Source organism: Pelobates fuscus, chromosome 4, assembly GCF_036172605.1.
Source record: "Pelobates fuscus isolate aPelFus1 chromosome 4, aPelFus1.pri, whole genome shotgun sequence".
NCBI lineage: Eukaryota > Metazoa > Chordata > Amphibia > Anura > Pelobatidae > Pelobates > Pelobates fuscus.
This window is the reverse complement of record NC_086320.1, coordinates 159,368,674-159,512,852: the sequence shown is the minus strand read 5'-3', so window position 1 is coordinate 159,512,852 and position 144,179 is coordinate 159,368,674. Positions and strand designations below refer to the sequence as shown.

The window sequence follows — 144,179 nt, the reverse complement described above, 5'->3', positions numbered from 1 at the left end:
CGCTCCTGGGGGCTCAGCCGTTCCCTCAGTTGTACCTCTCCCAAACTCTCGTTCTGGTCCTCTCTCTCTAGTAGGTCAGGGAGAGGCAAATTGTCGGGGTCTTCTGCGGCTGAGGCGCAGATGGCATTTACCTCCTCTGCGCGTTCGTGATATGGTTTCAACATATTCACATGGAGTATGCGTCTACCGCCTGCTCCAGTGCACGGGCTGATCACATAGGTGGTGTCACATATCTGTTCCACCACCTTGTATGGGCCCTGCCAGGAGGCCTGCAGTTTGTCGTTCTGAACAGGTTTCAGGATAAATACCTTTTGTCCGACTTGAAAACTGCGGTCCCTGGCCGCCCTATCATACCATCAGCGCTGTCGTTGTTGGACCGCCTGGAGATTGGAGCGTACGGTCTGGGTCAGAGCCTCCAAGCGTTCCCTAAACTCCAGCACATATGGGACAATAGGGGTGCCGTTACTAATGACTGCTCCCTCCCAGTTCTCCCTAATTAGGTCTAAAGGGCCCCTTACTCTCTTTCCGAATAGCAATTTGAAAGGAGAGAATCCAGTGGATTCCTGAGGTACCTCCCGATATGCGAAGAGCAGATGGGGTAGGAACCGCTCCCAGTTCTTCTGGGTATCTATGAACGTATGGAGCATCTGTTTAAGTGTTCCGTTAAATCGCTCACAGAGCACATTAGACTGGGGGTGGTAGGTGGAATTCACGATAGGTTTCACCCCACATGCTCTCCACAACTGGTGGGTAACCTCTGCCGTGAATTGGGTACCCCGATCCGAAAAATTCTCTCTGGGAAACCCCATGCGGGAGAAGATTCGGATGAGGGCATCCACTATGGTCTCGGCGTGTACGTTCGTTAGGGCCACTGCCTCGGGGTATCTAGTAGCATAATCCACTACCGTTAGGATATACTTTTTGCCGGAAGGGCTGGGTTTGGCTAGGGGTCCGATTATATCTACAGCCACCCTACTGAATGGCTCCTCTATTATAGGGAGGGAATGAAGTTTCGCCTTGTAATGGTCTCCTCGCTTACCTACCCGCTGACAGGTATCACAAGTCTGGCAATACTGCCGAATATCTTTGGAAACGCCTGGCCAAAAGCGGTGCTTAGTCCTGCTGACAGGGGAATATCGTGGGCAATACGTAGCAACTCCTGTCTATACTTTCTGAGGACTATCAATTGTTTAATGGACATGGGGACCGACCCTGCCACAATCTTCTCTGCGTATCTGTACAGTAAACCTTTTTCCCAAGCATATCTCTCTCCCTCCAACCCAGCCTGATTCTGCGCTACCCTATCCCGGTAAACTTGTAAGGATGGGTCTGTAGCTACCTCGCTACCAAATTCTAGGGGAGGTGCCCAGGGGACAATAGGGTGTGTGTGGTTATCCCTCACCTGAGCCTCAGAGTGGTTGGGTGATGCGGTGGTGCGGGCCTGCTGCCGGGTAACAACTGGTAAGGCTTCCTGCGCCGGATGTTGTGGCACAAAGGCTGAAGTTAGCTCCCCCAAGTCATTGCCCAAAATAACGTTGGCTGGCAAATCCTGCATGAGGCCCACTTCCCCTTCCCTTCCCCGCTCCCCAATCTAAATGTACCCTGGCAGTGTGAATTTTGTGTATAGCTCCCCCTGCCACCCGTATGGCTACGCACTCCCAAGTGAGCTGATTCTTTGGGACCAAGTGGCTACGAACCAAGGTTATGGTGGCCCCAGAGTCTCGCAGACCCTGGATGCGCTTTCCCTCCATATGGACCCCCTGGCAATTGCCTTGGCGGTTGTTTGAAACAGCCTGTACCGTGTTGACTTCATGCAGGGTTCCTAGGGGTTCCTCGTAGATCCTGCTGGGCCCGGTTGTTGTCGGGGTTCACTCTGGTAGCAATGCACTGCTGCCCTGGTACTGGAGGGGTTGGTTTGGTTGTTCCATGTTTTGTTTTGTTTTTTACATTCTTTTTTTTTTTTTTTTTTTTTTAATTCTTTATTTTCGTTGTGCATAGCTTAGTAACATACAAGCTTGTCATGTTACGACAACTGTGACAAGCATTATTGAGTATACATCTAGATACGGTGTCGTAGCATGTGAGAACATTGTACATTTTTGTGTGATTAATACACAGGTGAAAACTAAGCACTTTTTGTTTTTAAAATTTAGACAGGTTAGGTAACACGCCCAGGGTTGTGCTATTTCTGACAGGTGTGGTGGGTTATGTGTTGGTTCCCTGGGATACTCCAGGTTTGGGTGTCTGTGAATGCTCGTTGGTGCAAAGTGTAGCGTTAGTTGGTAGACTAAGAGCAAATATATGTTTGTTACAGGTTTGGGTTAGGCTTGTGGCGACAGATGTCAGTGGGTACCTGTCCATGGGCCCCCGTTAGGTTTTGGTTTGTGTTTCCTCAGGTGTGGGTGAGGCTCCATGTTGCAGGGTACTACCTGCGGCATCTTATCTGTTTCCCCTTACCGTGGGGATGGCGGGGGGACGGAGGGATGTGTCTAAGGTGGGCGCCATCAATTTGTCTGTTGTGTAGGTCTGTTTGTTATCGTTGGGTGCATGGGTGCCTCATGTGTTTAGTGGTAGAGTTTACGAGCAGGATTAGACATGTAGCAACAGGGAAATAAAAGGTATCAATATGAACATGCACATCACATGTGGAGGAAGGGGTGCCTGCGGGATGATATGCCCGTAAGGCATGTAAGGGGATCACAGCTGAGTATCGTTACTATATGCATGAAACAACAACAACAAAGTAGTTAAATAATAAAATAAGTAACATAAGGCTATAGGCCTTCTATGGTTGTGTAAGAGTTCAGGTTGCCAGCCGGGCTGTTATGAGCAGGAGTGTCGTGGTTGCGACAAGGCCGGTTCATCAGGCTCAGGTGTTCCGAGGTCGTTGGTTTTTCGTCGCTTGGTCGGTTGAGGTGTTGGCTGTTGTTTCCCATGTGGTGATTTGGGCATCTTCTGCAGTGTGTGGTTGTTCCAGGTGAAGTCCCAGTGCTGACAAGAATGCCGGTGCCCCCATCGGAGAGGTGAGATTGTGGGTGGTCGCTGCGTGATGGACAAGTAAGGAGCCGGTGTTACCCCATCTGTACGGTATGTTGGCTTTGCGCAGGGCGGCAGTCACTGGACCAAAAGATTTGCGTCTGATTAGAGTGGCCCTAGTTAAGTCTTGGAAAAACAAGAGTTGGGTGGTCTCAAATTCTAGTGGCGTTTTGCCTTTCACGGCAGTCATTATTAGGATTTTATCATGTGTAGTGGCGCATCTCAAGATAACGTCTCTGGAGGTGTTAGGTGAGATGCGGGCTGAGCTGGTTACACGGTATATACCATCAATTGTAATTCTTTTTGCCACTGTGTGCGTCAGGATCGCTGACAGGAGGCGCCGCATGTAGTGCGGCAATTCTTCAGTAGTGATGGTGTTAGGTATGCCGCGGATTTTAATGTGCGTGCGGCGCTGTTTGTCTTCCAGGGACATTAATTGTGCTGCTAGGACATGTTGTTCTGTTTGCAGCTGCTGGACTGAGTCTTGCAATGTGGTTATGGTGCTGTGGACTTGTGTCACGTCCAATTCAGTATTAGTGACTCTGTCTGTGATCTGTTGCATGTCCCTTTTAATCAGGGCGACGTCAGCGGCCAAAAGTTTTTGGATGTCCGCCAAAAGCACCTTTAAGTCCCCTTTAGTGGTGGGGGCTGAGTCCTCTAGTGAGGTAGGGGCTATGGCTGGATCTTCCTGAGGGTTCTGTGTGTTAGGGGTCCCCCTTCCCTCTGTTTCTGGGGCGGGGGCCATATTAGGAGGGGGGTCTGGTTGTTGTACTGGGGCCAGCCCCGGTTTGGTCAGCATTTCCCCAATATCCCTACCTTGGGTGGTTGTAGGCTTTGGTGTGCGGCGGCCCATGCTTAGTGGATCCGGCGGAGGGTATGCCTGGTGGTCACGGCTGTCCCCTTGTCTGCCGAATAGGGCCTCTAGATTGAGGATTGGTGCCGCGTGGTAGGCCGCGGTTTTGCGCCGCTGCCTAGGATGCTTGGGGGCTTGAAAGAAGGGCATCGGCCTGTTCGTCCCTTCACTGTGGGTCCGGGTGTGCGGTTTGTTGGGGCAGATGGTCCCCCTGTCGGGAGATATTCGCCGGATTGCGGGCGGCGGACCGGGAGCTGAGGAAGATGGCGTCCGTGCAGGTTAGTTGGCAAGCTCCGCCCCCTGTTTTTTACATTCTTTATTTAGGTTTTTGTCAGTAGAACAAGTTAACCAACATACATATTTCAGTGTAACAATATTTCGTTAATGCCCGCGTCTGGTGTGCTAAAGGGTTAATTTATGGGGACTGTTGGGGGGCTCCCCTTTTGTTCTAGCGTGCCCTATCCTGGTGGACTCTTGCTGGCAAACTATGGGGCTGCTATTGGGGCTCCGCTTCTCATTTCGTCTGTAAGGATTGATGAACCCAGCCTCAGTATGTCCATTGATACTGCATACCCTCCCACTCCCCTCCCCCATCCCGGTCCCCCGTCACAAGGTCTCAAATTAAGTCGAAGAAGGTTGTGTGTAAGGTTTCGAGGGATTGATAGACTGGGATTATATCTTGCAATGAGGTTAGGCTGGCATTCGTCGGTTCTGGGAGTAGGTCGTGCCCTATCCTCTAGTAGGAAAAAGGGGGTTGCCCGGTGGTGAGGCCCAACTGTGGGTTCCCGGAGCAACCAGTTGGTGGAGTTGGTGGTAACTTGCTGTTAGGCTAGTGCCTTTGCGCGTTAACGTGACTGGCTGCCGCCGAATAGCACATTTGTTCAGGTTGTTCAGGACTTAGGGGTACCCCTAGCCATACCATAATTTAACTCCATGATAGAACAAGTGACTATTCACCCAAACGGGGATTAATTGATATTAATGAGAAAGGATCCAGTGTAGTGGCCTGGCTCTGTATAAACTGAGTGTTTGTTCCACAGTTTACTTGCCCCTTTAAATAAGATGGATCTCCTGCACTGGAGAACTATCAATTATTCCCCAAGGGGTTATATGGTATGCTTATGTCCTTCACATATACAGCCAATGAAGGGGACGGATTTCTAAACTACGGTCTCTGCGCAGACGCATGATGTACACTGCGCGCGCATATAATGTGGCTGGCTATATCACCATAGTGATAGCTAAACACATGAGACATGTGACGTCCTGTTAAAAAACTCTGAATGAGATGGACTTGATCGGGCTGTAGCCCCGCCCTCAGCCACTCCTCAGCTAAGCTGATTAGAGCGCATCACTGTATGGGCGGGTCCTTCCCCGGTATATACTTACCTCCCTACAGCTGTACCAGGAGCTCTTGATAAAGGCCTGTCGAGCGTTTGCCGGATTTTTGGTTTTAATACTGGGGGATGCAGACTGCTACTTAATTTTGGGGGACTTAGCATCGTAAGAGACTATTGAATTTAATGCTCAGGCATGTGCAATACCGGACTGCCTGCATGATAGCGATCGCAGCAGCAGCACTCAACAGTATTAGGAGAGAGATCGAGCTATTCTTTTCAGCCAGCCTGATAGCATGTGTGGACTTTTCAGTGCTAGGCTGCTTTGAAGTAGCTACTCCGTTTAGCCAGCTAGACAGTCTGTTCGTTACGGTCAGTGATAGGCTGCCTTGAAGCAGCAGTGTGTAGGGAATTTACCCATGAGTTAGACCTTATTTTGACTTTAATATCAACTTAAATTGGTTGCATATCCATTTAAGTGGTCTCTGTCTCTGGGAGAGATTTATGTGTTTGGCGAGTGCCAGTTTGTATATGGGACTTATACTCTTAACCATTTAATTTTGGGATACCTACAAACTTACCTTCAGGTACACCCTGCTATACCATTTTTTTCATTTTCATCCTCAATTTATATCTATGTATTTACACTTTTATTGATATACTGAGATATTTTCCTCCACTGCTGTTCCTATTTAGTGAATTACTGTCTGTCCATTATCACATTTATCTCCAGGATACTATAAACAATTACAAGGAGACTTTTGGATATCAGATACAAATACTACTCACTAGCCTATATTGTACATCTATATATATACTGTCACGGCTTACCTTGGTGGGAGTCCAGTTTGCAGAGATATGCTTACCCTTGCAATTAAACACAGGCCAAGGTGGTCAGGGAAGAACTCACCTGGCCTGTGAGTCTGTGCACGGGGGCTGTATCAGGATAACCAGGTCGAAGTACAGACAAGGACAAGAGCAGGAGAATCGTCGTGGGTAAGCCGGAGGTCAGAGGATGCCAGAATACAGGATCAACAAGAACAAAGCCAAGGTCAGAAGCCGAAAACCAACAGGACAACAGGAACTCGAAATAGCAGGAACCAGAGTCAATGAACTGACCCTGCCTTCTGGGAGAGGCAGGGTTATATACCTGGCTAACGGCCATCAGCTTCAGGTGTGCGAGAATATAGGAGCAGCCACAGATAACGGCCAGCCCCCAGTGCTGGATACAAGGCAAGATTGGACTATGGGCAATACTAGAACTGTAAGGTGGCTGAGAGGAGAAACAACAGGCCCAGGACCGCAAAGTACCCAGGTTCAAATCCCTTGTTGGGCACTTCTGGGGCGACCTCGTCTTGCAGTCTGGATGTCGCGGCGAGAACCGTGACATATACATAGGTGATGTTATTACGTTCTCCATTGACTAAACAGCTCCCTGTGTACTATCACTCAATTTAAGCATAGAGTGATAGTATTGATGTACACTTTTCTCCAGCTCACGGTGTAGTCCCACCCATAAAGCCGAGCTACCTATAAAGTACTACAGACTGTGGATACTTAGGTCTAGAGGAATGTGGCATATGCGATATCTGATTTAGTTTATACTGTACTACATATTGTACTCTGTACCTTAACTTCATTTCAGATACCGTTGCCATTTCCACTACCTTTGGACGATATCCAAACTGCATCTACCCAGTTTTTAATTCACTTGTATTTTCACGAGTGTGTCACTATTACTTCACTTTGTTTTTGTTTTGTCCGTAAGCGGCTTAATAAAGGTTATACCATATAATTATTCTAATATTTTAGAGATATCTTCTGGTGGAATGGGGGTCCAATTTTTCCATCTCTAGTGGAACAACCATTTTCACTTTAGTCTTTTTTCCCTTAAATAAAGGGAATATTGTAAAAGTTATATGTTTTAATGTAAAATGCCGGTTCTGCTGCATGGAGGGATAATCCACTTAACTGTATATTCTAGTGGGAGTATCCCTCTCGTCTAGCAGTGCCTGATGGGAGAAATGTTCAGAATGCTAAGTCCCCCATGTAGTCCCCTATTGTATTACCCCTGCTGCGTCAGTATGGAAACCCCTTGCATGGGGACTTGCATAAATACTGGAACTGTCAATAAAGACCTCAGTTGACTCCTAGCCTATGTGTCGTCTAGTTCTTGGGAAGGAAGGATTCTTATAACACTACTAGGACTACTGCATGCTGTATTCATTTGCCTGGATTATTTATGTTGTTCCTGTTACCCAGCGGAGATACTGTGGATTATACTACCTCTCCGCTACCCTGCCTTGTTGGATAAGTGCAAGATAATGCATCTTGGACGTAAAAACCCAAGGGCAGAGTACAGTAGAATATTTGATAGAGTCCTAACCTCAACATCTGAGGAAAGGGATTTAGGGGTGATTATTTCTGATGACTTAAAGGTAGGCAGACAATTTAATAGAGCAGCAGGAAATGCTAGCAGAATGCTTGGTTGTATAGGGAGAGGTATTAGCAGTAGAAAGAGGGAAGTGCTCATGCCATTGTACAGAACACTGGTGAGACCTCACTTGGAGTATTGTACGCAGTACTGGAGACCGTATCTTCAGAAGGATATTGATACCTTAGAGAGAGTTCAGAGAAGGGCTACTAAACTGGTTCATGGATTGCAGGATAAAACTTACCAGGAAAGGTTAAAGGATCTTAACATTGTAACGGATCGCCTGGCACCCCGACTGAGTACCTCCGTTGAAGGATGCTCCTAGCACTTACAGAGGACTCCAAGCGCTCCGCAGACACCACAACCACCGTAGACCCCACAAACTGCCGCAGCTTGGTTGGGGTCTCGCCATCTCCTACCCACCCTGGACCTACGACAAGGCTCCAGGTTCCAGTGGGTGAACCTCTCCTCCAAGAGAGTGAAGCAGGAACAGGCTCTTAAAAGAGCCTAGAAGTGATTATCCAAGGGAGCATGCAGAGCAAAGCAATCCCTTGTAGTGATATAGCAATTCCCCCAATAAGAGACAGGACTCTAGATTGAGGGTGAAGAAGAACTGACTGTGCTGGCACACCCAGCCTGGTTTTTATTACGGTCTGGTACATACAGTGACCGCCCACAGGGAGGTATAAAATAACCAATCAGACAACGGTTACATCCCACAGATTCCCTCCCCTCAGATAAACAGTTAACATAATTAACACACACACATTTTTATGCATTTTTATAACTTTAAAACTATACATTCAATCTTCATAAAAAACACATATTAATAATCAACATGCTTGAAATATGAACATACTCAAAAATCATGCAAATCCTTCCATTAATTCAAAAGATAGTTGGACGTCCTTTGTGACCGACCGCAGGCACATTTTCCTGCCCAAAACAGTTCCATGCATTTGGGCTGTGCGGTCGGTCTATTTTACACTGAGAAAATGACTAAGTCCCATTCGAACGGGTGTTTGAATCTTCGAACGGGACTTAGTCTCCAGCTGCGGTGTGGAAGAAGGTACGGGTCAGCGGTGTTCGTGCATTTGGGTAGCCACAAACAGTTCCATAGATTTGGCTGCACACACCGCTGACCGCGTTCGAATAAGTTAAAATGGCCGCCGCCACATGTTCGTTTGTCGAATGGCGGCCACTTCGACACTTCAACGTCTTCGGCACTTCGACTGCATTCGAAGTGCCAGTTTAAAAGTTGTAACACTGCTCCCACGTATTTAAAGGGCCAGGAACAGCATATAAAAATCCATTGTGCCCAAATACAGTTCTTGGAGGGCAATACATCCCAGGGCCATAGTCACAGGGCAGGAGGCTGGCAAACAGGCCCCTCCAAAAACCAGTGGCTTGCTTACTTTCGCCACAAACATGTATAGCTTGGAGGAAAGACGAGACAGGGGGGATATGATAGAAACATTTAAATACATAAAGGGAATCAACACAGTAAAGGAGGAGACTTTATTTAAAAGAAGAAAAAGTACCACAACAAGAGGACATAGTCTTAAATTAGAGGGACAAAGGTCTAAAAATAATATCAGGAAGTATTACTTTACTGAGAGGGTAGTGGATGCATGGAATATCCTTCCAGCTGAAGTGGTAGATGTTAACACAGTAAAGGAGTTTAAGCATGCGTGGGATAGGCATAAGGCTATCCTAACTATAAAATAAGGCCAGGTACTAATGAAGGTATTTAGAAAATTGGGCAGACTAGATGGGCCGAATGGTTCTTATCTGCCGTCACATTCTATGTTTCTATGTTTCTATGTTCACCGTCTTTAATACCATGCACTTGCCCAGTTTCACCTGCACTTGCTCAGGATTTCTTCTTCCTCTGATGGATGGAGGGGAATAAATCACTCTTGATTTAGAAACTCTCTTTTTTTCCCTTGAAGCATACTTCTATCACTCAAGCTTATGGACATTAGTGGCTCCTCCTCAGAGTCTTCCCCTTTTGTAGCCTCCTCCTCCTCAGGTTCCAAAATGTGTTAATTCCTGTGGGCAGGAACCAATTTGGGAGGAATGGGCAGTCAAAAGACACTGCATGAGTGCGCCATAGCTGCAATTATGTTAATAAAACCTAAAGCTAAGAAAAACAGCTGACAGGAAATGGGAGGGAACAGGTCTAATACAATTTTTCTTGAGTTGTTTTGGCACCAGCTGTTACCTCAGGGCGCCTTATATATTGTGGTTTTCTCGCTTTACAGTGCCCTCGAGGACAAGCTTCTTATTTTTGCTTGTTTCTCTGTCAGTCATTTTCATGCCAACTAGCTTCCCATATCTTTCCACTAGTCAGAAAGTATTCGTGTATGTGTGCATGTGGGGTGCAAAGTGTGGTGTTGAATGTTGCGTGTGAGGGTCTATTTGTGTGTGTGATGAAGGGTGTGTGTGGAAAGATTGCTTGTGGTTTTGTTTGGAAGCTGCTTGTATTGTGTGTATGGGTAGGCTGTGTATGTAACATACAAGCTGTATTGGCCGCGTGTAAGGAAGCTGTATATATACCTGTATATAGTGTAGGTAGTTGAGTGTTGTGTTGGAAAACTGTGTGCTTCTGTGCACCATGCAGTCTAGCTGTCAGTTTTCAGATTAATAAATTGCATTCATAGCGTGATGAAATGATTATTCTATTAAAAATAGGTTTGAGGTGACTGTTGTCCTTTAAGGAAGTAATACTACAAAGCCATGGGCAGCATTCCAGGAAGCTTAAAGGACCACTATAGTGCCAGGAAAACATACTCGTTTTCCTGGCACTATAGTGCCCTGAGGGTGCCCCCACCCTCAGGGTCCCCCTCCCGCCGGGCTCTGGAGAGAGGAAGGGGTTAAACTTACCTCTTTTTCCAGCTCCGGGCGGGGAGCTTTCCTCCTCCTCTCCTTCTTCCTTGCAACGTCATCGGCTAAATGCGCATGCGCGGCAGGAGCCGCGCGCCCATTCAGCCGGTCGCATAGGAAAGCATTTACAATGCTTTCCTATGGACGCTTGCGTGCTCTCACTGTGATTTTCACAGTGAGAATCACGCAAGCGCCTCTAGCGCAGGGCCGCCATCAGGGGGTGACAACCGTGACAGTTGTCACGGGCCCGGCGGCCCTGGGGGGCCCGGACTGCTCTGGCAGTCCTGGGCCCCACTTTCCCTCTCTGCATACATAGATCGCGAATATCGCGATCTATGTGTGCAGCCGCGGGCCCCCGGCTCCCTGTTGCCGCAGAGGGGGCCCAGGCCTCCAGCCTCTTCTCTTCTCCTCCCTGCTAATAACTCTCGCGAGACCCGGTTGCCATGGCAACGCTCCGCGGGTCTCGCGAGAGTTATTGGAGGAGAGAAGAGGAGAAGCTGGAGGCCTGGGCACCCTCTGCGGTAACAGGAAGCCGGGGGGCCCCACCATGCCACCGGACCACCGTGGATGGAATCTCCCCCCTCCCTAGACACAGGTAAGCAGGGAGGGGGAGAAACAATTTAATTAATCAATTTTTTTTTGGTTTTTTTTTAATAATGTTAAAATGACCCCCCCTCCCCCTCCTCATTACAAATTTACACACACACACTACATACACTGACACAACACACACACACACACACACACACTACATACACTGACATAACACACACACACAACATACACTGACATAACACACACACACAACATACACTGACATAACACACACACACAACATACACTGACAAAACACACACACTGCATACACTGACACAACACACACACACACACTACATACACTGACAAAACACACACACTGCATACACTGACACAACACACACACTGCATATACCAACACAACACACACTGCATACACTAACACAACACACTCTGCATACACTGACACAACACACACACTGCATATACCAACACAACACACACTGCATACACTAACACAACACACTCTGCATACACTGACACAACACACTCTGCATGCACTGACACAACACACACTGCATACACTTACACAACACACTCACCGCATACACTAACACAACACACACTCTGCATACACTGACACAACACACACACCGCATACACTAACACAACACACACCGCATACACTGACACAACACACACACCGCATACACTAACATAACACACACACCGCATACACTAACACAACACACACACCGCATACACTAACACAACACACACACCGCATACACTAACACAACACACACACACTGCATACACTGACACAACACACACTCTGCATACACTGACACAACACACTGCATACACTAACACAACACACACTGCATACACTAACACAACACACTCTGCATACACTGACACAACACACACTGCATACACAAACACACACACTGCATACACTAATACAACACACACTGCATACACTAACACACACAGTGCATACACTAATACAATACACACACTGCATTCACTAATACAACATGCACTCTGCATACACTACACACTAACACACTCACTGCATCCACTATACTGACACACACTCTGCATTCACTACACTAACACACACTCTGCATCCGCTACACACTAACACACTCTGCATTCACTACACTAACACACACTCTGCATTCACTACACTAACACACACTGTGCATCCGCTACACACTAACACACTCTCTGCATTCACTACACTAACACAGACTCTGCATCCGCTACACACTAACACACTCTCTGCATTCACTACACTAACACACACTCTGCATCCGCTACACACTAACACACCCTCTGCATTCACTACACATTAACACACACTCTGCATTCACTACACATTAACACACTCTCTGCATTCACTACACTAACACACTCTCTGCATTCACTACACTAACACTCTCTGCATTCACTACACTAACACACTCTGCATTCACTACACTAAGACACTCTCTGCATTCACTACACATTAACACACACTCTGCATTCACTACAAATTTACACACACACTACATTCATTACACTGACACACTCTGCATTCACTACACCCTAACACACACTCTGCATTTATTACACACTAACACACACTCTGCATTCATAAACTATGCACACACTCTGGATTCACTATACTGACACACACTCTGCATTCACTACACTAACATACACTCTGCATCACCTGTACACACAGCATCCACTACACAAACATCCTGTATTCACAGTACACACACTACATCCACCACAAATTGAAACATTCTGCATTCACTATACACAGACACTGTGTCTAATACACACACTACATCCACTACAGACACTGCATCCACTAAACACATTTCATCTAGTACATACAAACACTACATCCACTACACAAACACACACTACATCACTGTACACATACTACATCCACTACTCAAACACTCTCTGCATTCACTACACATTAACACTCTGCATTCACTACACTAACACACACTCTGCATCCGCTACACACTAACACACCCTCTGCATTCACTACACATTAACACACACTCTGCATTCACTACACATTTACAAACACTCTGCATTCGCTGCACTAACACACACACTACATTCATTACACTGACACACTCTGCATTCACTACACCCTAACACACACTCTGCATTTATTACACACTAACACACACTCTGCATTCACTAAACTATGCACACACTCTGGATTCACTATACTGACACACACTCTGCATTCACTACACTAACATACACTCTGCATCACCTGTACACACAGCATCCACTACACAAACATCCTGTATTCACAGTACACACACTACATCCACCACAAATTGAAACATTCTGCATTCACTATACACAGACACTGTGTCTAATACACACACTACATCCACTACAGACACTGCATCCACTAAACACATTTCATCTAGTACATACAAACACTACATCCACTACACAAACACACACTACATCACTGTACACATACTACATCCACTACTCAAACACTCTCTGCATTCACTACACATTAACACTCTGCATTCACTACACTAACACACACTCTGCATCCGCTACACACTAACACACCCTCTGCATTCACTACACATTAACACACACTCTGCATTCACTACACATTTACAAACACTCTGCATTCGCTGCACTAACACACACACTACATTCATTACACTGACACACTCTGCATTCACTACACACTAACACACACTCTGCATTCATTACACACTAACACACACTCTGCATTCACTAAACTATGCACACATTCTGCATTCACTAAACTATGCACACACTCTGGATTCACTATACGACACACACTCTGCATTAACTGTACACACAGCATCCACTACACAAACATCCTGTATTCACAGTACACACACTACATCCACCACAAATTGAAACACTCTGCATTCACTATACACAGACACTGCGTCTAATACACACACTACATCAACTACAGACACTGCATCCACTAAACACATTTCATCTAGTACATACAAACACTACATCCACTACACAAACACACACTACATCACTGTACACACACTACATCCACTACTCAAACACACTCTGCGTTCACTATACACACTGCATCTGCTACACTAACACACTCTGCATTCACTGCACAAACAGTATCTAATACACACAAACACTACATCCATTACACACATTCTAATTCACTTGCACTATACACACCACATTCAGTCCCACATCATTGTCAGCGGACTAGGTAGGGCGTGGGCGGGCTCGGGAGGGAGGGGTCGGGGGGGGGGCCCAGACCTTGTGCTTTGTCAGGGGCCCCAAAATTTCTGATGGCAGCCCTGCTCTAGCGGCTGTCAGTGAGACAGCCACTAGAGGTTTTGGAGGCTGGATTAACCCTCAGTATAAACATAGCAGTTTCTCTGAAACTGCTATGTTTATAAAAAAAAGGGTTAATCCTAGAGGGACCTGGCACCCAGACCACTTCATTAAGCTGAAGTGGTCTGGGTGCCTAGAGTGGTCCTTTAAAGCCTTTTGTGCTTAGCAAAGTGTCTACTCATAAGCAGCTCATATGACAAAATGTAATGTCTTTTAAAGATACTTTGTTTTTTTCTGCCAGACAAAAAACTGTACTTGCAGGTCATATTTCTACTACTATATCTTTTTTTGTTTTGCTACGTTATCCTCACTTCATTCCTTTGGTTTTGTGAATATTGATTTTCATGTTCATTATTTAAAATATGTATGCATGTCTCTCGTTTCCAATGTATTTTAGACTTGTGCAGGATAAATTGGTTCTTGTGAAAAAAATAAATTTTGTGCTGCTGTTAGGCTCAGCTGAGTTTCAGCACTGAAAAATTCAGGAAGGTAATTCGGACAGTCATAACAGCAAATACAAAATGGTGGCTATGACTGTGTTAATATTCAGTAATGTCTACAATATTGCCTAGTTCAATAGGTACACAGTATCAGGCATTTTTGCAATACCAATTTTAAATTGCCAAAATTAGATTATTATATGCGCCAGTTAATAACAAAATTGGAAGTTAGGTAACTTAGTTTTATAATGATTAATTGTAATATATTTCCTTTTGATGTCGTTTTTTTTGTTAAAAAAAAATAGGAAGCAGGAGCCATTTTAAGTAAAAAAAAAAGCGATTTTTTCACAAAGTAAAATGAGCCTGTTCACGTTCAGTCGATCCCCTGAGTTACTGGGATCACTCGATGGACCTGAATCTAGCCAAATTCCAGTTTAGCCTCAAATGAATCTCAAAGTCTAATGTATTTTTTTTTTACCTTAGATACTAAACTACATGCAAGAGGCGTTTTCTCATTCGTTTTGGGATTTGATTCAAGAAAACTCTCTAATGACCAATTAAGAAGTTAAGTGTGAGCATTTGCTAAATATGTTTGCTGTGTAATGGCAACATAGGATTAATGCCTCAAAGCGTATGCAACATTGGCAGGTTTGTATGTTTAATATATTGTCAACAAATGAGTCACATCAACAGATAGTTCACAAAATATATTTGTAAAGAGTTCCTGTTCATGCAGCTGGCTTATTTTTTTCTTTTTATATATATAGAATATATATATATTTAATATTTTTAATTTCTTTTCATTTTTAACTTAAATTGAAATACAACATTTATAGATATGGTGGACTTTCATATGGTACAGGGGGCACCACTCTGCCTCATCAGGAATATCCAAAAATATTTTCTCTTTCCAGTGCAGTAAAATGCTAATCTGTTCATCGGTTGAAATTTTACAATCGGATTGGCTACTAATATCAAATAGTTCAGCAACCTTATTTTATAGAATTGTCAATGCGTGTCTAAAAATTGTGATACAATTCTGTGATGGCCATGTATTTGTATGGGTTACTGCTTGTGTCAGTGTGTGTATTTGTATGGGTTACTGTGTGTGTCAGTGTGTGTGTGCCAGTGTTTGTTAAGAGACACGAAGAGGGAGAATAAGTAGCATGGGGCTTGAGAGACACAAAGGAAGTAGCATTACTCCCTATTTTGGAGAGACAGTGACTAATGTGAACCAAATACCTTGGTACCTCTTTTCTATCCTAAAGTTCTCTTTTCTAGGATCTACATATTGTTGGTGTGTCCAACAAGGTTATTCACTTAAGTGAGACTTCAAAGGGAATTTCAAATTTAAAGGACCACTAAACAAACTTGTTTTCCTGGCACTATAGGGTCTTTAGGTCCCCACCCCCACCCTCATGGTTCCCCCTCCCCCCCCCCGCCAGGCTGAAGGGGTAAAACACTTACCTTTCTCCAGCGCTGGGCTCCCTCGGCGCTGGGGAACTCTCCTTCCATTTCTGACGTCAGAGCTGAATCCGCATGCGCAGCAAGAGCCGTGCGCGCATTCAATCAGTCCATAAGAAAGCATTTCTCAATGCTTTCCTAAGGAAGTCCAGTGTCTTCTCACTGTGATTTTCACAGTGAGAAGCGTGGAAGCGCCTCTAGCGGCTGTCAGTGAGACAGCCACTAGAGCAGGGGTTCTCAACCTTGTCCTCAAGAACCCCCTAGCAGTCCAGGGTTTAGGGATTACCTGGGTGTGTCTAAGGTGTTTAGAAAAAGAAAAAGAAAACACCTTAGAGTCTAAGGTGTTTTTTCCCCTTTTTCTAAAAACCTTAGACACACCCAGGTAATCCCTAAACCCTGGACTGGTAGGGGGTTCTGAGGACTGGGTTGAGAACCCCTGCACTAGAGGCTGGATTTACCCTAATGTAAACATAGCTGTTTCTCTGAAGCTGCTATGTTTACAGCTGCAGGGTTAACCCTAGATGGCAACAACAAAAAGGTGTATAAATGGTGCTTTATAAGAAAGTAACGTATATCCCAGTGCGTCTCAAACCACACAAGTGTTATATCACCTTAAACACTTACATCAAATATGGAAGACAAGAGAGAGGCTGGCGCACACAATTGATAATTTTTCAACAATCTGTAATAAATATAACAGAACCTTCATAGGGCAACATATATGAGAGAATGTTCAAATATATGTATAACAGGAAAAACTCACAATTTAGAGAGCCATATAAGTCGGCTCTCTACTGTAATAGCAGGTAAGTCTAACTGTGTCTTAAAAAATTCTTTAAAAACAACCCGGCGATCGGCGGTGCTCCCGGTGTGGGGAGACTGCCTGCAGCCCAGACAGTCTCCCCATGGCGGTTTAGGACCCCACATGGTCACAATAGGTGTCCTAGTCTCTGCCTGCAGGGGGACTGTCACATGTCACTATTGATACATTTTAAAAATGTATGTTTTGAAACCGCAATATCCTACTTGTACTTATAGCCCTATAACATGCAAAAAAATAGCAAAAAGCATGTAAACACTGGGTATTTTTGAACTCAGGACAACATTTTGAATCTATTTAGCAGTTTTTTTCATTCGCTTTTGTAGACGAGTAAAAGATTTTTCACATAAAATTCAAAAAACGTGTATTTTTTTAAATTTTTCATCATATTTTTTCATTTTTTTAAAATTAAATTACATGAGATTATATAAATAATGGTATGTAAAGAAAGCCCCTTTTGTCCTGAAAAAACCAATATATAATTTGTATGGGAACAGTAAATGAGAGAGCGGAAAATTACAGCTAAACACAAACACCACAAAAGTATCAAAAAGATGCCTGGTCGCAAATGTACAACATTGCAAAAAAAGTCCGGTCCTTAAGGGGTTAAAGAAAGACTAGCGATTAAAGAATTAAAGCAAAATAACTCTATTATTATCAAGCCAGCTGATAAGGGGGGTGGTGTTGTCATTTTAGACAAAGATGATTATCTTAAGGAAATAAGAAGACAATTAGGTGAAGTGAGCACATATTCCAAATTAAATAAAAATCCTATTATAGAAATAAAAAATTAATATGAAGATTTATTAAAAGAAGGAGTAGATAATGGTGTTTTGAATAAGCATGAATATGATTTTCTTAAAGTAGAGCACCCAAGAATACCTGTCATTTACGTCTTACCCAAAATTCATAAAAGTTTAGTGAATCCACCAGGTAGACCTATTGTTTCTGGGATTGACTCCATTCTGACACAGTTATCTCAATATATAGACTTCTTCCTTCAACCTCCTGTAAAAATGTGTCCAGCATACTTGAAAGACTCAATGACCCTTTTAAATATTTTAAATGATTTTGTATGGAATGATGAGTATCTTTTAATTACATGTGATGTAACTAGTCTGTATACTATTATCAAACACAAACAAGGACTTGAAGCTGCAGAATTTTACTTAAGACAATCTGGGGAACTTACAGAAGCACAAATAGAATTTTTAACTAAAGGTATTTTAATGATCTTAACAAATAACTATTTTTGGTTCGATAACGATTTTTATCTCCAAATCTGTGGAACAGCTATGGGGACCAAGTTTGCCCCAAGCTACGCTAATCTATTCATACAGTCATATGCATTTATACCCCATTTTCATGTCGGTGGGGGCCATGAGCATTAGTGACATAATTTGTTTTTCACAAGTTATTGAGCATTAGTGACATAATTTGTTTTTCACAAGTTATAAACAGCTGTTTCTAGTTATAATCTTTCGTCATATAACGTATCACATATTTGATTAAAACCAGATATTTACAAATACCGATATATTGGACAACTAACAAGAACATTTCGAAATCAGTACTTTTCCCGTAACTAGGATTTTATATAAATCCTATTTCCGAGAATATGAGATAAAATGCCAAACTTAATCTTGGTTCAAATTAACCCTTATATGGATAGATAGCAAAATGGATATTCGCATCTACAGTCATATTGGGAAAGGACTTTTATATACCAGGGACATGAATATGGGGCAAACTTGGTCCTCTACAAAAGATACATTGATGATATTTTTATGATATTGAAAGGAACTGAAAAAGATTTTAATATATTTTTTATTATCTTAATCTGCATGAATGGGGTATTAAATTAACTAAAAATGTCAGTAAAAACACTATAGACTTTTTAGATTTAAATATTTTTATTCATGATAACCAAATGATCCGTGGTTACGAAATATACCAAAGGGACAGTTTCTACGTTTAAAACGAAATTGCTCTGAACAAATTGATTTTCAGAATCAATCCTATCTTGAAAGATCAATTTATACAGAAGGGTTATGAAGAAGCAATAATAAACGATAGTATTAAAAGTGTTAATCTAATTGATAGATCAGAATTGCTTAAATATAAAGTAAAGAAAGAGACAGACAAAACTAGTAAAATTCCTTTAATTTTTAATTTCAGCACTAATATAGGCACTTAAAAAAAAAGTTATCAATAAAAACTGGCATATCCTTCAACAAGAACACGATATTAAAGAGTTTATAGAACATAAGCCAAGATTTATTTTTAGAGGTACCATAAATTTAAAACAGATCTTAACATCAAGTTTCGTAGATAGTGAGAAAGATCAGACCTTTTTAAATGACTGGTCAAAGAGACAAAAAGGCTTTTTTTCATTGTGGTAACTGCAATGCGTGTAAAAACTATTATTCCTAAAAGGAAAAAATAGAATTTTATGTCTGCAGTAACTAATAAGTCTTTTACAGTATCTAGTTTTATTTCTTGTGATACTAATAATGTAGTCTATCTTTTGAACTGTAAATGTGGTTTACAATATGTGGGGAAAACTTCTAGACCCCTTAAAGTTCGCATTGGAGAGCACATCAGGAACATAAAAAAAATATTTTTAAACCATAGTGTCTCTAAACATGTTTTAGCTAAACATCATTCAGACCCTAAAGACCTTAAATTTATGGCAATAGAAAAAATATCAACCCACTGGAGAGGTGGTTATAAAGCTTTGAATCTCAGTAAGAAAGAAAGTTCCTGGATTTTTGATCTCCAAACATTATTCCCAAAAGGAATGAATATTGATTTTGATATAGGTCCTATGTTATAGATTTTTAATATTTTTATAAAGTCATGTTATCTAATTTTTAGTTTTTAACATTAGAGTATTTTTATAACTATTATGTATACATTTATTTTAATGTTCTATATGTGCCTCTTTTTGGAATTTTAAATATAAAAACAGAAATTAGGTGTTTTATACTTTGATTTGTTTTTCTTTTTTGCTTCATATTTTTGAATTTATTTGTGTTATGATCTGTATTTTAATCGCTTTGCCCTTCTTCCATTTGCCCTCATATATCTCTACAAATATGGTGGACTTCCTGTTTATGGACTGAACTATTTTGATAGGAAAAAGACTATGGTAAGAGATGACACCTCCCTCTTTTTCGAGCAGACGATAACTGGAAGTGACGTCATGACGTCAACCGGAAGTGACGTCATGCCGAAAACCGGAAGTGACATTCCGGCATGATAATGAGAGTGACGTGTTTGTTTCGGACATCCGCTACATGCCGCCATCATGAAAAGGACACCAATGATGATAGACTATGTACCACCATCTTGGAGGAGGCTAAAGCAAAACTGAACTGCCATATATGGATAAGTTGGGAGGGTTTTCTTGTAATGATCTGCATGTGTTTTACATTGTTATTTGATATGGAAGGTATTTAAGCTTGTTATATTCATTTGAACATTATGCACCTGAGGAAGACCAGTGTATTGGTCGAAACGCGTTGTGCTATTGCTGCTACTTTGATTTTTATGTAATAAATAAATATTTTAAGCTATTATCTGGTTCCTGAAATTCCATCCAGGGGGACTTGAAGCATCCTTTTTCCTGGGGGACCATCACCACTGCGGCCACTTGTCGTTTTGGGACTACTTATCTGCTATTACAGTAGAGAGCTGACTTATATGGCTCTCTAAATTGTGAGTTTTTCCTGTTATACATATATTTGAACATTCTCTCATATATGTTGCCCTATGAAGGTTCTGTTATATTTATTACAGATTGTTTAAAAATTATCCATTGTGTGCGCCAGCCTCTCTCTTGTCTTCCTTAACTCTAGATGGACCTTGCACCCAGACCACTTCATTGAGCTGAAGTGGTCTGTGTGCCTATAGTGGTCCTTTAAGTCCAATACAGCTGAACTGGAGAAATCCTCTAAGTCAGCTATGTTTTCAATTCGGCTACTTTGGCAAAAAATTTGCAATTCACTTTGAAGTGTATAACAGATCGCAACAGCAATAATATTCACAGTAATTTGTTTTTAAACCGCAATAAATATGTGTAGAAATCAGTCTGTGTAAATAAGATACATTATACTTGTTCCAAATTACATTTTAGTTGCATAAATTGTTGTCAGTCACCTAAAATCTCAGTTTCTCACACCGTTAAAATCAATTTTCAATCAAAGTCCATTTTCAATCTTTAGAAGTATGAAGGTCTAAGTGACAAAGAGGTTAAGAGACACAAGTGGGGAATAAGGGACACAGGGGGCTGAGAGACACAAACGGGACATAGTACGAGACATAAGGAGTAAAAGACACAAAGGGGCTAGTAAAGAATACTTGCATAGATTTCATCAATGCAATCTGTGGCAAACAAAGTTATCAGAACCATTAGGCAATAGATCAGATATGCAGACATTGATAATACACCTGGTAACAATATAGAGATACAATACATATCCCAAATTGGGCAATCACAATTCCAGCTCCCATAAAACATTGTGTGTAGTTGGGGGCTAATTATATAGTGTGTGTGTGTGTGTTAGTGAAAAGCGACAGCTACTCTCTATTGTCTCTATTGTCTTCTTTGCAGAGTGAAGCAGGGAAGACCATAGAGACCAGCTGTCAGTTTTCAAAGACTTTGAGACCCTGGGTGTATGTATATGGCTGAAGGCTCCTGTCTTATTAAAAGCAAGGAAGAGTTGTTCTCATACTTTTACATAGACTTCATAAAAAAAAAAAAATATATATCTATTTCTGTTTAAAACTTAATGAAAGGATTATTATGTTAAAAAATTTGTGGTGACAGTTGTCTTTTAAGATGGTAGGATTCCAGACCCCAGCTATTTAATATGACTCCACCCTCTACCTCTATAAACTACTTCTGCAAAACTATTGGACATGAAATATGACATTTTTTTTATTCCATTTATTTAACCCTTTGAGTGCTAGATAATATATCTAGCACATAACAAAGCAATGTTTATGACACATGTCCAGCGCTCCAGTTACACATGTTCAGTTACAAAACATCAAATAATATAGATTATTATTATTTTTTTCAATATAAAAACCTACATGGCATAGAAAATATTTTATTTAGATGTTCAATACTATTTGTGGAGGAGAAAATCCTCATTAAATGGCCTTAAAAATAACAGCAGCAAATGCCAACCAATCAGAAAGCTCTGACAGGAAAGTCTCTCTTATCTCAATACATGTGGGAAAAGTCCCTGTATGTTATTAGTGGCTGTAAAGCAAGACCTGCCCAGCCACCAGTCTTATTAGCAGACATGCCCTTGTATTAATATGGGGGTCATATTGTCTCCAAAGGCTTCTATTTAATTTATTTTTATTGACTGACACAGTTTGTCATTAAAAAAGGCAATGAATGTGCTTCTGAAACAAATTTATCAGATGCTATTTCTCAAGCAGTCGACCCATATACGCATTAAATCCAATCGATATTTGATTTAAAAAAATACCATCTGAAACCAGTCATTTTGTATGGATAAAGTGTAATCGGTGCCTTAGACAGATAAAAGGTTACTGAGAAAAGAGGATAGGCAAGCAGGCAGAGAGATACAGAGATAGACAGACAGACACTCAGATCGACAGACAGATAGATAGATAGATAGATAGATAGCCCTTTAAAGACAGAACTTAAAGACACAACTTCAGAAATAAAAAGGAATCCTGTAGGAATATTTCGGCCATGTATCCTTAAGGGGTTAATGTCAGCCATTTCTTCAATTAATGTAATAAAATTTGAATGTAAGGTAACTTATTTTGCAAAGGTTCATATGTTAATGGAGAAGAAAATTCTTGCTCATTCTATTATTAGATATATCTGGGGCTGAGGTAAAATTAGAGCGACAAAAGGGGGAAGGAAGCCTTTAAGAGTCTTTCATTTTTAATACAATTATTTCCCTGAACTTCACATTACATACTTCATGATATTATATTGGATTTTATAGATTTGACTTTACGGAATTAAAATTCCTAAATTAGGTATTATAGAGCTATTTACCATTCGTATTAATAACTTACCTTGAGTTTAATAATGCATAAAGTCATTTGCAGCCATAATGAGCAATCTTAGAAATAGTTTGTTTTTTTACACAAATTGGGGTTTACAAGTAAGTAGCAATTCTCATGTAACATTCTACAGGTTGAGCAATTGCCATGGAAACGAATTTGCCCTGATAGCTTAGGCAGTAGACTTAATCAGTCAACTGCTATGCAGAACCCAATGTAGCTTGATAATATAATGCTGAAACTGCACCGTTAGGTAAAAAGCTCATGACAGGCATGCCATATTAGCTTTATATTATCATTATAACACACACTAGTGCTTATCTCATAGCAACAGCTTGCGTGCTGGCAGGTTTGACCAGCACCAACATGTTTATTAGTATAGATGGAGTCAGATTTCAAACTTTCTCAGTAATAAGGTAAGTTTTCAGGGTCATTGATATAGCTCTACCTTTTTCCACAGTGTTGTACAGTTTCTCATTATATTGAGCTGAAATAGCAAATATATGAATCTAAACAGAAACCAGATGAACAAGTTAAAGAAGACACTGATTAAAATGGCTTACAATACAGGAGGGTACAAAATACTAGACTTCGAGATTTGTTTTGGGCGGGTATTGTTGGGTACTTGATGCAAGACCCAAAAACAAAATCCTAAAAAGCCATGGATGGGCATGAACATTGGAGAGCTCCTGCAGCAAGCACACAGGGTGACAGGGCCCAAAATGGCCTCCTATCCAGAGGACTACTCTGAATTACATGATGACCTGTCTCTTGGAGATGAAGAAGATGACATATCAAACATACTGACTCCAGCGCCAGCACCTCCAGGTCCAAACACAAGTTTGGGCAGACCTCCAGAATTATTTTTTTAATATATGTGGCAACAGTCTAGATTTGCTTGATATGATGACTAGAGATTTAGAAAAATACTTCCCATGACTGTACACACCAACTCACCTCACTTGAACAGATGGTACAGGGGCTACAGCAGGAAGACAAAACTTATGAGAGATGCTTTGCAGCCCTGGAGGAAATAAGGAGAAGAAAAAACTTCAAGATACTGGGCATATCGGAGGATATTCCAGCGACAGAGCTGCCACATCTATTATGATGCCCTCTAGTTGCCCTAATAGTTCCAAGTCAGGCTAAAGCTGTGTGGCTGGGTGAATTCTTTCAACTCCCTAATAGTCCATGGCTCGGGCCATAGTGCCACTGGACTTTGTGGTTCATTTCCAGAATGGCAGAGATAAAGCCGCAGTGTTAGAGGCCATCAAAGAGCAATTGCCCTATAACTTTGAATCTATGTCACTTACCTTCTATAACTTTGAATCTTTGTCACTTACCTTATATGCAGACCTCTCTGGAGGTATTCTAGCGTGGCAAAAGTCACCTCTACCATTCACATGACAGACCATTCACATGATCTCAGACAACACAATATCCAGGGGCGTATTTGCCGCGAGGCAAACAAGGCATTTGCCTTGGGCGGCATTTTCCAGGGGGCGGCAAAAAAAGCCGCCCCCAAACGCCCAGGGCAAATGCCTTGTTAGCCTTGCGGCTAACAGACATCCTGGGCTGGTGGCTGCTGGGCTGGTTGCTGGGCGGGCGGGCGGCTGGCGAGGGAGCACTTCCTCTGAGCTGTCTGCTCAGCTCCCTCGCGCGCCGCAGAGTGAGGCTGGGAGCCGGAATATGACGTCATATTCCGGCTCCGCCTCCCAGCCTCACTCTGCGGCGCGCGAGGGAGCTGAGCAGACAGCTCAGAGGAAGTGCTCCCTCGCCAGCCGCCCGCCCAGCAACCAGCCCAGCAGCCCGACCGGCAGCCCCACTAGACCCCAGGGAGAGGGAGAACCCCCCCAGCATTCCCAAAGGTAAGGAGGCTGGGGGGGGTAAATTAAAAAAAAAAATGAGTTAATGTGAGTGTGTGTCTGTTAGTGAGTGTGTCTGTTTGTGAGTGTGTCTGTTAGTGTGTGTGTGTGTGTGTGTCTGTTAGTGTGTGTGTGTGTGTGTCTGTTAGTGTGTGTGTGTGTGTGTCTGTTAGTGTGTGTGAGTGTGTCTGTTAGTGTGTGTGTCTGTTAGTGTGTGTGTGTGTCTGTTAGTGAGTGTGAGAGTGTGTGTGAGTGTGTCTGACTGTGTGTGTCTGTTAGTGTGTGTGAGTGTGTCTGTTAGTGTGTGTGAGTGTGTCTGTTAGTGTGTGTGAGTTTGTCTGTTAGTGTGTGTGAGTGTGTCTGTTAGTGTGTGTGAGTGTGTCTGTTAGTGAGTGTGAGTGTGTCTGTTTGTCTGTTAGAGTGTGTGTGTGTGTGTGAGAGTGTGTCTGTTAGAGTGTGTGTGTGTGTGTCTGACTGTGTGTCTGTTAGGGTGTGTATGTCAGTGTGTGTGAGTGTGTCTGTTAGTGAGTGTGTCTGTTAGCAGCTAACAGACACACTCACACACTCACTAACAGACACACTCACACACTCACTAACAGACACACACACACTCACATACACACACTGACATACACACACTAACAGACACACTCACTAACAGACACACTCACTAACAGACACACTCACTAACAGACACACTCACTAACAGACACACTCACTAACAGACACACTCACACTCACTAACAGACACACTCACACTCACTAACAGACACACTCACACTCACTAACAGACACACTCACACTCACTAACAGACACACTCACACACAGACACACTCACACACACACACTGACAGATACGCATCCATTAGCTAACAGTTAGCTAATGGATGCGTATCTGTCAGTGTGTGTGTATTTAGAAGGCGGGGGAAGGGTTGGGTGGGGGTGGCGGGGTGAGGGGGGCGCCTGAGTTTTGTCCTGCCTAGGGCAGCACAAAACCAGGATACACCCCTGACAATATCCAAAATTGCTGGCGAATGTCTCACACTTTTGCTTGTTAAGGATGACACTAAGCATTCAGTTAGAGATCTTCAAGAAGAAATAGCTCTATTAGCAACAGTGGTACTTCCTCAGGACTCTTTTAGCCATAAAGGGCCCCCAAGCAGTCAGTTCTGTATCCCACTGATGGGATCACGTGTATGTTGCTATTTCACTCCAAGACAGTGCATACAGGACTCATATGCTGCAGTTATACTGTGAATAGTTTGTATGCTCATACAATATTTGTATTATTGCTTATAGTGGCACAACCTGTCTGCAGATTGTAAACAAAAACATACATTTAAAAAAAAGTTAGCCTTGTTCAAAAGATTTGTACCCTGTCTCAAATGTGGTGGTATGTCCTGTCATCAATCTGCTCTGGGAACAGATATTTGCTCTTTCTCAATAACCTTCTTACTCCCACTTTCCCAGTAGTGGCACTTTTGAGATTGTTTTTAGATAATCGGGGATCATCCACTAGATAACTTTTGAGATTTATTTTGGTTAATGCTCGTTCTAATTGTTTTTGGTTTTTGTTTATTTCAATAAAGCTTTTCTGGAGAGGAAATCAATACTCTGTAATTCAAAAAGGAAAATATTCAATCAATGACTCTCTTAACAGGATAACCAAGCATCATAACCAACATAGCCTGTTATAATGGTAGGCGTACTCTGGTGCTGTTCCTTGGAAGGGGGAAAACTGTATCTCCTCTTTCCCGAGTCAGACCGTCATCAGAGCATGACAACTGTGATGGTTGTCACAGACCCAGCATTTCTGGGGGGCTCCAGACTGCTCGGAAAAATACGGCTGTGCGGAGCTCGCGCAGTCCATCACGCCCATGCCTAAATTCCCAATGTGCACATATAGATAGCAATTATTGCTTTATATATATATGCCCCTGTGGGCCCCCGACTGCCTGAATTGTAAAGAGGTTCCCCAGCAAACACTGTCTTCAGTTTTCTGCAGCTCCTCTCTCCAACTCACGAGAGTTAGAAAGAGAAGCTGCTGGGAACTGAAGATGGCATTGGCTGGGCACCCTCTTCACTATACAGCAACTTACAGCCTGTCCAATGCCACCAGACCACCAGGAAGTGTAATGTCCCCCTCCCTCGCCACAGGGGTATGGAGGGAGGAATAAAATAAAATGTGTTAAAAAACATGTAAAAAACAACAACTTGTTTCCACACACTGCATCCACTACACAAACACACACTGTATATTCACTAAATACACTGCATTCACTATACACTACATCCACTACACAAACACACACTCTGCATCCACTACACAAACCGCATCCACTGCACGCTCATACTGCATTTACTACACATACCACATCCACTTCACCCACACTGCATTTGCTGCACGCACACATTGCATCCACTACGCACATTGCATTCACTCCACACACACTGTATCCTGTGGGCGGACTAAGAATGGGCCCTCTGTGCGCACTCAGGGACCCAGACCTTGAATTTCTGAGTCTCTGTCAGTCTGCTCTGAAACTGATGACACGCATGACAGAACTGCAGAAGCTGGATGACGATAAATCGTTCTTTCATTGACTGAGAGTGTAAGCTGGGTATTTTCAGCCAATGAATGACATAAAATATGGAAACTGCTCTGGCACTATTTTTAGATACCGTGTTTCCCCAAAAATAGGACCTACCCCGAAAATAAGCCCTAGCCGAATTTTCAGGGTGGGCTGCAATATAAGCCCTACCCCGAAAATAAGACCTAGGCATTTTACCTTTGCGGCCCGGCGGGACTTCCTTCTTCTATGAGGAGGGGGAGGAGCGTTGCGGGCCGCGGCATCGCGCAGCGTGATGACGACGTGCGCACGGATCTTCAGCAGAAGGATCCATTCCGGGCGGTGAGGCACCCAGTGGTGGGACTCTTTGAACTGTGAGTAGATACCGGTATTTTATGTCTGGGACTTAATTAATTAAAGGGGGGGAGGGGTGAATTAATTAAAGGGGGTGTGAATTAATTAAAGGGGGGTGGATTAATTAAAGGGAGGGTGGATTAATTAAAGGGGTGGTGGATTAATTAAAGGGGTGGTGGATTAATTAAAGGGGGTGGATTAATTAAAGGGGGTGTGTGGATTAATTGGAGGGGGGTGTGGATTAATTAGAGGGGGGTGGATTAATTAGAGGGGGTGTGGATTAATTAGAGGGGGGTGTGGATTAATTAGAGGGGGTGTGTGGATTAATTAGATGGGGTGTGTGGATTAATTAGAGGGGGTGTGTGGATTAGAGGGGGGGTGGATTAATTAGAGGGGGTGGATTAATTAGTGGGGGTGGATTTATTAAAGGGGGGTGGATTAATTAAAGGGAGGGTGGATTAATTAAAGGGGTGGTGGATTAATTAAAGGGGTGGTGGATTAATTAGAGGGGGTGGATTAATTAGAGGGAGGGTGAATTAATTAAAGGGGGGTGGATTAATTAAAGGGGGGTTGGATTAATTAAAGGGGTGGTGGATTAATTAGAGGGGTGTGTGGATTAATTAAAGGGGGTGGAATAATTAAAGGTGGTGGATTAATTAGAGGGGGTGGATTTATTAAAGAGGGGGTGTGGATTAATTAAAGGGGGTGGATTAATTAAAGGGGGGTAGATTTATTAAAGGGGGGGTGGATTAATTAGAGGGGGTGGATTAATTAAAGGGGGGGTGGATTAATTAAAGGGGGGGTTCAATGTACATACCGGTACCGTAAATAAATAAGCCCTACCCTGAAAATAAGCCCTAGTGTGTTTTGTGTGACTAAAATTAATATAAGACCCGGTCTTATTTTCGGAGAAACACGGTAGCTCTGTATGTGTAGCATTTCAAAACACTGAAGTGGTCATGGTGCTTGGAATTATCCTTTAACTATTGACATTCTGAAATATCATATCTTCTCAATTCCTCCAAGTCATTTAAGTTTGAATGGCAATTACAAATAAACACTCATAATAGCACACTAAATGAGAAATAGATACTTTATGTACATAGTGAATGTGTCAATTTAAACAATTAGCCATATTTATACATCATGTTCTACAAAGCACAACATAGACAAAGAAAGTAGAAAAGACTGTAAACAACAGTATATTCCTCTTGATCTTGAAGATTTGAACACATTAAAACTAGATGGATAAGTACAGAACCACGTTGCCCAGGCCTCTTACTCCTTGATTTAAGAGTGACACATAAATCCCAATTGTCACTTTAAAAACAGCATTTCATTGTCACAGTAAATAATAGTGGTAAAAATATACTTTACTGCAAGAAATCAGTAAATAATATACGTCAAACCTGAGACTGGCTACAGCCTGAATATAAATATTTTGTATTTTCTGATCATAATTCATGACATGGTTTTACCAAGCTGGGACAGGATTACATTATATATATAATATATATATATATATGACTATAGTCACCAGAACAACTACAGCTTATTGAATTTGTTCTGGTTAGTAGAATCATTACCTTCAGGCTTTTTGCTGTAAACACTGTCTTTTAAGAGAAAATGCAGTGTTTACATTACAGCCTAGTGATAACTTCACTGGCCACTCGTTAGATGGCTGTTAGAGATCCTTCCTGGGTCATGGCTGCCTAAAATGCATCCAAACATTCAGTGTCTCCTCCCTCTGCATGCAGAAACTGAACTTTCCTCATGGAGATTTATTGATTCAATTAATTTCTATGAGGAGATGCTGATTGGCCAGGGCTGTGTTTGAATTGTGCTGGCTCTGCCCCTGATCTGCCTCTTTGTCAGTCAGCCAATCCTATGGGGAAGCATTGTGATTAGGCTACCACTTCTGATGATGTCAGCAGGCAGTGGGCAGGTCTAAAGTAAAAAGGGACAAAATAAGCAGCTGCAGACCTGAATACAAGTAAGATTTTACTATATTTAGGGAGGCATGAGGGGACCAGGGGGCTAATGGTGGTTTTAACCCTATAGGGTCAGGAATACATGTTTGTGTTCCTGACCCTATAGTGCTCATTTAACGCTATTATATTTGTTTCCATGTCCAATTTTAACTGTTTTGGAAACTGTGGGTCAGCAAACTGTGATGAATGATTTAATTTGTGACAATATCTATTTAAAGGGACAATCCACGGCCCAGATAGTACATATACCCAAAATGGACACATGCATGCATTTCATTATGCATTTTTTCATTGGAGTAAATTTAAAAACAGCTTCCATAAGCTGCAGAGCTTTAGTCTACTGCCTTTGCAATCCTTCCCCTTCTTCTGCCAGCCCAGACTTTTTTTGTATGTGAGTAACAGGACCAGTTATGTGTTTGACAGCTAAGGAGGTGTAACAAGGTATATTTTTAAACGTGACACTTTCTAATGAAATCTGCAATTTTTGTAAAGTGAAAAAAAAAAAAGAGGACATATTCTTCACATGTAAAGCATTTCAACTAGATAAAGTGCTTTAGGTGTCCGGAGTGTCCCTTTAAATACAACAAATGCTCTATGACTTATCAATATATAAATTATAGGGGTTTTATATTAGAATATATATTCAGCCAAAGAGAGATAGGTAGTGCACAGATCAACTCTCCCATTGGCTTTGTACAGTTGTGCTACTTTTTTTAGACAAATACTTTGTAGAACTCAAAAAAAAAATAAAAATTAAGCAGTTTTATTATTATATTATTTTACCAATGGTTTTAAACACAGAAAAATACATATTTATACCATACTGTTAAGGTAACAAAGACACTAAATTTATCTATACTATTTTCTTTTTGTCATATGACTAGTTCAATCAATCATTCCTGGTAACCATGAGGCAACATTTTACACAATTAAAGAATTATTTCAGGGTAGGGCCTGAAATGCATTATTAAACAAACACTCCAAGCACCATAACCACTACTGCACACTGGCATCCCCTATTGTAATTAGTAAAAAAAAAACTTTTGTTAAGGTGTTTGGAGTGTTCCTTTAAAGATTTTCACAATGGTATATGTAGTCATTTATATGCTTTAAAGTGAGACAACAAGGTTCGGCAGCACCCTTAATAAGGCCATAAAAATACATTTTTCTATTAACATCAGTTAAGTTATGCTACAGTACCATTCTAGTACATAGGTACGGAAATGTGAGCACAAACAATATTAAACGCTATATATCTAATGGAGGCATGGTAAAAAATGATTTAACACAGTTAGAAGAACATATTTAAAGAGATATTGTTAATTTCATAAATGGTATTTTATCAAAAGGCCACTGCATGGATTCCATTAACCCTTTTAAGTGCTGCATTAATATATAAAGAGACAATGGGATAGGTCTGAGATATGTAAAATAAGATATCTAAACTTTTTGTGTCTTATTTAAGTAGATGCATTTTGCAAATATATTAAAGATATAATGAGGTCTAATTGACGCCAACTCTCTGCAAATGTCACTGTATTACTTGCAGTATGTTAATCCACATTCTCAGTTTGGCTGTTCTTTATCAGTGATGTAAACAAGTTAGCATGTATTACTGTTTCTTTAAGATCACACATTTTATGCAATTGTTTGCAAAATACAAGGGTGGAGCAAAGGGGTAAAATCAGAGTATATAAAACAGTATTGAGAGATATTTCAAATACAGACATTACCCAGAAACAAAGGGATGATTTTAAAACACATAATGCATGTTGGCTAACTTTGACAAGGGTTTTGAACTAAATTTCCCAAGATGCTCTGTGACAGTAAATGTTGGCTCTGCATCAAGGGAACTGTTGTTAGAAACCATCTGGAGGGTCATTGTTAGCTACCTGCCTTTGGAATACCCTAATAATGTATACCATTTTCCTAAGCAGCCATGTAGCATTGCCCGTCTAATTTTCCATTTAAAGGAAATAGCAACACTTATATTGCTAAGAACACAAGGGCTGCCAAACTAAAGTAATTGTCTGATTAATAAACATTCTGCAAACTGATTAAATACTAGATGTGTTAGATGGCTCCATTATCAATGTTACATATTTAATATAATATCATTCTGCATATAACTGCAAATGATAGGGGCTACAGATTTATTTTCTTTACCCAATATGATTAAAAAAAAGAATACACCCTGTATATATGAAAGTTTCCGTAATGTAATTAAATAATAGATACACAAGTATGTAAAACATCATCGACTTCTAAAAAACAAAATTCTGGCTTTAAAAATGAAGCAAGTAAATACAGTGAAATAAAATATTATTTAAGAATTACATTCTTGTGACAGCACCAGCATTTCTACAGAGTCGTTACAATCATCAGCATTTACAGCATGATACGAATTCACAGAGTCTAAGGCAGAAATGACTAAGTCTGCCAGTGCAGACATGTGTGAACTACATTTCCCATGATGCTCTTCTAGCTCTTAGTTTGGCTGAGCATCACGAGAGATACCGTACACAAATACTGGCAGTGTCAAACTTAGCCATCTCTGGCCAAGATTCATTCGGCTCCATATAATCAGAGCAAATAATCTCACTTAGTTAAATCAGGGAAGTATATTACTGTCCCTAATTCTATTCACTAACGTTAACTTGACATTGCTTAGAGAAATTACTACATTATTTTTGGACACACAAGTTTGTCTATAAACTAATTTTGTATCAGTAAAACTTGAAGTCTAGATACAAAACAACTATAAGACGTAATGAATCTAACTCTAGTATAAGAACAGCAGTACAGCTAAAACCAATGTCAGCAGAGAAACTTGCGACATATGAATCTGCATTGATTCAAATACAAAATATTAATTAAAAGTGCAATTAAATGAATCTATCGTTATAGCTGGGAAAAACAAAATCTGCAGTGTTAAGAGGGTTACTTGTTCTGTGTCAGCTATGACGTGGACATACAGTCTAGAAATTCATGGCATACGCACTGACAGAAGCCGTATACCATGAGAATAACCAGGCTTGAAGGAACAAGGCTAACAAAGACAACCCCTAGAGTTACCTTTTTTGATACGAGCAAATAGATCCCTAAGGGTAATGAACTGAAATAAAGTAAGCCTAGCAACCAAACAAACACACGCACAGAGGTTTGGCAGATCAAGGATGTGCAATTCCACACGGTCCAGTTTTGAGGCATTGAAACAGGGTCGTATGTGGAAGGCCTGTAGAATTCTACCACGGGAGTAGCATTGAGTGTAGGGGAGCTTTCTCTCTGCACCTCCATGATAGTAATAACAAGGCAGTTGGTGGAACTGTGGGATGGTGTTACAAGCGTAGACAGACGTTTTGGGGTTAGCAACAGTTCTGTAGGATTGTCAGAAGAACACTTCCCTCTTCCACCACATGCCAAATTCAGTAAGATATTATTGTCATCAGGCAGGCTGTTGACCTCATCCTCTGGCAGACGTGTCTCAAATCTGCAGAATGGACATACAATAACGCACTGCGGGGACTCCACGCAGTCAACAAGTTTGTAAAGGCATTTGGCACACACTCTGTGACAGCACCCCAGGACTTTTGGTTTTCTCTGCCTTAGATTGTAACGGTTGTAACATATCTTGCATTCAAGTTCATCAGGATTCAAGTTGGAAGATTCTGATGTATCTTCAGTAAGTTGGCCAGTCATTGTGTAGGTCAACAAGGCTTTTGTGAAGTAGCTGTGCTTGCAATTGATGAAAACAATGCTCATATAATGATTGTCCAGGTCTCTATCTCAGGAACCATTTCCCCTACACTCACAGCACTCAGAAACGCTACAGAAGAACAGATAATAATTTGGGAGTCTCTTCATTGCTTTGAAGTGCTTTTCTCTGTATCGTACTTCATCTCCGGCTGTTATCCAAAGTGGAGGATTCTGAAAAAAACAATGAAACAAAACAGAATTTCACATGGTTAGATTCATGCTTAAATAACTCTCTGTCCACTATCACAGCTGTTCAACAGGGAATTGTAACTAGACAGATTGCTAGATCATTCCAGCCAGCCCAGCACAGCCCTACGTTTCTAACATAATCACAATTGTGTTTACTCTGTAGAAATCAATGGATGGCAAATTTAGCTTGTTCTAGGTAGTAGAACTACCTCTGCCAAAAAATCTCCTGGCACTCTGACTCTGAACAATGTGTTTCTATCCAAAATTTGAACACAACAAAACATTTCCAGCATGGAGTATTAGCACAGACATTTAAAAGAGGGTAAATGTCATTATTATCACATACTTTTACCACTGACTTTATAAAAGTATTTAGTCACTTTGTACATAGCAACTACGGAGAAGAGAATAATGCATTTAGTGTTGTGTCTAGCTACTTTTTTCAAACATGGGGCAATAAAACATGGGTTTAATAAAGGCAATAAAGGCAAAATTCTCTAGTAGGGGCAAACACATAAAAAAGACTAGGGAACATAGCAGCAATACTATTTATTTATGTATACAGATGATGCCACAATATTTGAACATGCTAGTGCCCACTATAAACTGCTTGTGTTTAAAGTGTTTATCAAACTTATGCTTGATGTTTCCAGTGGCCATAAGTGGTACTGCAAGTAAAGAAAGTTTAGAATTAAAATGAAAATATGTAAATATATAATGAATTAATTAATCTATATCCCAATCGACTCTTTTAGATCAGCATGGCAGGCATATAGCCTATCTATTGCCAGCTTTTATCAGTGTTTATGACATTTGTTATCAAGGTATTTTGCCCAGGAGTGTGCATGTAACTTTTGCTATCGTTCATGTATGTAATGTCAGCTTGATGTTTTTAATTGCTCTGAGGATTTTTGTACTTATATAATGTGGTTCAAAGAAAATGTAGTATATATTTTTTTCTTTCCTTGATCTGCTTTACATGCAGACCTGATATATATATATATATATATATATATATATATATATATATATATATATATTATTGGTATTAGAAATCCTAATGTTAATGTGCTTAGGTTAGATTCCAATATTAAATATCAAGAAATAAATCAAATGGAAATCAAAATAATTGTAACATGGAATCGAGAAATCTACAACACAGTTCCCAATGATAATGCATGATAAGTAAAAATATGTAACCAGGTGCCAAGGACTGCTTGAAAAGAAGAGGACACAACAAAAAAGTATGAAGAAAGAGAGAGAGGAAATAAAAAATTGGAAAAAGGAGGGGGAGGGGAAGAAGGGAAAGATATTTGCACCTGTTTTAAACACGATTCCAATGTTGTAAACTTGCACTGAAATAATTAAACTTGTCAGTACGTTTTAATATTCAAAGAATATTGAATATTATGTTGATTTATACAATGACTAGTTCACAAACCCTTCAGTCTACACTCTCAAAGCGCGACGGCAAATAAACAAAGTGAAAAGTGGCTCTTTATTTTTCCTATATGTTCCAGCTTGCTGAAGATATATATATATATATATATATATATATATATATATATATATTTTATAAAGATGCAACATGAACATGAATAACATAAAATAATAGAAAATAAAAAAGTGACCTTACATGTATGAGAGAACTGAGATAACTATGTAACCGATGAAAGCAAAAATGTGAGAAGTAATATGAAATGAATTGTAAACATATGTGTTCATGTTTTCAGCCATTTGTACTGTTAAGATGAATAAAAAAAAAAATTGAAAGCAATATCTACTGCTTACTATATAAAAGTAGATATTACTAACTATATAAAAGTTAGACCGTGAACAAACTGATCAATATACTGACATAGTAGGATTAGCCATTTGGCATCCTTAGTTGGTGACCTGGGCCTATAGTTTAGACAGGGGCCCTGGGCCCATGAATTTGCTTGGCTCCACTCACCTTCCCTATTTGAAAAATGAACAGGTGACTCCTAGATGGTAACCTGCTGAGGGTCCTTTGAATTATTAATCCTTCCTTGGTCTCTGAGCAGTATCACTGCTCTAGAATGAGCACTTTTATTTGAGGGTAACTGCTGCCGAAGGTATTGACCACTTAATTGTATTAGTTGCAGAGGGCCACACCAGGTGCAGGCAGGTAAGAAGGCGTGCTGAAGTATTTATAATAGAATCCAAAATTTATTTATAGAAACAAAACAAAACAAAAAAACAGATTACAAGCTCAGTTGGATAATTAATAGCAATAAGAAGTCCTCTTTATAAGAACTCTTTGGGCAAGTGAGAACTTAATGTCCTGGTTCTTTGGGTTCTTTAAAATTAAAGTGATTTGTCCTCTCTTACATATATGGGAATTATGATTGATATCCTTCAGTTATTATTATATCTATTTTTAAGGCACCAGCATGTTCCACTGTACTGTACAATAATCTAAAAGAACAAATCGTTTTATATAAAATTGCCATCTAAAAATTGTTCTAAAAAGTTCATAAAAATGTCAGCAACTTAAATATCTTTTAAAAATCCACGGATACATTTTGTAGTCCACAGAAATAAGATTTTAAATTTTTATCTTTAAGAGAAAAACATTTTTTTTTGTCGAATATCTTTCAAATTATGAACACCCTGTTAAATGTTTACATTTTTTTCAGTAGGATTTCATCCTTGCTCTCACATAAGTAATAAAAATATATAATTTTAAATACTTAATATTTTTTCTTTACAGGATATCTACTTGCCCACATAATTACACATCGCCAAGATAATTTTGTCAAAGCTATGTGGACAGTGGGGCTATTGGCAATTGACTACTTAAAAGGGACAGATTTGCTGAAATCTGATTTCTAGGTAAGAAGAGGGAAAGAGTTTCTAATTAATTAAGAGTGGCTTATTTTGTCTAATTATACATATACTTATGTGTATCAGTGTGGTGAAAGCAAACAAAATACCTGTTAACCTTTTGTGTCCAGTACTAGCTCATTTTTTATTCCTGATTAATTGTTGAAACATCCATTGTGCTTTTAATCTGCAACGTTATTTTTTCTCCACACATGTAGTGTCAAGTCCTTTTCAGGAGTCACATACTGTATTTCCTTAGCTTTTTTACATACTGTATTTATTTAGCTTTTCTACATACTGCATTTTCCATTTCTCTTGAAAAATACTAAACATGTTCTCTTCTCAGCCTTCATGTCCTCCTTTAAGTTTTTGGACCTCTTTGGGCTTCTTTGTGTCCTTTCAGCTCCCCTTTCCAGTCAGTTGCCCCTATTCCTGACAATCTGTAATAATGCATGCCTATTCAAAGTCAGATATATACTGATAATGGGGTCAATTTGAATTAACCTCCCCCCGCTCCCCCCCACCCCCCCACCTCCCAAATGTCATAATATCATAATTTTTATTTAGATCATCTTTAAATTTCACTATAGGGATAAAGTTTATTTTTATTTTATTGTCCAAGTTATGCTCCCTTTTCCAGTTCATCTCAAAATGAATCACATTTTTTGAAGATGACTAATTTCAAGTCCTAAAATGGACAGTTATTACAATGTCTTAGTATATTGTATTTTTTCCTTGTCGTTAACCTGCAGTTGAGATGTTCTAAACTTCTTCTGAATGACCTTATGATGGCGTTCTTCTCATTCTGAGCAGTGCAGTGAATCACAATAACAACAATATGTGTATTGGCACAATGGGAATACTTTTTTTTAAATGGATCTCATACTTTGAAAAATGCTATAAAGCTTTGCGTTTTTCTTATTTGGATGGGAACAGGACATCTTCCATATTCAAAATAAACCCTATTTTCTGTTATCCAGAAATTAGAACTTCACATATTGTATCTCTTGCTGGTAAAATGGTTGCCACAAATGGATTAAAATTGCTCACTCATTTGTACATAATTACAGTTGGTTTTCTTTTTCTTCTTTGTAAGATTGTTCCAAAATGTTTCCTTTTTACAACATTATATGACCATTATAAAGATGGTGAGGGCAAAACTAAAAAGGATTCGGTACTATAATTTTTTTTTCTTTTACTGATATTTTTTAAAAAAAACAAAGAAATATAATCATAAAATAATGCATATTACACCGTTATTTAAAAATGAAGCACACAATTAAAAGGGGACATGCACTATTTGGATATTATTGTTTGCTTCTTAATTTTCATATTAGCAGATACATTATGATTATTATATAGCGCCAACAGCTTCTGCAGTGCTGTACGATATTATGAACAATATATAAGACAAAATATTACAAATTTTGACAGATACAATAGGTTTATGAGGACCCTGCTCAAACAAACTTACAAGCTAGAGAAGGTAGGAAACAAGCAAAATATACCTAAAAATACACAATGGAGAAAACACTCATAGGGTAATTTGTTATTTGAAGCTACTCATAGGGTAATAACATATATACAATGAGCCCCCACGGTTTAAGGCTGCACTCACAAAATGACTGAGAATTCAGGCTCGACACAAAAATGTAGTTCCCACCAGACTCCAGTATAGTATTCGGCAATTTAAGCCAGTCATGTGGAAAGAAAGTGAAAAACCATAGTGCAATATGATTTAAAATTAAAAATACACTTTAATGGTTACATTTACAATGTAGAAATGCAAAGCAAGCTCATCAGTCAAATCCTTAGTCCCTCATCCAGATGGCAGAAACACAATTGTCTGGGATAGTCAGGAACCAGGAACAGAACAAATATAAACAGCAGCAAAACACAATAAAATAAAAACTAACTCGCGTTTCATCCAGTTAGACTGGACTTCCTCAGGAGTTAAAATAAAGTGCTTTCATGTGCATGAATAAAGTGCTATAATATAGCTTTGCATTTCTATATTGTAAGTGTAATTATAATATTATGATGACATTTTTTTTAAAAATACACTTTTTCTAACTTTGACCCCCAAAATCTGTTGCGCAACTACAACCGCCACAAAAAAACACCCAAGCTAAAAAGTTTCTAAACGTTGTCCTGAGTTTAGAAATGTGCAATGTTAACATGTTCTTAGCTTTTTTGGAAAGTTATAAGGCTATAAGTACAAGTAGCACTTTGCTATTTCCAAACCATTTTTTTTTCAAAATTAACGCGTTACATTGTAACACTGATATCTGTCAGGAATCCCTGAATAACCCTTCACATGTATACATTTTTTTTAAAAAAAAAAAGACAACCTAAGGTATTCAACTTGGGGCATATTGACTCTTTTCGTGCTCTTTTTATGCCACCATTTTACCACCAATCTATGCCAAATTTAATTTTTTTTTTATAATTGATTTTTTTGACACACATAGCAATTTACGAATACATATACAGAGAACTTTAAAGGTTACTGCCAAAGAACACCCCAATATGTGTTCAGCAACATCTCCTGAGTACAGTGATACCACCCGGTATCGGGCTCTCTGTGTCGGGCTCTTTGGGGGCTAAAAGACCTTATTTGTCGGGTGCGCATTCCAGTTTTCCAACTTGGAATTTTCACAGCTGGTCATCATGCACCCATGTCCTATGTGGGACATTTTTGAAGCCGGCCAATGTAATTTACCCCCATCAAACCATATATTTATGAAAAGTAGACCCCCTAGGGTATTTCAAATGGTGGTATTTTAACACTTTCCATGCACTAATTATATCGCCAGTCTTTGTCAAACTTTTGGGTAGTCATTTTTTTGTGTTATTTTTCTCTCACATTGTACTTTAGGCATGGATTCTCAGTTCCTGTTATGTATTACTGACAAAAAACACCCCAAACACCCCAATATGTGTTCAGCAACAACATCTGAGTACAACAGTGCCCCCAATGAGCAGGTTTTATGGGTTTTTGCAAACTTACAGGGGTCAAATGTAGGGCCCTCCCCTTTTCCATGATTGCACATTGAAATTTGACATATTGGTTTGCTGTGCCTATGTTGCCTTTGAAAACCGTATAGCAGCCCAGGAATGAAAATTAACCCTACCATGGCATACCATTTGTAAAAGTAGACAACCCACAGTATTCAAAATGGGGTATGTCTAGTCTTTTGTAGTAGCCACTTAGCCACAAACGCTGGCCAAATTTAGCGTTCATATGTGTTTTTTGCATTTTTTTTACACAAAAACACCACTTTTACTGGTGATTTCATCTTCGTGATAAGTTTTACTGTTTTAAACACTCATATTTGTGTTCAGCGAAGTCTCCCGAGTATAACAATACCCCCCATGTACAGGTTTTATGGTGTTTTGAAAAGATTGGTTTGCTGGGTCTGTGTTGCCTTTTAAGACCATATGGTAGCCCAGGAATGTGAAATAACCCCATCATGGCATACATTTTTTTAAATGTAGACAACTAAGGGTATGGACGAAAGTTCCATTAGAGAACTGAAACGTTGATTCACATTGGCAGATGCCTGAATAAAAGATGTTTTTTTCCACAATATTTCTAAGTCCTTGGATTTGTATGTATGTATGTATGTAATATTTTTTACTTTTTTCACCAGCAGGGGAACTGCCTGTCAGTACACGCAGTCCCCCTGCTGGCAGCACTGTGGACACCTATTGCGGCCATGTGACCACTCTTTTAGAGTGGTCACATGGCATCTGGGGGTCCTAAATTGGAGAGTCCAGACAGTCCCCGCTAAGAGCAAGACCAATGGCAGGCGGGGGAACGGCGGCGATCGGTAAGTACATGGAGAGAGAGGGAGGGTAGGGGTTAAATTTTTTTTTTAATTATTATTTATTTAATTATTTTTTATTTATATTTATATATATTTTTTTACTTTAACTGAGTGCCTCGACCCCTCAAGGCACTCGGCACAGGCAGAGCATCGGAAGCCTGACTGATGGCTACTGATGCGCTGCCTCACTGCCGGGCTCCACATGGCTCCGGCAGTGAGGGCAGTATTGCAGCGATGCCTCAACATTGAGGCATCGCTGCATTATCATTGCTGCATTATCATGTTTGCTTCCAGCGCTCTAATTCCTTTACGGACCGTTTTTTGTTGGACGTACCTGATATGTCCATGGTCACTAAGGGATTAATCCGTTTATTATTGTTATATGTATACCTATAATATGTATTGTAGTGCAAGAAGCTATGCAATGTAAGATTAAGATAATATAAATACATGTAAATCAAAAGATTAAACAGATATATTAAGGGGAGCTGTAAGCCGGGTTGTACATCATGCTTCCAAGGAATCTCCTATACCAGGTGGCTATGAACACATCTCTAATTATATAATGAACATGAAACAAATGTGATATGAATGAAGTATGAATGGATAGGTAAATAACATGTTGTTATGGTTTTTATGCAAACCATAAACAGAGGGAATATTACATACTACATATTACACGTTCCTTTTCATATTCGGTATGGATTTCTAATAGGTTAAAAAGAACAGATGGTGATTTGCAATGCTGTACCATGTGAAGTCTGGAATGTTAGTGTATAATGAGAGGATTGAGGGTCAGGAGTCTTTATGTGTGTCATTATTTGGCCAGAGATTTAGCCAAGAGTTCTGGTGTCATTAAATTCATAAGGTTAATAAGTATGTAGGGCTTAGGAAAATACCCCTCTCTGTGTCTTTAGAGATTTCTTACCTGAAGCTGAAAGAAGCAAGGTGAATTGCTAGTGTAGGAGTCGCCTAAGAGGTTTGCCTTGACGTGGCAGGTGAGCTTACACTTAAGTGGCCACTTCACTCCAGTTATTTAAATGTGCATAGGTGATTTGGGATAGTACGCAAGTAACTTTTTTCTTTGTTTCTATTAGTAAATATTGGGACTGATGTGTACTATGGTCATTGCTGCCGCCCAGGAGTAGAGGGAGTTTGAGCCCAGGACTTTATCTTTGCATTTGCTTTTGTATTACACAGCCAAAGTAGATAAAGGACGTTCTACTACTCTTTGGTTGTTTCCCTGACTTTCCGGGCAAAGACGATTACTCTCCATCGAAGATCTCTCTCTGTAATATAGTTCAGCTGTACCATCTGTTAAGTGTTTTCGTGTGTATTGCTGTTAGCATTGTAAGTAGAATTAACTATATTTTTGTTTCTAAAGAATGTCAGAATGCATATTAATATTTATGGGTGAGATAGAAGTATATATACATGAAGATATGTACATAAAAAGACTTATTTCAATCACCCTTAACATATACATATATATCACTGTTTGTCTGTATTCTGTATAATTAGCACTGATCTGTTCACAAAGCGCTCTGGATCAGGGACCTCTTTACCCTTTGTATTAGTTGGTGAAATTTGTACAGTCATTTTCCGCAATGGCATTTTATTAATAACTAGAAAAGCTACAATTTCTGGGGAAATTGTGTGAAGTGTTCTTGCCTCCATCAGTAGTCTACAACTGGAGTGGGCGGAGTAACTGTTATTATTTATTTATATAGCACATTTAATTGCAATGTTGTTGCCCAAAGTGCTTCACAGTTACATTAAAACATACATTTATAAAAACATTAGCAGGCCCTGTCTATGACATCACTTGCTGCTGCAGCCTTGCACAGGCCAGAGTTTTTTCGCGGTTGCCATCTTCAAACGGTAGTATTTTAAAAACTATAAATTCTACAGCGAAGAGCTTTATATTGTGAGAATCACAAGACCCAGACCTACATTTTGATGCATAGTATGTCTCTGAGATATTAATAATGAAGGCACAGTCGCAGTTTAGAAATTGCCCTTCAAATGTGAGCTTTGCAGAGTGGAGTTTCAATGAATGTCAATGGACGGCGTGAGTTGCAAACAAATGGTCATATCTTGAAAACTATAAGGACTATGGCTTAGTCGTGGGTATTTTTAGTGGCAGCAGGGATAGCTGAACGTTTTGATATAAGATTTGTGTAGGTGGACCGTGGGCCTGAAAATGAGGGAGTGGTGGCAGTTTAGAAATCATGTCCTGATTTTTCAGCTTTTGCCAGCTCCCACTCTAGCTTTGCCATTCATTCCTATGGGACAAACTTCGCCACAAGAACAACGATATTCCGTGAACCATTCGGCAAAACGTTCCACAAAGTAATAGCAACGCGATCGGGAACAATCTGCACGTTTTGGTAAATTTTGGTCTATGTAGTGTAAAAACTGTGGGAGGAGTTAGGGTGGCAAATTTGGCTATAATAAGAATAATAAGAATAATAATAACTAGAAAAGCTACAATTTCTGGGGAAATTGTGTGAAGTGTTCTTGCATCCACCAGTAGTCTACAACTGGAGTCGGCGGAGTAAATGTTGTCATTTATATAGCACATTTAATTGCAACGTTGTTGCCCAAAGTGCTTCACAGTTACATTAAAACATACAGTTATAAAAACATTAGCAGGTGCAAAAGTCCCTGTCTATGACATCACGTGCTGCTGCAGCCTTGCACAGGTCAGAGTATTTTTGCGGTTGCCATCTTTAAACGGTCGTATTTTAAAAACTATAAATCCTACAGTGAAGAGCTTTATATTGTGAGAATCACAAGACCCAGACCTACATTTTGATGTATAGTATGTCTCTGCAATATTAACAATGAAGGCACAGTCTCAGTTTAGAAATTGCCTTTCAAATGTGAACTTTGCAGAGTGGAGTTTCAATGAATGTCAATGGACTGCATGAGTTGCAAACAAATGGTCATATTGTGAAAACTATCAGGACTATGGCTTAGCTGTGGACATTTCTAGTGGCAGCAGGGATAGCTGAACATTTTGATATAAGATTTGTGTAGGTGGGCCTGAAAATGAGGGAGTGGTGGCAGTTTAGAAATCATGTCCTGATTTTTCAGCTTTTGCCAGCTCCCACTCTAGCTTTGCCATTCATTCCTATGGGACAAATTTCGCCACAAGAACGACGATATTCCGAGAACCATTCGCCGAAACGTTCCACAAAGTAATAGCAATCCGATCGGGAACAATCTGCACGTTTTGGTATATTTTTGTCTATGTAGTGTAAAAACTGTGGGAGGAGTTAGGGTGGCAAATTTGGCTATAATAAGAATAAGAACTAGAAAAGCTACAATTTCTGGGGAAATTGTGAAGTGTTCTTGCCTCCACCAGTAGTCTACAACTGGAGTGGGCGGAGTAACTGTTATTATTTATTTATATAGCACATTTAATTGCAACGTTGTTGCCCAAAGTGCTTCACAGTTACATTAAAACATACAGTTATAAAAAAATTAGCAGGTGTAAAAGGCTTTGTCTATGACATCACTTGCTGCTGCAGCCTTGCACAGGTCAGAGTATTTTTGCGGTTGCCATCTTCAAACGGTTGTATTTTAAAAACTATAAATCCTACAGTGAAGAGCTTTATATTGTGAGAATCACAAGACCCAGACCTACATTTTGATGTATAGTATGTCTCTGAGATATTAACAATGAAGGCACAGTCGCAGTTTAGAAATTGCCCTTCAAATGTGAGCTTTGCAGAGTGGAGTTTCAATGAATGTCAATGGAAGGCGTGAGTTGCAAACAAATGGTCATATTGTGAAAACTATCAGGACTATGGCTTAGCCGTGGACATTTCTAGTGGCAGCAGGGATAGCTGAACGTTTTGATATAAGATTTGTGTAGGTGGGCCTGAAAATGAGGGAGTGGTGGCAGTTTAGAAATCATGTCCTGATTTTTCAGCTTTTGCCAGCTCCCACTCTAGCTTTGCCATTCATTCCTATGGGACAAATTTCGCCACAAGAACGACGATATTCCGTGAACCATTCAGCGAAACGTTCTACAAAGTAATAGCAATCCGATCGGGAACAATCTGCACGTTTTGGTATATTTTTGTCCATGTAGTGTAAAAACTGTGGGAGGAGTTAGGGTGGCAAATTTGGCTATAATAAGAATAATAAGAATAATAATAATAATATATATGTGAGATAACATTAAGTGGTCTTGCTATGCAAGAACACTTAATAATAATAATATATATGTGAGATAACATTAAGTGGTCTTGCTATGCAAGAACACTTAATAACTAGAAAAGCTACAATTTCTGGGGAAATTGTGTGGTGTTCTTGCCTCCACCAGTAGTCTACAACTAGAGTGGGCGGAGTAACTGTTAGTATTTATTTATATAGCACATTTAATTGCAATGTTGTTGCCCAAAGTGCTTCACAGTTACATTAACCCCTTAAGACCGCAGGACGTACTATGCCGTCCTTATTTTGGTGGCTCTAAAAGCCGCAGGACGGCATAGTACGTCCTGCGATCTTATGTACTTACCCGGTCGCCGGCGATCCCACGCCGGCGATCGCGGTATGGGGGACTTACCCGGGAGCCCAGGGAGTCCCCCTGCGTCCTCTTCAGCCGCCCAGGGCCATGTGATCGCGAGGTCCTTGCGAGGACCCCGCGATCACATGGACGGCATAGCCGTCCAAGGCATTGCCAGCAGGGGGAGTGCCTGTAATGACAGGTACTCCCCCTGCTGTCTGAAATACAAATAAAAAATGTTAAAACAGTGTAAAAATAAATTATATATACTTAGATCATATATATATTTATTATATATATGATCTAAGTATATATATATACACACATACACATAAATATGCATACACTGTCTACGTGTATTTTAATATTAATATATACATAATTATATATATATATTAATATCAAAATACACGTACAATGATATTGATTAAATATATATATAATTTTCATTATATATATATTTATATATAATAAAAAATAAATAAATATATAAATACGTTAAAAAAATAAATAAAAAAATAATAAAAAAATAATGAAAAAAAAAATAGATAAAAAATATATAAACATGCGTAATTTCGTTCTAACTGTATTTTAAAATTAATATATATATATTGATATCAAAATACATGTAGAACGAAATAATATATATATCTATATACATAAGTATATACGTATATATCACTATGTATATACCTATATATAAATAAAAATAATTAAAAAAAATTATATACATATATATACACACATATATATATACACACATATATATATAATAATTCTACGCATATATTTATGTAATAATTTTACATAATTAGGTCATTTTATTAATTACAATTTGCAGGACCTGCCTGCCAACCCAGGCCAAAAGTTCAGGGAATTACATTGTCTAGCACTATATTTAACTCTGTAACTTTCCAAGACACCATGAAACCTGTACATGGGGGGTACTGTTTTACTCGGAAGACTTCGCTGAACACAAATATTAGTGTTTCAAAACAGTAAAATATATTACAACGACGATATCGTCAGTGACAGTGACATTTTTTGCATTTTTCACACACAAATGGCACTTACACCGACGATATAATTGTTGTGATACGTTTTACTGTTTTGAAACACTAATATTTGTGTTCAGCGAAGTCTCCTGAGTATAACAGTACCCCTCATGTACAGGTTTTATGGTGTTTTCAAAAGTTACAGAGTCAAATATAAGGTTTGCGTTTCAGTTTTTTCACATTAAAATTCGCCAGGTTGCCTTTGAGACCGTATGGTAGCCCAGGAATGAAAATTATCCCCATGATGGCATACCATTTGCAATAGTAGACAACCCAGGGTATTGCAAATAGGGTATGTTCAGTTTTTTTAGTAGCCACTTAGTCACAAACACTGGCCAAAATTTGCGTTCAAATTAGTTTTTTGCATTTTCAAATATTAACACTAACTTTGGCCAGTGTTTGTGACCAAGTGGCTACTAAAAAAGACTGGACATACTAAATTTGCAATACCTTAGGTTGTCTACTTTTGCAAATGGTATGCCATCATGGGGGTAATTCTTATTTCTGGGCTACCATATGGTCTCAAAGGCAACGTAACCAATCTGGCGAATTTCAATGTAAAAAAACTGAAATATGTAACACGCTATATTTGACCCTGTAACTTCCCAAAACACCATAAAACCTGTACATAGGGGGTACTGTTTTACACGCGAGACATCGCTGAATACAAATATGTGTATTGTATTGCAGTAAAAGCAAACAGTATTATGACATTCACAGTTAGAATGTCACGTAGAACTAAAAAAAATTAAAAAATTCTTATTTTCTCCCATTTTTAAAATATTTTTTTCATATTAAATTATGTTCCATACCTAAATATTTGATGTTAAACGAAAGCCCCGTTTCCCCTGAATAAAATGATATATAATAATGGGGGGTGCATTTAATATGAAAGAGGTGAATTATGGTTGGACAGACATATAGCGCAAATGCCAGGTTTTGTTTACGTTTTTTTGGATCACAACTTGTACATTTGGCTGCGGTCTTAAGGGGTTAAAACATACAGTTATAAAAAATTAACAGGTGTAAAACGCTTTGTCTATGACATCACTTGCTGCTGCAGCCTTGCACAGGTCAGAGTATTTTGGCGGTTGCCATCTTCAAACGGTCGTATTTTAAAATCTATAAATCCTACAGTGAAGAGCTTTATATTGTGAGAATCACAAGACCCAGACCTACAATTTGATGTATAGTATGTCTCTGAGATATTAACAATGAAGGCACAGTCGCAGTTTAGAAAATGCCCTTCAAATGTGAGCTTTGCAGAGTAGAGTTTCAATGAATGTCAATGGAAGGTGTGAGTTGCAAACAAATGGTCATATTGTGAAAACTATCAGGACTATGGCTTAGCCGTGGACATTTCTAGTGGCAGCAGGGATAGCTGAACGTTTTGATATAAGATTTGTGTAGGTGGGCCTGAAAATGAGGGAGTGGTGGCAGTTTAGAAATCATGTCCTGATTTTTCAGCTTTTGCCAGCTCCCACTCTAGCTTTGCCATTCATTCCTATGGGAAAAATTTTGCCACAAGAACGACGATATTCCGTGAACCATTCGGCGAAACGTTCCACAAAGTAATAGCAATCCGATCGGGAACAATCTGCACGTTTTGGTATATTTTTGTCTATGTAGTATAAAAACTGTGGGAGGAGTTAGGGTGGCAAATTTGGCTATAATAAGAATAATAAGAACTAGAAAAGCTACAATTTCTGGGGAAATTGTGTGAAGTGTTCTTGCCTCCATCAGTAGTCTACAACTAGAGTGGGCGGAGTAACTGTTAGTATTTATTTATATAGCACATTTAATTGCAATGTTGTTGCCCAAAGTGCTTCACAGTTACATTAAAACATACAGTTATAAAAAATTAGCAGGTGTAAAAGGCTTTGTCTATGACATCACTTGCTGCTGCAGCCTTGCACAGGTCAGAGTATTTTGGCGGTTGCCATCTTCAAACGGTCGTATTTTAAAAACTATAAATCCTACAGTGAAGAGCTTTATATTGTGGGAATCACAAGACCCAGACCTACAATTTGATGTATAGTATGTCTCTGAGATATTAACAATGAAGGCACAGTCGCAGTTTAGAAAATGCCCTTCAAATGTGAGCTTTGCAGAGTAGAGTTTCAATGAATGTCAATGGAAGGTGTGAGTTGCAAACAAATGGTCATATTGTGAAAACTATCAGGACTATGGCTTAGCCGTGGACATTTCTAGTGGCAGCAGGGATAGCTGAACGTTTTGATATAAGATTTGTGTAGGTGGGCCTGAAAATGAGGGAGTGGTGGCAGTTTAGAAATCATGTCCTGATTTTTCAGCTTTTGCCAGCTCCCACTCTAGCTTTGCCATTCATTCCTATGGGAAAAATTTTGCCACAAGAACGACGATATTCCGTGAACCATTCGGCGAAACGTTCCACAAAGTAATAGCAATCCGATCGGGAACAATCTGCACGTTTTGGTATATTTTTGTCTATGTAGTATAAAAACTGTGGGAGGAGTTAGGGTGGCAAATTTGGCTATAATAAGAATAATAAGAACTAGAAAAGCTACAATTTCTGGGGAAATTGTGTGAAGTGTTCTTGCCTCCATCAGTAGTCTACAACTAGAGTGGGCGGAGTAACTGTTACTATTTATTTATATAGCACATTTAATTGCAATGTTGTTGCCCAAAGTGCTTCACAGTTATATTAAAACATACATTTATAAAAACATTAGCAGGCCCTGTCTATGACATCACTTGCTGCTGCAGTCTGGCCCAGGTCAGAGTATTTTGGCGGTTGCCATCTTCAAACGGTCGTATTTTAAAAACTATAAATCCTACAGTGAAGAGCTTTATATTGTGAGAATCACAAGACCCAGACCTACATTTTGATGTATAGTATGTCTCTGAGATATTAACAATGAAGGCACAGTCGCAGTTTCGAAATTGCCCTTCAAATGTGAGCTTTGCAGAGTGGAGTTTCAATGAATGTCAATGGAAGGCGTGAGTTGCAAACAAATGGTCATATTGTGAAAACTATCAGGACTATGGCTTAGCCGTGGACATTTCTAGTGGCAGCAGGGATAGCTGAACGTTTTGATATAAGATTTGTGTAGGTGGGCCTGAAAATGAGGGAGTGGTGGCAGTTTAGAAATCATGTCCTGATTTTTCAGCTTTTGCCAGCTCCCACTCTAGCTTTGCCATTCATTCCTATGGGACAAATTTCGCCACAAGAACGACGATATTCCGTGAACCATTCGGCGAAACGTTCCACAAAGTAATAGCAATCCGATCGGGAACAATCTGCACGTTTTGGTATATTTTTGTCTATGTAGTGTAAAAACTGTGGGAGGAGTTAGGGTGGCAAATTTGGCTATAATAAGAATAATAATAATAACTAGAAAAGCTACAATTTCTGGGGAAATTGTGAAGTGTTCTTGCCTCCACCAGTAGTATACAACTGGAGTGGGCGGAGTAACTGTTATTATTTATTTATATAGCACATTTAATTGCAACGTTGTTGCACAGTTACATTAAAACATACAGTTATAAAAACATTAGCAGGTGCAAATGGCCCTGTCTATGACATCACTTGCTGCTGCAGCCTTGCACAGGTCAGAGTATTTTTGCGGTTGCCATCTTCAAATGGTCGTATTTTAAAAACTATAAATCCTACAGTGAAGAGCTTTATATTGTGAGAATCACAAGACCCAGACCTACATTTTGATGTATAGTATGTCTCTGAGATATTAACAATGAAGGCACAGTCGCAGTTTCGAAATTGCCCTTCAAATGTGAGCTTTGCAGAGTGGAGTTTCAATGAATGTCAATGGAAGGCGTGAGTTGCAAACAAATGGTCATATTGTGAAAACTATCAGGACTATGGCTTAGCCGTGGACATTTCTAGTGGCAGCAGGGATAGCTGAACGTTTTGATATAAGATTTGTGTAGGTGGGCCTGAAAATGAGGGAGTGGTGGCAGTTTAGAAATCATGTCCTGATTTTTCAGCTTTTGCCAGCTCCCACTCTAGCTTTGCCATTCATTCCTATGGGACAAATTTCGCCACAAGAACGACGATATTCCGTGAACCATTCGGCGAAACGTTCCACAAAGTAATAGCAATCCGATCGGGAACAATCTGCACGTTTTGGTATATTTTTGTCTATGTAGTGTAAAAACTGTGGGAGGAGTTAGGGTGGCAAATTTGGCTATAATAAGAATAATAATAATAACTAGAAAAGCTACAATTTCTGGGGAAATTGTGAAGTGTTCTTGCCTCCACCAGTAGTATACAACTGGAGTGGGCGGAGTAACTGTTATTATTTATTTATATAGCACATTTAATTGCAACGTTGTTGCACAGTTACATTAAAACATACAGTTATAAAAACATTAGCAGGTGCAAATGGCCCTGTCTATGACATCACTTGCTGCTGCAGCCTTGCACAGGTCAGAGTATTTTTGCGGTTGCCATCTTCAAATGGTCGTATTTTAAAAACTATAAATCCTACAGTGAAGAGCTTTATATTGTGAGAATCACAAGACCCAGACCTACATTTTGATGTATAGTATGTCTCTGAGATATTAACAATGAAGGCACAGTCGCAGTTTAGAAATTGCCCTTCAAATGTGAGCTTTGCAGAGTGGCGTTTCAATGAATGTCAATGGACTGCGTGAGTTGCAAACAAATGGTCATATTGCGAAAACAATCAGGACTATGGCTTAGCCGTGGACATTTTTAGTGGCAGCAGGGATAGCTGAACGTTTTGATATAAGATTTGTGTAGGTGGGCTTGAAAATGAGGGAGTAGTGGCAGTTTAGAAATCATGTCCTGATTTTTCAGCTTTTGCCAGCTCCCACTCTAGCTTTGCCATTCATTCCTATGGGACAAATTTCGCCACAAGAATGACGATATTCCGAGAACCATTCAGCGAAACGTTCCACAAAGTAATAGCAACGCGATCGGGAACAATCTGCACGTTTTGGTAAATTTTTGTCTATGTAGTGTAAAAACTGTGGGAGGAGTTAGGGTGGCAAATTTGGCTATAATAATAATAATAATAATAATATATATGTGAGATAACATTAAGTGGTCTTGCTATGCAAGAACACTTAATAATATATATGTGAGATAACATTAAGTGGTCTTGCTATGCAAGAACACTTAATAATAATATATATGTGAGATAACATTAAGTGGTCTTGCTATGCAAGAACACTTAATAATAATAATATATATGTGAGATAACATTAAGTGGTCTTGCTATGCAAGAACACTTAATAATAATAATAACTAGAAAAGCTACAATTTCTGGGGAAATTGTGAAGTGTTCTTGCCTCCACCAGTAGTCTACAACTGGAGTGGGCGGAGTAACTGTTATTATTTATTTATATAGCACATTTAATTGCAACGTTGTTGCCCAAAGTGCTTCACAGTTACATTAAAACATACAGTTATAGAAACCATTAGCAGGTGCAAAAGGCCCTGTCTATGACATCACTTGCTGCTGCAGCCTTGCACAGGTCAAAGTATTTTGGCGGTTGCCATCTTCAAATGGTCGTATTTTAAAAACTATAAATCCTACAGTGAAGAGCTTTATATTGTGAGAATCACAAGACCCAGACCTACATTTTGATGTATAGTATGTCTCTGAGATATTAACAATGAAGGCACAGTCGCAGTTTAGAAATTGCCCTTCAAATGTGAGCTTTGCAGAGTGGAGTTTCAATGAATGTCAATGGACTGCGTGAGTTGCAAACAAATGGTCATATTGTGAAAACTATAAGGAATATGACTTAGCTGTGGACATTTTTAGTGGCAGCAGGGATAGCTGAACGTTTTGATATAAGATTTGTGTAGGTGGGCCTGAAAATGAGGGAGTGGTGGCAGTTTAGAAATCATGTCCTGATTTTTCAGCTTTTGCCAGCTCCCACTCTAGCTTTGCCATTCATTCCTATGGGACAAATTTCGCCACAAGAACGACGATATTCCGTGAACCATTCGGCGAAATGTTCTACAAAGTAATAGCAATCCGATCGGGAACAATCTGCACGTTTTAGTAAATTTTCGGCTATGTAGTGTAAAAACTGTGGGAGGAGTTAGGGTGGCAAATTTGGCTATAATAAGAATAAGAATAATAACTAGAAAAGCTACAATTTCTGGGGAAATTGTGAAGTGTTCTTGCCTCCACCAGTAGTATACAACTGGAGTGGGCGGAGTAACTGTTATTTATTTATATAGCACATTTAATTGCAACGTTGTTGCACAGTTACATTAAAACATACAGTTATAAAAATATTAGCAGGTGCAAATGGCCCTGTCTATGACATCACTTGCTGCTGCAGCCTTGCACAGGTCAGAGTATTTTTGCGGTTGCCATCTTCAAACGGTCGTATTTTAAAAACTATAAAACCTACAGTGAAGAGCTTTATATTGTGAGAATCACAAGACCCAGACCTACATTTTGATGTATAGTATGTCTCTGAGATATTCACAAGGAAGGCACAGTCGCAGTTTAGAAATTGCCCTTCAAATGTGAGCTTTGCAGAGTGGCGTTTCAATGAATGTCAATGGACTGCGTGAGTTGCAAACAAATGGTCATATTGCGAAAACAATCAGGACTATGGCTTAGCCGTGGACATTTTTAGTGGCAGCAGGGATAGCTGAACGTTTTGATATAAGATTTGTGTAGGTGGGCTTGAAAATGAGGGAGTAGTGGCAGTTTAGAAATCATGTCCTGATTTTTCAGCTTTTGCCAGCTCCCACTCTAGCTTTGCCATTCATTCCTATGGGACAAATTTCGCCACAAGAACGACGATATTCCGAGAACCATTCAGCGAAATGTTCCACAAAGTAATAGCAACGCGATCGGGAACAATCTGCACGTTTTGGTAAATTTTTGTCTATGTAGTGTAAAAACTGTGGGAGGAGTTAGGGTGGCAAATTTGGCTATAATAAGAATAATAATAATAACTAGAAAAGCTACAATTTCTGGGAAAATTGTGTGAAGTGTTCTTGCCTCCATCAGTAGTCTACAACTGGAGTGGGCGGATTAACTGCTATTATTTATTTATATAGCACATTTAATTGCAATGTTGTTGCCCAAAGTGCTTCACAGTTATATTAAAACATACATTTATAAAAACATTAGCAGGCCCTGTCTATGACATCACTTGCTGCTGCAGTCTGGCCCAGGTCAGAGTATTTTGGCGGTTGCCATCTTCAAACGGTCGTATTTTAAAAACTATAAATCCTACAGTGAAGAGCTTTATATTGTGAGAATCACAAGACCCAGACCTACATTTTGATGTATAGTATGTCTCTGAGATATTAACAATGAAGGCACAGTCGCAGTTTCGAAATTGCCCTTCAAATGTGAGCTTTGCAGAGTGGAGTTTCAATGAATGTCAATGGAAGGCGTGAGTTGCAAACAAATGGTCATATTGTGAAAACTATCAGGACTATGGCTTAGCCGTGGACATTTCTAGTGGCAGCAGGGATAGCTGAACGTTTTGATATAAGATTTGTGTAGGTGGGCCTGAAAATGAGGGAGTGGTGGCAGTTTAGAAATCATGTCCTGATTTTTCAGCTTTTGCCAGCTCCCACTCTAGCTTTGCCATTCATTCCTATGGGACAAATTTCGCCACAAGAACGACGATATTCCGTGAACCATTCGGCGAAACGTTCCACAAAGTAATAGCAATCCGATCGGGAACAATCTGCACGTTTTGGTATATTTTTGTCTATGTAGTGTAAAAACTGTGGGAGGAGTTAGGGTGGCAAATTTGGCTATAATAAGAATAATAATAATAACTAGAAAAGCTACAATTTCTGGGGAAATTGTGAAGTGTTCTTGCCTCCACCAGTAGTATACAACTGGAGTGGGCGGAGTAACTGTTATTATTTATTTATATAGCACATTTAATTGCAACGTTGTTGCACAGTTACATTAAAACATACAGTTATAAAAACATTAGCAGGTGCAAATGGCCCTGTCTATGACATCACTTGCTGCTGCAGCCTTGCACAGGTCAGAGTATTTTTGCGGTTGCCATCTTCAAATGGTCGTATTTTAAAAACTATAAATCCTACAGTGAAGAGCTTTATATTGTGAGAATCACAAGACCCAGGCCTACATTTTGATGTATAGTATGTCTCTGAGATATTAACAATGAAGGCACAGTCGCAGTTTAGAATTTGCCCTTCAAATGTGAGCTTTGCAGAGTGGCGTTTCAATGAATGTCAATGGACTGCGTGAGTTGCAAACAAATGGTCATATTGCGAAAACAATCAGGACTATGGCTTAGCCGTGGACATTTTTAGTGGAAGCAGGGATAGCTGAACGTTTTGATATAAGATCTGTGTAGGTGGGCTTGAAAATGAGGGAGTAGTGGCAGTTTAGAAATCATGTCCTGATTTTTCAGCTTTTGCCAGCTCCCACTCTAGCTTTGCCATTCATTCCTATGGGACAAATTTCGCCACAAGAATGACGATATTCCGAGAACCATTCAGCGAAACGTTCCACAAAGTAATAGCAACGCGATCGGGAACAATCTGCACGTTTTGGTAAATTTTTGTCTATGTAGTGTAAAAACTGTGGGAGGAGTTAGGGTGGCAAATTTGGCTATAATAAGAATAATAACTAGAAAAGCTACAATTTCTGGGGAAATTGTGTGAAGTGTTCTTGCCTCCATCAGTAGTCTACAACTAGAGTGGATGGAGTAACTGTTAGTATTTATTTATATAGCACATTTAATTGCAACGTTGTTGCCCAAAGTGCTTCACAGTTACATTAAAACATACAGTTATAAAAAAATTAGCAGGTGTAAAAGGCTTTGTCTATGACATCACTTGCTGCTGCAGCCTTGCACAGGTCAGAGTATTTTGGCGGTTGCCATCTTCAAACGGTCGTATTTTAAAAACTATAATTCCTACAGTGAAGAGCTTTATATTGTGAGAATCACAAGACCCAGACCTACATTTTGATGTATAGTATGTCTCTGAGATATTAACAATGAAGGCACAGTCGCAGTTTAGAAATTGCCCTTCAAATGTGAGCTTTGCAGAGTGGAGTTTCAATGAATGTCAATGGAAGGCGTGAGTTGCAAACAAATGGTCATATTGTGAAAACTATCAGGACTATGGCTTAGCCGTGGACATTTCTAGTGGCAGCAGGGATAGCTGAACGTTTTGATATAAGATTTGTGTAGGTGGGCCTGAAAATGAGGGAGTGGTGGCAGTTTAGAAATCATGTCCTGATTTTTCAGCTTTTGCCAGCTCCCACTCTAGCTTTGCCATTCATTCCTATGGGACAAATTTCGCCACAAGAACGACGATATTCCGTGAACCATTCAGCGAAACGTTCTACAAAGTAATAGCAATCCGATCGGGAACAATCTGCACGTTTTGGTATATTTTTGTCAATGTAGTGTAAAAACTGTGGGAGGAGTTAGGGTGGCAAATTTGGCTATAATAAGAATAATAAGAATAATAATAATAATATATATGTGAGATAACATTAAGTGGTCTTGCTATGCAAGAACACTTAATAATAATATATATGTGAGATAACATTAAGTGGTCTTGCTATGCAAGAACACTTAATAATATATATGTGAGATAACATTAAGTGGTCTTGCTATGCAAGAACACTTAATAATAATATATATGTGAGATAACATTAAGTGGTCTTGCTATGCAAGAACACTTAATAATAATAATATATATGTGAGATAACATTAAGTGGTCTTGCTATGCAAGAACACTTAATAATAATAATAACTAGAAAAGCTACAATTTCTGGGGAAATTGTGAAGTGTTCTAGCCTCCACCAGTAGTCTACAACTGGAGTGGGCGGAGTAACTGTTATTATTTATTTATATAGCACATTTAATTGCAACGTTGTTGCCCAAAGTGCTTCACAGTTACATTAAAACATACAGTTATAGAAACCATTAGCAGGTGCAAAAGGCCCTGTCTATGACATCACTTGCTGCTGCAGCCTTGCACAGGTCAGAGTATTTTGGCGGTTGCCATCTTCAAATGGTCGTATTTTAAAAACTATAAATCCTACAGTGAAGAGCTTTATATTGTGAGAATCACAAGACCCAGACCTACATTTTGATGTATAGTATGTCTCTGAGATATTAACAATGAAGGCACAGTCGCAGTTTAGAAATTGCCCTTCAAATGTGAGCTTTGCAGAGTGGAGTTTCAATGAATGTCAATGGACTGCGTGAGTTGCAAACAAATGGTCATATTGTGAAAACTATAAGGAATATGACTTAGCTGTGGACATTTTTAGTGGCAGCAGGGATAGCTGAACGTTTTGATATAAGATTTGTGTAGGTGGGCCTGAAAATGAGGGAGTGGTGGCAGTTTAGAAATCATGTCCTGATTTTTCAGCTTTTGCCAGCTCCCACTCTAGCTTTGCCATTCATTCCTATGGGACAAATTTTGCCACAAGAACGACGATATTCCGTGAACCATTCGGCGAAATGTTCTACAAAGTAATAGCAATCCGATCGGGAACAATCTGCACGTTTTAGTAAATTTTCGGCTATGTAGTGTAAAAACTGTGGGAGGAGTTAGGGTGGCAAATTTGGCTATAATAAGAATAAGAATAACTAGAAAAGCTACAATTTCTGGGGAAATTGTGTGAAGTGTTCTTGCCTCCATAAGTAGTCTACAAGTAGAGTGGGCGGAGTAACTGTTAGTATTTATTTATATAGCACATTTAATTGCAATGTTGTTGCCCAAAGTGCTTCACAGTTACATTAAAACATACAGTTATAAAAAATTAGCAGGTGTAAAAGGCTTTGTCTATGACATCACTTGCTGCTGCAGCCTTGCACAGGTCAGAGTATTTTGGCGGTTGCCATCTTCAAACGGTCGTATTTTAAAAACTATAATTCCTACAGTGAAGAGCTTTATATTGTGAGAATCACAAGACCCAGACCTACATTTTGATGTATAGTATGTCTCTGAGATATTAACAATGAAGGCACAGTCGCAGTTTAGAAATTGGCCTTCAAATGTGAGCTTTGCAGAGTGGAGTTTCAATGAATGTCAATGGAAGGCGTGAGTTGCAAACAAATGGTCATATTGTGAAAACTATCAGGACTATGGCTTAGCCGTGGACATTTCTAGTGGCAGCAGGGATAGCTGAACGTTTTGATATAAGATTTGTGTAGGTGGTGCTGAAAGTGAGGGAGTGGTGGCAGTTTAGAAATCATGTCCTGATTTTTCAGCTTTTGCCAGCTCCCACTCTAGCTTTGCCATTCATTCCTATGGGACAAATTTCGCCACAAGAACGACGATATTCCGTGAACCATTCGGCGAAACGTTCCACAAAGTAATAGCAATCCGATCGGGAACAATCTGCACGTTTTGGTATATTTTTGTCTATGTAGTGTAAAAACTGTGGGAGGAGTTAGGGTGGCAAATTTGGCTATAATAAGAATAATAAGAATAATAATAACTAGAAAAGCTACAATTTCTGGGGAAATTGTGAAGTGTTCTTGCCTCCACCAGTAGTATACAACTGGAGTGGGCGGAGTAACTGTTATTATTTATTTATATAGCACGTTTAATTGCAACGTTGTTGCAGTTACATTAAAACATACAGTTATAAAAACATTAGCAGGTGCAAATGGCCCTGTCTATGACATCACTTGCTGCTGCAGCCTTGCACAGGTCAGAGTATTTTTGCGGTTGCCATCTTCAAACGGTCGTATTTTAAAAACTATAAATCCTACAGTGAAGAGCTTTATATTGTGAGAATCACAAGACCCAGACCTACATTTTGATGTATAGTATGTCTCTGAGATATTAACAAGGAAGGCACAGTCGCAGTTTAGAAATTGCCCTTCAAATGTGAGCTTTGCAGAGTGGCGTTTCAATGAATGTCAATGGACTGCGTGAGTTGCAAACAAATGGTCATATTGCGAAAACAATCAGGACTATGGCTTAGCCGTGGACATTTTTAGTGGCAGCAGGGATAGCTGAACGTTTTGATATAAGATTTGTGTAGGTGGGCTTGAAAATGAGGGAGTAGTGTCAGTTTAGAAATCATGTCCTGATTTTTCAGCTTTTGCCAGCTCCCACTCTAGCTTTGCCATTCATTCCTATGGGACAAATTTCGCCACAAGAATGACGATATTCCGAGAACAATTCAGCGAAACGTTCCACAAAGTAATAGCAATGCGATCGGGAACAATCTGCACGTTTTGGTAAATTTTTGTCTATGTAGTGTAAAAACTGTGGGAGGAGTTAGGGTGGCAAATTTGGCTATAATAATAATAATAATAATAATAATAATATATATGTGAGATAACATTAAGTGGTCTTGCTATGCAAGAACACTTAATAACTAAAAAAGCTACAATTTCTGGGGAAATTGTGTGAAGTGTTCTTGCCTCCATCAGTAGTCTACAACTAGAGTGGGCGGAGTAACTGTTAGTATTTATTTATATAGCACATTTAATTGCAATGTTGTTGCCCAAAGTGCTTCACAGTTACATTAAAACATACAGTTATAAAAAATTAGCAGGTGTAAAAGGCTTTGTCTATGACATCACTTGCTGCTGCAGCCTTGCACAGGTCAGAGTATTTTTGCGGTTGCCATCTTCAAACGGTCGTATTTTAAAAACTATAAATCCTACAGTGAAGAGCTTTATATTGTGAGAATCACAAGACCCAGACCTACATTTTGATGTATAGTATGTCTCTGAGATATTAACAAGGAAGGCACAGTCGCAGTTTAGAAATTGCCCTTCAAATGTGAGCTTTGCAGAGTGGCGTTTCAATGAATGTCAATGGACTGCGTGAGTTGCAAACAAATGGTCATATTGCGAAAACAATCAGGACTATGGCTTAGCCGTGGACATGTTTAGTGGCAGCAGGGATAGCTGAACGTTTTGATATAAGATTTGTGTAGGTGGGCTTGAAAATGAGGGAGTAGTGGCAGTTTAGAAATCATGTCCTGATTTTTCAGCTTTTGCCAGCTCCCACTCTAGCTTTGACATTCATTCCTATGGGACAAATTTCGCCACAAGAATGACGATATTCCGAGAACAATTCAGCGAAACGTTCCACAAAGTAATAGCAACGCGATCGGGAACAATCTGCACGTTTTGGTAAATTTTTGTCTATGTAGTGTAAAAACTGTGGGAGGAGTTAGGGTGGCAAATTTGGCTATAATAAGAATAATAATAATAACTAGAAAAGCTACAATTTCTGGGGAAATTGTGTGAAGTGTTCTTGCCTCCACCAGTAGTCTACAACTGGAGTGGGCGGAGTAACTGTTATCATTTATATAGCACATTTAATTGCAACGTTGTTGCACAGTTACATTAAAACATACATTTATAAAAACATTAGCAGGTGTACACAAGGCTTTGTCTATGACATCACTTGCTGCTGCAGCCTAGCACAGGTCAGAGTATTTTGGCGGTTGCCATCTTCAAACGGTCGTATTTTAAAAACTATAAATCCTACAGCGAAGAGCTTTATATTGTGAGAATCACAAGACCCAGACCTACATTTTGATGCATAGTATGTCTCTGCAATACTAACAATGAAGGCACAGTCGCAGTTTAAAAATTGCCCTTCAAATGTGAGCTTTGAGGAGTGGAGTTTCAATGAATGTCAATGGACGGCGTGAGTTGCAAACAAATGGTCATATTGTGAAAACTATCAGGACTATGGCTTAGCTGTGGACATTTTTAGTGGCAGCAGGGATAGCTGAACGTTTTGATATAAGATTTGTGTAGGTGGGCCTGAAAATGAGGGAGTGGTGGCAGTTTAGAAATCATGTCCTGATTTTTCAGCTTTTGACAGCTCCCACTCTAGCTTTGCCATTCATTCCTATGGGACAAATTTCGCCAGAAGAACGACGATATTCCGTGAACCATTCGGCGAAACGTTCCACAAAGTAATAGCAATCCGATCGGGAACAATCTGCACGTTTTGGTATATTTTTGTCTATGTAGTGTAAAAACTGTGGGAGGAGTTAGGGTGGCAAATTTGGCTATAATAAGAATAATAAGAATAATAATAATAATATATATGTGAGATAACATTAAGTGGTCTTGCTATGCAAGAACACTTAATAATAATATATATGTGAGATAACATTAAGTGGTCTTGCTATGCAAGAACACTTAATAACTAAAAAAGCTACAATTTCTGGGGAAATTGTGTGAAGTGTTCTTGCCTCCATCAGTAGTCTACAACTAGAGTGGGCGGAGTAACTGTTAGTATTTATTTATATAGCACATTTAATTGCAATGTTGTTGCCCAAAGTGCTTCACAGTTACATTAAAACATACAGTTATAAAAAATTAGCAGGTGTAAAAGGCTTTGTCTATGACATCACTTGCTGCTGCAGCCTTGCACAGGTCAGAGTATTTTGGCGGTTGCCATCTTCAAACGGTCGTATTTTAAAAACTATAAATCCTACAGTGAAGAGCTTTATATTGTGAGAATCACAAGACCCAGACCTACATTTTTATGTATAGTATCTCTCTGAGATATTAACAATGAAGGCACAGTCGCAGTTTAGAAATTGCCCTTCAAATGTGAGCTTTGCAGAGTGGAGTTTCAATGAATGTCAATGGAAGGCGTGAGTTGCAAACAAATGGTCATATTGTGAAAACTATCAGGACTATGGCTTAGCCGTGGACATTTCTAGTGGCAGCAGGGATAGCTGAACGTTTTGATATAAGATTTGTGTAGGTGGGCCTGAAAATGAGGGAGTGGTGGCAGTTTAGAAATCATGTCCTGATTTTTCAGCTTTTGCCAGCTCCCACTCTAGCTTTGCCATTCATTCCTATGGGACAAATTTCGCCACAAGAACGACGATATTCCGTGAACCATTCGGCGAAACGTTCCACAAAGTAATAGCAATCCGATCGGGAACAATCTGCACGTTTTGGTATATTTTTGTCTATGTAGTGTAAAAACTGTGGGAGGAGTTAGGGTGGCAAATTTGGCTATAATAAGAATAATAAGAATAATAATAATAATATATATGTGAGATAACATTAAGTGGTCTTGCTATGCAAGAACACTTAATAATAATATATATGTGAGATAACATTAAGTGGTCTTGCTATGCAAGAACACTTAATAACTAAAAAAGCTACAATTTCTGGGGAAATTGTGTGAAGTGTTCTTGCCTCCATCAGTAGTCTACAACTAGAGTGGGCGGAGTAACTGTTAGTATTTATTTATATAGCACATTTAATTGCAATGTTGTTGCCCAAAGTGCTTCACAGTTACATTAAAACATACAGTTATAAAAAATTAGCAGGTGTAAAAGGCTTTGTCTATGACATCACTTGCTGCTGCAGCCTTGCACAGGTCAGAGTATTTTGGCGGTTGCCATCTTCAAACGGTCGTATTTTAAAAACTATAAATCCTACAGTGAAGAGCTTTATATTGTGAGAATCACAAGACCCAGACCTACATTTTTATGTATAGTATGTCTCTGAGATATTAACAATGAAGGCACAGTCGCAGTTTAGAAATTGCCCTTCAAATGTGAGCTTTGCAGAGTGGAGTTTCAATGAATGTCAATGGAAGGCGTGAGTTGCAAACAAATGGTCATATTGTGAAAACTATCAGGACTATGGCTTAGCCGTGGACATTTCTAGTGGCAGCAGGGATAGCTGAACGTTTTGATATAAGATTTGTGTAGGTGGGCCTGAAAATGAGGGAGTGGTGGCAGTTTAGAAATCATGTCCTGATTTTTCAGCTTTTGCCAGCTCCCACTCTAGCTTTGCCATTCATTCCTATGGGACAAATTTCGCCACAAGAACGACGATATTCCGTGAACCATTCGGCGAAACGTTCCACAAAGTAATAGCAATCCGATCGGGAACAATCTGCACGTTTTGGTATATTTTTGTCTATGTAGTGTAAAAACTGTGGGAGGAGTTAGGGTGGCAAATTTGGCTATAATAAGAATAATAAGAATAATAATAATAATATATATGTGAGATAACATTAAGTGGTCTTGCTATGCAAGAACACTTAATAATATATATGTGAGATAACATTAAGTGGTCTTGCTATGCAAGAACACTTAATAACTAGAAAAGCTACAATTTCTGGGGAAATTGTGAAGTGTTCTTGCCTCCACCAGTAGTATACAACTGGAGTGGGCGGAGTAACTGTTATTTATTTATATAGCACATTTAATTGCAACGTTGTTGCACAGTTACATTAAAACATACAGTTATAAAAACATTAGCAGGTGCAAATGGCCCTGTCTATGACATCACTTGCTGCTGCAGCCTTGCACAGGTCAGAGTATTTTTGCGGTTGCCATCTTCAAACGGTCGTATTTTAAAAACTATAAATCCTACAGTGAAGAGCTTTATATTGTGAGAATCACAAGACCCAGACCTACATTTTGATGTATAGTATGTCTCTGAGATATTAACAAGGAAGGCACAGTCGCAGTTTAGAAATTGCCCTTCAAATGTGAGCTTTGCAGAGTGGCATTTCAATGAATGTCAATGGACTGCGTGAGTTGCAAACAAATGGTCATATTGCGAAAACAATCAGGACTATGGCTTAGCCGTGGACATTTTTAGTGGCAGCAGGGATAGCTGAACGTTTTGATATAAGATTTGTGTAGGTGGGCTTGAAAATGAGGGAGTAGTGGCAGTTTAGAAATCATGTCCTGATTTTTCAGCTTTTGCCAGCTCCCACTCTAGCTTTGCCATTCATTCCTATGGGACAAATTTCGCCACAAGAACGACGATATTCCGAGAACCATTCAGCGAAATGTTCCACAAAGTAATAGCAACGCGATCGGGAACAATCTGCACGTTTTGGTAAATTTTTGTCTATGTAGTGTAAAAACTGTGGGAGGAGTTAGGGTGGCAAATTTGGCTATAATAAGAATAATAATAATAACTAGAAAAGCTACAATTTCTGGGAAAATTGTGTGAAGTGTTCTTGCCTCCATCAGTAGTCTACAACTGGAGTGGGCGGATTAACTGCTATTATTTATTTATATAGCACATTTAATTGCAATGTTGTTGCCCAAAGTGCTTCACAGTTATATTAAAACATACATTTATAAAAACATTAGCAGGCCCTGTCTATGACATCACTTGCTGCTGCAGTCTGGCCCAGGTCAGAGTATTTTGGCGGTTGCCATCTTCAAACGGTCGTATTTTAAAAACTATAAATCCTACAGTGAAGAGCTTTATATTGTGAGAATCACAAGACCCAGACCTACATTTTGATGTATAGTATGTCTCTGAGATATTAACAATGAAGGCACAGTCGCAGTTTAGAAATTGCCCTTCAAATGTGAGCTTTGCAGAGTGGAGTTTCAATGAATGTCAATGGAAGGCGTGAGTTGCAAACAAATGGTCATATTGTGAAAACTATCAGGACTATGGCTTAGCCGTGGACATTTCTAGTGGCAGCAGGGATAGCTGAACGTTTTGATATTAGATTTGTGTAGGTGGGCCTGAAAATGAGGGAGTGGTGGCAGTTTAGAAATCATGTCCTGATTTTTCAGCTTTTGCCAGCTCCCACTCTAGCTTTGCCATTCATTCCTATGGGACAAATTTCGCCACAAGAACGACGATATTCCGTGAACCATTCGGCGAAATGTTCTACAAAGTAATAGCAATCCGATCGGGAACAATCTGCACGTTTTGGTAAATTTTCGGCTATGTAGTGTAAAAACTGTGGGAGGAGTTAGGGTGGCAAATTTGGCTATAATAAGAATAAGAATAATAACTAGAAAAGCTACAATTTCTGGGGAAATTGTGAAGTGTTCTTGCCTCCACCAGTAGTATACAACTGGAGTGGGCGGAGTAACTGTTATTTATTTATATAGCACATTTAATTGCAACGTTGTTGCACAGTTACATTAAAACATACAGTTATAAAAACATTAGCAGGTGCAAATGGCCCTGTCTATGACATCACTTGCTGCTGCAGCCTTGCACAGGTCAGAGTATTTTTGCGGTTGCCATCTTCAAACGGTCGTATTTTAAAAACTATAAATCCTACAGTGAAGAGCTTTATATTGTGAGAATCACAAGACCCAGACCTACATTTTGATGTATAGTATGTCTCTGAGATATTAACAAGGAAGGCACAGTCGCAGTTTAGAAATTGCCCTTCAAATGTGAGCTTTGCAGAGTGGCGTTTCAATGAATGTCAATGGACTGCGTGAGTTGCAAACAAATGGTCATATTGCGAAAACAATCAGGACTATGGCTTAGCCGTGGACATTTTTAGTGGCAGCAGGGATAGCTGAACGTTTTGATATAAGATTTGTGTAGGTGGGCTTGAAAATGAGGGAGTAGTGGCAGTTTAGAAATCATGTCCTGATTTTTCAGCTTTTGCCAGCTCCCACTCTAGCTTTGCCATTCATTCCTATGGGACAAATTTCGCCACAAGAACGACGATATTCCGAGAACCATTCAGCGAAATGTTCCACAAAGTAATAGCAACGCGATCGGGAACAATCTGCACGTTTTGGTAAATTTTTGTCTATGTAGTGTAAAAACTGTGGGAGGAGTTAGGGTGGCAAATTTGGCTATAATAAGAATAATAATAATAACTAGAAAAGCTACAATTTCTGGGAAAATTGTGTGAAGTGTTCTTGCCTCCATCAGTAGTCTACAACTGGAGTGGGCGGATTAACTGCTATTATTTATTTATATAGCACATTTAATTGCAATGTTGTTGCCCAAAGTGCTTCACAGTTATATTAAAACATACATTTATAAAAACATTAGCAGGCCCTGTCTATGACATCACTTGCTGCTGCAGTCTGGCCCAGGTCAGAGTATTTTGGCGGTTGCCATCTTCAAACGGTCGTATTTTAAAAACTATAAATCCTACAGTGAAGAGCTTTATATTGTGAGAATCACAAGACCCAGACCTACATTTTGATGTATAGTATGTCTCTGAGATATTAACAATGAAGGCACAGTCGCAGTTTAGAAATTGCCCTTCAAATGTGAGCTTTGCAGAGTGGAGTTTCAATGAATGTCAATGGAAGGCGTGAGTTGCAAACAAATGGTCATATTGTGAAAACTATCAGGACTATGGCTTAGCCGTGGACATTTCTAGTGGCAGCAGGGATAGCTGAACGTTTTGATATTAGATTTGTGTAGGTGGGCCTGAAAATGAGGGAGTGGTGGCAGTTTAGAAATCATGTCCTGATTTTTCAGCTTTTGCCAGCTCCCACTCTAGCTTTGCCATTCATTCCTATGGGACAAATTTCGCCACAAGAACGACGATATTCCGTGAACCATTCGGCGAAACGTTCCACAAAGTAATAGCAATCCGATCGGGAACAATCTGCACGTTTTGGTATATTTTTGTCTATGTAGTGTAAAAACTGTGGGAGGAGTTAGGGTGGCAAATTTGGCTATAATAAGAATAATAAGAATAATAATAATAATATATATGTGAGATAACATTAAGTGGTCTTGCTATGCAAGAACACTTAATAATATATATGTTAAATAACATTAAGTGGTCTTGCTATGCAAGAACACTTAATATATATGTGAGATAACATTAAGTGGTCTTGCTATGCAAGAACACTTAATAATAATAATAATAATAATAATAATAATAATAATAATAATATCATCATCACTGGAGCCAGAGTATGCCACAGTGGGAAAATCACTGACAAACACACATTCCAAGCACCTTTCTGCTATGTCATTGTTCAGTGTGTGCCATTGTGCCCTTTTTTGTTTCTTAGTTTGTGATCCTTGTACCCTAACTTGTGCTCTTGAAGTACTAGAGGGTGTTTGATACATGTACATGCTTATGGTTCTTTGTATTACATTCAAAAACAAAGTGTCAGCACTATATATGATAACCTTGCATTTAGGCAATCTATAAAAAATGTGGAAATCAACAACTTATCTCTGTGAATTAGTGGTATATATATATATATATATATTAACACCTATATATCACAATAAGTTAGATCATACACATAAAAAATATTAAAACTTGCTTAAGAGTCTAAAAGTTCTGAGTGGGAGTCTTTAGAGGGTTAATCTTGTGCTGCAGCAGAAAAGATGACATGGATACACTGTAGCTCTATGCAGATTGTACCTTAAAAGTGTAAAACTGCTTTTATTAATAAAACAAAGATTCCCTTCCCCCAAATAGAATATCTAGCTAAAGATTTTTAAGGAACTTTATTTTGTGTTTAGCTGCTTAAGTATACTATTATTATAAGAATTTTAATTTACTACGATTCTGCTCTCCTGTTCATATCAATCTCTTTGTATTACATGTTGGCTTTAGGGTATTAAACATTTTTCCAAGAGCTTCTTGTGTTAAGAAAAATACAATGCATATGAGTACTCCTGTCCGAGATGCATATTATGGAAGTGACATAAAATGAATCCTAATTTGTGAAAATAATGGAGCAAAGTTTCCTGAAATGAACAAGATGTACTGATTCCGACCTCTGATTTGGACACATTACAGCAATCTTTCACTGTTTAATAAAACAGGTCAAACATACAGGATGTACCAGAACATTCAATAAAATAATGGTGTGGATAAAATGCATTTTCTAAAAATGAAATGAAACACAAAACATAAAAATAAATAAAATAACCAATGAAACTAACTGAAGTATTGTTGATTTCCTCTTAATATTATACATTATTATTAATGTTTTAAAGGAATAGTATACCATACCATAATGTCTGGGACAATTAGTTCAGTTATGATTTGGTTTGTATCATAATTTGCTTCTCTGCCCAGCATTTCTCTTTAGTAGGTAGCCAGAACACAAATATTGCATTATTTTTGTAGTCACATGTTTATTGAATAAACTTGGTCAAAAAATGTTAGATGAGTTTGTTTTCCTTAGCTGTGCAATCAGGACACACAATCGCATGATTATTCACTAAGAGGGTTTATCATGATGTATTAACTTTTGTGACAACTTATGAATTCTTGAAAATTTGCACTTTAGTAAAAACATCTTCCACTGTACTCTTAATGACAATTGGGTTCAGTACAGTACCCAAGCAATAGTTACATAAATGAGTTAAGAGGACCAGAAGAGAGGAGCACAGAAGACTAACATTAAAGGGACATCATAGGCACTGTTAGTGCTGCATCTCGTTGAAGTGATTAGTGTCCCCTGGCGCTGTCCTTATATTCAGCGCTAAACTGTTTTTAACCCCTTCAGGACCGGCCTGTTTTTGCGATGTTTGTACGTTAAGGACCAGAGCAGTTTTAACACTTTTGTGGTGTTTGTGTTTAGCTGTAATTTTCCGCTCTCTCATTTACGGTTCCCATACAAGTTATATATTGTTTTTTTCAAGACAAGAAGGGCTTTCTTTACATACCAGTATTTATATTATGTCATATATTGTATTTAAAAAAAATAATGAAATATGGTGAAAAATAAAAAAAAAAACATGTTTTTGGACTTTTACTTGAAAAATCTTTTACTTATCTACAAAAGCTAATGAAAAAAACTGCTAAATAGATTCAAAATTTTGTCCCGAGTTTAAAAACACCCAGTGTTTACATGCTTTATTGCTTTTTTTGCAAGTTATAGGCCTATAAATACAAGTAGGAAATTGCTGTTTCAATATATATATATTTTAAATGTATCAATAGTGACATTGTTACACCGTTATCTGTCATAAATCCCCGAAACACACCTAACATGTACATATTTTTTAAAGTAGACAACCCAGGGTATTTACAATGGGGTATGTCCAGTCTTTTTTAGTAGCCACCTAGTCACAAACACTGGCCAAAGTTAGCATTTATATTTGTTTGTGTGTTAAAAATGCAAAAACCGCTAACTTTGGCCGGTGTTTGTGACTAAGTGGCTACTAAAAAAGGCTGAACATACCCCATTTGCAATACCTTGGGTTGTCTTCTTTTGTAAATGGTATGCCATCATGGGGCTAATTCTCATTCCTTGGCTACCATACGCTGTCAAAGGCAACCTAACCAATCTGACAAATTTCAATAAAAAAAATCAAGCCTTATATTTGACCCTGTAACTTTCACAAACACTATAAAACCTCTACATGTGGGGTACTGTTATACTCAGGAGACTTCGCTGAACACAAATATTAGTGTATCAGAACAGTAAAATATATCACAGCAATAATATCCTCAGTGAAAGAGCTGTTTGTGTGTGAAAAATGCAAAAAACTTCACTTTCACTGACAATATCATCGCTGTGATATGTTTTACTGTTTTGAAACACTAATATTTGTGTTCAGCGAAGTCTCCCGAGTAAAACAGTACCCCCATGTACAGGATTTAGGGTGTCATAGAAAGTTACAGGGTTAAGCACAGTGCTAGCAAATTAAATTATCTGGACTTTTGGCCTGGGTTGGCAGGCAGGTCCCTCAAATTGCAATCATTAAAATTACTTAATTAGGTAAAAATATTACATAAATATGCACGTAGAATTTTAATATATATACATATTTATATATTTGACGTCTACGTGTATATTTATGAAATTAATAATGTAATTTTGTATGTGGACATATGTATATTTCGTATTATTTTTATTTATTTATTTATACATAGATATATATATCATTACATTCTAAGTGTATTTTGATATAAATATATATATATCAATATCAAAATACTGTTAGAATAAAATTGAATATATATATATAATTTTTTTTTAATTATTAAAAATTATTTTTATTTTTTGTTATTTATTTTTATTAACATATTATTTGTATTTTATAATAATATATATATACCATATATATAGTTATTATATATATTGTATATATTCGTGTGTAATTTAAATATAAGTGTATTTTTATATTAATATACGTATATATAAATATAAAAATACACTTAGTGTGACATTATATATATGATACATATACATATATTATATATATAGATATAATACATGTATATATATCATATATATACACATATTATAATTTTTTTTACACTGATTGTTTTTTTTTTTAACTTTATTTTATGATTTTACACTTGCAGGGAGACTGCCTGTCAGCACAGACAGTCCCCCTGCAGGCAGATACAAAGACCCCTATTGCGGTCATGTGATCGAGTGATCACATGGCCGTGGGGTCCTGATCTGCCGAGGGGGGACTGCCCGGGCAGACAGGCAGTCCCCCTGGACCGGGAGGAGAGCTGATCGCCGCCGTGGGACCGACGGCGATCAGGTAAGTAGCCCAAAACCGTTATGACGGTTCAGGACCGTCAGCGGTCCAAACGCACGTTTTACAGCTGACGGTCCTGAACCGTCAGCGGTCCTGAAGGGGTTAATGGATTAATGCTAAACAATAATCCCCTGTAGTTCAGCCCTTCTGTGGGGCTAGGGCTAGCAACAATGGGAGGCAGTCATTGGTTGTGAGTGTCAGCTGACTGCATTAAGCCTATCACAGCAGCCCATTGCTGGTCTGAATTGGAAAGACTACAGAAGTGCCTACTACAGCCATACCTCCAGTGGGGACCAAGTTGTGGATGGTCAGGGACCTTCATTCAAAGTTAAATTGCTTGAATATGGTTTAACACTGAATGGAGGGACACTAGGCAATATAACCAATTCAATGAGGTGAAATGTCCATAGCGCTAACAGTGCATGTATAAACAGCAAAACTAGAGTAGCAACAAAACAAGTTATAACAAAAAAAATAATAAAACATAGACTTTACTGAACTATAATTAAAAAAAAACAAATGGCATAGACCAGGGTTAGGCAACCTACGGCACTAGTGCCATGCACAGCACTCAAGGTGTCTTTGCACGGCACTCAAGGCTGCTAGAGCCAAACAGGGTCTGGCCTATCAGAAGTCCCAGTGAAACTTCAGATATCTGCTAATATGAAAAGGTGGTGAAGGACAATCCTCAATGTATGCATCGCAGCATGTAGAGGAACTGATCTCAGATCACTTCCTCCCAGCACTTGTGAATGGGAATCCACACAGTAGTAGAGCAGCCCACAGCTGCTGTTGCAGCTCCTGTCCTTGACCTGTACCTGGCCAGCTTGGTCCCCACTGGAACCCAGGGAAGTCACCCACACTGCTAGATATACACAGAAATGCACAATAACCCAATGCTCATACAAATAATACGAACAGCCCACAAACAAACATACATACAATCCGCACAAACGTAACCTGCTAACAATCCACATACATGCACACAACCCCACATGCAGCCTCTCACATGCAATACCCCAAACAGCCCCTACACATACACACACTACCTAACGCACAATGTTTTTTTGCCTGCTTTTGGACTGGGTTTTTTGCCTTCTTTTGGATCAACAGCAAAAACATATGTGAGGAAGGCTGAACTTGATGGACGCAAGTCTCTTTTCAGCTATGTACCTGTGGCGAAACCAACCTCGCCACTGGGCCCTGGAGAAGCCTGTTTGCTAGCCTCCTACCTACTGACTATGGCCCCTGGGTTATTTGGGGCATATTGTACTGTATATTGCTGCTACTGGCCCTTTTAACAGCATCTATGGACATATTGGGACTTTTGGGACTACTGTCCCTTTAAGATTGTGAAGCATATTCAAGTGTACTGCCTGTAATATTATATATGTATTTATAGATGTGTTAAGTTTATCCTGGGTGATTTGTATGCAGCATTCTGATTGTTCGGTAGAATCACTCCATTCAGTATATTGAGTGAAACTACCGAACAACCAGACCACCCAGGAATGAGTGTGCCTCCAATTACCGTTTGCAACAATGTTGCAAACAGGTAATTGGCAATCAGTGCAGTGTGGTCTTTGTCCTCTGGGTGGCCGCCATTCGGGAAACAAACACGTGGCGGCGGCCATCTTAAACTACCGAACAGCGGTGTTTTGCCGTCGAGTGTCTGGAACTAAAATCGGACACTTGACTAGGCAAACACCGCTGAGACCTCCATACTTCCAGAAATTCGTATGGAAACTACCGAATGACCCGCCGTTCGGTAGAAAGAGCCCCATAAACAAGGGAATTCATTCAAACCCTCTCCAGGCTCTATAACACAGGCAATTCGCCTGTTTTCATTCCCTTGTTTGTGACCGACCGCAGGGCCAAAATGCATGGAACTGTTTTCGGATACTTTACCCATGCGGTCGGTCAAATCTTTGGAACCCCATATCTCACGAACCATTCATCCGAATTACTTGAATTTTGAATATGTTGTCCCCCTGAATAAGGGCTATCCAGCGATGCTGGATTTAAAGGTGTACCCCCGGGTTTTGGGGTACATCCAGAACTTGGCTGAAAAAGTGTACCGGATAATTGAGTTTAATGTTATCTGAGGGGAGGGGATGTGTGGGCTGAACCATGTATGTGATTGGTTATTTTATGCCTCCCCCTGGGTGTGGCCTGTATGTGGATTAGTGTAATAAAAGCCAGGCTGGATGAGCCAGTCCAGAGTTCCTGTTTTACCCTCAAAGTGATGTGTCGTCTCATTATTGGGGGGAAGGATTTATTGCATGCTGTTCCAGTTGACTGCTAGGAGTACAAGCCTATTCATATGGTTCCTATTCAATGGTCTACAGCATTCATATGCTTGGGAGAATTTAAAAGGTTTCTCGGATTCGGTGATTGTGGTGTCTGCCAGAGTGCTTGGAGTCCTCAGGAAGCACTAGGAGCATCCATTAACGGAGGTACCCGGTCGGGGTGCCAGGCGATCCGTTACATTGGTGGCAGCGGTGGGATGGCGTCCTAGTGCGAGGTAAAGCAGCTCGGAGACACAGTGCGTTTGGATTTACAATTGAGGGCAACGCTAGCAGTCGTGCAGCGCCCCTGGGAGCAGACAAGTATGGAAGGTTCTGGCTCTGGAGATGATTGGCTGGCCGAGGTGAGGCAGCGAGTGGCTGAGTATGGGGATGATATACCCATGGAGACACGCCGGGTGATCTGGAACCAGGTCATGGCCGAGCGAAACACAAGGCTGGACCGAGAATTCCGGTTGGCAAAAGAGAGGAAGTATGCTCAGCAGCAGGAGCGTTACAGCAGCCGGGTAGAGGCTGCATCCGAGGAGGTTAGCCGTCTTTCCCTGAGGCGGCGGGAGGAACCCGAAGTGGGGGTCCTCATAGACTGGTCCTGTGAGGAACCACAACAGGCAGGTAGAGATGGGACCAAGGTCACTCCACCGGGATGCTGGGCAGCCGGCCCAGATCCCCAGCAGCAACCAGAGTTGCCAGGTGGGGAAGCAGGTGGCCCTTACTCACAAATGTTGAGGGGCCTCACGGATTGGTCCTGGGAAGACCCACCAATGGCAGGTGGAGATGGGACTGCGGTCTCTCTACCGGCCCTACAGGGATGCTGGGCAGTCGGCCCAGATCCCCAGCGGCAGTGTGCGTTACAGGGAGCTGAAGGTGCCGTTCTGGCTCCCCAGCGGCAGTCTACGGTGCAGGGAGAGGAGCCTGTTATCCCCTCTCCCCAGCGGTTGAAGGTGTGTAAGGGAGAGGAGTTTGTTATTCCCTCTCCCCAGCGGCAGCACAGCTCACCAAGGGGAGACAGTAAGCCCCTCACCAGCGCAGATGGGACCGTGGTCTCTGCGCCCTGCCTACAGGGAGTACAGAGGGTCAGCCCTGCTCCCCAGCGGCTGAAAGTGTGTAAGGGAGAGGAGTTTGTTACCCCCTCTCCCCAGCAGCAGCTTAGCACACCAAGGGGAGACAGTAAGCCCCACACCAGCGCAGATGGGACCGTGGTCTCTGCGCCCAAGCTACAGGGAGCTGAAGGGGCCGTCCTCCCTCCCCAGCGGCAGTGTGATTTGTTGGGAATTGGGAGCCCAGTCTCCATTCCCCAGCGGCAGGCTGAGTTACAGGGGGCAGAGGTAGTTGGTCCTACCCCCCAGCAGCAGAGTGATATGCCGGGAAGGCAGTGTGAAGTGCAGGGAGAGGAGAGCAGCGTCCTCCCTCCCCAGCGGAAGGCTGAGTTACAGGGGGCAGAGGTAGTTGGTCCTACCCCCCAGCAGCAGTGTGATTTTTTGGGAATAGAGAGCCCAGTCTCTATTCCCCAGCAGCAGGACACTGAATTGGGAGGAGAGACAGTCGGTCTCCCTCCACAAAGACTGAAAGTAGGCATGGGAGAGGAGATTGTTACCTCCTCTCCCCAGCGGCAGATCATCAATGGGCAGAGTGTTCTAATGGGAGAGGAGATTGTTACCACCTCTCCCCAGCGGCAGATCATCAATGGGCAGAGTGTTCTAATGGGAGAGGAGCTGGTTACCACCTCTCCCCAGCGGCAGCTTAATGTACCAGGGGGAGACTGTAAGCCCCACACCTGTGCAGATGGGACCGTGGTCTCTGCACTTCCAGCACAGGGGGTAGGGACGGTCGGTCCTGCCCCCCCACAACAGGGCTGTTTAGCCAAAGGGGAGACAGTCGGTCTCCAGCAACCAGGCTCCAACCAGACTACTCCTGTAGTAGTGCTGGCACCAGGGCAGAGTACCGCTGGTCTCTGCCCACTCAGCAACCCACCAAAACAGCCTACCAGTCCCCCACACAGCCGGGGTGAGGCACCTGGACCTGGACAAGTTTTTCCATTACTCAGGTGTAGTAACCATTTATTGTGGGTGGGCTGTACTGCTGTTTCTGTTTTGTGGGTGGGCTGCTGGACTAACAAGGGCACTGACCGGCAAGAGGTCAGGTACCCTGTTAGTCTGTTTGGAAAAGGGGAGAAATGTGGCGAAACCAACCTCGCCACTGGGCCCTGGAGAAGCCTGTTTGCTAGCCTCCTACCTACTGACTATGGCCCCTGGGTTATTTGGGGCATATTGTACTGTATATTGCTGCTACTGGCCCTTTTAACAGCATCTATGGACATATTGGGACTTTTGGGACTACTGTCCCTTTAAGATTGTGAAGCATATTCAAGTGTACTGCCTGTAATATTATATATGTATTTATAGATGTGTTAAGTCTATCCTGGGTGATTTGTATGCAGCATTCTGATTGTTCGGTAGAATCACTCCATTCAGTATATTGAGTGAAACTACCGAACAACCAGACCACCCAGGAATGAGTGTGCCTCCAATTACCGTTTGCAACAATGTTGCAAACAGGTAATTGGCAATCAGTGCAGTGTGGTCTTTGTCCTCTGGGTGGCCGCCATTCGGGAAACAAACACGTGGCGGCGGCCATCTTAAACTACCGAACAGCGGTGTTTTGCCGTCGAGTGTCTGGAACTAAAATCGGACACTTGACTAGGCAAACACCGCTGAGACCTCCATACTTCCAGAAATTCGTATGGAAACTACCGAATGACCCGCCGTTCGGTAGAAAGAGCCCCATAAACAAGGGAATTCATTCAAACCCTCTCCAGGCTCTATAACACAGGCAATTCGCCTGTTTTCATTCCCTTGTTTGTGACCGACCGCAGGGCCAAAATGCATGGAACTGTTTTCGGATACTTTACCCATGCGGTCGGTCAAATCTTTGGAACCCCATATCTCACGAACCATTCATCCGAATTACTTGAATTTTGAATATGTTGTCCCCCTGAATAAGGGCTATCCAGCGATGCTGGATTTAAAGGTGTACCCCCGGGTTTTGGGGTACATCCAGAACTTGGCTGAAAAAGTGTACCGGATAATTGAGTTTAATGTTATCTGAGGGGAGGGGATGTGTGGGCTGAACCATGTATGTGATTGGTTATTTTATGCCTCCCCCTGGGTGTGGCCTGTATGTGGATTAGTGTAATAAAAGCCAGGCTGGATGAGCCAGTCCAGAGTTCCTGTTTTACCCTCAAAGTGATGTGTCGTCTCATTATTGGGGGGAAGGATTTATTGCATGCTGTTCCAGTTGACTGCTAGGAGTACAAGCCTATTCATATGGTTCCTATTCAATGGTCTACAGCATTCATATGCTTGGGAGAATTTAAAAGGTTTCTCGGATTCGGTGATTGTGGTGTCTGCCAGAGTGCTTGGAGTCCTCAGGAAGCACTAGGAGCATCCATTAACGGAGGTACCCGGTCGGGGTGCCAGGCGATCCGTTACAGTACCTATGTAACTATGTAATGTGACATATCCATCCACACACACAATTCCACAAGCAGCCCTCATACACAGCCCACATTCATATGTATCATACACGAGACCACAAACTACTCCTGAACATATACAATATAATAGCTCATGCACGCACAAATCCAACGATACAAAGCAATTACAGTATAAATAACACAAGCAGAATACGGCAGCATACACACCTCAATTTAAAAAAAATAGAACCGGCACGCTACGGGACATCACAATCCTATATTGGCATAGTGCTGCTAAAAGGTTGCCTACCCTTGGCATAGACTTTGTACACTGGATTTAAACATGTGTACCAAGAATAAGCATTACCTGTAAAGAATGACAGCATCTTTTCGCTTTTTTAAGGTTTGCAAAGTAACAAACGGAAAGTAATAAATAATACATTTAGTAAATAATACCTTCCAGCAAGAATAGCATAGATCGAGGGGCCATTACCAGGGAAATACTCTGGCACGGCACCATTTCCCACATCAGTTTTTCAAGCTGGTTCAGCACTCTCCAAAAATAACATACAGGACTTTTCACTAATGACCCCATACAGAATGGAGCAAAATCATGATGTCAATTCACAACACTCCTCAAACTGGTATAATGTATCCAGTCTGCCTGGACCTGTAAATTAAACCTCATTGTAATCTATTGGCAATCCCATCTACAATACCACAAACACATGCCATATATTTTACTGCTAAAAGATGAGTTGAACATAAGATGCTTAACAATGTAAAAATTACAATAAAACAAAACAAAACTTAAAGGGGTGGGATAATGGACAGACAGGAAGCTGTTAACATTATGGGGGAAAAAAATAATTTACAATACAATTAAGCAGCCCATCTCGCTACGCACCCTACATAACAGCACAGGGCACGAACCACAGGAGAGAGAAGATGATCATGTATAATGACATTATCCTCCAGTTGACCTTCTACTTAATGCTTTCTATCAACATAAGGGGATTAAAGACACTATAATTAGGCATTTAATGTACCATAATTACCTAGATTGCAGTATCTCTTTTTCAGTATTTGGCATTTTTTTTGGCACTTCTCAGACTGTGTCCAGATTTACATATGAGAAAAAAAAACACTCAGAAATATAAACTATAACTTATTTTTTTTTATCTACTATTAATATTAATTAACTAATATGAATATAAAAAAGTATTTCAGTTAAGAAGGCATTTCTGATTTCCTTCTTAACTGAACGAAATGAAAATGAAAGATTATGGAACAAATCGTTATGAAAGTTTTGGTTTTTTGAAAATCTTTATTTAAAAGGTTTTTGTTGGAGGAAAGAACATATTTCAAAGACGTACAAATATCAGACATTTTAGCTTTAGGCAATTGCATATAACATCATAAGAGAATACGTGCATAACACTTCACAAACTTGTCCGTATTCAACTGAGATTACAATATATCATAGTACAGTTTATTTGTATAATAAGGTTTTTGCGCTCCATCCTTAATAATGTTTGCTTAAGGATTCAAGGATAGAGATGAATCATGAGAGGTAAAGGGAGAGAGTGAGAAGAAGAGAGAAAGGAAGAATAAGTAAAATAAAATGAAATAGGATAAAATACACCCCGTAAGCCACCACCATCCCTCCAGGTTTGTAGCAGGCCTATTTCCACTTATAAGTAATAGGTGTCGATTGAGTCTATCAAGTGGAACCCGAAAGTAGGAACAAAGTCGTAAATATTTATTCAAGGGGCAATAGGATATAAATGGGTCAGTTGGTCGGGTCAATACCTCCTATATAGGAGGGCTATGTCAACCATATAGTGTGGCCCACAACATAACATATCTGATTAGTAGGCATTCCGTCCGTCCCACTACTTTTTTTTTGTTGTTGTTGTTTGGGGGAGAGTCTTTGTCATTGGAGTATTGTAGATTATGAGGCTAAAGTGTGTCAAAGTAGCAGTAGTATTCAATGGGACACGCAGGTCCTCAACATTGCAGTGTGAAAATACAAGACCAGTATGGTGTCATAGCGTGAATTTCAGTGTAGCCATGTCAGGAGTTAATACGTGACCCCTTAACCTACTAGTATTCGTGGTACCATTTGGGTACAGTGCTGAATTAACTCATCAAAATTCTCTACCCGTCTTAGTGTGTCATGTATGTTACACATTGGGTTCACCCTTTAGCATCCGTTTCCCTAGATTGCATTGTTCTGGTGTGAGATTCCGCTTCAGAGGCTGCCATTGTGTTCACTCTACTTGTCGGTAAGGGCAAATTGCCGGGGTTGTGCTAGGGCTAGGGCTTGTGTGTAAAGAGTCACTCCCCTCCGCGTTACGCCGCCGCCCACATCTTTGTGCAAGGTCGGAGCACGATGTGGGGCTCGTAACCCTGAGTCAATACATCCCTTGTCTCTACTTTAAGTGTCCTGGTAGCGCCTACCCTTGAGTTGGCCCCTTTGCGGTTTCCAGCTAGTGTAGTCAGCTTGGGTGAAGTCGTCCCCCGCGCGCACGATGCTTCGTACGTGCGCACAGAGGGTGACCTCTGGCGCTGCTCAGTCATGTGTGTGTTGGGTTCCAGTAATATATCTAGTCGTCCAGTGGTGCCTGTTCAAAGAAGTGGACAGAAGAAAGAAAGAATGAAGAAGTAACGGGGGTGCGCCCACCGTGAGTAGGGTGTGGGTGGAGGTTTGTGGTGATAAGGAGCGCGTATTGGCCTCGCCCCGGGGAGCCCTGCGCCCCCGTGTGTATCTTCCATTCCCGACGTCTCTAGCCCCGTGTGTTTTGTGATATGAAAACAAACCACGGTAGCCACCGCTCTGCATGCTTATCTCCACTGTCTTGCAGGGATGCCTGCATCGCTTCAGCCCCTTGGATATCCTCAGCTCTGCGTATCCATTCTTCTTCACGGGGTATCTCCGTCCGTTTCCAATATAGCGGGATGAGTGCCTCGGCGGGAAAATCCTGTGGAGAAGGACAGGTGTCCTGTACCAGAAGGCAATCAGCTTGTAGTTTGTTTCTTGATATTGGGAGCTAACTGAGCTCTTGTGTTGCCAAATAAGCGCTTTGTCCCATTGCTGGGGTGTGAAGGTCGTGTCCATCAGTTCCTCCCATTGCCTGCAGAACGTTCCAGGTCTGTCATTATCTTCTTCAGGAGGGGGGCGAAGTTGTGCCGGTATAGATCTTTTGGATTCGGGGTTATCCAAATCCCGAGGTATTTCATTTTTTGAAAGCACCACCGGAACGGGAACAGTGATTCCAAAGCTATGTATTCGTCTTCGGGCATAGATACATTTAGCACTTCGCATTTGGATAAATTAAGTTTGAAGCCTGAGATCGTGCCAAATTTCTCGAACTCCGACAGCAAGCAGGGCATCGCGATTCGAGGGCTCGTTATGTAAAAAAGGAGATCATACGCGTATGCGGCGACCTTGTGGATCGTGCCCTGCCATGCGAAGCCTCTGATGTCTGGGTGCTGGCGTATCGTCTGAAGCAGGGGTTCCAACGATATGGCAAAAAGTAGTGGGGATAGAGGGCATCCTTGCCTCATTCCATTGGAAATCCCGAAATCTTCAGTGAGTGCTCCATTAACTCGTACCGCGGCCCGCGGCTTGTCGTACAGAGCCCGAATCATTGTGAGGAGTCTATGTCCCAGTGCCTTCTCGGCATCCGTGGAAAGCAGAAGAAGGGGTTGTCGTGTTTTTCTCGCTTGGTGTTGCAGTGCGAAAAGTCAAAGAGTACTGTCTCTCGCCTCCCGTCCGGGTATAAATCCCGTCTGGTCCTTGTGTATAAGGGAAGGAAGGATAGATTGGAGTCTGGTAGCAAGCACCTTTGTAAAAAGTTTTGTGTCCACGTTCAGCAACGAGATCGGACGTTAGCTGCCACAGAGTGTTGGATCTTTCCTGGGTTTGGGGAGGACAGTTATAGTGGCCGCTAGAGATTCGGCTCCGAGGTGACTCCCGTCTGCGACAGCATTGAGGGCCTTCATTAGCCACGGTAAGACTGTCGATGAGAAGGTTTTATAATAACCTGTGGAGAATCCATCCGGACCTGTTCCCTCCCCCCTCTTGGTCGCTTTCAGGGCCGCCGCTAGTTCATCCTCCGTGACCTGAGCTTCCAGTTCGTTTGCCGTGTCCGGTGGTATTGTTGGTCCGATCGTATCGCGGAGGTATTCTTGCGTGTGTGCCACTATCGCTGCCGCCGGTGATCGGGCTTCCATCCCATCGAGGTTGTATAGGGATCTGTAAAATGTCTTGAATTCCCCTGCAATATCCGTCGGGAGGCTAGAGACACTGCCCGAGGTGAGGCGTAACCTGAGTACCTGGGTGCGGGGTGTCTGGCCCCTTAGTAAGCGATCAAGGAATCGTCCCCCCCTATTAGCATGAGTGTAAAAAAAGGCCTTAGAGCGTTGAAGGGAGCGGTGGTGGCGTTTCATGAGGAGCTCCTTCAGTTGTCGTCTGGCTTGCATCAAGTCCCGGTATGTCTCCATGAGGTGGGACCTTTTATGCTGGGTTTCCAGGTCTGCGATTCATCTGTAGAGGTCAGCCATCTCACTCATCGCCGCCTTCTTCTAGTGTGAGGCTATGCGTATGAGCGTGCCCCGAAGGACGCTTTTATGAGCCTCCCAGAGCGATATCGGGGAGATGTCCGGGGTTGCGTTATCCTGGAAATAGTGGGTCAGTGCTTGGGAGACTTGTTCCCATGTGCCAGGATCCAGGAGGAGAGTCTCATTGAGTCTCCATGTCCACGTGGAGGGTCAAAAGAGTGGGGATTCAAGCTCTACTGCAACTAGGCCGTGATCCGACCAGGTTGCGGGTTCTATCTTGGCTGATATCAGCTGTGATAACCCCCTTTGTCTAATAAAGAGGTAGTCGATGCGGGAGTATCTATCGTGAAGTGCAGAGTAATATGTAAAGTCCTTCACGGAGGGGTTGAGTGTTCTCCAGCAGTCCGCTAGATCCATGTCGTCCAAAGCTCTCCGGATAGCGCGCATATGTAGTTGGGTGATGCTGCTGTGTCCCGTGGTTAGAAAGTAGAAGGAAGAAAAGGAAAAGAAAAGTAGACGCCCCGTCCAATGGGCGTTTATGCTGGGGTAAGAGGTACCCCTCGTGGGCCACCCCAGGGAGTGGGGTGACTCGTGCTTCGGCGGGTAGCTCAGGGGGCACGTCCTGGTAACCAGACTTATAGACGGTGTCCCGCTGTGGTCCACCGTATGGTGTGAGCACGAGTGTGGGTTGAGGTGTGTGGGTCAGTACTCGACCAGGTGGTATCTGGTGTTTGTGAAGGAGGTATAGCCGTCCACGCGGTACCCCTCTTTTGCCGATTACATGCTTTGCATAAGGCTATTTGGTGCAGATATTAACACGTAAGGTTAACAGAACAACAATATGAGTAGCAACTAAACAGCATGACAATAACGATATAACAGTCAACCGTCTCCGTTCTCCCATCTGTCCCGTAATTCCTGGGGAGCGTCCCCCCCCCGTGCAGTCCATGTCCCTTCCCCCTGTGTAGAGGTGTAGCCCGTAATGTCCGCCCCATGGTTAGGATACCAACATTTTTCATGTGGAGAGGCCCTTCGTCATCCCCGTAGCCCCCCACCCCCCCCCTGGCCACGCATGCACAGTGGGTCAGGCAGGGCACGTGTGTCAGTCTGGGTCCGTGCCATCCCCCCCCACAGATGTAGCTCGCCCATCTCTTGTGTGTTCATGATGGGGGGGAAGTAATGTGTATCATGGTTTAAGATGTTCCCATCCCTTATGCTCCCTCCCTGGTCCCCATGCGGCATACCCCCCTCGTTCAACACTTGGTAAGGTTATATGCACCGGGTGTGTTCGGTGTCCCATACATGACCCAATTAAACATGTTATCACAGAGTTCCAGTGCTATATCCCTGTCCAGTAGATATATAGATGTTTTGAAGTGGTAAGACAAACAACTCCGTTATTGGGCTGTGTTCTAGTAGGTCTTCGCTTTATATGTGCTTCAGGGGGAGGTGTCCGGCCAGGCTTCCAGCGGCCTAGTTACGCCTGGGGCTCCATCCTTGCTTCTATAGCCTGCCCGATGTCCCTCGGTCCCCCAGTATCCCCCACCCAAAAAATAAAATAGAGACCTATAGCAAGCAGCCTGTTGGGATTCTTGTCCCCTCTCCCACCTCCCCCCATCCAAGTAGATCTTTGTGCAGGCCATGTCCCGGGCCCATGCACGAGGGCCTTGACGTGTAGATTTAAAGTTTAAATGGGGTCTAGCCGGGATCATCCCCCCTCCGCTCCACTCACCGCAGCTCCGCATATGCCCTCTCAAATGTCGAACTGTCGGTGGTGTGGTGACTTGTCCAGGCATCTACCGCGAGGGTGGGTGTGCAATTGGTATTAGCCCGGAGGGTGGGGAGGGAGAATCACTCGTGGGGGCATCAAACTTGGGCCCTAGGGTAAGCTTTGTGGAGCTGTCTCAATGGGGTAGCGGGAACCATGAACACAGGGATGGGGTCCCCATTTCTGGGGAGGTTACTCACTCAGCCTGGCCCCCCGGATCCATGCGCCGTATAGGAGGTTGCCCCGGGGGGGATCCGTGTCTGCATCTCTGCGGTGCTCTCTGTGGCCTCGGGCCAGGCCCCGTGGGCCCGAGGACCCAATTTGTGACTGGGATGGGTGGTAACCCCAGGGTCTCCAGAAAACGCGTTATCTCTGCCGGCCACCTTGCTGATATCCAGCTGTCTTGATGGTGGGCCAGCAGTGCAAAAGGAAAGCCCCACTTGTAGTTGATGTGGCGTTCGCGTAGGGCAGCTGTAACTGGCTTCAGAGCTCTTCTGGCGTCCAGTGTAAGAGGGGATAGATTGTTATAGATGGAGACCTGGGAGTTCCGGTATGTCCATTCTAGGCGTTCACGGGCCTTCCTCATGATAGATTCTTTGACAGGGAAGGAGTGGAGGCAGCAGATGAGGTCCCTCGGTCCGTCCTCAGTTGAGCGCGGGCGCGCAGCTCTGTGTGCCCGTTCGAATTCGAAGTGTTGGGGTGCATCATTTGCAGCAGCATTGTAAAGAGGCCTGTCAGAACCTCCGCTGCGTTTTCCTCCCTGCCCGTCTCCGGGACCCCCCGGACCCGGATGTTGCACCTGCGGCCTCTGTTGTCGAGGTCCTCCAGGTGTCGTCTCATGTCGAGGAGCATGTCTTCTTGTCATGAGATCGCCAGATCAGTTGTCGAAATCCTGGTGGATTGGGCCTCCACGGAGTGTACCAGGGCCTCTATGCGGCCTCTATGCGGTTACTTACGTTTTGATGCCCACCATCTCCGCCCGTAGAGCATCCTGTATCGTGGTGGTGAGGGTGAGCAAGTCTGTTTTAGTGGCCATAGAGGCCGCAATAGATCGGAGCTCTTCTCCTTTACGATCAAGTGCGGAGTGCTCTGTGCCCGTTGATGAGGCAAGAGATGGTGGCACCGATCCCGGGCCTGCAGACTCCCCGACGGGACCGTGGTTAGGCTGGAGAAAGGAGTCCATTGGACTCTGAGGTTGGTTCTGTTGGGAGCCCCTCGGTGTCTGTGAGGGCTCCGTGCGTCTGTTGTGACCCATTTGTTGTCTGTGGCTATAAACAATCGCTTTTTAGGGGTATAGTGGAGCGGAGCACACAGATTAAGCGACCATCTTGGTCAAGGTCGTAGCCACGCCCCCCGTTATGAAAGTTTTCGGATCCTTTCATTTTCATAAGGATAGTAATTTATCTACTAATAGGGACTTATCCGCTAATCAAGTGAAATAGCAAAATTATGAAAAGGGCTTTTCTCAGTTTTGCCGTTTCAATTGCTAAGTACCAATCCCACTTATTTTTGTAACCTGCTATCTTTCTGTATGTATGGTAAGGGAAGAACCAGCAACCACTTAAATATAGTCCTAGTTATCAATGGATCCAGGAATCCCTGCATAGTTTATTTAGGTATTAATTCTGTAATTGCTCTCAGGAGACTTAATTCGTCTTTATTTCTATGCCAACAAAAGTGCGAGGCGATTGAACAATTTGTAAAGTGCACAGTAATTTTTCAGCTGCATACCCTCACATCTAAAGTGCTCAAATTGGATCAACACAAACCAGTGTTATACACTGATGCAGTTACAAAAATAATTAAAGTGCCACTCTTAGGGCAAAAAATAAAATGAATGCTTAAGTCAGTATGATTCCGATATCCACTTTTTATTTAAGGTCACTTATATAGATTGTGCATACAATTTACGGAATATTTCCATTCTTTCATCTCCCTATCAGGAAAACCGATGGGCACCCAATAGTGTTACACCATTCACTATTACAGGATAAATACAAATTAAAATTTTTAACTGTGCTCATAACAGAGGAGACTCATGAAAAGCACTCAATGCAATTGAAAACACCAACTCTAATATACAGATCGATCGTCACGGTTTCCATTGGAAGAAGAGCACACACAGGGAGGCACCTGGGGCCGATTAGATAGGCTAATTTCATTTAAATGATTTCCCCCTCGGACTGTTTTAGCCTGTCTCAGTCTGAGGGGATTGAGCAGGGAGATGCGGGGGGCCTGGTGTGGCCGCAAATAGGCTGCTGGTGGCAGGAGGGAGGCCTGTCAGTCTCTCTGCACAATGCTAAGCAATTCTGCGCCAACTGCCCACCTTCGCACTTAAGCACCGCCTCCTAAACTCAAGCCCCACCTCCTGTGAGATCCACCCCCACAGGCAGGCTGCTGACCTCGCTGGAAGGAAGTGGCAAGAGAATGACAAATTCACCTATTAGTGCCAGGTATGCTTCAGCCATGACAGTGATTGTGTGTGTGTGCCTGCTAGTGAGTGAGCTTGTGTGTGTGTGCCTGCTAGTGGGTGAGCTTGTGCGTGTATGTGCCTGCTAGTGAGTGAGCTTGTGTGCATGTGTCTGCCAGTGAGTGAGCTTGTATGTGTGTGTATGTGTCGGATAGTTAGTGAGCTTGTGTGTGTGTCTGCTAGTGTTTGAACATGTATACGTGTGTGTGTCTGCTAGTAAGTAAGATTTTGTGTGTGCCTGCTAGTGAGTGAGCTTGTATGTGTGTCAGTGAGCTTGTCTGTAGGGGGGAGCATGTGTGTATCAGTGTGATTGTGTGTCAGTATGCTTTTGTGTAGGGAGCATATGTGTGTCAGTATGCTTGTGTGTAGTGAGCATGTGTGTGTCAGTGTGCTTGTGTGTAGTGAGCATGTGTGTCAGTGAGCTTGTCTCTAGTGAGCATGTGTGTGTCAGTGAGCTCTTCTGTAGGGAGCATGTGTGTGTCAATGGGCTTGTATGTAGTGAGTGTGTGTGTGTGTGTGTGTGTGTGTGGCGAAAGAAACCTCGCCACTGTTTTTTGGAGGGGCCTGTTTGTCAGCCTCCTACCCTGGAACTATGGGCCCTATGACAACCCTTGTTCAGAAGTACTGTTTCTGCCCCTTGGACTTTTAACTGGAACAGATTCAAACATGTGGCGGCAGCCATCTTAAATTGTCCAGCAGTGTTTTGTCGTCGATTGTATTGAACTGTTTTGGGCATGGGACATTGTGCACGGTGGGGCAAAAATAAGACTTCCAGGAAATTCCTGAACCCCATGAACCGATCTGGGTGATTTTTGGATCTGTTGTTCACCCAGATCTGGGCTATCAGGGGATGTGACTGATATGTGGGGATATGTTGTATTTTGGGGTACTTTTTGGGGTTTGTAAAAATGCATGTTATTTCTGCTTAGAGTTAATTGAGTTAGTCCATTGTCTTCGTTAATTATATCACAGGCAGAGGGGAGGGATTGTGTACACTCTATGGGAGTGACTGAATGTAAAACTATGTTTTTTTTAGCTTGTTGTTCCTGTGTCCCTGTGCCCCACAAGGTCCACCTGGGTGATAACCTTGTGGGGGAAACTGCATAAAAGAGTTCCTGTTTTACCCTCGGCATAGAGCCTTGTCTCATGTGTGGGGGAAAAGGCTGCATCTACCCTGGGGATTGCTATATCACTATACTCCCCAGGGATTATAATCACTAAGCTCTTTTAAGAGCTTGTTCCTGCTACCCTCTCTTGGAGGAGAGGTTCACCCACTGGAACCTGGAGCCTTGTCGTAAGTCCAGGGTGGGTAGAGGACGGCAAGTTCCCAGCCAAGCTGTAACACTCCAGTGGGGACTGCGGTGCTGATGGTGTCTGGTGGAGTGCTTGGAATCCTCAGTGAGCACTAGGAGCATCCCAAAGCGGAGGTATCCAGCCAGGAAGCTACGTTACAGTGTGCATCAGTGAGCGTGTCTGTAGTGAACATATGTGTGCCAGTGAGCTTGTCTGTAGTGAGCATGTGTGTGACAGTGAGCTTGTCTGTAGTAAGCATGTGTGTGTCAGTGAGATTTCCTGTAGAGAGTATGTGTGTGACTGTGAGTTTGTCTGTAGAAAGCATATGTGTGTTAGTGAGCTTGTCTCTGGTGGATTTACGTGTATCAGTGAGCTTGTGTGTGACAATGAGCTTGTCTGTAGGGAGCATGTGTGTCAGTAAGCTTGTCTGGGTGAACATGTGTTTAACAGTGAGCCTCTCTGTAGTGAGCATGCGTATATCAGGGAGCTGTTCTGAAGGGAGCATGTGTGCATCAGTGAGCTTGTCTGTAGTGACCATGTGTGTGTGTCAGCAAGCTTGTCTGTAGTGAGCATGTGTGTGTGTCTGTGTGTGACAGTGAACTTGTCTGTAGTAAGTGTGTGTCAGAGTTTGCTTGTACTAAATTTATGTGTACCAGTCAGCTTGTCTGTGTGTGTCAGTGAGATTGACCTATTGGGCTGGCATAGATTTTTTTCCAGGCCTGCTTTGTTTCGCCAGTCTGGCCCTGAGTAAGGATATCACTACATGTTTGCAGTTTCTCTGACTGTCTGCAGCCAGGTTGTAAATTAAAAGCCGCTCACTCAGTGATGTTGAGCATGGCACAAAAGACTCAGGCTCTGAAAAACTTTTTTTTGTTTTGTACAAAAACTATGAAGATTTGAGATTGCGAAATAATTCAGCATCTTCATGACGCCAAAATCTATTTTGTTACCTGGAGTGTCCGTTTATAGATATTTAGTACTCTAAATTTAGTACCTATTACAAGTTATGCCTAAGGTCTTGAAATAATCTAAATAATTATTTTACGTGGCCTTAGGTCAGACTGTGGTCTGAGCCAGCTGCAGTGCAACATGTGTCTGGGCTCCTAACCTTAAAACGTGATCACAGCCCTTTTGTCTCTGGGTCTAGAAATGCAAAACTTCAATTACTTGGAAGTGTTCACTAGATTCAAATAATGTAAATGTCCTCATGGGCGTAGAAACCAGTGGGGGTGGGGGGAACGCATCCCCCCCAGGAAATCCTGCGGGGGGACAAGTAATGGAAAAATCCCCCCCCCACCCCGAAGGTAAATTTGGCATATATCGTTTTGCTGCCTCTGCAGCACAATATATGCCAAATTTAACTGGAGGCATGGAACCCTGTTCCATGCCGCTTCAGCGTTACCGCAGCACCAGAAGGCGCCAGAAGGCAGCAGGCCAGTCCCCAGTGTGTCACTGAGAGTCAACCGACTCCCATAGTCAGTACGCCAGTGTTGATTGCTATTTAGCAAGGCGTAGTATAGTTGTACTAGCAACTGGATCAGTCCTTTAGTTGGAATCTTGCAAAGTCCTGATGTTCAGGTTGGACTGTGCGTTAATGGACCTGCTTGGATTCACTTAGTCCATACCCAGTGCTGGCAGGCTGTTTGCTCTTATGGGTGCATTTCAGTCTGGAAAAGAATTATTGCACAGAAAAAACATGGCTGCAGGCACAGCTCTTGAAGTCGCCCTTCAGGCAGATACAATGGGTCCCAGGAGAGTCATGGCGTCCTTCACGGGTGCAAAGGTCTTTATTGGGTTCACTTTTCCCACTCAATATATATGTGTTTAGTATCCCTTTGGTCTGCTCACTGCAAGCCCCAGGGCAGGTAGCTGTGTTGATCTGATGGCGTTGGACGGTTGCTCCTGTGGTAGGTCGCACATGTGGCTGGCGTGTGGCGGCCATTTTAGGTATAGTCCGCAGGAGAGTTTTCTTTAGCCGGGTGGTAGTTTTCGGCCCCGCATGTCGTGACTTGACAGGAGTCGCTGCGTGTGTGTGCAGACCGGGATGACCCCCCCGGTCCAGAGGGGGAGGAGGGACGTCGGACACCGGCCGGAGACCCGGGAGAGCGGCCGTCTCGTCCCGGCTCAAGCTCCTCACGCCTCGGGTCTTCATCGGGTCACGAAACTCTTCATGAAGTATCCCCTCGTACCCCAGGATCTGGGGATCAGGGTGAGTGTTGTTGCGGGTGGTTATGAGGATTTTGCCTCCAGTTTGCGCCGTTTTCCCGGTCCCAAAGCGGGAGCTCAGACAAAGCGTGTCTGATCCCGTCGGCGGTCCGGCCCCACCCCCCATATTGATTATTTTTAAAGGAACACTGTTCACCATAACAACTGAAATGAAGTTTTTGTGGTGCCAGTTGGCCCCTGGGCGAGCTATTAACCTAATGAGTTAAAACCTATCCTAGATCTTTAGGTCCCCCAGCAGGATCCAGCTTCTGAAACGGAACCTTGAAAAGGTCAGTGCCGCTGCGTAATGGTGTCACAGGTTGGGTATGGCAAAGAGTTACTGATTGGCTTGGAGCAGGCTTCCCCAAACTCCAGCCCTCCAGATGTTACTGAACTACAACTCACATGATTCTATGAATGAGATAGATAGGCTGAGAATCATGGGAGTTGTAGTTAAGCAACATCTGGAGGGCCAGAGTTTGGGGAAGCCTGGCTTAGAGCATCAGGTGACCTCTCTAGCCAATCAACGACACCCCTTCCCAGTTGCAATCTGTGCTTCCTGAAACTCCTTTTCAGAAGCTGAATGCTGCTGGGCAACCTGTAGATCTGGCTTTGGAGGAAGCCTTTGGGGCTAAACCATTTGAGAGCGGTTTAACCCCTTAAAGTAAAGAAAGCGCCCAGGGGCCTCCTGGCGCCATAACATCTTCATTTAGATGCAGTTGCTATAGTTACCAGAATGTTCTTTAGTTTGCTTAAAGGAACACTATAGTGTCAGTAATACAAACATGTATTGCTGACAGCATAGTTGTAAAAATTGTTGTCCTGCCCTTATTTTCAGCGCCGGTATCCCTGCGGCTCACCCTGCTTCCAGGGCCAGATTAAGAGCCCAGTGGGCCTGGTGCTGACAATTATGATGGGCCTATTTACAGAATCTTATCGACCAAAAACACTAAAACAATCATACCTCCCAAGCATCATATATCTGATAGAGATGGTATTGGAGGGAAACTCAAAGGATGCAGCTATACGAAAACACATTCTATGCTAATCTCTCTCTAATTTATGCTTTCATCTTTTAAGTAAATCCATACCCCCTAACAGCAGTGTCCAGTGAAGCAGGAAGTCAATGGGCGGGGTAAAAGGGTGTGCCACTGGCATGCGAATCACATGGCCAGAACTGCCAAAAGGGGCGAAGATGCTCAAAAAGGGGACATGTCTGTCCAAAGAATTGGAAGGACAGCCTGGCATGAATGCATGTCCGGCTAACCACCAATCATGCAGGCTGTCCAACTAAGGGCATACAATGCAGGCAGCACCCTGAGCTCTGAGCTTTACATAAATGCGTCTAATGATTTGTTCGCTCCACGCTTTCTAAGGACTGTCCCCTAACACTCACATGTCCACTTGTCTCCTTACCTTCTTACTAGCAGGCAGAAGCTCCTGGTATAAAGTCTGGGACAGAGAAAAGGTGTATGTAGTGAGTGTAGAAGAAAGGGGACATGCCACAATGTTAGAGAGACAAACGTCTGCATTATCTAAACTAATTTTATTGTCAGCCTGTCCACACAAGTCTTGTTCCCATGCATCTATCTTAAGCTTCCAAACTTAAAGGGACACTATAGTCACCAGAACAACTACAGCGTTTTGTATTTGTTCTGGTAAGTAGAATCCTTCCCTTCAGGCTTTTTGCAGTAAACACTGTCTTTTCAGAGAACATAACTCCCATGGCCACTCCTTAGATGGCTGCTAGAGGTGCTTCCTGGGAAAGTACTGCCTAGTGTGCAGCACTGCCATTCAGTGTCTCCACCCTCTGCATGCAGACACTGAACTTTCCTCATAAAGATACATTGAATCAATGTTTCTTTATGAGGAGATGTTGCCTAGTTGACAGTCTCAGTCAATCCTATGGGGAAGCATTGTCATTTGCTCAGACCACCACTTCTGATGATGTCAGCAGACAGTGTCAGTTCAGAGGCAGAGCCTGCAGCTGCAGACTTGAATACAAGTAAGATTTTACTATATTTAGGGAGGCAAAAGAGGGCCAGGGGGGCTAGAGGTTGGTTTAAACATAATACATAATTGTGTTCCTGACCCTATAGTGTTCCTTTAAGCAAGAGTATGTGAAGAGTAGTTAGGGTTGCCACCTTTCTTGGAAAAAAATACCAGCCTTAATCATTTGTATAATTAATTAGTTATGTGTGACATCACATGATGTAAATCACAAGGAGTGACACAAGAGAAAATTCTGTAAAATCACCAACAAACTACTTACAGTTTGATTCTGCTGTATAGATGGATTGCTCCCAGTGTCTCCCTGTCTCCCAGTGTCTCAGTCTCGCAAGTCACACAGTCTCTCAGTGTCCCTATGTATCACAGCGTCAGTGTCCTTACGTCGCCCAGTCCCCCAGTCTCCCAGTGTTCCCATGTCTCAGTGTGTCCCCATGTCACTAGGATACTAGGGGACACAGTAAGACATGGGTACACTGAGAGACCCAGGTTCACTGAGACACTTGGGGACACTGGGAGACATAGGGCACTGAGACACTTGGGGACACTGGGAGACTTGGGGACACTGAGTCACTAGGGACACTGAGACATGGGGACACAGACACTGGGAGACACAGTAAGACATGGGTACACTGAGAGACCCGGGGACACTGAGACACTTGGGGACACTGGGAGCCATGGGGACACTGAGACACTAGGGACACAGGCTGGGGGACATGGGAACATGGGGACACAGCACTGTGTCCCTAGTTTCTCCATTTCCCAATGTCTCGGTGTCTCCCAATGTCCCCATGTCTCACAGTGTCCCCTAGTGTTTCAGTGTCCCCATGTTTTCCAGTGTCCCCAAGTGTCTGTGTCCCCAGGTCTCGTGGTATCTGTGTCCCCACATGTCATCCAGTGTCCACATGTGTCCCCTAGTGCCTCAGTGTCCCCATGTCTCCCTGCTGCCTTTCCCCCCATCCCTCACTTACCTGAGCTGTAGATCTGCTGTCTGGATTCTCTGTGCTGAGGCAGGGGGGCGGCAGGGGAGCGATATGCTGTAACTTTCTATTACTGCCTCTCTTCACACACAGTGACCCCTAGTGGCCGGTGCTGGTATTGCAGAATAATCTCTGTTTATATTGAGAAAAATACCTGCATTTGTATTGCTGGTATTACTGCAATACTGGCACGGCCAGGCAGCCTCAAATACCGGCTGTGCCAGTAAAATACCAGTCAGGTGGCAAACCTAAGAGTAGTGTGTAAAAAAAAATTAAAAAAAATAAAATTTTTTTTTTTTTTTTTTTTTTTTAAATGGGCCTATTCCATGGGCCTGGGCCTGGAGCTGCAGCTCCATCAGCCCCTATGTTAATCCGGCCCTGCCTGCTTCGCCTTCCCATTGAAAGCACTGAAAGGCAATTGCACATGCGTGGCAAAATGCCACCCTGCGCCAATCAGCATCTCCTTACAGCGATGCATTGAATCAATGTGGAGTGTCCATGCTGCACACACAGTGTTGGCACAGGAATCACCTTTGGTGACTGTCTGAGTGACTGCCATTAAAGGTATTCCTAGGCAGTAATATAAACACTGCCTTTTCTTCTATATTTATAAAAACTATTTTTTTTTTACATTTTGCATAGAAAAACCCTGTGAAGGGCGAAGGAGGTAGCCATTGTTGTGGATCAGAATGTTGATCTGCAGTCTTTCTACTCTCTGTGAGATGTTTTATGTCCTGGGAAATGCAATGTCCTAGGAAAATAACTTTCTCTACACAAGCTTGCAGTTTAGTTTTTGACGCTTTACAGCCTGCTTTTGCTAAGAAATTTAGCAAGGAACGAGTGTTTACAATACAAGATTCCATATTATCGCAACATAGGAGTAGGTCATCGATATACTGCAATAAAATTACATTATTTGGCCTCTCCCATTCTTCAAGAATCTGGGCCATTGCCATGCTGTACATAGTGGGTGAGTTTTGTGCGCCCTGTGTCAAAACTGTCCAAGTATACTGTTTGTGTTTATGTGTAAATGCAAATAAAAACTGACTGTCGGGATCCAGGGGGACACTGAAAAATGCATTTGCCAAGTCAATAACAGTAAATACCTTAGAGGAAGGTGGTATTTGTGCCAACAAGGAGTGTGGGTTGGGAACATTAGGGGCAATCAGTTCAGTTACAGCATTAATTGCCCTCAAATCATGTACCATACGGTAAACCACAGGTTTACCTTTCTCTTGCTTTTTCTTAATTGGGTACAATGGTGTGTTACAAGGGGAGGTGGTCTGGACAACTACCCCTGCCTGCAGAAACTCTTGCACAGATTGAGAAATAGCATCTTTCTGTGCTGGGCTTAGGGGGTATTGTTTTTGGTAGGGAGGTTTGGCTCCGGGCAGGAGATTCACCTTGACTGGGGGCACAGAGAGTCTGCCTGTATCTGTCTTCCCTGTAGCCCATAAGGAATCAGGGACTGAGGACAAGTCAATTGTAGGTTCTGGCACATGGCTGGGCATAGTGAGAGTTGCCAGAACATTTGAAAGAGATATCATTTGTTTGTCCTCTAAAGGCACAGACAATGTTACTTTTCCAGTGGGGCTATACTGGATATTTGCACTAAGAGCAGACAGTATATCACTGCCTAGTAGATTAACAGGGGCATGAGGGCTGACAAGTAGCCTTGTCACAAGGGCAGTAGAGTCGTGTAGCTTCAATTTCAGCTTGTGGGTAAGGGGAATGTCATTTTCGATACCATCCTCCCCTACACATGATAATACATCATTAGATTTCTCATACGGGAACACATATTTTTCCTGTAACATTGATTTAGCAGCGCCAGTGTCCAACAGGAAAGGGACTATTCGGCCCCCAGGTAGTGTAACATCGAAAATGGGTGAGGGTCCTGCAGAGTCAGGGATATTTATAATATGTAGGGACACTGGTTTGCCAATTTCCTATTGGGGAGGGGGAGGTGGTGGAGGTGGTTGGCTGTCTTGGGAGTTATCATTAGAATCCTGGGGTTTTCTATTTTTAAGAGGACACTTGCAGTTACGTTTAATGTGTCCTTTCCTGCCACAATTCCAGCAGTCTACCTGCCTTCTGTCTCCGTCAGCTCTAGGGACAGGTACAGCCATTAGAGGTGTGCTCCTCTTTCTAGTATTTAGATTAGCTTCCACTCCCCTAGCCACCTTCACCAGATCACCATAGGTTAAACTTCTCCACTCAGGTCTAGCATTTTGGAGACCAGTCCTTATGGGTATGTGGATACCATCCATGAAGCAGTTAATGAGCAGTCTGGTCGAAGTGGTTTCAATATCTGTGTAACCCAATGCCTCCCAAGCCATCTGTAGTCTGGTGAAGAATGTTTCTACAGGTTCATCTTTCCCTTGTAATATATCTCCTAATTTATGGGCTAGTTCCTCTGTCTTTACTTTAGCCCATTCTCTCATTGCAGTGACATAGCATGCTCCAGATGCAGACTTGGTTCTAAACCATTCATCTGTTTGCATGTTGCTTGTTCTGAGGTTATCTTCATGGGCATCAGTATATTTAGCAATTATTCTAGCCAAAATGGGGCCAGCTTTTAGTGCCACAATCTGTTTTAAATCCATCCAAGTACACTGGTAAGTAGCTTGAATTGTGGATAGAGACTGGACTAGAGCTAAGGGGGCCTTTTCAACATCTGCCAGCTGCTGTATTATTGCCAGTTGTTCACTGGGTGTCCAGGGCTTATATTCTTCCCAGTATTGGATACCTGAGCTCGGCTGTCTGTTCTCATGGTACATGCTCTCAACTTTGGGTATCCTTGGAGTAGAAAATTGTGGAGCTAATGGCCCCACTGGGGTGTCTATGGGGGCAACTAGGGGTTCCTTTAAGTCTGGACTATCTGCCTGCTCTAATGAACCCATAGGTCTTACAGGGGCTGCTAGGGGACCATATGAAGTCCCACTGCGTAATATTACTGGAAAGAGAGGTTTTGATCTCTGTAAAAGGGAAAGCGCCTGTCCTTTAGGGACCAAAGGAGTCCCTGCATTATCCTGGTAAAGGGGTGGGTTTACAAGATTTTTCCCAGGATCCTGCCTACTCTGGGACCCTAGAGGTCCAAAACATTGATAATATGGTACACCTTTCCTGGTGGTTTCTCTACAACCACATTTAGTTAATTCAACAGCAGTATCATGCCATTTTTGTGCAACTTCTACTAAGTTATTATCTTCTAACCAACCTCTGTAATTTGCCATAAATTCACTCCATATATGTGGGTCTAGAGTGCCCTCTGAGGGCATGCCAGCTTTCTTAAGTAACCTCTTAACATTCTTAATTGCTCCTTGTCCTTTGTGATGCTTGACAATAGTCAAAGCCGTAAATCCCCCTTGGGTACTTTCAGAGCTACCCATCTTAAAACTTGTAAGGGTTAATTACTTCCTTACACAAGACAAACTGTACAAAAACAGTGTATAAAACACTTAGGACCGCTGCAGTGGAATTTTCACAGTTCTGTCTTCTAAACACAGATCAGGAGATCTGCCCTTGGAGGATTCTAACTCAAATTATAAAACAAATGACAAGGCAAACAATAAAAAATAACTTACAACCCACAGTTATATTCCACTATCTCAAGATTCCTTTCACAAGACATAACACAACCTCCACCTGAATATAACCATAATACCACAGAAAACAAGTTCTTTAGATCAGACGTTTTTAAAATCCTTACCCACCCGGACAGGAGTCTCAAAGAGCACCAGAGAGTCAAAATCATTTATAGGTAGAAAAATAAAAGCTTTTTCTTACCCGCTGCAGCTGATTAACCGTCTGGGCTCCGAGCCAACCCTTCTGGGTCCGGATGAACTGGATTCGTCTGATCCCGGGTTTCGGCACCAAATTGTTGTGGATCAGAATGTTGATCTTTGTTATATTCAGAGGAAACCCAAATTGTTGTTACAAGTGCACTTGGAGAAGCAAGAATTAGACACCAGACACCTGTTGGTATTCAAAATAAGCCTCTGACGTTTTTTATTCATCAGCTGAGTTTTATACATTAAAAAGTAAGTGCTTACGTGCAAATACTCTTAGAACAAAAATAGCAAGGGAATGCAGATAAGACATAGGGATGAGCGCCATGTATACATAACAAATACGTTTCTGGGTAAGAGAGAACAACAAGATTAGAGTAGAGACATCTTAGGTGGGGGCTCTCTGCTCCCGGGACTTAGACATATATGGTCTTAAGTGTTGTTCAAGCATCAAGCAATCAATCCTAATTCCAAGTTAGCCAATTTTAATATAGGATATCATTATATGACACCTATAAGCTTGAGCCTTGGAATCAAGATAAATTCTATCACACCATCAGACTATGGGCAACTGAAACATCTCTCAGTCTCCTTTTTAATCTGCTCCGGTCTGCATGGACACTGGTCTGGCTGGACACCCAATCGGGTGGTCCCTCTCATTTCATTTCATCTCTTTCAGGAAAGGAACCTATTTTTTGTTTTGTTTTTTTCACTACTTCCACTGCAGTTTGAGGCTTGAATCATATATATATATATATATATATATATATATATATATATATATATATATATATATATATATATTATTATTTATTTATTTTTTGAGAGAGAACATTTTTTTAAAAACTGATTACATTTTTATTTTTATTTGGTTAACTTTTGGTTAATTTCTGTGACCTGATAAATAAAGCACTGTTCCTCTTGCATATTTTTTTGTTGTCAGAAATTATATATACACACACACTTAAAATGTAATGTTATAACCAACTCCCAGTTTACTGAATAAGAATATACCCGGCGGCTGGCAAGTAAAAATGCTACCCCCCTAGATTTTTGCGGGTTCCTACGCCCATGGATGTCCTTTGTAGGTGATCCACTTAACTTACATCTTAAACACAACACGATTAAATGGTCAGCTTCATAATGAAATGAACAAACATGGTGCATCTGTCTCTTTAAAATTGAAGAGTTAAATCATGTAACCTTCACTGTGACTGATGACCTGGTATGAAATCATCTATAGCTGACTGTAAAGGGACCTGTTGATGGCAATTACTAAAGAAAAAAACTGCACAAATCCACATAGAGTTAAATTGTATAAATGCTTTATATTCATTCGGTATACGTGTCGAGTTCTGTGGATGAAATCACATAATTACATTAAGCAGGTTCCACAAGGATAAAGCTTGCATCTCTTTCTACGGGTTTTATATTCTTTGATTAACCGTGGGGCTTGAAGCTTCTCATATTTGTATTCAGCACGTGTCCACAACGAATCAGGCTTTTCAAGTAAATGTACCATTCATGTTATTACAGGAAATCGGTAAGACCAATGGGCAGAGCATCAAACTGCAAATTTCACATCCTCGCAGACAATGCTGCTATACATCCCAGAATACTGATGTACAAATCTATTGAGCATCTCGGGTACATGCATTAAATGGTCAGCATTCATTCATTGATTAATTAAAATCAACAACCCTGACTCTTTGCCTTTTGATAATGCAATGTTTCAGTTTACACTTGGAAGCCATTAAAGAGAATTACTGTCATTGATGAAAAGTCCCATTCATAATACGTGATTAGGTTGGTAGACCACAACAGTGATGGCTAGCCTATTAGCACTCCAGCTGTTGAAGACTACATTTCCCACTATGCACAAAAACAACCCTGTTGATGGTGCAGATAATTAGGTGATTTAAGCATCATGACAAACATCATGCAACAAATAAATAATTGGACAATGTCAATTTGTATAGTATAGAGTTTAGTTACATTTTAAAAGGGCACTCTAAGCACCAAACCAATCATTGTGTGTTTGGGTGCCTTCTCCCCAGTTTCTGTCAAAACATTCTGAGCTTTTTGTCAAAACACCAGAAACCCCCAAAACGTCCCTGGACCCTCTAATGTGAAAGCAAGCTTCTGCATAACTCATCCAAAATTTTGGATGACAATCATAGACAGAGAATACATGGGTAATTTACCTCCAGACGTTCTCAGCCTATAATTGCTCTCCAAAATTAGATACAGATGTTCATTTCCACATTACCAGATCTACCAGAGAAGAGCAGGACTTTGAGTGACTCGAAATCACAGAGCATATGTCAAATAATCTGACACAAATCACGGAAACAGCACCCTAACACTCTTTGCACCATAACCACTGCAATGGACCATGGTAAGTATGCCTATCAATCACATGGGACAGATTATATGATTTAATGGATCCAACAACTCATCATTCAGGGGTTAAATAGTATTGCCATTAGTTATAAATATAAAATAGCACATATATATTGATATATTTTTCAACTTATGTATGTTCATATGTTATTTTCACGTAGTGACTTAATAACCTTGAGATTGATGGGGAAAAAGGAATTTTTCAACTTGCCATATTTGTTTTAGATAACTGTACATCAAAGTAGCATACATTAGAAGCTATTACTAATATTAGCCATTTTACAGACTGTATGTATAGATATTTTAGTACAGGAAGGTAATGCACTGCCTTAACATAATCTAATCATTTATAAATATATATTGTACTTTTGGTATATTATCTTTGAATTAACCCCACAAGGACCAGAACGATGACCAATCTATAAAATTTTGGAATGGTACTCAAAGACTTCGTAACAACTTGCTTTGTGGGGTTAACATTAATTTATGTTAGAATACTGTATAATTACTATGTGTGGCTGACAGAAAATAGTTCATTAGCCTTGATGATTACCAATTAGTGCAAACAATTACAAATCACTCATCAGACTGCTCCATAGCAACAAGAAGGCTCACAAAAAATATCTCGTCAAGTATGCAACACATTAATCCATCACATGATTGGAATATGTCTTGGCAATTTTTTTTTATATTATTATTTTGATCTAAAATCTGGCACTCTTTTTTTCCATTCCTACCCATTTCCTCTTTAGTGAATATAGAGAGTAATTCTATCACATAAATGCCAATAATAATAACATAATTGTGTGCAACAGGTGTGCCAGGTATGCCGAATGTATGGTTAACTTGTCCCCAATACCTCCATCCATATCCCTCTCTTTATTTTTCATCATTATCAGTTAATATTTCTCACGCTCTGGCAGAAGAGAAAGCATATGAAAATTGTCTACATACTGTATATATTAATCATATCTTTACAGACTATCATTTAGCTGGCAGTTTATATTAAAGTCATTGATTTTGATTTATGTACACATGATTAGCAAAAATGCATTTTTTTATATCAATAAGATAATTTGAACAATGTTAGCATTTTCTTACCAAATATAGAATAAACAATTATTTGTGCACGGCCCCAAAATATTCTGCATAAGACGTATTTAGAAAACAAGTGTTTAGATCACATTTTACATTTCAGAAGATAAGCGATTATGCCGCTTATCTTCGCAGAGATTTCAGCAAAGACATTTTATTATGAAATCGCTGACATCTTCTAGTGAAGCACGCACATTGCAACCACATACAGCTGTGCCAAATGAATATACTTGGCACTTGTGTTTCTTGTATTACATGTTATGTCTCAGCCATATAACAGTGGCATCCAGAAACAAACAGCTAAGTAAGTGATGATGGCTCAGTCTCTAATGAATCGAACTCGCTGACTAATTATGATATTAGTGCTGCTCTAACTCAAGTAATGCTAGGCCAAACAAAGGCAGTAACAGTCTAGCATCTTTCGCTCAGTCATTCTTTATTCATTTAATACTGAGAAGATGGTTTAACGTAAACAGAACTATTCTATTTGGCCATGTAAATACTAATCTACATAGTTAATTTGATCACGCAGAGACTGGGGTTGAGGTTTTCTGCATTATGAAGCCTTCATTTAGGCAATAAAAAAAAGCTGAGAAAGAAGATGGATCAAAAAAAATGAAATTACTTCCATAATTCATGGCACAGAGAGCTTGATTTAGTATCCACTCCGTAGTTCGGGGTTAAAAGAAAAGAAAAAATAGACTTTTGGTGTTAAGCACAAACTTTATCACTTTAAACAGCAGATACCAAACCAACTTTGCCCTCCAATAATTACACCTCCTTTATTTAATATCCTCCTTCCAGCAAAACCTCCTTGCTGACTTATGTAGCTTGTAGGAATGTGTATGGATATATTTACATGTATGTCTAATGTATGTTCATGTATGTAATTCCTGATCACCTGACAGTCGGTGTTGGGAGAACTGAGGGAAAATGTTTTGTGTATGGGTAACCCTAATTGGCTACAGGAATAAAAAGAAGAGGAGATACAGCAGAATGGCAGCAAAGGCAGCAGAATAAGGTCTGTTACTTGGATACCCTAATAACCCAAGAGCAACAAGGAAAAATACAGAAAAAAACAAACTGTGCCAAATAATAAATACTACATAATCTTATGCAGATATATGTATACACAATAGTATATATACAAATATTGAGATGTAACAATAATAAAGAGTCCGAGCAGAAAAATTATTTTTCTGGAGCTAAGAACCTTTTGAAGCTAGTGCTTTTTTGGAGGTATGTCTGTTATCCTCCTTAGTGTTCAAGTAGACAAAACGTTAGTGCAGATGAGGAATTCTGTTGTTGGGTTGAGTTTTATTTCATATGAGACACCAACAACAGAATTCCTCATCTGCACTAGTCTTTTATTAAAACAAGTAGTCACAACTGTTTAGTGGACATGCCCCCATGCTCTATTTTGCTAATATGGGTGGAATTTTGATGCCAATAGACTTTTGTTTATTTTTATTTTTTTAAATTAATAACAATGTTAGTCATTAAATAGGCTGATAAAAGGAAATTTTTCAGAGGATTTGTCTCGAGCCGACCCATCTAGCTGGTTTAAATGCTAGAATTTTGGCTGGAATTATTTCCAGACTAAATTTGTTAAAAATATTGTACAACACCAGTTTTTGCTAATAATATTGAATGAAGGCCTAAATCAGCAACTGCCATTCTTGAACCTCATAACAGTGACATCCAGAAACAAATAGCTAAGCAAGTGATGATAGATCAATCTACAGTGACTGAGACTTACTGAGTACAAATGGTTGGCTTTTACAGCTGCTCTACACTAAACTCCGGTAATTCTAAGGTAACAGGCAGGAAAAATCTATCATATCCCAAATCATAAGAGCCTTTACTGAAAGTATAATAGAGTGATTGTATCATACAGCCAGTACAGGAAGATGAACACTATTACACAGCTAGACCAATTACAACGCAGGGCAGACATAATTGTGTCATCTCAAGGACTCACTAGAAACTAGAAAAGGCCCACATGGGAGTTCAAAAGTATCCAAATCTAATTGTTAACCTCCTACCTTGTCACAGATAAGTGAATGAAGTGGTACCCAGCACCATAGATCTAAGTGCCTAGCCACTCCATTCATTACATATGTGGACAGGGATACCCCAAGCTCTTGGCCAACTAAATGTGAAATTACTCTTCTTCCTACCCACCTCTAATGATCCATAAAAGATGTTAGGATTTTATATATCTCATATAAAAAAGGAACCAACGCAAGCTACCTCTCAGGTGGAGGTGGAGGGTTTTACTTTCTTACATACATTATCAAATTGTATCAATGTAAACCCATGAAAACCAGATGACAGTTAAAATAAATGAAAAATATTCCAGAGGGATAAAAACTAGAACTTCCAGTCCAGTTGACCTTAATGTTGAAAAATGAGGCCAGATATATTTCATCCTGTTAAGGCTACCAGAAGGCCCACCCATGAGTAAGCCAACTATAAACTCTCACAATGCTTGCTTGGTCGCTATTTCCCTCTACCATTCCCCCTAACATGCTACTTTTAGACAATGACTCACCTTAGGATTTTCCCAGTTCACATTATCTCCCCCATGTTCACTGCCCAGCAAAATTATCTTTCCAGTGTTGCCCACTGATTGGCTTAAAAGTGCACGTTAAATATATAAATGAATCTATCTTTAATTATTGCTCCCAGGGCTGGTCATTGTACATGCTGCTTCTATTTTGCCACAAATTTAGAAAAAAGATTCAGAACTCACATTGTATTAGTCAATCGTGTTCTTAGTTTGATAAATTCTTCGTTTTGTTTACTTTGTTGGGAAAATTGTGGGTTTTGTATATTTCCTCCAAATTGTCCTAAATGATTATTTAGATGAAGCTTGTGTACACTTTCACAGGACAGACTGTTCACTCCTCATAATTTAATATTTAAAGGAACACACCAGACACCCTAAAGCACTTCAGCTGGCTTTATGTGACGAGTATGTGCTCTTTTTTTATTTTACAAAAAGTGCAGATTTCTATCCACGAGAAGCACAATAGTCCCTTACGAGACCTCATCAATCGCTTTCCTCCAGGAGACACACTTCCTGGAGGGGCCGAACCCCGGCTCTGAAAGACCGCAACTATCCTCTGAGATATTTCAGCAACAACCCGCACAGACACACACATTGTGTGGGCATTTTGTTCTCGAAATGAATCCCGTACACAGGAATCCCGTACCATGCTCTCTGCTGCGAGCATGGTAGATATGTGTTCATGAAGGGTACCATACAGGACCAGAAATACACGTTCGCGGGGGGGTGGAGCCAACCACCGACCTGTATGGCCGCATTCTAACAGAGTTCCGAGCTTCATAGGACATAATCCGCAACCATCAGGCATAAAAAATAAAAATGGGTCACCCCAAGCGAGCTGCCTCGTCCCAACAAGCTTCCAGCAAGACCCCGGCCGGTGAATCGGGTGTCTTAACCGAATATTTCCGGGACCAAACAGACATGCACCCGTCCATGGTAGGCCCCAATATGGCGCCGGAGTCACCAGGCATTACATCGCCGACATCCAGCCCTGGGAACAATCCCAATCGCAAAACGATGAAGAAATCAGAGATGTATTAAAAAAACTTGCCGTACAAACAGGACCTAACCGATATGCTAGGGAAATTGGAAATTTCATTCCAGTCTTAATTGTATCCACGCTGGAAGATGATAGAGACACTGTCTACACCCAAATCCAGCATGTACAGGGCACATTAGAGGCGTACACAACTCACCTCTCGGCAGTGCAGAAATCCCTTGATGATCTAGACAACAGAGGCCGACGTAATAACCTCAGGATCGAGGGGCTCCCGGAAAGTGAGCAGGAAAATCTCTCAGGTACACTACAAACTCTGTTTAAACTGATATTAGAGAAACCCCCTGACACACAAATACTGATGGATAGGGCACATTGAGCTCTTAGACCCATAGGCGCCCCAACTGACAAGCAAAGGAATGTTATTTGTCACCTACATTATTACACGTGCAAGGAGGACATCCTGAAGGCCCTTCACCAATCATCCCAACCTCTCCTATACCATGAAACACCTATCTCCATATACCCGGACTTGTCCTGGCTGACCTTACAAGCCAGACGTGCACTTAAGCCTGTCACCAACAATCTCAGGGCCAGAAACCTCTGCTATAGATGGGGCTTCCCCTTTGCCCTTAGTGTAATACACAGGGGATCGCTACACTCCATGCACTCAGTGAAAGATGTTCCTGCATGTACTGACAGTTCAAATTGATTGGTACGAACCAGTTCTTATGCCATCGATTTTTCACCTTCCACAATGACAACGCTGGCAACAGGTTCCAACCAAGAGGAAAAATGAGCACATCCTCCCCGAGGGAAAAAGCAGGGCACCACTAACCATCCACGCTAATACAGCAGCCCACACAACAAGCACATGGGATGAAGAAGGTCTGACAAAGCGGATTCTTATCTCAGATCATCCATATTCGCTCCTTTCCAGTTAATTGGACTTGGACTTTACCTTCATATCCAGCACCTGATCACCGCCATACCGGTACAACCTTCAAGTGTGATACACATGCCGTAAGATTCATTGAACTCAGTCCTGTATACTTACTCTGTTCACTCTTGCCACTTCTTTTCTTCCTTTTCTTCCTTCCCTCTACTGTTTCCTCTCTTCACTCAGTACCCTCTCTTCCCTTCGTCGGTAACAACCAACCTGTCCCAAAAAAGTAAGTAAATAAATAAATACAAAACAAAAAAAAAACAATGTAGTCAAAATCTCTCTATTTATCGCTTTACTCTCTTCTGCCTATGTCTCTTATGCCCTAAGCTTATATTCATACTGGTTTTGTTTATTCTGCTATATGTCTATGTTATAATATATGCAAGGGAATGGGGGGAAACCTTCTGCCATAAAACTCTGCCACGGAGCACCTACTGCATGCTAGTCCCCAGGGACCGTACTGCTGGCTCACCCCTTTCGAGCAATGCCATGGGAAAATGTTTGTTGCAACACTGGTTTTAGATTTAAAATCATTACTGTAATGGATTCATCCGCACATAGAAATGTTTATGATGGTATTTACCGTCCTGACAGGAATAGTTGTGCCCATCTGCAACCATTTGCCCGGATACCTGATAAACCAAGCATGTTTAGGGACGTCGGCCGCTGCGGATCTATGCCACTTTATAGCCCCATGGCCACCTATATTGGTGATGAAGTCTGCATGCGTGTGACATCACGCGTGCATGTTTTGGGGTCAAAGGCCAGTTACAACCAATCGGAATAACAGGAAGGTTATTTAAACTACTCTTTACATTCTATCATTGCCCTGTCATGGTTTTTGCCTGATGGTAATCCAAGAGTGCGTTCCTGATCTTGATTTTTTGGCATTTGACTTTGGCTTCACTCTGACTTCCCTGATTTCTGGTATCCTTGACTTTTGGCTTTTTCTCATCGCTGTGTCTGACTCTCTATCCCTGACCTCGGCGAGTATTCTGACTATTCTTGGATACGTTAAGTCTGGCCATTCTAAGGCTCAGTTAAACGTTATACTTAGTCCTAGGTGTGATACAATTCTACATGCGGGATCAATTAGTTATTCTGACCCCCAGCCCATAGCGGGTCCTGCTTCCACCTTCCCATCCCTCTTCTGCGCTCCTATTACCCATATAGTGAATGTTACGACACCCCATACTGAATATCTATGTTATGTTTATACTCCATTTATAGTAACCTAATTATTCAACGCACCAAGGTTGAACAGGCCCATTCTCATTCGACCTGAACTGGAAACCAATCATTGTGCCCAATTTTCACGAGTCAATTACTGGTCCTAAACCCAGTCACACTGGACTATCCATCCTCCGTAGCCTACTACTAATCTAAACCTGATACCTAGGTTGTGATCCTCTGACCTCAATGCTATATTCCGTACCCCCAAGCTCCGAATACCAGTCCTCTTTCTACCCCCCCAAATTAGAAACCTTCCTTTCCGCCAGAATCAAACAGACCATTTCAAACAATATCCTCAGAACCTTTGACGCACCCATAACTTTTCATGAATTCGGGCAGGCAGTGAAAAGTACGCTACTGGGAAAGAGTCCAGACCCGGATGGCTTCACTGCCAAGTATTATAGAACCTTCCTACACACACACACTCTCCACCCCTTTTTCTCCAAGCCTTTTCCTCCCTGACCGCGACCAGCACTTTACCAGAATCGGCCTTAGAGGCACTTATTACCTTGTTACCAAAGCCTGGAAAAGACCCCCTGAATGTGGAAGTTTCTGTCCGATCTCTGTAATATTGACCTAAAGATATTTACCAAAATATTAGCAAACCGCCTACGCCCACTACTACAAATGCTTATACACTTGGATCAATCAGGATTCGCACACAATAGGGAAGCTAAGAATAATACCGATAAATTACTTACTCTGATCCACATAGCCCAGACATCATCGAGTAACAGCTTACTCCTTGCAATAGATGCAGAAAAAGCATTTGACAGGGTGGACTAGGCCATGTTATTTGCTACACTCCACGTCTTTGGATTCGGGCCTAATTGGTTGATGCGGGTAGGAGACATAAACTCTTGCCCCACCGCCAAACTGCGCATTAACGGTAAACTTTCCAAAACGGTGCAAAAACGGAATGGCATGAGACAGGGGTGCCCTCTCTCTCCACTGCTATTCATTGTGATCCTGGAACCCTTTTTACAGGGCATCGGAGACCATCCACACATTCAAGACGTAGTAAGCAACCAAATAGGTTTCTGACTTACTCTTTACGACTTCTGATCCCATAACCTCGATGGCCCTCTTAGTTGAAGAACTAACCCTATGTAATCATATACTGTATCTAATTTTCGAGTGAACTATTCCAAAAGCTAAATCCTACCATTACACATGACTGACCATACCACGGCCACATTACAGAACTCCTACTCATTCACATGGGCTGATTTAGCGGTCAAATACTTAGGGGTCCAGTTTTCAAAAGACTTCTCTAAACTCTACAAACTAAATTATATTCCGCTGACCCACAATCTGACACAAGACCTTGCGTCTTGGAACAAACCACACTTCAACTGGATTAGTAGAATTAACATATTAAAGATAAATATATTTCCAAAAATGTTATATCTGTTACAGGTCTTACCCATTATGTTACCTAAATCATTCTTCTCCACTATCAAACGAACCATTTTGGAATTTATCTGGAGCGGTAAACACTCGACACAAATTCTGGGGGACTCGGGTCTTCCAGACGTAGAGATGTTTTACAAAGCAATAACTTTAATGCGGATATATGACTGGACAGATCCATCACCGTTTAAACAATGGGTTGACTTAGAAAACGATATGTTTCACATACCACTATATACTGTGCCCTGGCAGGGAAATGGACAAAAATACCTATGCTCACAAGACCAATCACACCCAACGATCACACCAACCCTTAAACTTTGGAACCACATTAGAAAATCACCTAACATATTCCCACACCCATCTCCTCTCTACCCCATGATGCGTAATCCCCTCTTCCCACCTGGTCTCCAAACCACTGCATTTAAACCACCTAACAACTCTAAATACCTCACGTTAGGTTTGCTTTTGTAGGATAAATACCAAAAACTATTACCTATCATAGTGCACAAGGCACAACCATCACTTTTGAAATCCTTTTTTATGCCCAACTTTCGCACTTCATACAGTAAGAAACGATACTACTGACAGGGGACCGTCCCTACTCTGACTTTGAAACAAAGTGCCACACTCGCAGTGTAAAGACTAAACATCTCTCTACATTTTATAAATTATTACAACTTGAGTATAAAGACCAGCTACCCACGCTCATATCATCATGGGCTGCAGACCTCCAAATCACGCTAACCCCCCCTCGGAATGGTCCACCATTTTCGCACAAATACAGATAATAGAGGCAAATTACAAGAGAATTTCTTGATGACACTATCCGTCAGATAAATTGCAAAAGCTCTTCACGACTGCTTCTAACATATGCTGGAGGTGCTCCCAAGGGACAGGCACACCCACACACATATGGTGGTCTTTCCCTGTAATTCAGGAGTATTGGAGATGAATATCAATCCTGATTTGCAGTATTACAGACATACATGTAGCCAACACAGCTATGACGATGATGCTCCTCTACACCCAAGCCCTCTTCCCAAGACAGAACACATTCTCATAAATCACTTGCTTACAGCAGCTAATCTACTCATTCCATTAAAGTGGAAACAAACTACAGCCCCAACAATAAGAGAATGGATTCAGGAAAAAGAGACGGTGAGGGTGATGGAGTAGCTTCACTACTCATTTACTGATAAATATGCCCTATATCATACAATATGGGAACCATGGTTGAAATTCCTTCGACAAAAACCTATAATCCCCTCTTCCCACCTGGTCTCCAAACCACTGCATTTAAACCACCTAACAACTCTAAATACCTCACTTTAGGTTTGCTTTTGTAGGATAAATCCCCAAAACTATTACCTATCATAGTGCACAAGGCACAACCATCACAAAAACCTACGGTTTAGACACATATGAGAATTCTAGATGTTATTTCCTTTCCACGACTACATGCAGTCTTCTAGTCTCGCTGATAAGAAGTGGCATTGGCCGCCGTCCTCCACCCACCCTGGACCTAAAACAAGGATCCAGCTTCCAGTGGGTGGACCTCTCCTCCTCCAGAGAGTATAGCAGGTTTGGCTGTGTAGCTCTTAAAAGAGCTAGTGATTATAGCCAGTATAGTAATCCAAAGAGCAATCCCAGGAGCAGGGATTATAGCTGGTATAGGTGGCATAGCACTTCCCTACAACAAGAGACGAGACACACATTTCTAAAAAGTACCAAAAGTACCCCAAAACACATAATATCCCCACAAATGTTACATTCCCTGATAGCCCTGATCTGGATGACCAACACTAAAAATCACCCAGATCAGTTCAGGGGTTCAAGAATTTTATGGAAATGTATTTGACCGACCACAGGCATGCCCAAAACAGTTCCAGTGAATAAGGGCTTGCGGTTGGTCTAGTTCAGTAGTTTGAAAACGAACAAACTACCAAACAGAGTCAATAGTCTTACCCTGGAGCTTGTTCCCTTCATCCATACGAATGATCTCACTGAACAGTGCCCTTCTAAGTTGAATAGAATCGAACGCAGGTGATGATGGAAGTCCAGCGGTGTTCGGGAGTTTCTGTATCCAATTTGATTTCCATGAGATTCACGCCCAAACCCTGCTACCTGCGTTCATGCGAACAAGATGGCCGCCACCTCGTGGTTGTCTATAGGAATTGCGGCCACCCAGACGAACAATTAGAATACTGAGGTGAGAAACATTCTGAGTTGTTAATAGGTGTTAACAAGCTCCAGGGTGGTCTCTGGTTCATGCGGTCGTTCGGTAATTCGAAGTGCCGCTTCACAAGTCTAAAAAGGCACAAATAGTGTTTTCAAATAGGGTTTAACACAGGGGCCATAGTCACAGGGTAAGAGGCTGACAAGTATGCCTCTCCAAGGACCCGTGATGAGGTCCAGTTCGTCACATGGACCTATCACACGGAGCCTCCCTTTCTGATGAGCTACTACAATTCTGGCTGATATGGGTTAGAGACATAGACGAACCCTCACCTCGATTTAGTAAGTTTCTACAGACACACTCCTACATATATGCAGAGCTATGCTATGTAACTCACTGTTTCATTCTGTGCTACTCCCTGAGCCATTATGTATATGTATACTAATGTATGTAGACAACTATTGCAACCTCTAAGGAAATTATCTGACAAATGCACCCAATGGATGTTTTCATACCGTTGTGTAACTTCTTAGATGACCAATAAAAAAAAATAAAAAAATAAAAGAAATACACATTCGCCAATAACTATACCCCGAACTCGAAACAATATCACTTTCTCCGCACCACACTCAACACCCTAATAAAATTTGTAGAGTGGATCTTGGTACTAGGGTGGGCCCTGAACTTGGCGTTGCATCCCGACCAGGACTCTACCGCCCGACCAGGGGCACACCCGGACAACAGATGCTCTAAGACCCCCCATCTCCTACACCACCACCAGCTCGCTGACTGCTGCGAAGCATTACACCCAACGGCGTGGGACTACGCCTTTTACTCCATGACACACAGCACTCACATGAGGCTGGATTATTCCTCATGCCTCACAGCAACATGGAACCTCCTCACAGAGTCGAAAATCCTACCAATTATGTGGTCAGATCACTGCCCCATCCACTTACGGGTGCGCTTGCCTCTGTTCCGGCCCCGCCATCCCTCGTGGCGCCTGAACAAATTCCAACCTCTCTGACACACTGCTGGTGGAAACAGCAAGAAAGATCCTTCATTATTATTTCACTAACAACGAAACGGGAAAAAAACACCACCTTGATGTGCTGGGTGGCCCACAAAGAGGTTATCCGTGGGCACTTCATTGCGGTCTGTTCCAAACGCAAGAAGGACTCGATGCAATTGATCCAGGACCTCAGTGGAGAAATCCCGGCCCTGGAGATGCAGCACAAGCACACACTGGACAAAAAGACATGCCAGGATCTCATCCTCAAGCGCAGCAAACTCTCCACAATCCTGAACCTCTCGATCCAACGTTCTTTCCAGCACTTTCAACATATGATCTACGAGCATGGGAACAAATGCAGTAGACTACTCGCGAACCTCCTAAAACAGCATAGAATCCAACTATATATCCCGAAAATCAAAGACTCCGAGCAACAAATCCAGCACCTCCCCAACCGAATCTCGGCAACGTTCCTACAGTACTACCAGGGATTATACCACATACGTCGAGACAAACAGGGGGAAGCAGACCCTCGCAAACGAGGTATGATCAGACTTGAGAACCGGGACACTGAGGCCCTGGAGGCACTAATCACACCTTAAGAACGGTCATTGGCTATTAAGATGGCGAACACAGGTAAATCACCAGGTCCAGATGGCTTTCCTCTCCTGTATTATAAGTTATTTATAACTCCTCCTGAAAATGCAAGCCGCCCTAAATTCCATCATGGAGCGAGCGACTCTGTCTGTTCACCTCACATCAGCGAACATCACGCTCCTTCCAAAGAAGGGCAAGGACCCAACACTGTTCCCCAGCTACCGCCAGATCTCCGGCCTGGACGTAGACCTTAAAGGGACACTATAGTCACCAGAACAACTACAGTTTATTGAATTTGTTCTGGTGAGTAGAATCATTACCTTCAGGCTTTTTGCTGTCTTTTCAGAGAAAATGTAGTGTTTACATTACAGCCACTGGCATACATACCGCGGTCGCAGGGGTCACAGCTGCGAGCGGGTCCGTCACTCCAGGGGGCCCGGTCGCCCTGCAGACCCCTGCGAAAGGGTGCTCGCCATCATCATTTGCGGCCCCGGCCTGAGCGGCAAACCGCTGGGGCCGCATGTTAAGCCCTATAACTATACCTATATAGGTTATAATCCCGAATTTGAAATAACATGAGCACTCCTGGGCACACCTTAAAAGAAGTGAAAGCAAAGTGAGCACTATATTCTATATTTTTTTACTTCGAGGAATTACCCGCATCTATGTCCCGCCAGTGGGGGATAAACGCCACTGAATGCTGATTACACTTGAGCAAGTACATGCTCTTGCATAGGTGAGTGAAATACCTCCCCTACACCTATTTCAGTTTATTTTTCTTATGCCAATACAGTCTGCACTATTGGAGTCTCCCTGTCTTTCTATTTTGCATGCCCATCATTGAACCAAGATTGCCTATACCATAGAAGACCCAGCGTTCTATCTTGACTACAGTATCAAGTTTCCATCAGCCTATTGGATCCACCACATATTGGGACTATTACGTTTTTTCTTATATTTATTTTAGTGTATATCTATATGTGAGTAAAATTTCTATCTATTTTATATTTCTCATTTTACCTTTAAATTGTATTATTTCTGTACAGCGCGACCTATTATTTTGTTTTTTCCACATTCTTTATTGAGGACTTTAGAGGGAACCTCATACCCATAGGTTGCAGCTTCTCTCTTTTCTCTTCTCCTTTAGACCACCTAGCGCTGAGCCTATACCCCCTTTTTAAGCCCTATAACTACCTGCTCAATAAAGAAGAAATATTTGATACAAAAACGGCAGATTTCTATAGAATTTGGCACTTTTATAAATTAACCTTGCTATACCCCATGGCTGTCAATCAGACCATCAGTCTTGTTACTCCCTGGTTGTTTAGCTCAGGGGAACTAAATGCAAGAGGCAGCAATTGCTCAGAACACTTGCCTTGCAAAGACTTCTCAATGAGCTGCATTGGAAAGTCTGTAATTGGTCAGTGATATAAATTCTGGGATTATTTAGAAGGGGATGGTTTGCAAAGGCTGCAACAATACATCTACAGTCTGTTTTTAAATATACCCCTAATGAAACAATGCATCATTTCATTCGGGTATATCTACTAAACAGTGGTAGATTTATATATGTATTTATTGGGGTAGGGTGTACCTTTAACATATAAAGAGAGGATTATATTATACCAATTTGCAAGTGATCTTTCAGAATGCTAGCATTCACCTTAATTTGTGTCAATGACTTGTTTGTACTACAGTTAGACCATTATTGCAATAATGCATAGACACTCCACACTGAACTATATCATTTTTGTCTCCTGAAAGATTAATATGCCCTGGGATAGGGGGAAATCTATAAACAATTGTGTCATCTGCTTTTTGGGTGTCCATTTTTAAACTGTGGGGGGATGATACAGCTTTCCCATTTCGATAGAGGAGATAATCTAGAATACGTATATGTGTATCATTTATTGTTTTGACAGTTTTTACTATACCTGCAATCACATGTCTACAATCAAGCTTTAAGGAAAATAATTAAAAAAACAACAACAAAGAAACAATAACCATTCTATGGTCTTCTCTATTATATTTTCTCATCTTCCCTTCCTTTGAGTGTTTTATTTACACTTCTCTCATTTCAGTAATTTTTTTTCATTCACCCACTATCCCCTTTTGTTTTATGTTATTACATAAGTCTTTTGGGTTTTCTCCTGGCCTAGGCACTGTAAGATGTTTGTTGAAGATTTCCATGTGTACAGACAAAAGTGCGCCAGTCGAACTATGCAACCGCCATACTGACCTCAACGCATGTGACATAACACTTATTGAATCCTGACGAATTTGGCTAGGTGTGTGGTGCAGAACACTACACTAGCTAGTTCCACATGTCCAAGTTCACTTTTCCGATCATGTACCCAGGTGTTCATTGCTTTCTCTATTAACCTTGATGGCATTGTTTGCGAATTGCTTGGACTTTGCATACCAAGCAAACATAGCATGTATTCTTTTAAAGAACAAAGGTAAAAATTAACAAAGTTGTGAGTATTTGCTTAGCTTGTCTGATATGGAATGAATATGAAACTTATCCATGCTGTTGATTACTTTTTTTTTTTTTTTTTTTAACATTTTCAGCTCAAAAAAAGCTAAGGACTTAGAAGTGGTACATGTGGACATTGTTTTTTTTTATTAAATCTGTAGCATTTGTCATTTTCAATTCTTGAATATAGATCTAGGGACTTTTTCATCTTTGTTCTCACCACAAGTTTAATTTTAATTATAAAGACAATTTGGAATGATAAATAATGGGATTTAGGGTAGTTTCCAGACCTATAAATACAGGTGAAAATTTTATATTGGGCACATTTCTAGAAACAACATATTATTAATTTGAATTGGCAGTGACCTAAATGCATAACTTTGGATGCACAGACTTTAATAATTCACGTTCTATTATCGGAGCCCTGTGCAATTTTTTCTACTGTTGTTACCAGATCAAAATACTCAGAAAGTAAGGACCGACTTTGTGCAATATACTGGGTGAAGTTGCAGGATAAAATATGGAGTGGCCATGAATGAATGGTACATCTAGAACCACTGATGCTGCATACCTCCCTACTGTCATTAATTCGAAGGGGCAGTCCCTATTTTTGGCCCAAATCCATATGTCCTTCTTTTCTATCCTAACGTCCCCCTTTTCTCAAAGCTCCATATTGTTAGTGTGTCTGAGTGTATAACAGAGCTCCACAGCATTAATACTAGCAGTAATGTGTCTGTAAACTCCAATAAATGTGTATAATCAGTCTGTGCAAGTAACATACATTGTTCGTTTTCCAAATTACATTTTACTTGAATAAATTGTTATTAGTAACATAAGTTTGCAGTAAAGCAGTCTCTAATTATGTTTTTGACTGCCCCTCTACCTGTGAACCTGCAAAGAGCTCTTGTGCATTGCTACAGTTGGTAAATAGTCTCTGACATGAACCTAATAGTCAAAATCTGATTCCAGGTTTACATTTTTGAAGTCTAGTGAGAACAATCTAGTGAGCATATTCTATGCAGAGGTAAGCAACCTTTGGAACTGCAGATGTTGTGGCCTACATCTCCCTTAATGCTTTTGCCAGCATTTAGGCTGTAAGAGCATTATGAGAGATATAGTGTGTAACATATCCCCTATACTCCGACTGAGTATATCCACTGTAGTTCTCCCAAATCCCAAGTGAAACAGTGATTAAAGCTCTGAGCTACCCAAACATCAGCCTAGACTTGATAAAGGGTACAAGAAGACTGTTTTATTCTGGCAAGATGGCCCACTTTTATACACAACAGGGATACAGTCAAACATGCCCATAACACTCCCCAACACGCCCATACATTTTCAGCATGACTAAGCATAAAAACATAACATACATAAAATATAAAAAATACATATAAGACATATAGGAACCCCCATAAATATTATATCCCTGGATAACCTGGATCTGAGCGCCCAAGTTGTCCAAATAGCGCTCAGACCTCACGAATACAACCGAATCACCACCAGAGTAAAGTTTTTTCTCCAGCATGTGGCGTTCGGTTGTACGAACCGTGGCCACACAGAGAGAGCATGTAAGTCTGTGGTTTCTTTGTACTTAATGAGCCAGGGGGGTGGTGGTCGGTGTTCGGTAGATTTATCTCTGTTTTCTGTTCGGGAACTACATAAAACAAACCAGGGAAATGTCTTGCGAACAGAAGGGAAAAAGTATTACGTTTGGCACAAAGTATATGGCCCATAGACGGTGGGCAGGAGGCTAGCTTCCAGGAATTGTGGGAAATGTCCAGGGTAAGGAGCGTTTGTCACAATAGATGGAGTGCCGAAGGTTTCCTACTCCTGTTAGAGAATACAGTAATATAAGATGGAGAGGGAGGCTCCAGGGCCAGACGGATTCTCCACAGGATATTACAAACAATTCGCCACAACATTGCTACCATGGCTGACGAAAGCTGTCAATGCAGGGTCGGATGGAGGGCGCTTTGGTGGGGAGTCCCTGACGGCGACCATAACGGTCTTACTCAAGCCGGGGAAATACCCGGAACATTGCTGCAGTTACCGCCCGATCTCTCTGCTGAATGTGGACACAAAGCTGTTAACAAAGGTGTTGGCGACCAGATTCCAACGGATTCTGCCATACCTTGTTCATGCTGACCAAACGGGGTTTGTTCCGGGACGTGAAGCTCGGGATAGTACGCTACGCCTGTTTTCTATACAACATCACGCACGGAAATATCGGAAACCCCTTCTGCTACTGTCCACAGACGCGGAGAAAGGATTCGACCGGGTCAATTGGGAATACATGTTCCAAACACTCCGATGGATGGGCTTCGGACAGAGAATCATGGCCTGGATTACAGCCTTGTATAGCACACCGAAGGCAGCGGTACGTGTTAACGGGGCACTTACTACGAGTTTCGGGATAGCAAATGGGACTAGACAGGGATGTCCCCTGTCTCCACTCCTGTTCGCGCTGTCCCTGGAGCCGCTACTACAGGCTATACGGGACAGCCGTGACATTCGAGGCTATAGGTGGCAAGATGGGGAACACAAAGTAGCCGCGTACGCGGATGATCTCCTGTTCTTCGTCTCCCAGCCCCGGACCACATTGCCATGCTTACTGTCCGAGATGGATAGATTCGGCAGGCTTTCCGGATTTAAACTTAACTTAGCAAAATGTGAAGTTTTGAATGTCAACATCCCTGCGGAGGAGTACAATGCCCTTGGTCCGCTCTTTCCGTTCCGCTGGTGCACGGGAGCTATGAAATATCTCGGCATATGGATACCCACGAATCCCCAAGAAGTTTACCAGCGTAACTTCGCGACACTACTACGAAACATTGAGACGGACCTGACACGGTGGTCCTACCCGCATATCAGCTGGCACGGCCGCATCGCGGTTCTTAAAATGAATATCCTCCCTAGAATCCTCTACCTGTTTCAGACTATACCAATGGCCTTGCCGATGTCATTCTTTTCGACCTTGAAATCGGCTGTTATCAGATATGTTTGGAAGGGGGACCGATCTAGGCTGCGACATGACATACTATGCAGGCCTAGACACAGAGGAGGCCTGGCCTTGCCAGATTTTAAGAAATACCACCAAGCGGCGACATTACAACGAATCCTGGAATGGCAGGAATTGGACACCACCAAACAATGGGTCACACTAGACAGGGAGGGAGACACGGCAAAATTGAAAGCAGCGGTCTGGTTACGGCGAGCAACCAGAGGCAGCAGGAGAAAGGAGGAAGGACCCGTAGCACACACACTTCTCTCCTGGGAAACCATCAGGGAAATGCCACAGGTTTCCCCGTCCCCATGTCCCCTACTCCCGATCCCACATAATCCCAATATTGGAGGCGGCACGCCATCTGAAGCCTGGACATTCATGGGCAACTCAGACTACATATCCATACGCAAGATCACACATGACGGCAATCTGAAGACACTGGACGCACTGCTAGAGACACGACCACGATCTCCAATGGCAACATTTAGATATATGCAGCTACAACACTATTATAACTCCCTCCCACATCGGGAAAAGCTACATAGAGATCTGACAAGGTTTGAAACTCTCTGCCTGCGTGGCACATCACTTGGAAAAGCCATTTCGCACCTTTACCAACACCTACTGGTGGATCCAAGCTCGGAAAATAACACTTTCAAGCACCGCTGGGAACGAGCCATGGACACAACATTCACTCCCACGCAATGGGACAAAGCCTTGATATGGCAACACAAAAGCTCCTCTAGTTCCCATTACCAAGAGGTGAACTATAAACTACTTTCTATGTGGTATAGAACCCCAGCATTACTCCATCGCATATTTCCCAATGCCACCTCAATGTGCTGGAGATGCCAGGACGATAGGGGGACTCTTCTACACATATGGTGGGAGTGCTCGCATATTGTCCCATATTGGAATCAGGTTAAGGCGGACATTCAATCGATCCTGGGGGACGACATACCCTGGTCTCAGGAAATGGCATTGTTACATATCTCAACATACTCATTATCCGCATATAAAAAGTCCATACTGCGTCACTTACTAAACGCTGCAAAAGCACTCATACCTGTATATTGGAAGAAAACAGAAATTCCCACCCGAGAGGAATGGATACACCGAGTGGAGGACATCAGAGCAGCTGAAGCCCTGCAGGCTGAACAGGCGGGCAGGGGCGTGAGGTGTGCGGAACTGTGGGCTCCGTGGTTCACCTTCCGCGCGCAGCAGTAGGGGGGCGCCGGCGGGGAGACGGGGCCGGTCAAAAATGCGGGTCTCAGGGCCTACCCGCCGCATGCGATACTGGCCCCCTGAAGATTGCAGGCGCTGACGATATGTTCCACCCATTACACATGCACATAAGGGGGGGAAAACAGGGACACAACTAGATGAGATAAACTGACGATCCCATAGACGCGTTTGAGACATTCCCATGAATGGACACGACAGCCACGACCGAACAGGGTACTGTACCGTGCGCCCGTAACAGGTGGACGAGGAATAACATGCTTACATACCGCTGTCGGTCTTCATAGGCCATACATCCTCTGCGGAATTACATGGACAGGGCTAGAAACTGGTTGCCCCATTACAGGCTAAACCCTGAAAAAAGCTTGGCGAGTACCTCAACACCTACTCTGACTCAAACTCATAGGACTCAAATGGTTGGACTAGATACAGATGGCACAGGTAAAGGGAGCAACTCAGGTAAACTGACGTCTGGTCTATGAACATATGCAGCGACAGGGGGACCCCACACACCCCTCCTTTCCCCCCCCCCCCCCCCCGCCTCCCGCACACACGCAAAAAGGTGCAGGACCTCCTTACCCTCATCCAAGACATATCCCACCCCACACCATTCCCACCACACCTGAATAGAGTACATCTTATGACTGCATTTCAATACACTGATCCAAGCAAAATTGACGTTTGGGGCCGTTCCACTGCCAGGGGGGAACAACCCAGACTTCACACTGCAATATGGACCCGCATGTGCACTTACACACCAGGGACAGGTGCGGACACGCCTTAACCACCCGTCAGTGAAGCCACCTGGTAGGGGAACAATAAATATTTGACCCAACCACAGAAAAAGACAGGTGAAAACGATGGACTCCCGGAACTCAGGCGGAGAACACCTTGCATCACACCTGGGCTTTCACAAGATATCAGAGCCTACACCCACAGCATGCCCCTCCGTCCAGTCTATACAAATGAAAGACATTGTATTTCTAAAATATATTTTTAGCTATCAGACATATTGCAGGTGTCTGCTAGTTTTTTTTCATATTAGGCCATATTCTCCTATTTTGATGTTTATTTGATATGTGAAACTTAAATTAGGCAGCAGTCACAAAACTAAATAATTATCAGTGAAATTAAAAATCTCTTCAATTTAAATGTATTATGGCTTTAATTATTGCTTAGTGCTGCTGCACTATGAATACAATCACTACTTAAATATTTTACAGAAAAGTAAAAATATAAGGAAAAGTGGAAAAACAAAACACAAAAACTCTCTTACTACCAAGAGAAAGATACAGGGGGTAGATAAACGAAATATCGCTCAAAACACTGGTCATAAGGTAACCAAACAAAACCTTAATAGAAAGTTCAAGAGCAGAAAAACAATCAGATTAAAAATAACAACAACTAATCAATAGACCAGTAGCAGATAAATTCATATAAAAACTAAAACAGGGAAACGTAAAACAAATAATAAAAGAACCCGGTAAAAATTGCATAAAGAACTTGTATAGCATAAAAAGACACTAAATAAAATACAGTCCAGTAATACAGTAACAATATATAGATAGGATAAAACTAATAATCGTCATAAAAAAAAAAAAACTGGTACACTGTAGCAATTGGTGCTCAAAGCGGAAAGATATAAATGTATGTAAATTGTAGCTACTAAGAGAACATGCTATAATGTTATAATACCGTCAAGCATTTATATGAGGTACAATGAAATTCTGAAGGGAGAAAATTCACTTTAAACCATAAAGGAAGTAGTGAAAATATGGTATCTGCTAGAAGGCTTCTACCTCCATAAATCTTCATTCCCTACACATATACTGCTTCCAGCTTCTTCTCCTCCGTGCCAGCTTGGTGTTTCAAAGGAGTAAGAGATACTTTGTATCTGTGACCGGCGTGTGTTCCAGCACTTGGTTTGTTATGCGTTTAACTGCAGGAACCTTAATCTGCCAGTCTCCACTGTTTCGTCCACATGATCGGTCAAACAGGCTTAATGCTCCACCTTATGCATTTTTTCATCAGAGGTTGAAGTCACTAAGCTGCATTACTGAATATATATTTCTTGGCTATGACTTCGTAAATGAAGATTTAGGAAGCAGGTTGTCCATGTGTGTCAGGATCGGGACAGGGATCCAACACGCAGAGTACAAACAGTAGCCAGATACGTATACCGGACCTTAGAATGGCCGGACTAACGTAAGTAGTACAGTATAGAATGGTCAAAGACAAGCCGAGGTCGAGGGTAACAGAAGACAGGTAAGCGAGAGACAAGCTGAATCAAGGGTAACAGAGATAAGCAGAGTAAGGTAAACAAGCCGGGTCAAAACCAAAAGGGATAATAGAATACACAAGCACTGAGTGACTAGAACAAGCTAGAACCACGACAGGGCAATGAGCTAATGAAAGAAGCTCTGTTAAATACCCTGTTCAGAGCAGTAACCACGCCTCCGAGGCGTCCTGATTGGTCCTGCAGCAATTGAGTGACAGGTCGTTCCGGAGGAGTGTCCTGATGACAACTTCCTGCCTAGATGCTGTAAAAGGCAGTCACTCCCTCGCGGCCGGCCTTGCATGAACGGATAGACCGTGGGAAAGGGAGCCATCAGGCCGTCTGGATGGAGGAACAGCTAAGTCTCTACCTCTTTCGGAGGTAGAGACCGCAGGTATCCTGACAATGTGCTGCAGAAACGCTGGTGGAGGACGAGTCCATTGCAGGACATTCAGTTCTAGCGCAGCAGCTGCAACGAGCTGTTTTGACTTTGATGCCACAATGTCACGGTCCTTCTGAAGGACTGAATATATTGCTAACATTCAAGTGGCTTCTAATTGCTGGACAAGATCGCCGGTTTGGAATACGAAGGGGTTATATAAAAAAGCAATTAATAAATCCCTTTCAGCTCCTAGACTCCCCACGTTGACTGCTGAACTAAATAAACAATGTGTATATGAAACCAAATCCACTTCTATATTCCCTCCTTCGGACTGTGCCAGGGATGAGTGGTCGCTGTGGCACACATGGAGATCGACCCCCACCTGAGTATCTTAATTTGTAAAGCTCTAGTCTACACTAAATATAATTATGTGATTCTCATAGGCCTGTGCTGTATGCTGTGGGGAACGACTACTACACATTCTGCTACACAGCCTTTTGTGTGTTGGTTCTTTAAGTGTCTTGCAAAACTGGTAGATGATTCTCCCTATATTACATTGTACTGGCTTGTATAATATACTGCCTCAGAAACTGGTGAACCTGTGTCATACAAGTGCTATGTACTGGTAGCTTTTACCGAAACATTATAAGGGAAGGGTTCTATCCCAGAGATGATAGACCTGCCGTGAGGGTTCTTCAATTTATACTCTTGCGAATCTTGGGTAAATAGTAAAAAACAGGTCATTTTGATGCTCACAAAAAAGATACCCCAATTCCCACTTATTAAGAATACCTTTATTAAAGCCCTCATTCAAAAGGTCCGTAGGTTTTCCAAGGAACTTGTCTGTAGTGTTGGATTTCAGCAGTTGACATGTCTAAGTAACACTCAGTAGTCTATTGGTCTCTTTCTTGGAATGAGAAGTATTTATAATAACCATAACCTCCTGGCTCCACCCTCTTTATCTGCAGACCTAGTAGTAATGCTTTCATCTATCAAACAATCTGATATTGTTACCTTTGCTATTAGCCGGAAAAATGAAATGGGGTTAAGATCTGCATGTTCTTAATTTTAGTTTTTATATATTTTTTTTATATGCATTTATCTTATCAGCTCCTTTTTAACTAATTGTTTGTCTGCTCTTAAATATTTTACAGTTTGAAGTACAATTATGTTATTACGGCCACAAGTGCTAATTACACTAGCCAATTCAATGCAGAGTTGGAAGATCATGTGGGAGAGAAGGATGAATAAACAACTGTGAGCAAGGTAATATTGAAGGAAATGGATTCATAGTTACATAGGTTGAAAAGAGACACGTGTCCATCAAGTTCAGTCTTTCTCACATCTGTTTTTTGCTGTTGATCCAAAAGAAGGCAAAAAAAAAAAAACTGTTTGAATCACTTGTTGTTTTTACAAGAAACAAGGGAAAAATAATCCTCCTTGACTCTAGAATGGCAGTCAGATTTATCCCTGGATCAAGAAGCTATTACCCTACAATTGAGAAAAATATATCCTTGAATATTCTGCTTTTGCAAGTCTGCATGTAGTTGCTGTTTAAACATCTGTACAGACTCTGATAAAACCACTTCTTCAGGCAGAGAATTCCACATTAATTTGCCTTAGACTAAATCTCATTTCTTCTGGTCTAAACATGTGACCTTGTCCGATGTATAGTCCAGACAATGTTTTGTATTGGCCCCAGATATATTTGTATAATGTTATCATATCCTGTCTGATGGGCCATTTTTCTACACTAAAAATGTTTACATTTATTAACATTTCTTCATAGCTAAAATGTTCCATTCCTTGTATTAATTTTGTAGCATGCCTCTGTACTTTTTCTAGTACAATAATATCCTTCTTTATAACAGTTGCTCAAAAATGCACAGCATATTCAAGATGTGGTCTTGCCAGTGGTTTATAAAGAGGCAACATTATATTCTCATGCAGTTAATTAATGCCCTTTTTATACATGCCAATACCTTCCTGGCCTTAGCCACTGGTGATTGACATTGCACCTTGTTGCCTAGTTTTTTTTCTATACCAATTCCCAAATGCTTCTTGTGTTGTTTTTGCAGGAATACACATTCCTGCAAAAGTTTTGCATAACTCTTATTTCATAAAAATTTACTGTACTGATCCTCCATCTAAACAATTAGCAGTATGCAAGCATGTTGCTGAGAAGGTATATAACCATTGGCTTGTTGGAGACATTCATCAAGTATCAGGTAACTGCCTGCAATAAATAGTTCACTGCAACAGTAAAGCCATCCTCACTATATATGTATATATCCCTTTGACCATGTGAAGAATTGAATAGGATTGTTCTGCAGAACTTACTTTTGTGTATGTCATATTACAATTAAAATGGGTCATTGCGCTAATTTTAAATAGAATAATGTGTCACCAAGTGATACCATGTACATAGTTAAAATGGGTCACTAAGCTAATTTTATCATAGAACAATTTGTCTCCAACCTAATATCTGCATAAATGGATTTCTGTTGAAAAGAGTTCAACATATACTGGTATAGACAAAGTGAAGATCAGGTGTAGTTATATACAGACATTTAACCCCTTAAGGACCAAACTTCTGGAATAAAAGGGAATCATGACATGTCACACATGGCATGTGTCCTTAAGGGGTTAAAGCGTCACTGTACCTCCCCCCCTCGAAATTTAGTATTTCAAAAAGATAGAATCTTTATGAAATACTCATACTGACTGTGATGGAATTTCACTTAAAGTCCAATCCAGACAAGAGATATACTTAGACAAAGTAAGGACTACTTTGTCTCTGTATATTTTCTACACCATACATGTCTAGACACTGGGTGAGCTTTATATATGGAGGATACCACGTTCTTGTAGAATCCTCCATAGACCTCAATACTGTACTCTTGTGCATGCGTGAGAGTACTGCAGTGAAGGTGGCTCCTAAAGCTGAAGTGCCAGGAGCTCAAGAGGAAGGATATTAACCTTTGCCTGTCCCCCTCGGTCACAGAGCCTCCACCAGCGATGTCACCATTCTCTTTAAGTATGATACTAAAGATATATACATACATTTTTTAGTAAACAGCAATTCGTGAAGTTGCATCTTAATACACAAAGCATGGAAGTTCGATGAAAAGGTTTAGTACTAGATTTAGTTTGTACCAGAAATGGTGGTTAGAGTCTCTTATGGGCTACTGACATTCCGGGAATTTTTCCCATTAAGTCTCTAGATTTTGCATAGAATTTTCTAAAATAAAAAACTCCAGTTGTGTGGATGAAGACACCGTATTTAACTTGCCAAATGAGCATGGCTGGACTCATACAAGCTAAAACACAGGTAAATACTGCAATAACCACTCTTTAAAATAGTATGCACATTTTTAGAACTTTAGAACTAGACCCAAGTAGAGCTTGGAGCATGTTCAACAAGGAAAACACAATAGTTTATTAAGCTATTCTGTTTTCCCTCTTGAAAACAATCAGCATAAATGCAAATCAGGTAATTAAAATACTGCATATCACATATCTAGTCTCAGGGTCAAGTGAGGGTTGCAAGTAGGGAAGGGTGTAATTGAAGCAGAAAATTATTTATATACGTGGTGGGATTACTTCTCAGTTGTGGCTCTATAAGAAACAAGCATCTCCACTAATACATATTAAATAGGTCAGTTGCATAAATCAAGATGTTTAGTGTAACAGTAAAAATAAGATCAAGACTTATTGCAAAGTAAAAGTGTTTTGATTGAAGCATCATTTAGCAGTTCACACCTCAGATTTCACTCTGCTCGTTTAAGGAACATAATCATTTTTACAAAGTAGATATTGTAGCCTTGTTATTCTAATGATGCTGAATTTGTATCCTGAAATGCCTTTTTTTATTGGACTAATGGAATTTATGAATAACAAGCTTTTGGGATATCCTCCCTTTTCAAGTCTAAAGCATATCTTGGGAAAAACAGCACATGGAATTCAATTCAAGGATAAATCCCACTGCGCACAATATATAGTTAAATATAAATAATATATCCTTATTCCATCAAAAAGAGTTTTAAAAGCACAATGATAAAATTGCATCAAATAGAGACAATAATACATATGTCTTATTGCACAAGGAGAATAAGTATGTCATAGTACATGCAAAGGAAATAGAGACATAAAAAAAATCTGCATATGACAGGAGTCACTGTGTCAACACTCTACATTTCTGCTATAAAGCTTTTCTCAAGGGTGCCACACTGCAAAAAAATTGTTCAGGAATGGTTTGAGGAACATGACAAAGAGTTGAAGGTGTTGTCTTGGCTTCCAAATTCCCCAGATCCCAATCTGATTAAGCACCTGTGAGATGTGCTCGAACAACAAAGCCGATCGATAGAGGCTCCACCTACAAATTACAGAACTTAAAGGATCTGCTGCCAATTTCTTGGTGCTAGATACCACAGGACACATTCAGAGGTCTTGTAGAGTCCATGCCTTGACACAGCAGATCTTTTGGCAGGACGAGGGGGACCTACACAATATTAGACAGGTGGTTTTAATGTTGTGGCAGATCAGCGTATGCATATGTATTGCTAGATTGGATATATTCCTTCATGCACATCCAAGATTTTTTAATGAAAGTATTCATTTTGAATCTGTGCCATTTTTTTAACTCTCATCCTTTTAGTACCGTCTAATTCCCTGTTCATTTATTTTTTTTCTCTTCTAACTCTCTAATCTTTACACAGAACATTTAGATATTTAGCCAACAATTGTTAAATTACACTTTTTCTGTAACGTTATATATAAAATATCCATTAAATAACTCTTGAACACCACTAATCACCTAAAGCAGTGTTCCCCAACCCCCGGGCCGCGGACCGGTACCGGTCCGTGGATCAAACGGTACCGGGCCGCCCAGGGGTGTGGGGTGTGCGAGCCTGCCGGCTAATGCAGGGCTGGCATTGCCCAAGTGCCAGCCCTGCAATGTGCCTGCGGACCGGAGGGGAGATCAGAGATCTCCCTCCCCGGTCTGCAGGCACATTGCTGGCAGCCGGCAGGGGAGAGAGAGAGGACCCAGGAGCTCTTACCTGCAGCTCCTCCGGGTCCTCCTCTCGCGAGATTTGGAGCGTTGCCGCGGTAACCACGGCAACACTCCAAATCTCGCGAGAGTGAACTCTAGCCCTGTAACTGGGCTAGAGTTCACCTCACCACCACCGGACCACCAGGGAATCCCCACCGGACCACCAGGGACTAAGAAATGTCCCCCCTCCTCCCAGTAAAGGTAAGAAGGGAGGGGGGACATCAATATATTAATTTTAATTAAATAAATTTTAAAAAAGCCTCCTTACCCCCCATACACACACTGCCCCCACACACACTACAAACACTGCCCCATGCACACACTACACACTGCCCCATACACACACTACACACTGCCCCATACACACACTACACACATTGCCCCACAAACACTGCCCCCATGCACACACTGCCCCACAAACACTGCCCCCATGCACACACTGCCCCACAAACACTGCCCCCATGCACACACTACACACACTGCCCCATACACACACTACACACATTGCCCCACAAACACTGCCCCATACACACTACACACATTGCCCCCATACACACACTACACACACTGCCCCACAAACACTGCCCCCATGCACACACTACACACACTGCCCCACAAACATTGCCCCATACACACACTGCCCCACAAACACTGTCCCCATACACACACTGCCCCATACACACACTACACACATTGCCCCATACACACACTACAAACACTGCCCCACAAACACTGCCCCATACACAGACTGCACACACTGCCCCACAAACACTGCCCCATACACAGACTGCACACACTGCCCCACAAACACTGCCCCATACACAGACTGCACACACTGCCCCATAAACACACTACACACATTGCCCCATACACACACTACACACACTGCCCCATACACACACTACACACACTGCCCCACAAACACTGCCCCCATACACACACTGCCCCACAAACATTGCCCCCATACACACACTGCACACACTGCCCCACAAACATTGCCCCCATACACACACTACCCCACAAACACTGCCCCCCACACACACACTGCAACTCTCACACACACTGCACCGCTCACACACACATACACACAATTTTGAGTCTATGTCTTTATGTGACTGTGTTTGTGATTTTCTGACTATGTATGTGTCTGCGTGTTTTTTTTAATATATGTGACTGTTTGTTTTTTTTTTTGTCTTATTAAATCAAAACAAGCGGGCCACGGAAAAATTATCAAACGTTTACCGGTCCGCGGCGATAAAAAGGTTGGGGAGCACTGACCTAAAGCATTAAAGGAAGCAGATTATTTTGCAGATGTATCTAATCGTTGGCCTTTTAATGTTGATGGACTAGAACATAATAGTTTGCCAATCAATAGCAAAAAAACATTTTCCAGCAGTTGATGGACAATTCTTTGCAATCTTGCCCTATGAATGCAATATAAATATCATTTTTACAATACAATTTCTGTTTACGATAACGTGCTACTCTACCTCTTCTGGTATTTAATTTTGATTGGTGAAAGGCTTTTGATCATTAGTGATATGTTTTGCATGTCCTTGACGTTAGTGATTGCAGTTGATAAGCTATCTTGAGGGTACCCGGTAGATTGCTGGCAATGAAATGTCCCACAAGTCACATCTGCTCTATCTTAATTAACATTGACATTTACTGTCCTTGAATATAAATAAATCATAGATTCCCTGTTTATTTCCTAAATTGGTGTTAGGTATTACGTTTGGAATATTAGACATGAAAAACTTATTACATCCTTGATACAAGAATGATATCCTCCATAAAATCTGCACGTAAAGCTCAAATTGCTGATACATCTCTGTCATGGTGTAGCTATTTTTGTCTAGCATGATGCAATAAACTTCCTATGAACCAATTTGGCCTTGGGTTCTAAAAATACAGCATTACTGTCAAGAATTGCTGGTTAGGTGAAAGATCTGTAGTATCACATCCCCTCCTACAGACATTGTGTGACTACACACACCTGACATTTGAATTGCTAATGGTTCCTTACTTTACGTTGCTCGGAATAAATTTTGCCTTGCTTGACATTTGTCAGAATTGCTAGGTCAACAGTTGCAGGGAAGGTTTTGCGTATTATTTTGGGCTGTCAAAACCATACAATGACATGTTTGCTGCAATTCTTGAAACAATGGGATAATGGTTTAAAATATAGAAACTTTCCTATTTAAGAGTGAAAAATTTTTTTATTACAAGAAAGAATGAATTATATTGAAAAAAAAATAGGTACATTATTGGAATGTGAAATAACGGTCAGAAAACTTGTTAAAAGCAATCTTCTTGAAATAACTGAAGATTATTAAAAAAAATTCTAAGGTTTTGATTAGGTGGGAAAAAGAGCTCGGACATGAGATAGAAGTGGAAGACTGGTATAAAATTCTGCTCCAGCATCAAATTCCTCAGACATGAACAATTCACTTTAAATATGTCAACATTTAAATGTAAACGTTAAAACGTTACGTTCAATAAAGGCTTTGCGATAACTCTATCTGCTACTGGAGGTGTAACATGAGTTCCGGGCTAGCTAATCTTAATTCTGTGCATATTTCTATACACAGAGTTGCATTCATTGACTAATTATGGTCAACTGATGCTGGGATCAGCATCTTGCATCTGCAGCTCTGCAGCAGCTAAATGCACATTTCTGACAATAGAGGATGCTGTGTGCCCAGCATGGACCCAGGTAAGAGGAGAAACAGGGCCAGGGTAATCCTCACAGTCTAAAAAGTACAGCAGAAGCATAGCGACTGTTAAATGGAGTGGAATCGCCAAACCTTTATTTTAAGATTCAGATTTGTTATTCTAAATTATATGTATCAGCTTCCTACAATCCTTTAATGGTGGGAATTAAATAGTTCCAAACTGAAAAAAGCTTATCAGGAAGTCAATAAACCTCCAATAAAACATATCGTTGGGAATGAAATCGAGGCTTAACTTATTTCCACACTGAAACTGATTTTCTAATTTGTAGTAAGTTTAGAGTTTTTAGTATTTTATTTTTGAATTGTGTAAGCACTGTGTATTTTTTATGTCTACACTGCGTGCAGAATTATTAGGCAAATGAGTATTTTGACCACATCATCCTCTTTATGCATGTTGTCTTACTCCAAGCTGTATAGGCTCGAAAGCCTACTACCAATTAAGCATATTAGGTGATGTGCATCTCTGTAATGAGAAGGGGTGTGGTCTAATGACATCAACACCCTATATCAGGTGTGCATAATTATTAGGCAACCTCCTTTCCTTTGGCAAAATGGGTCAAAAGAAGGACTTGACAGGCTCAGAAAAGTTAAAAATAGTGAGATATCTTGCAGAGGGATGCAGCACTCTTAAAATTGCAAAGCTTCTGAAGCGTGATCATCGAACAATCAAGCGTTTCATTCAAAATAGTCAACAGGGTCGCAAGAAGCGTGTGGAGAAACCAAGGCGCAAAATAACTGCCCATGAACTGAGAAAAGTCAAGCGTGCAGCTGCCAAGATGCCACTTGCCACCAGTTTGGCCATATTTCAGAGCTGCAACATCACTGGAGTGCCCGAAAGCACAAGGTGTGCAATACTCAGAGACATGGCCAAGGTAAGAAAGGCTGAAAGACGACCACCACTGAACAAGACACACAAGCTGAAACGTCAAGACTGGGCCAAGAAATATCTCAAGACTGATTTTTCTAAGGTTTTATGGACTGATGAAATGAGAGTGAGTCTTGATGGGCCAGATTGATGGATTGGTAAAGGGCAGAGAGCTCCAGTCCAACTCAGACGCCAGCAAGGTGGAGGTGGAGTACTGGTTTGGGCTGGTATCATCAAAGATGAGCTTGTGGGGCCTTTTCGGGTTGAGAATGGAGTCAAGCTCAACTCCCAGTTTCTGGAAGACACCTTCTTCAAGCAGTGGTACAGGAAGAAGTCTGCATCCTTCAAGAAAAACATGATTTTCATGCAGGACAATGCTCCATCACACGCGTCCAAGTACTCCACAGCGTGGCTGGCAAGAGAGGGTATAAAAGAAGAAAATCTAATGACATGGCCTCCTTGTTCACCTGATCTGAACCCCATTGAGAACCTGTGGTCCATCATCAAATGTGAGATTTACAAGGAGGGAAAACAGTACACCACTCTGAACAGTGTCTGGGAGGCTGTGGTTGCTGCTGCACGCAATGTTGATGGTGAACAGATCAAAACACTGACAGAATCCATGGATGGCAGGCTTTTGAGTGTCCTTGCAAAGAAAGGTGGCTATATTGGTCACTGATTTGTTTTTGTTATGTTTTTAAATGTCAGAAATGTATATTTGTAAATGTTGAGATGTTATATTGGTTTCACTGGTAAAAATAAATAATTGAAATGGGTATATATTTGTTTTTTGTTAAGTTGCCTAATAATTATGCACAGTAATAGTCACCTGCACACACAGATATCCCCCTAAAATAGCTATAACTAAAAACAAACTAAAAACTACTTCCAGAAATATTCAGCTTTGATATTAATGAGTTTTTTGGGTTCATTGAGAACATGGTTGTTGTTCAATAATAAAATTAATCCTCAAAAATACAACTTGCCTAATAATTCTGCACTCCCTGTATAATGCTTAGTTGTTTGTAGTTCTTCATAGACAGGCTTTGTTATGATCTCTGGATATTGTTGTAGCCTGTATTTCTGTATCTTGCTAAAACCATTTATACTTGTGCTCTTGTTATTGTACATATTTTCTAATGTATGTTAACTCTGAAACACCAATATACTCTTACTGGGGAAAAAAAAATAGTTTGTTGTTATAGTAAGATCTCTCCTGACTCTAGCAGATCCACACTTTCCCCAAAGGTAAAACTTGTTCATCACAGTAACAAACTAGGTAATTTTTGGGGCTAAATAACATTACCTCTCTGGCCTGGTAGATGGCAAAGTTAATAAACCCAGAGGCTATTTACAGGCTATTTACTATTTTAGACCTACACTCTCACCATTTTATGGCTTGGCTGGTAAAAATTATTGCAACAGCAATCTATATGCACAATTGTTGATTTGTAATTATTCAAGACACATCCCATGCTTCATATACTGCTTGGTGTCACTTTATAGATAGTACATTTTTGTACATCATGGTAGCCAAAATGCTAGCAAAGGTATAGATGGAAAGATGTGTCTAGCTATGCTTTAAGACCACTATACCATTGGTGAGTTACATGGATGTATCCCTCCTAGTGTGCAACTTCCAATATTGTAGATGACATGAAGAATTCACTTTTAATATGTCGACATTTAGATGACAACGTTAAAACATTGCTTTGGATAAAGAAGATGCAATAACTCTATTTGTGTACACTAATCTCCCTTATTTGTGGCATCATACTAAACAATGCCAGGCTTACAGAGATGCATTCTTATTAACACAGCCACAATACCTTGTTGCTTTAAGCACGCTCAATGTTTAAAGTCTTTTTGACAACGATCTTTAAATGTATGCAAACAAGAAGAGCCCAAATTAAAGATATTCCAACCTCTACTGTGCCTGTACACTGACATCCTGTCATAACAGCTATTTTTGTTTGCTTTATACATGATACATTCTTGTAGTAGGGTACAACAAACAAAGGATGATTCTGTGCTCCTACTTGAATGCATACATATGCATGGGAAATACAGCTAAGCTTGAGATTAAATTACCCCTACACCAAATGAATATTTTAAAACCATCTGATCTGGGCATAAAGTGACTTGTTTTTATAGATGCAACAATATATAGTGAAGGAGTTAACATATGAACCCTGCAGGATATTATTATTAAAATGCATATTATTCTGATGTTTTAATCTTAGTGGTTTAACAGACTCAGTTTAATCTTATACAAAAAAATGAAGAAAGGGGAATATGACACAGTGATATTCTTAGAAATGCCAGCATGTTGGTTACTGCCACCTTTTTTGCATCTGCTGGAAGTGACAATATGGACGTTTTGTAAACTTTGATGCCACTTAACAAGAAAAGAACATGCTTGTTCAAACAGTAATTGTATTTAAAGCAATTTAACAGAGTTGGGAAAAATAGCTAAACTCCAGAATTTCCCTCACTTTGAAACTTTGACCTTAATGTTCACAGCTTAGCAAATAAGCCCCGTACTAGTTTGGAAATTAACCGTTTCATACAGTTAATGCCAAGTTCCCAGTTTCTAATAATTACATTAAAAGTTAAATAATTAGCAATGTTACCATTTATTGTCCAATCAAAGCTTGATTAATTCCCTGTTAAAAATAAAAGTCTATAGAAAGTATATGGTAAGTAGGAATGTGATGAAAAGCTCAGTCTTTGGATGTTTGTTCTACTCCTACACCTTTCTACTCAGTAAACTCATTACCTCATTTGGATTTCAGTATAATCTCTTTAACATATTAATAAGATCGCCTGTTAGGCGTCTGTTTCCCGAGTAAATAATCCCAGTTTGGCTAGATGCATTACTTAATTAGATTTTGTAATTTCCTCAGTAAATAGAGGCAATATACCAGCAGCCATCACTAAAGGGTCAAATTGTCCAGCCATCTATGATTCTTTATTTATTACTGCTTCATATACTTTCAATAAGGATAACAATAACATATATTTATTCTATAGATATTTTGAGTTTTTTTTTTAAATTACTCTACATTACTTATATTTACCTTGTTGCATCTGAGTTTATATACTGAAAAGTCAGATATAGTAGATATTCCCTCACTTGTTGCATTTTTATAATGACCCCCACAGGCTTTTTATTTATTTGTTAATTTATCTACTGTCTAGCACATAATTAAACCTCACATTGCTGAGGTTTTTTTTTAAGTATGTGCCCAATAGCTGGCAGAGGGAAAAATAGTACTTGAAATTATCATTCACTTACAAAAAAAAGCAAGTGAATGATTTCTCGTCAAATGTATATCCTGCTGGATGCGTTTCCAAATTTTAGTAAAAATGCAGCTTTGTAAATATTCAGAATGATTTGGATTCAAAAGCACCAATTTTAGTCCGGGCACCAAATGCTCGGTGATTGCTGCAGATTCGTTCGGGCCTACTGTATTCTGAATGGAAGTGAGTTTAGTAAATATGAGAATTGCCATTGCTGTTGAAATTTGGCTATATTCTTTACTAAATAACCCCATCAGTGATAGCTAAATAAAATTCGCCAGCACAGTTATACACCATAGATATAGCCATAAACTAGCATTTTTTTTTTCTATGACTTATAGATTACCACATTTGGTGTGTATGAGTGCATCCCACTCTTCAAAGCAAAACAAACAAAAAAAAAAGAACCAAACAAATCAAACACCAAGATATAACAAAACATGCCGGAATAATGTGGATTATTCAATTATGGTAAATGTGCTGTCAGTGCCTAGAACCCTTCTTTTTCTTCAAAATAATAATATAATATTTCCAAATAGGCCATGAGGTCACCTAAACCTTTCCTATTATTTTTATCTTGCAGAAGGAATCCTTGCTGGAAGAATGTTTGGCTGTGCGCAAGTTTTAATGCACTTCCACTACTAGCCACAGGGGGCTACTGAAATATTCAGTCTCATTTTTAGGAATTATTTGTGCTGTAGACAAATTTCATTATTTATATGTTCTTTATACTCTTGTCATTTTGACAACTTTTTAGTTATTGAACAGGAATAATCAATGTTCCTAGGTTGTTACGGGTCTGGTATTTTTGGAGGGTGGCCTGCCATATTAAAGAATGTTTTGCTGGGTTTATTGTTGCCTGTCTGCCCAGCTGCCATTTATTCATAGTGTGAGAATAGCGGGAACCATGTGCCGGATTAGAAGGGGCTACCAATGCATCTAAGATACCAATCTGACCAGTCTTTTCTGAACAGGAATTTTTGAGACTCCAGATTGGCTATTTAGTTATATTTGAACTATTTGCCTGCTGAATGCTACAAGCAGGCTGTTTCAGTGTATGGTTGATCAAGTCACGAGTAATCCCAGTCAGACCATCAGTATAAGAGCAAGTCCAATCCAAATCATTTTTTTGAGTCAAAAAATGCAAGATTTTGCACCAAGTTGGCTATTACATCAGTTGTTAAAGAGTGTGTATACCGTTGGCCCCGCACTGAACGTTTGTTAGAAAGCTCACAATATGCATATGTGGATAATGAATGTCTCTGACTGTTTTCTATTAAAATATCTGAAAATTGTTTGTCAGTGAAATCATTTGCTTTGGTAAGCATATCATATATGCTTGAAGCACCAGGTTAATTCAAATTGCAAGCAATGCAAGAAAACACAAATTTAACCATGGTTTTAATATATTTTGATATTTACTGAAGTTGAGCGAGTTACATCATACAAGATTGCACAACAGTTTCACATCTCCCTAGATATTTGCCAGCTCATTATAAACCAATCACTAATAGGAGTCATAATCCCTGTGGATAGACAGACTGCGAGAGAAAGAAGTAAGATAGAGAAGTCATGGCACATGGGGAAATTAAACTACAATCACACACTGCGATTTTACATCAATGTAGTTTGCTATAAAATAGATTCTTTTTTTTTACATTAAAAGTATTGTCACAATAAACCAGGTAGAAAGTTTGATACATTGTACAGCGCTATGGAATTTGCTGGCGCTATATAAATAAAATAACAATAATACATGAACTCCAACAAAATGATACTGGAAGTATAGATATTTCAACAAAGGAGATGCTTTCTTAACAATGTATTTGTACCTATTTGTATGTATTTGTCACAGAGACATACAGCTGGGCCCTCAGAATAAATTCCTACTCCTCTATTCATATTACTGCAATAATGTCATCTTGACATTTTAGTTAGCTTTTTTAACCAAAAAACATACAGCCTTCTGACATACTGATGATTGGTCATTACATAGCCCGATGATCTGTCAGGATAGGAAACTAGGCTGAGTATAAATAAAAAGCAATGGCCATTGTAGTAACTAAATGACCTCCATTTGTTTAAATATACATAGGGATTTAGGAGAGAGCAGGTAACTTTTTCTTTGTTTTTTACTGTATGTATTGGAGCTGATGTGTACTGTGGTTGTTGCTGTAGAAATAAAAAGCAATTGTGATACCTGTAGAAAATAGAATGCAATGGAAAAAAAAAATCTAAATAAACGGTGACAAAAAGTGCCATTTCCTAGATAGGTAATATCTAACTTTTTGAAATGTTTGTGAAGTACATAAACACACCCATTTGGGTCCTGGTATTGTAGCAATCATTTCTTTTATTTGACATTTTCTTGCAGCCAATTCCAATGTTCAAACATACGTGATTATTCACTAACATGAGAATTCAAAGTAAATTTAAAATTTAAGGCTTTGTATTCAATAGAATAAGAAAATGTCAAGCCAACACATTTCAAAATTAAGGGCCTTAGTTACCTGTATTGCTTTAGATCTACTCAGATTATAAAGAAAAAATATGTGTGACATTACTCATTGTGTTTTGCTCCATTGGCATTTCCCTTGTCAAACCTCAAGGTTTGCCGCTTCAATAGCAGCTTAGACAACTCAGTGTTTCATTATTCTTACAATGTATATACATTGTCTATATATAATTATAGTATATATATATATACACAATATCTGTAGAGGACAAATAGACTTTAGCAAATTAAATCTGAATTGCAAAATGAAGGTTACCATTTCTGATTTGGAAAAAAAAACTCCGATAAAAACCTTGCAATAGTCACAGGCTGGCTACTTCAGTTTTACTATCCAGGTTTAATTCTCTAGAATACTAAAATTAGTTAATAATCCTGTCTATCTAAAATAGCTGTGTGATCAATCCGAATCAGTAAAATGTCTCCTAATATTTTGACATATTTACAGTTACCGATTTCAAAAATAAATCACGTCTGTTCGTTTACACATTTATCTATTTTCATAGAACAAAAAGTGAAGATCATTTACTTACCTGATTCCAGTGTAGATGTCCCTTGGCGCTTGGTAGGGCTCCTCCTCTGCTGACGTCAGCCGATAAGGGGGCAGGCATTAGGCCTTCCACATAGGAAAGCATTGACTTAGTTGCTTTTCTGTGTGGATTTTGCAAATGCTGGACGCCCTCATGCACAGCCTGAAAACGTCCAGCGTCTCACAGAATTCAAATCTGTGAAACTGCAGGAAGCGACTAGTGTCTGTCTGGTAGTTTCTCTAAATCTGCAACATTTTAAATTGCAGGGTTAAGAGGAAAGAGACACTGCAACCAGACAACTTCAATGACATGAAATGGTGTGGGTGCCTATAGTGTCCCTTTAACAGTTCATCTCAGGCCCGGACTGGCCATCGGGCAAATGCTCGGTGGGCCGCGGTGGCCATGGGCCGAGGCCGGCATGGGAGGTTACAGGACATCCCCTGCCGGTCAATGCAGGGCCGGCACTATCCAAACGCCGGCACGCTGTTTGCCACGAAGGACCAGTGGGTAGATCAAAGATCTCCCTCACCGGCCCACTTGCAAAGACATGCGGCTGGGGAGGGAGAGGAGGACCCGGCGGAACGCTATCTTGCAGCTCCGCCGGGTTCCTCTTGCGAGATCCGGAGCGTTGCAACGCCCCGATCTCGCGAGAGTGAACTCTAGCCAGCTAGAGTTCACTCACTCACCACTAGGACCACCAGGGATGATGTCAGAGTGCTGGTCTCCCCCCCTCTCTCCTTGGGACCACCGTGCTGGTCCCCCCCTCCCAGGGAGGGGGGGATATAATGCCTGCTTAGTGTTTTTTGTTTTTATTTGTTTATTTATACCCCCCCAACACACAATCCATTCTAACATTCACCCCCAGCACACTCACACACATCACCCTCAGCACTCTCACACACATCACCCTCACACACATCACACACAGCACTCTCACACACATCACTCTCACACACAGCACTCTCACACACAGCACTCTCACACACACAGCACTCTAAGCACTCTCACACACAGCACCCCCAGCACCCTCACACACAGCACCCTCACACACATCACACACAGCACCCTCACACACATCACACACATTACTCTCACACACAGCATACTCAGCACTCTCACACACATCACCCCCAGCACCCTCACACAAATCACACACATCACTCTCACACACAGCACCCTCACACACATCACACACAGCACTCTCACACACAGCCCCCTCACACACAATCCCCAATTATATCCACAATTGGACTACAGGGTACACTTGTTATGGTCCCCAGATCAGGTTGTCAAAGCTACCTCTAAACCTACTTTTGCTGTATATATTGTACATATTCAACAGCCCTTTCCTATTGCACAGATTTTGAGCATTCCCTTTAATATAATTGCTGTCAGTGAATGAGCAATTGTTTACCCAGGTTTCCCTAGAAGAAGCCACGGTTGATTTGGATAGGTTAGCCCCTATTATTATTTTTTCACAGTCTAAACGCGCACAGCGTTTGACTTAGGCACCTATCCATTTGTAGCTTTAGTTCATCTACTAACAATTGCTAGATGTCATTGTTTCTATCACACACAATAGATGACACGTTATTGTCTCCCTTTAAGATTTTAGGATCGGAATTCTAATAAAAGTTATTTTTTAATCACACTACAGAATTGTAAATTATAACACAGATCCCATAGGGATCATTTCTGTGACCACTGACGGTTGTTCTTTCCCTCCAGGGATCATGCGCTCTATAGTTTATCACACATTTGTGAGGGTTACCCCCTGTTGTGTTCCCTACACATACCCACTGGTTCCCTTAGGGGTACCAGTATACTCTTCCCTTTGAGAGGGGGTGTGTTTGTCATTAGTGATGACAAAACACACACTCTCTGCCCCGCCCCCTTCTTAGTGGGCCGCTGTGATAAAAAAATGCTCGGGCCGAATTTTTTTCCCAGTCCGGCCCTGGTTCATCTTGTTACTTTGATGCATTCCAGTATTAAATCAGCACTGTCACGGCACTGTCTGCTTGAAACAATGCACATCCAGAGTAATTTGCACTTGTCTGCTGGGGGCAAGTTGCACCCCCAACACATATGACACTGCATGCTCTTGTCTCCCCTCCCTTCCTTGCTCTCACACTGCAAAAAGCCCTCCCACCTCCCAATCCCATCAGCATTTTTGTAAAGTCACTGCCCTCTCTCCTTCTACCTCCCTTTGCCAACTCAGAGCACGCACGAAAAGCCTTTGATTGGGTGGTCTGGGTGCCAGGTCCCTCAGGTTTTAACCCTTCAGATGTAAACATAGCAATTTCATAGAAACTGCTATGTTTACATAGAAGGGTTAATCCAACCTCCAGTGGCGGTCTTCCTGACAGCCGCTAGAGGCGCTTCTGCGACGCTGAATGTGATTTTCGCATCCAGCGTGCAGAGCGTCCATAGGAAAGCATTGAGAAATACTTTCCTATGGACTGTTTGAATGCGCGCGCGGCACTTGCCGCGCATGTGCATTCCGCTCCACTCGGGAGCTGACGTCGACGATGGAAGAGAGGTCACCAGCGCCGAGGGAGCCCGGCGCTGGATTAAGGTAAGTAACTGAAGGGACCCCTTCAGCGCCAAGGGAGGGGGACCTGAGGGTGGGGGCACCCTTGGGCACTATAGTGTCAGGAAAATGGGTTTGTTTTCCTGACACTGTAGTGATCCTTTAATGGTGAGTCCATTTTTTTTTAAAAGAAGGTTACCATATTTTATTTGTGTGCCCAGCTTTAGAGACATACACCACACATACAGCATAACATGCATTTCATATTCTCAGAAATATTTGGAAATACCACTAAAAAGAAGAACTAACAATGGGTTAATAAACCTAGTTTCTTTGCAATTCATATTAATGCTTACATTGTAGGATCATTACCAAGAATACATTACTGCATTTCCGTTGTGCAATGAAATGGTCAGTAACTCAAAATATTAAAATATGGTCATTGTGGAACCTTATCACAATTTGATTTTTCAGTATACATTTTTTATTGTAGTAAAGCAAGTCATACAATAAACAAAATTACGTTGGCTACATTTTCAATGCAACACGAATAAAATAAAGACAATTAGGGATTATTCTAGCCTCGGTGAGGGAATAATCTAAATTTTATTAAAGACAGGAGGCGAATATTTGCTTTACCTTCTTTACTGAAACCTCCAGCAGCAAAGAAACAGTTAATAGAACTTTTCGAAACAACCAATCAGAACAAAGCAACAGTAGTATAAAACCCCTAAGCAGGCTCTTCCACTTCCTCTTTCTTTGATGAGGTCGAGCAGGAGAGCAGGAAAACCAACGAATCCACCTTGTAGCAGACACATCCAGAGAAATAATCGTCAAGCCCAGAGAGAAAATAGATTACACTGCAAGAAAAAAGAAAACATTGTGAAAGTAAACTGTCAAGGCAAGCTGTCATATCCATACAATATCACTTGCACATCATAATACCTGATGAATAAACAAAGTCTACAGATCTTATGAAGACCTAGTATCTAGTATGTACCTAAACTAAAAGGCATTGACGAAACATAATACAACACAAACATGATGAATAAAAATGCACATAGACAATCATCACCGAATAATAGAAATAACCTTTATTATGTAAAACAATGCATTCACAAAAAATAACAATATCCCCAATTAATTATAAGACCCAAATCCAGGGAGGGAACGTAAGAAAAGGGGGGGAAATATTCGCCTCCTGTCTTTAATAAAATTTTGATTATTCCCTCACCGAGGCTAGAATAATCCCTAATTTTATGGCAGGACAGGAGGCTTCATATTTGCAATTTTAACGCCCAAATAGTAGAACCAGAAGCAATATGACAGAGGACTGAAATAAAAGGAGAATGGAAAAGCCCATTCCCTAAACCAAGCAGCGGTGTATAGAAAATGCAGAAACAGTTCAAAACGTCCGTACGCAGAAATCAACAGCTGTCCATGAGTAGACGGAGGAAAGAACCAGATCCTGGATCTACATGGTCGTGTACAACTTGTCAGAGCCGTGGCCTATCCGGAGAATAGGGGTACAACACAGAGGATGAATAGAAAAGAAATATGTGTGGAGCAGAAACTAATGTACTGAACGGCAAGAAGGGAGAAGACACCACGTCGATACCATGGTGTCAGAACGCCATGAAATACAAGATGTACTGGGGAAAACCGTAAGCGGAAAAAACTGGCGCAGGGCAAGTCCTTGTCATCAGGTAATTCCTCAAGGAAATGCAGAACACACGATACCACTAGACTTGAGGAATAGCGAGAGATAGGGCTCCCGTAAGGTATACTCCTCTTGGTAGACTGCAGACCACGAGATCCTTACCAATGCCAGAATCTTGCGAAAACGCACATGAGTCGTCCTCTAGCTGACATAGGACGTAAATGGCCCCATACGATCCTACCCTGAGAGGGCAACTCAGCCAGACAATGGGGACAGCCAAACATCTCTCCAGACACCAGTCATGGCAGGCTACCCCTGTGGATCCCACACAGGACATGGAGACAGGGAGACGTAGATTGCCTTCCCATGGCAAACTCCAGCAAAAGGGGAAAGCACGGAGGACTCCTCCGAAGTGGTGTGGCCAGACGAAACGACACTCCCAGGAATTCGGTCTGAAGCAAAGCCCGAAGTATCCTGGAAGTAAACAGGATGCATACGCCCCGAAGGAGACCAAGCTTGGAAAACGCGTCCCTCACCTTGCTGAGGGTCTGGCAGTCAGCTGGAGAAGCGTTCCGTATGGCAGTTCGCACCAAACTTAATCATGCCAGTACTCAAGACCCCGGAGGATGAGGCAACCAATCATTGGGGTCTCTCCATGGTCGGATGAAGCCGTCCGCCACATGAGTGTCCCGCAGACATTGTCACAAATGACGAATACTTGTCCAGACGCTATAGATAGCGATCCTACGTGAGATCCGACTGCAGTCCAAAGTGGGCAACCAGTGATAGGTCCAAGCCGGAAGGTAGCGAGCAGTACTACTTCCCCTGGGAAAGCTGTAATCGTTGAACAAACCTGCAAGTAGTTCCATGCAGTTGGCGTGAAGAGGTTCCTCCTTTGAACTCCAGAGTCCAGGCCGAAGTTGGTTGGGGTCCGAAACTCCTAGGTAGGCCAGGTCCCCCTAGGTCGGAGTCATCAATTAAGTTTTAGATGATCTTCGTCCGAAGGTCACATGATTCGGCCATACCAGGCCGAGGACCCGAGAAAACGTCATGTTGGAGCGGCTGATAGTACCGAATCCTGGAGGTATGGCCTCGATGGCGAATAACAACTGGTCAATCGACCGGGTTGGGCCCCTAAGTGTGACCCGCAGGTTGCAGAGCATATGCCTGGCATTTTCCTTGAAGACGGACATCTTGGTCCTCGGGTGGCGGAGCATGCCTGGACCGAATATCCTATGAAAGACCAGAAACTGGGTTGACTGGGAGTGAGTCAGATTCAATATGTCTATGTTGATGGCAAAATCCATGTGGGTTTCTCTCATGTCCAGTTGAGGGAGAGAACCAATCATCCACGCCGAGCAGCTCTGAGGGAATGAGTGCCCTCCGTCTCCAAGTGTCCACAGGCGACATATGCATTGGGAGCATGTAGGATGGGGATGGGCGGGAGTCCACTCCGCCGCACACTTCGCCCAGCATGGCAACTTCGGAATGGACGCCTCTTTTGGTCATGCGTATTGCTCATGGAACGGTCCAAGGTTCTGTAACCTTGATCCCCGTTTTGCGGTTCTCAGGGGTAGAAACCCACTAGGCGATACCTATAAGTCATATAGGTACATTCCAAAAGGGAATTTAGTATTTTTCGCTTTCCAAGCTGTAACGCGCCATTTGTCCCGAGGAACCATCTGTGTCCGCGTGTCGTCGACACCCAGTGGTTAGTCCCAGATAGAGTGCAAACCCTGTAACAGGTGTCTGCGGGGACCTTTCCGGACTCCGTCATGAAGACTGATCCTCTAGATGAATCCATCCGCTAGCCAACGCGTACCAGGGGTGCTCGGTGTAGCGTCTAGAATGGCCGGTGGAGTGTCCCCTGTAGGGTACCGATGGTTTCTGGCAGTGAGGTCAGTGGGGTGGCATGAGGACAGGCCAAGTGACCTTCTGGGCACGGGAGATTTGTCCATTAGTCGTGATTGCATAACTGTCATAGAGGTAACACTGTTGGAGTGATACCTGGTGAGGCCAGCTGGGGGTCACCCAGCGTGCAAGAGGGGGTCACCCAACAAGCACAAGCATACTATGCAGTATAGGCCAGTAGAGGAGGGGGTCACCCTCAGTCTGAACATAATCGGACACTGTAGGTACAGTAGTGCCGTAGTGGCTAGCCTTCAGACGTGATTGCATAACTGCCATAGAGGTAACACTGTCTGAGTGATACCTGGTGCGGCCAGCTGGGGGTCACCCAGCGTGCAAGAGGGGTTCACCCAACAAGCACAAGCATTCTATGCAGTATAGGCCAGTAGAGGAGGGGGTCACCCTCAGTCTGAACATAATCGGACACTGTAGGTACAGTAGTGCCGTAGTGGCTAGCCTTCAGACGTGATTGCATAACTGCCATAGAGGTAACACTGTCTGAGTGATACCTGGTGCGGCCAGCTGGGGGTCACCCAGCGTGCAAGAGGGGGTCACCCAACAAGCACAAGCATACTATGCAGTATAGGCCAGCAGAGGAGGGGGTCACCCTCAGTCTGAACATAATCGGACACTGTAGGTACAGTAGTGCCGTAGTGGCTAGCCTTCAGACGTGGTTGCATAACTGCCATAGAGGTAACACTGTCTGAGTGATACCTGGTGCGGCCAGCTGGGGGTCACCCAGCGTGCAAGAGGGGGTCACCCAACAAGCACAAGCATACTATGCAGTATAGGCCAGCAGGGGAGGGGGTCACCCTCAGTCTGAACATAATCGGACACTGTAGGTACAGTAGTGCCGTAGTGGTTAGCCGTATAATAAAAGTAGCCAGACATTGCCAGTCCAGCAGTGCAGACGGCAGGAGGGGGTCACCCTCATATACCCATAACTGGGCATTGCAGATCCAGCAAAACTGTAGGTAAGAGGGGGTCACCCTCAGAGCGGTATCATAGAGGTCTGTACACCCAGTAGTGCGGTCAGCGAGAGGGGTTGGCTCTCATTACGGTTATGACAGGACTGTATGTGGGGTCGGTTAGCCCCCCTGAGGGGTAGAAGGGTCCATACAGCTAGAAGCTGATGCACAGCTACAGACCACTCAGGCATAATAATATTAGGATACATTTGAAGAGTATGTATAGTGGAAAATGTTAAGCCCCTTGCAGGAAGGGCAGCAAAACCTTGGCAGGGGAGCAAGGTGCTGGAAACAGACCATATAATGTTTGTTGAGAGAAAGGCTTGAGTAGCATATATCACATGTGGCATAGTCTTGTTACACAATGATTTTTAAACAAAGATATTATTTGAGCAGTAATACCCCTGTAAATCTAAGATTCTCCTTAGTAGTAAAAAGTGTGGCAAGTCTACTGCTAGGATAGAGAACCTAGTCACATTGCATCAGACATCATAGTAAGCTGCAGTGTGAGCTGTGAGAGTGCCTGGGACAGATCCTGCTATCCAGGATCTGTTACATATGCAGCATGTGAGACAGGCACAGTAAGTAGGGGGATAGCTGAAATATTGGGCTATCTCCCCTTGTATAGGGAGAGGGAAGGCTGGCCACATGGCCAGCAGGCAGCTCGGTGGGTGAGACCAGGCTGTATGTGATGCATGGAGCCCATGCGGCTCCAACAAAATGGCCGCCGCGGCTCCAACAAAATGGCCGCCGCAGCCACAAAAGGACTAGTGCGGCCTACCGCGTGGTGCTCGCGCGGCACTGCCACGGCTGAAAAGTTGCTCAGCAAGCGGCCAGGGGCCGCGGGGAGCAGGTGGGGAATAAGGGAGAAAGGGTATGGGCGACAGAGCCCAGCAGGGGGACCCAGGGAGGGGAAACAGAGTACAGGCACAGTCAAAGCATCAAAGCAGGGACATCCAGTCCCCATGCAGCAGAGTGAGGAAAAACTGCATAAAGTAACCCAGAATAACAATAAGTCAGTGAGCAGTATTCAGAATCTATCATATAAGTAGCTTAAACACAGCAACAGATGTTAACAAGTGGTACAGCAGCTACATAGCATGGAGTGGTATAGGAAATAACACAGAATAAACTGCCTAGCTAAAACCAGCAAGACTGCCTAGATAAACACAGCAGACAAACTGTTAAAGTAAATTTAGCAAGAACCTGTCTAAATAAATCCAGCAATTAGGCTGCTTAAACAAACCTAGTAAATAGACTGATTAAACAGACTGTTCAAATAAGCAAGCAGCATGTAGGATAAAAAACAACCCAGAGCAGAGACAACTCTGAGTTGGTGAGTGCTCACCTGGAGGCAGCAGCAAAGAAAGAGGAAGTGGAAGAGCCTGCTTAGGGGTTTTATACTACTGTTGCTTTGTTCTGATTGGTTGTTTCGAAAAGTTCTATTAACTGTTTCTTTGCTGCTGGAGGTTTCAGTAAAGAAGGTAAAGCAAATATGAAGCCTCCTGTCCTGCCATAAAATTGGAGCATAAATTCTTATAAACAGCAGTGCGGAATTTGTTGGAGCTTTATAAATAATCATAAAAAATAAGCACAGAATGCATGTATAACAAACTGTCACATAGATTATAGTCAGCAAGATGTACCCAATCACAAATATTGTACATAATATTGTGCTACAGGTAATAAAACCATAGAGTGTCCAGAATAAATGTGTCCAGCATAAATATATTCTATGATAAAATAATCTATACTAATACTACAGACTAGAGACTAGATTGGCAGCTGCCATACTAGACTGGCAATTAACTCTCTCCTGCTACAGTCCTGAACATGGACCCATATACTGTTCTTCGTGACTCAAAGTTTGTGAAATTGAACAATCCAAAACTTTATTGCTAAATCCATGACTGATCGCCAATGTGACACCAGAAATGTTATTGAACTTCCAGGCAGATCATTTTAAATAAATGGAAACCATTGGTAGTCTTCTGTACATGTTACACTGAGGGTACATGGGCCTCGTGGACTTATTTTGTTGTTGAACTGCAACTCTCATCATCCTTTGTGGTACATAGCTTGATTCTCTGCCTCCAAACTGCAATTACCATTATCCTTTTCAACTACCATAAATGGGAACTGTAGTTCATCAGAAGCTAGATTGATACCATATAGCTACCAGTGCCACAGCACTATTGCAATCAGCAACAGCTGATAGTTACAAACAATGCATATTACATTATTTGTAGGCACCTTTTAAATCCTGGAAATATCAGACACCAAACACGGTTTATTAATGACAGCTACGTGCAGACAATTCCAGTAAAACATAGATAGGATGGAATCTCTCTGCCATCACAAACCATGCTAACTTATCTTTTTCATTGCTGCATTTTTGTAATTACAGGTTTAGAAGGTTTTTTTTCTTTTTGTTTATCGTTTCTTCAGAATGCTAGAGCATCCTTTGTTCCATGTTATCTAAAATCACAGTGCTAACCACCTCTTGCTATATTTGATGAGACACTAAGGACAGACACCTTATCACACTAAGCACAACAGCTGCTGTAACTCACTGATTGTATTCAACGTGTCCAATAAACCATCTATCTTACAATGTTGCAACTTTCTTTTTTAAATCGATTTCCCTTTTCTTTTAACCCGTTAAGTACTACAGAGTCTGTGCATGATCGCTTTGCATGCTTTACACATTAAACTAGGAGGAAATGGTTAAATATAACACTTTCCCATAGAGAATGTAACCCCAGTTAACAGACATACACAGATGTTACATTAGCAATTAGTGTAAATCTAAAGAAGCTATGACATTTTCTTTCTGGTCCCAACCAGAGACATATCATTTTGATGCACCGGTGCATAAATAAGTGTTGGGACAAGATTGGGCTGACATTCTAGTAAGCACAAGTTGTCCTCAGCAGGTAGCAATGAGGCAGTACCACATAGGCAGGCATTCAACAGACATGGCTGTAAGCATTGTAGAAGGCTGCTTTCCCTTTCTTTACCTTGGGCTATGGCTGGGTAATTGTTCACAGCAGCTTCTGTTCCTCCTCCTCCTCTCTCCCTGTGTTGTCTCCATCAGCAGAACACAGTATCTGAGAAGTGTGGCTTTGTTACTACTACACAGCAGACTAAGCTGCTCCTGGAAGTCACTATAGCAACAGACTGCTGAAGACTCACTCACTCTGCAGCACTGGGTTGGCTGGTACTCTAGATGTTACCCCCTCTGGAGTTCATTCAAGAATTCCCATTGAGTAAGGGAGGAGAATCATCAGGAGGAGCTGCATCTTGGATACAGCCCTCATTGGCCTTGGCTGCTGAGCTGCTGTGCAGGGATGCTAGAAATAGGACTCAGGGGATATAGTATCCCAGCCAATGATAGCTACTTTGTATTTACTGTTTAATCTGGAGCTGTAACACTGCTTCAAGTGTTTATTGGATGGGTGGGAGGTAAGTGCTGCAGCTATAACTTGATTAACAAGCAACAGGTCCACTCCAATGTGGATGTTTTTATTTTTAACCTGCATTAAATTTTTTTTTTTTTTTTAAAAGGTAAAATAATAAAGCATTGTTATTTATGGTTTAATTCCTTAACCTCTTCAATGCCAACCATTGAAAATAAATACCACCACCCAGTATTTTATGGTGTTCTGGGTAATAATGATCAATGTATTTTTCATTTCAATATGCAGAGATAGGTCATTATGTAATGGAAACTAAAATGACATGTTTGATTGTATAAGAGAGATTTTCTGAATGATTATTATGAAATTATGAAAATAAGAAAACAGTATTGTAAATAAATAATATTTCTGCATATGTACCATTGACATTTCCCCACATATTCTATGATTCTCTCCCATATATAGTACTATATATACAGTGGTGTATTCTGCTTTTGTGCTGCCCTTGGCATGACAAAACTAAAGCCCCGCCCTCTTCTAAATTTCACTTCCTTTTAAAAACCAACACACTCTTTGCATGACAGACACACA

General features: G+C 41.5%; 1 protein-coding gene across 1 annotated transcript; it reads right to left on the bottom strand.

Annotated features, from left to right (window-relative positions):
* Positions 1-32,318: 32,318 nt before the first annotated feature.
* RNF182 (ring finger protein 182) lies at positions 32,319-143,291 on the bottom strand. Its single transcript, XM_063451704.1, has 2 exons — positions 143,190-143,291; positions 32,319-33,965 (listed from the first exon to the last, which is right to left on the bottom strand). Exon 2 carries the CDS (start codon positions 33,798-33,800, stop codon positions 32,997-32,999), a length of 804 nt encoding a protein of 267 aa, XP_063307774.1. The 5' UTR covers positions 33,801-33,965; positions 143,190-143,291; the 3' UTR covers positions 32,319-32,996.
* Positions 143,292-144,179: the final 888 nt, after the last annotated feature.

Excerpts from the sequence above, each read along its gene's own strand:
- RNF182 (XM_063451704.1), bottom strand. The coding sequence starts at position 33,800 with ATGAGCATTGTTTTCATCAATTGCAAGCACAGCTACTTCACAAAAGCC.